General features: G+C 40.6%; 3 protein-coding genes across 8 annotated transcripts; all 3 read right to left on the minus strand.

The window, feature by feature from the left end:
• Nucleotides 1-9551: 9551 nt before the first annotated feature.
• PSMA4 (proteasome 20S subunit alpha 4) lies at nt 9552-16623 on the minus strand. Of its 2 annotated transcripts, XM_019950368.2 has the most exons (9): nt 16516-16623; nt 15067-15093; nt 14799-14841; nt 14354-14516; nt 12955-13032; nt 12542-12630; nt 11948-12078; nt 11083-11206; nt 9552-9962 (listed from the first exon to the last, which is right to left on the minus strand). In XM_019950368.2, exons 2-9 carry the CDS (start codon nt 15067-15069, stop codon nt 9808-9810), a joined length of 786 nt encoding a protein of 261 aa, XP_019805927.1. In that variant the 5' UTR covers nt 15070-15093; nt 16516-16623; the 3' UTR covers nt 9552-9807. The 2 variants fall into 2 exon arrangements, with proteins under 2 accessions (XP_019805927.1, XP_073657408.1); XM_073801307.1 differs by lacking the exon at nt 11083-11206 and having other exon boundaries at nt 9807-9962.
• HYKK (hydroxylysine kinase) lies at nt 14797-45862 on the minus strand. 4 transcript variants are annotated; one of them, XM_073801306.1, is made up of 6 exons: nt 45225-45854; nt 40559-40909; nt 39510-39649; nt 30192-30375; nt 15067-15093; nt 14797-14841 (listed from the first exon to the last, which is right to left on the minus strand). In XM_073801306.1, coding segments are annotated over exons 2-5 (672 nt in total). In that variant the 5' UTR covers nt 40905-40909; nt 45225-45854; the 3' UTR covers nt 14797-14841; nt 15067-15091. The 4 variants fall into 4 exon arrangements, with proteins under 4 accessions (XP_073657407.1, XP_004319427.1, XP_073657406.1 ...); XM_004319379.4 differs by lacking the exons at nt 14797-14841; nt 15067-15093 and adding an exon at nt 19976-22795 and having other exon boundaries at nt 45225-45840; XM_073801305.1 differs by lacking the exons at nt 14797-14841; nt 15067-15093 and adding an exon at nt 22802-25669 and having other exon boundaries at nt 45225-45859.
• A 2607-nt stretch (nt 45863-48469) lies between these two features.
• IREB2 (iron responsive element binding protein 2) lies at nt 48470-97627 on the minus strand. Of its 2 annotated transcripts, XM_019950396.3 has the most exons (22): nt 97502-97627; nt 95586-95675; nt 78171-78336; nt 76634-76771; nt 75528-75746; nt 73110-73179; nt 72432-72615; nt 71228-71367; nt 68592-68763; nt 66540-66640; nt 64356-64472; nt 63125-63284; nt 62198-62333; nt 60937-61021; nt 60417-60573; nt 59981-60105; nt 58418-58522; nt 58179-58321; nt 55369-55516; nt 55161-55283; nt 52293-52478; nt 48470-51581 (listed from the first exon to the last, which is right to left on the minus strand). In XM_019950396.3, exons 1-22 carry the CDS (start codon nt 97518-97520, stop codon nt 51471-51473), a joined length of 2895 nt encoding a protein of 964 aa, XP_019805955.1. In that variant the 5' UTR covers nt 97521-97627; the 3' UTR covers nt 48470-51470. The 2 variants fall into 2 exon arrangements, with proteins under 2 accessions (XP_019805955.1, XP_073657409.1); XM_073801308.1 differs by lacking the exons at nt 73110-73179; nt 76634-76771; nt 78171-78336; nt 95586-95675; nt 97502-97627 and having other exon boundaries at nt 75528-75665.
• Between the last annotated feature and the right edge of the window lie 46552 nt (nt 97628-144179).

Genomic DNA, 144179 nt, shown 5'->3' on the forward strand with positions numbered 1-144179 from the left:
ACAGTAAAAAAAACACAAATATGGATTTCTCTAGATAAATTCCTTCAGCAGATTTGCAATTACTATGCAAAAGCTCAACATTTGTGTATTAGATCAACACAATTTATTAGAAATATGTAAATATTGATTTCATTAAATGAAGTGTTCTTCATAGGTGACATACTATTATAAATTTTAAAAAGAAACTTATGCCCTTACTTAATGACCACAAAACACAATTGCAAATGCTTGACTCTGTGCAAAAGGTAGAATTTAAATATTCTTATCAAATATACAGCCTATATCTCACTCTCTTTCTATTCTAGAAATGAGAGGTATTTATAGACACTGCCACATATATCAAAAATAAATCCAAAGGACAAATTATACTGCAGGTATAGACCACAAATGCTCCAGAAATTTGTAGCTATGCACCAGGAGAATTGTCCTCTTAGAATTTAATTCATTGATTGCCAATTTAATTGTCCCTAGACTATTCCCACCTCAATCAAGGGATATTAAGGAATTATGATCCTCAAAAGCACTCAAAAAATTCAAAATTAAATATATTTCTCTTCCATTTGTAATTTGTAAGCTGCCATGTAAGGCATTTAGGGATGTGAGGATAAATTAAAACCAAAATGGAGCTGTTTCTCTACTACATTTGGGACTCTGCTGTAATTATCTGCTCCTCTAATTTATTTAGCAAGGTTCATTTTCTCATCTATCTAGTGATTACTAATTGATGTCAAGTTTTCTATATGCATAAGAAGACCAGATGAGCAACCTTTTAGCAATACAAAAAACTCCCTCTGAAAGTTAATGTATGGCACTGATTGTTCCAGAGAATCGATTTTCTTTAACCTAATTCTAAGCCACCTGATCCAAGTCTCTCAAAATTGGAAATCATTTGGTAATTTCCAGTTCCACAGCTGTCTCACACGAGACACAATCTCTCCTTGCTCTTCTATAACACGCTTGATTAATAATCTCATTTATTTTCTGCTTTCCTCCCCTACACACAGTAAGTTCCATGAAAGCAGAGATATTACCTATCTTGTTCACTGTATCATCCTGAGAACTTGACAAATAGCTGATTCTCAAATAATTGTTGAATGAATAGCTAGGAGGTGACAGAGCAAGGATCCACACTGGTGTTTATCTGACATCAAAGACCAAAGACTGCACTCCCCAATATGTCAAGAACTTTCTGTATTTCCCAATCTACTATCTCGCAGAGTGTCGGAGAGATCAAATGGGCATCAAAAGCACAACAAGCAATTTCAACTCTGCTTCACCAGTGACTAAGAAGATCTGATGTAACCAAGGATCAAATATATCCTTTTTCTTACAGGTGACTTCAAGTATTCTTTAGTTTTCAACAAATTGAAAACACTCTAGAAGTTAAGGGGAAAAGGGCTAGAGAGGGACAAATGGGGGAGGCTCCCATAGAAGCCCAGGCCAGGGATGACAGCAATGGCTTGCACTGCAGTGGTGGCACTGGAGCTGTGTGACTTGGCACAAGCTCATCTCTTCTGAGCTTTGGTTTTCTCAGCTACATAAATAGAAAGTTTGCCTCTAAATCACTGGGCACATTGTAGGCCCTCAGTGCTACAATTATACTAAATGTTTTACAAGGTTATGGTGAGAATTAGCACTGATAAATATACAGTAACTGACACATTTGTGTACTCAACAAATGATAGCTTCTACTCTGTTGTATTGAGAAACAGCGTGTTCTAAGGCTGCAAAATGCTTTAGAAGAGCAATGAAAAGGAAAAAACTTATTTTAAATTCTCATTTAAGACTATTTAAAAATAGCTTTTCTACCTACTGTATACCTCAGGGAACTCTACTCAATGCTCTGTGGTGACCGAACTGGGAAGGAAATCCAAAAAAGAGGGGGCATATGTATACATATAGCTGATTCACTTTGCTTTACAGTATAAACTAACACAACATTGTAAAGCAACTATACTCCAATAAAAATTAATTTAAAAATAAATAAATAAACCTCACATTAAACCTAAAATAAATAAATAAATAAAATAGCTTTTCTGTAATTTGCCATAGTCTACCAGTACACTTATTCTGCAGCTAAACTGGGCCAGTGAAATAAGCTAACAGTGGCTAACTCTGGGCAAGATAGTAAGGGCAATTATTATTTAATTTGTTGTGTATTTTCCAAATTGAGCATGCACTGCTTTTGTGATCGGGAAAAGCAAGTTGTTAGATTGTATAGGACCCAGAAGACAATTTACCCCGGATTCTCTCGTTCTGTATTCTCTCAAAGTCATTCGGACTGACGTTTTCAGAGAATGTTGTTATATAAGGCTCTTGGGTACAGAATCAAAGACGTGGCCTTTCCTAGTGTTAGGCATAAAGGAACTTAGAGAAGACATTCTTCCTGCCAGGATGAAAGGAAGCCAAAATCCTCTCCAACTGTGAGACCTACTTCAAGGACAACAAATGAATTCATATATGTACATTTACTCAAGGAGTCAATCCAGTTCCCATTTTTATTGGGCTCTTACAGGAGAAAATAGCAGAAAGAAGACTCCTTTTAAAATCTGAATTGTTAATATGAATGTATAGTATAAATATGGATTAAAAATTAACCAAGATATGACCCATCAATTCCACTACTAGGTATATAGAGAAAGAGAAATTAAAACACATGTCCACACAAAAACATATACATGAGTATTCAAAGCAGCAATACTCATAATAACCAAAAAACAGAAACAACCCTAATGTCCCCAAACTGATGAATAGATAAAATGTGGTATAATCACACAATGGAATATTATTCAGTAATAAAAGGAGATGAATTCACGCTATTATTTCTCTCACCTAGTAAACAAAGAAATACCAATACATACTACAACGTGGATGAACCTTGAAAACATTACACTCAGTGAAAGAGGCCAGTCACAGAGGACCACTTAGTATATGATTCCATTTATATGAAATTCCCAGAATAGGCAACTCTGTATAGACAGAAAGTAGATTAGTGGTTGTGTAGGGCTGAGGAGGGACCTGGGGGTGATGGCAAATTGGTACAAGATTTCTTTCCCAGATGATGAAAATGTTCTAAGATTGTGGTGATAGTTGTACGACTCTGTGACTATGCTAAAAGTCATTGACGTGTACCCTTTAAATGAGTGAATTGTATGGTCTATGAATTATATCTCGATAAAGCTGTTACCAAAAAATAAATAAGTAAATAAACCAAGAAAGGCAAATAACTATCTTATTTCATGTCATTCTGAATTCATTCATTTTCTTTTTCCCCCATTAATCAGTTCATTAGAAATATTTTAAATTCAACTATTTTGTGAAGTTATGAGTTCTGGAAAGGAAAGGTAACATCGGAAGAATTATCAGAAGCTATTTAAAGCAGCTATAAGATGGTCTCTCTCTCTTTTTTTTCTCCAGTTGAGTCATACCTTCAAACTTTTTCTTTGAAAGTTTAGGGAAGACTCATTTTTTTTTTAATACTGGAAAAAAATCAGGCTCTCTTCCTCCCCCCAAATATCTTGGACAAATCACATCTGTTTAAAATTTATTCTTGTACTTATTGGTTTTGCAAAAGAAGGCATTGTCTTACACAGTATTTGTAATTAAAAGCAAATCATTTGTTTAAAAAAAAGGGCAGTTTGCCAAAAAATGGTTTTGGTCTTTTATAATTCTCATTAAAACAATATCTGGCCAAAAAAAAAGAATGGACAATTCCCAATTAGCCTGAACAATGGAATTAAAGTTGCATGATTAACTTAAATAGTGCCTTTTAAAAATAGATGCCAATTATATATTTAAAATTGCACATGATAGGGGCTTCCCTGGTGGCACAGTGGTTAAGAATCTGCCGGCCAATGCAGGGGACACGGGTTCAAGCCCTGGTCCGGGAAGTTCCCACATGCCATGGAGCAACTATGACCAGGCACCACAGCTACTGAGCCTGCGCTCTAGAGCCTGCGAGCCACAACTACTGAGCCCACACGCCACAACTACTGAAGCCCAAGTGCCTATAGCCCATGCTCCACAACAAGAAAAGTCACCACAATGAGAAGACTGCACACCACAATGAAGAGTAGCCCCCACTCGCCACAACTAGAGAAAGCCCGCGTGCAGCAACAAAGACCCAATGTGGCCAAAAATAAAATAAAAAATTAAATTAAATTAAATAAATTAAATTCAAACAATAAATAAAATTGCGCATGATAAAAGTGATAAAACCACAAATTTACTAGAAGTATGTTATAGACTTTGGCATGGGGAATATCTTTATATGCATGATACTAACAACAAGAACTATAAATGATTGATAGTTTTGCCTGCATAAACACAAAAAGCCTTCAGTATACCTGCATTAAAAATGAATTTTTTAGAAGTTAAATGCTCTGATAGAAAACTGAGCAAAGGAGATGGACAGTACACAAAAGAATACAAATGAACAACATGTGGAAGAAAGAGAAAAAGAAAGCATTTGACATGGTTTTACTCACTGTGTAATGTGCAATATTGTTTGCAGAATCCTTCCCTCCCAGGGATATTGGTTTTAAGCCAAAACAGCAATAAGAAAAAAGACGTTAGGAAATTTTAAGAGTAGTTCATCATATTCACTTAATGTCTTTTCAAATTAGATTGAAACTACTTATCTGAGTTAGAGGCCCTAGTCATCCTCTACTCCCTCTCTCTCATCCCTCACTGTGTGGGGGCCTCCCTCCTCTCTGTTCTTAGACCCTCATCCTTCCTTGCCTATTTAGGTAGCCTCCTATCTGGTTTCCCTGCCTTATGTCTCTTCCTACTTAATGCATCTTCTGGACTCCAAGAGTTCGAGTGTTAATTGTTTCTCTCATTTACTAAGAATCTCAGCAGCCTCTGCATTGTATCGAGCACAAACTCCAAGATCTGTGAAGCTGTCTTCTCTCCTTAGCATACGTGTCCAACCTCATCTCTTGTTCCTCTTCTTCCCCTAACGAGCTATGCTCTAGCTCTGCTCAGCTATGGATTTTCCATAAAAATGTGAAGCTTTCCCACTGCCAGGCCTTTACACAGCAGTTCCTTCTGCCTTTCCTCCCTAACCTCAGTGTACAGCCACCTGGAGTCCAGCACATCCTCCACATTGTTAAGTAGTTGATGACAGCCCCGCCTTTCCTGCGAGACTGCACATTAAGAACTGAGGATGAGGGGAGGGGTAAATTGGGTATTTGAGATTAACATATACACACTACTATATATAAAATTGATAAACATCAAGGACCTAGTGTATAGCACAGGGAATTATATTCAATGCCTTGTAATAACCTATAATGGAAAAGAATCTGAAATAGAATATATGTATATATGTAACTGAATCACTTTGCTGTACACCTGAATCATTATAAATCAACTGTACTTCAATTAAAAAAAAGAACTGAGGACATGTCTTACTCATCCATGAATCCACATCACCTAAAATTACCAGGAATATGGTAAATATAAAGAAATAAAGAAATGAATCCACTTTCTGATTTTTTTCCAGAATGTAGAATATTTTTACATTGCTAAAACAAATACTTTCATGGAACTGTCCAAGTGCTGGACTGTAGAAATTCCAGAGTCTTATTTTCTGATTAAGAAAAACACCAGCAATAAAATTATATGAAGGAACATTTTTTTCCACGATTTATTTTTAAAAACGTGATTTGTAACTCACCAAAATGAAATCAGCTTAAGATTTTGATTTTAAAGTTTGACTCAAGATTTGAAACTTTTAGCTTTTTGGTTTCCTATTTGTTTCTGTTAAGGTGCTCTTGAACCCGTAGTGCCCCTGTGAGAACCCACAAGTTTTGCCCAGGTGAGAGGATGAAATGCCTGCTGTAGGTGGAGGAGTGCCCCTGTTCAGATGAGGATTGCTAAGCTTATATTTGGGATGAGTCATCAGGAACCAGAGGGGTCTGAAATCTAGGACTAAAAATACACCACAGAACAGAGGAAAAAGAAGCTGGGCGAGAATCTAGGCTAGCAGTCAGCCCGAGAGCAGGAAAAAACCCAGTTATAGAATAGCCCCTGCTGCAACCCCACCTTCTACTTTTCCCCTACAGTATGAAATTATTTCATCAAAAGGGTGAATATGTCAAAATTTGCCCATCTTTTGGGTGAAGTTCTGAAGACTTGCTTCTAATGTGGTGGTAAAATATGCTAAGCTGTCTTACCCACTACAGTCTTTGAAGTTGTCACAACTTTAAGCACGTGTTGAAGGGGTGATCAGAATATGGAAAACCCACCAGTTCTACTGACCTGGATGGAAAAGAGGTGTATTTTAGGATTTCACTCCACCATATCAAGAGCCACTATTCATTCCTTCAACAATATTTAATTCTTGCCTAATAGGTACCAGTTTCTGTTCTAGGTACTGGAACATAGCTGTTGAATAAAACAAAGTCCTTGCTCTGGAAGCTTATATTCCAGTGAGGTAGACGGACAGTAAACAGGCCAGATGGTGTTGAGTGCTATGGAGGAAACTCAGCAGGGAGAAGGAGAATGTGAGTGTGTGGGGAACAGACTGCTCTTCTGTAGGAAGTAGCCAAATAAGGTGACATTGAGAGAGAGACCTGCACGAGGTGAGTGGGCCATACTGATGTTCCCAGGGGAAGAGTATTCCCAGGTCAGAGGGAATGGCAAGTGCAAAGATCCTGGGATGGAAGAGGGCTTGTTATTCCAAGGAACAAGGGGGCTCATCTGATGAATAGAGTGAGGAAGGGAGCACAAGGTGGAAGAGAAGGTAGCAGAGGGGCCAGAGTATGGGGCACCTTGTAAACCAGTGTAAAGAATCTGGCTTTTACTGAGCAAGAAGGGAAGCTACTGGAGAGTTTTGAGCAAACCAGTAGCACAATCTTACATTTTGAAAGGCTGCTGTGTTGAGAATTGGCTGAAGGGAAAGGAAGCAGATGGAGCCTGTAGCAATAGTCCAAGTGAGAGAGAATGGTGGCATGGATCAGTGTAACTGCAGTGGTAAATGGCTGGATTCTAGATACATTCTGGAGATAAAGCCAACAGGATTTATCAATTCACTTCTCCATCTACCTCTACTTCTGTGCATAGCGAGACTGAAAGGTCATTTTACGACATACTGTCAACCCTCATTATGTACAGATTCTGCATTTGCAAGTTTGCCTTTAACCCCAAAACCAATACTCACAGTGCTCTCCTGGTCACTGTGGACACGCACAGAGCTATGGAAGTATTTGTTGCCTGATGTCCATTTTCCCAGCTGAAGTCAAACAAGGAGCCACTCTACCTTCTTGCTTCAGCTCATACTGTAAACAAGTGTTCTTTTGGTCATTTTTGTGCTATGCTTTTTGAATTTTTGTGCTTTTTGTTGGTGATTTCACTTTTTAAAATGTCCCTTCAGTATAGTGTTTGCTAGTGTTCCTAAACACAAGGCAGCTGTGATGTGCCTTACATAGAAAATATATGCATTAGATAAGCTTCATTTAGGTATGAGTTAAAGTGCTGTTGGCCATGAGTTCAATATTAATGAAGTACCAACGTACATTAAATGTCTCTAAACAGAAACACACATAAAACAAGGCTATGAATTGATCTGTTGATGAAAGTGTTGTAACCAGAGGCTCAAAGGAACCTAACCTGTTATTTTACTAGGAGCAATGGCTCAGAATTTGCTAATTCAGCCTTCATGCTGACTTTACAGAACATGGCTACCACAAACAAGAATCAACTGTATTAAGAGAAATTTAGAAGATTCAAAAAGCACTATGTCAAAGGGGCTTGGAAATAGCTTGAACACCACCACGTGCAGAAAACTCCAAGACACTGCTATTGCTTAAGAGCACTTAATTAGGGATTAGGCTGGGACCCCATATCTGATTGACAACACTGCTATGGCTCAATGCACTGGTTCTCATCCCTGCTGTCCATTAGATCATCCGGGGAGATTTCGAGCAATGGTAATGCCAGGGTCCACTGCAGAGGTTGCTTTAATTGGTATGGGGTATAGCCTGGGTACAAAGAAATTTAAAAGATTTTCAGATGATTCCAATATGCAGCAAAGCACTTCTCAAACTTCAGCATGAATCAGAAACACATGCAGAGCTTGGTTAAAACAGATTGTTGGGCTCTATGCCAAGATTTTTATTCAGGCGGCCTGGGATGGGACGCTAGAATTTGCATTTCTAGCAAACACCCAGGTGATGCTCCACAGACCACGCTTTTAAGTAGCACTGCCCTACAGCACTTCCATCAGAGGATTCTATTCTAAGTGACAGCATCCTAAGCAAAGCTCAGCGGTGGAGCTCCCTTTGGCCAAACTGAACTATTCTCATCTTTCGGTTCTTTTTCCTCTGTAGCCTTAGTTTCTCTTGCATAACCTTTCACATTGCTTGGGCTGCCGACTGGGAGAGCTGGTCCTAATGCAGGACCTTCAGTATTCTTTCCTCATATCCACACATCAAGTCTGGCTTGGCTCAGCCCACACGTTCATTCTCAAACCCATCCCTGCAGACAGACATGATAATCTGGCCAGACTGAGTGATGTGCTCACCTTTGTGAAAGGTGTGGGATTATCTGATTGACAGACCTACTAGGACCACCTGGAGTAGAGGGGCAGAAAACCAGAGTGGAAAATCCATAGCTTACAGGAATGATGAGCTCAAGGCAGTGGTCACCTCTCGGGGGTAGAGGGAAACAGAGAAGAATGAGACCTGAAAGGGACACACAGGCAGCTTCAAAAGTATTGATTAATTTGTTTCTGAAGCTCGGTAGTGGATACACAGGGCTTTCATTTTAATTCTACCTTTCGCGTTTTACTATGTTTGCAAGTATGTATGTGTACACACACACACACACACACACACACACACACACACACACACGATTTTTAAGTCCAGTATGAACACCCATCAATATCAAAGGTTGGTGAACGACTCTTATTTCACTAGATAGGCTTCGGATAGGGTAATATCAGACGAGACCTAGGAGAAGGACAGCTCTCCGTTTTGCTCAAATTGGGCTACAGGTTCTCCAAGATGGTAGGGGAACAAAGAATAGAAAATCTTCACTGCACAGTTCCCACCTTTCTTTTCTTATGATGTTTACATTTCTGTCCATTTTAACATCTTATTTAAAAGTAACTGGGACTTCCCTGGTGGCGCAGTGGTTAAGAATCCGCCTGCCAATGCAGGGGACATGGGTTCAATCCCTAGTCCAAGAAGATCCCACATGCCGTGGAGCAACTAAGTCTGTGCGCCACAACTACTGAGCCTGTGCTCTAGAGCCCACGAGCCACAACTACTGAGCCCATGTGCCACAACTACTGAAGCCTGTGGCCTCGGGCCCATGCTCTGCAACAAGAGAAGCCACCGCGATGAGAAGTCCATGCACCGCAATGAAGAGTAGCCCCTGATCGGCGCCAACGAGAGAAAGCCCATGTGTAGCAATGAAGACGCAACGCAGCCAAAAAAAAAGTAACTGCAAGAGTAGCCACAGTACACATAAAGTGTGAAAAGACCACAGCCCTATTAATCCTGGTATCTTTAACAGTTACTGCTAGAGAATGTTTTCCTTCACCATTTCCATTCTTTCCAAGTTTTATTCAAAAAAAAAAAAAGAGGGGGAGGGTGATTAAGATGTCCATAAAGAGTAACCATCATTACAATATTCACCTGGACAGCAATAACAAGGACCCAATTCAGTTGGTACCATCCTATTTTCCCACTAGACAAGTTAAAAAAAAAGTCAAAGCTTTCTCAATGTGGAAGAATAGGACAGCTTTTACACTGAAATGGTGCCCCAAATGAGTTATAAAATCCCTGATTTTGTCTTCTATTTATCCTTTTCTTTCTGTTCTTTTTCTTTCTTCTCACGCTCAGCTTTCGCTTCTTCTTCCTCATGTTTTTTGATCAACTGTTCCACTTCCTTTTGTTTGAGAACTCTGATGACTGTCTTTCCATTCTCTCTTGTTAGTGTGGCGATTTCCACTGGAAGCAAACACACACACTTGTAATACAGGCAGCCATACTTAGCCAAAACCCTTAATAAGCAACCACAGTTTAATCTCTTCATACCGTTTGAGCCATAGTACACCACTTTTCCAAGTTTTCTGCTGAATATAATTCATGGATACTTTCATGGAAACAAAATACCTTCAATACTGTAATGTTTTTATGAATATTTTTACTTTAATATCATCTTTATCTTCATCCATACTAACTTTCTGAGCTGCTGTTCTGTTACTTTTGCGGAAAAAGTACAACCAGCCAATTGCTCTAGCTGGCCTGACCAGAAAGAGCCAGTTTCCTCGTTAGAACCTCTGAGGGCTCAGCCAAAATCTTTAACCAGTACTTACACTTACTTTTCATGAACTTTTCAAATCTCTTTTCAAAACAAAGGCATGAAAAGCAGCTCCCATGACTATGGATGAGAAAAGCAGACTAATGCCAAAAGGAGGAGAAATTTTGAGAAGGGAAAATTGAGTAGTGCCTCCTTGAAATTAGGTAGAAGTAGACAAGAGGACAATCTGCAAGTAAATGGCATTTTTTAAAGCAACACCAGGAGCTAAGTTATCCTAAACTAAATCAATACGTTAATTTACCACAATTTTTGAAAAACATTACTTACAAATATTGTTTTATATGGTCATGTAACTTTAGTTAAATAAAGCATTTACAATTGCAAACATGGGCTTAACGTAAGAGATCAGTAGATTCAGAAGAACAGAGGGTACAACTCATGCAAATGTTGTATCTCTGGTAAAGGACACCAAACATATATAACCATATAATTACTTTCATATTCTTTATCATATGTACACATGAGCACAGATATCATTGTCAAGAAGTCGATAAGATAAAATAGCATGGATCAGATTTAACTATGAATATTGAGAACATTCAGGCTCAAGTCCTTAAGCCTGTTATGTAGTGTGGGACGGTGGCTCCAGAACTTGTCAGTGTTGACCTTGGTCAAGTCTTAGGAAATAGCTGTAAGGTCACCTAACTTATAAGGCTGCTGTTTCAGTGCACTATGATAACATGTTAAAGGCCTACTCTATCAATTCCCTCACTAAGCAAACAAATTAGAGGAGTGGACATAAATTACCTTTTTCAGCAGAGAGCTTACTAACATCCATGGTCTTATTTAGGACTTTGATAGCTAAAGCAAGAGCTGACTTCAAAGTCATTTCTCCTTCTTTGTAATCTTGTTTTAACATTGACACAGCTGCCTATAAAACATAAGGAAGAATCAACATAGAGAACTTCCTTTAAATTTTTGCAATTTTTAGGAACATGAATAATGCCTGAATTATTATTGGCATTATAACCAACATAAACAATTTTTTTTAACATCTTTATTGGGGTATAATTGCTTTACAATGGTGTGTTAGTTTCTGCTTTACAACAAAGTGAATCAGTTATACATATACATATGTTCCCATATCTCTTCCCTCTTGCATCTCCCTCCCTCCCACCCTCCCTATCCCACCCCTCCAGGCGGTCACAAAGCACCAAGCCGATATCCCTGTGCCATGTGGCTGCCTCCCACTAGCTATCTACCTTACGTTTGTTAGTGTGTATACAACATAAACAATTTTAATGGCAGGGAGGGTTGACATGGGATAGGGGTGCAAAGGAGGGATGTTGATGATCTATGAATGAATCCCAGGTATCCATGACAGAATTCAGGGCGTCTGTGAACTAGTATGTGGGAGACGGGGGAACTAGATCTTATTTTCACAACTTCTAACTGAAAATTAGCACTTCCTTTCATTATTACTGTAGGCAGTAAACCCTAGTAGTATTAGTAGTACCTGTGACTTCATCACCAATAGAAATCACAGATACTTTCATATCACATTAAGGCTGTTGCAGCTACCTTAAAATGCTGTTTACACTCATCACTACTTTAAAACTACGGCAGTTACTAGACCCTTTGCTACATTCTATAGCAACACAAAAATACTCACAGCGCTATTATTTCCAATGCATGTAGCTTTCCATCCTCCATAATTTCCGCTAGGGTCACTCTGATAGAGCTGAAAGCCATAGTGCTTATCCCAGCCAATGTAAAGCAATGAAACACCAAAGGGACGTTTTCCTTTAACAGAGAAAAAAAAAGCTAAACATACCAACAATCTAAATTTAGTGTCACTATGGTTACTTGAGCTCAGTGGCTAACCCCTCTTCTGTGAAGTTAAGCATTCATAAACTGTTCCGTGTTCTGGCCACCACAGATAAGCTCCATCAAAAATTCCACTTTTGTTTCTAGGATTTGGATGCAGCCAGGAGAGGGAATAAAGACAAAGAGGACCAGTGCTAAATTTCATCATTATGTAAAAAGCAATTTGTTTCCTGATTTGAAAATGTTATTTTGGCCTTTCAATAGTCTATTAATAAAATGTTCGATAGTCTACATAGTGGAAGCCAGTTAGTTCATGAAGTGAGAATGGATGAAAAGTGTCTACTTATTTCACTTTCAATTTCATTTTACCATCTCAAAAAGGTTATTACTCATAAAACGTTTTATCTTTTGGGAATAAAATTTCCAAAAGTTTCAGTACCTCCAAACTGCGTATAAGCTTGTTTGATATCACACAGTGCTGTGACCAACTGCTCACAAGGAATTGGCTCCTGATACTGCAATAAATACCTAGGATAAAGAAACTGGCGTATGAATAGTTTTCTCTAAAACACTCTATATACACACTCTAAGCAAAATGCCCTCTGAAAAGAAATCTCTGTCATGGGGTCAACATAATAGTCACTTATAAATAATCTAAAGGGGGAGAGTAGAGGGCATGGCAACATCTTAAAAATCATATAGTAACTAATATTTTGCAAGTTTGGTTAAAGAAAAAAACACTGTAATTTGCAATTAATAGGTTTTTAATGACTTTAATCTTTACAAAAATGAGTTCTTAGAAACATCGAAACTAATTTTACATATCATCAATTATAGTATTTATGACCATACCTTTGAGCAATGAGCCTCAGTTCATTAGTCAGAACATTAGCATCAGAAGTTATGCCTGCCACACTGCAGGCCATATCCCTTGAGGAAAAGAAAGACATTTATCTGTAAGCAGAGAAGATGTTTACCAGGGGTATTTTACAAGTTTTAGAAAGTACTAAGCTCTATTAGAAATTCACCATGCTTCCTCTCAGCTGCTACACCCTTCAGACAAAACCTATGTGTTTTATCTTTGTAGGAAACTTTCAACTTGATGTCATTCAACACATAAGATAAACAAATGCACACTTAAGTTCTTCACAAGAGATGTATTTACCATCACCACCCTGTGAACAGGGCAAGAGAATAAACACTAGGAAGCTAGGGTAAATCCCAAGAAGATTCAACCACAAAGAAGAAAAAGGTTTTGCCAGACAGGAAGACAGACTACCCCACGCTCTTGGGTAGTAAGCACTCTCACCTCCTAAGGCCTAACTTGATGGGGGTGAGGGTGAGGGGACCCGAAGGGCGGGATATTTTATGAGCCTGCCTAGGAAGCTCAGGGCTAGGCTTACAGGGAGGGTGCATTTCCTTTCTCTACTCCCCATTCCCTGAAAGCCGCCCCGGCTCTCCTACAGCTTCGACACCCTCTGGCACTGTGCCTAATCAAGCCTGCAAGCTGCTGAGGGGCCCAATAGTGACTGTGGAGGGATGACACTTTCTTGGGTGAGTGTATCAGAAAGGCCCTATAACCAGAATTCACCTGGCTCACCACTGAAGGGAAAGTCTCCAATGAGCAAATCCAGCTCTCTGCTAGCTGCAAAGCCCTGAACACCCAACTGTAACAGAAACTTCACTAAGTGTACAGAAAAGTCTAAACTTTTCCCAGACCTTCAGGAGGCCTATTCTTTGGTAAGATTCAGTATAATTCAAAATAATTCCTGAGTAACCATTATAAACAATACCTTGAGGGCCTCCTATATGCCAAACACTGTGCTAGTTTATCTCATTCATTTAATTTTATTTCATTAAACTGCCACAACCGCTCTAGTAGGCTCTGAAGCCCAGAGAAGTTAAACAATGGGTGTGAAGTCACAGCTTTCATATTCTTTCATATTCTTTGGTGAATATGAAAGTCCCAGTTACTTTCATATTCTTTGCATTGGTGGAGCCCAGATTTAACCCAAAGCTGTGTGACTACCAGGCCTCTTATCACTATACAACGCTGTTTCTCCACTAAGTACTTGACCCTGCACTTTAAAAGAATAACATATGGTCCTGGGCCTCAAGGAAGTTTCAAGCAAGTAAGTTAAAAGGAAAAAATTTCAGAAGTAAAAACAGAACCAACTGTTCAATTCTATCATGTCACATGGAATAGCCCTCCGAAAATATGATGAGATGTTTGCCCTAAGATTTCACTTACTCATTCAGTTTATAAATTTTTTCAGAAAAAAAGACTTCATCAAGAAGCTTGTGGATGTTACGTCTCTCTGCTGCAAGCAGAACACCATCATTTGCTAAAATTCCCAAACAGGTGCCTGCATGTCCTATAGCTTCCATGGCATATTCAACTTGGTACAAGCGACCTACAAGACAAAAGCAGTGAGAAACCAAGACTCTCTTCCTTGTTCTTGCACCACTGGTTCAAGAGAAATCAGCAACAACACTGGAGGGCTACAGACGAGAGTCCTACTTTTACTCATAGTCCTGTGATGTACATAATCAACCTGGTGATCATTACTTCAAACTACAGAAAGGATGAACAACTGAGTCTTAAAAAAAGTTTGTAGATTCCCCACCCACCCCTAAAATTCAAATACTTAAAATTTTTTTTTTATTTGAGACAGGTCAAACAATTTATATTTTACCTTCTGGAGAAAATATAGTGGTCCTGGAGTCATATCTTCGAGACTGCAAAGGAAAAACATACAAATGATTCCTCCCCACTTTTAGTAAGCCAACTCCTGTAAACCCTCAAGTCATTTTACAGAACACATCCTGGTATACAAAATTCAGAGAGTGGGAGGAAACTGGTAAGGCATCATTCCATTTCAATTTTCTCATGCAAGTCTGTAAGCTGAGTACAAGCAATACAATTTATCAGGCAACAGCTAACTGGCATGTATATTAACTCACCATGTTTTCTGAACTTTATGATAATTCCTGTAAAAAGAAAACAGGATAATTATTAAAATGAAACTTACAATTTAAAAAGCATTTCTTGACTTGAAAAAAAAATGTTTTCTTCACTCTCTTCATTCAGCCAACACTTACGGTGCACCAGGCACTATGCCAAATGCTGGAATGCCAGCATGGGTAAGAGCAATCTCTTTCCTAAAGAGCGTACAGTCTGGTGGCCAGGTGAGGGAGAAGACACAGAAGGACACTTATAAAGCAATATGGTAACAGAGGCACTAAGGGTAGAGTGGGAAGAGGGTTGGAGAAAATCAAGAAAGTATTTTTTGCGAAACACATACAGAAAATGAGCCCAAATTAGAGATGGGAGAGGCAGAAATAAGGGTGAGAACATTTAGGTCTAAGAGGAAGAACAGGGGAAGAAAGAAGGGAAAGGCATTCCAGGCAGAGGAGAAAGCTTGGGCAAAAGGCACTGAGGCAGAATAGCTTAATGGGCGAGAGAAATTGCTGAAGTTAAAAAAGATATGAAAAAACTAAAGAACTAAGCAAGTATCCAGACCATGTAGAGTTTTGAATGCCAAGCTAAGAGGCTTAGGCTTTCTCCAGAGAACGATACGGGGTCCTGAACTACGAAGGGGAGGAGCGGGATGGTAATCTTTGGCATCTTTACTATTACTGCAAAAGACAACACTGGGGCTCAGCGTGATTTGGTGGAAAAGCCAAACTTCGGCCTCCAGAGCCAATTTTCCCAAATTCTAGAATATCGGTAATTAAAAATGTAAAGATAAGCAGGGATCAGGTCCCGAAGGCCCGCGTGCCCAGGTAAAACTATGAATGCTATCTCTTATGCAATGGGGCTCCAAAGAACGATGCTGGGCCAAAGAGCCACAGGAGCTGACCGGCATTTTAGAAAGATCGCTCTGGCTGGCGAAGAGTGGGGCAGGGTAACCAGCTATGCGGCTCCTGCAACACGCAGGTGAAAGGTAAGGCTGGCCCTGAGCAGAGCGCCAGGAGATCACAGAGAGGAGACCGCCGGGGCTTCTGATTCGCGAGAGAACACAACTTTCTCATCTCCACGCCAGACGCAGGACAACGGCCCGAGGCGAGTTCACCTGCACCTCCTTTCCCGCAGGTTCACTTTCACTACGGACTCTTAACAGTGACGGAGGCAGCCCTACAACTCTGTCCTGCCCACCGGCCCCGCGCCCGCCCCGCCGCCCGAGCGTCCCCAGCCCCGTGGTGCCTGCTCAGCGCAGAGAAGCCCGACGGCGGCCGTCCGGAGCCAGTCCCGCGGCCGGTCCATCACCAAGGAGCCGGTGCAGAGTCATCGTGTCCACGGTTCCTCGGCGGCCGCTGCAGGCCGGGACCAGCTCTGCCGCAACGCTCAGGATCCCCGCCCGCGGAGAGAGCGGCCAAGCTTCCGCGAGTGCGCAGGGGGCAAAGGCTCACCGAGGGGAGACGCTGAAGAGCCTACACGGAGCTCTTTCTCTGCGAGAGAAAACGCACCACCACCGCCTGAGTATCCGCTGCTAATATGGCCCCCGCGCGTGCGCAGAGCCACCGGCGGGGGCGGGGCAGCCAAGGACGCGGAACTCCTTCTGGGGGGCGGAGCGAGCGCCGGTTGTACTCGTGGGAGCCGCGGAGTTGAGGCTCGGAGGCACTGGCAGGGACCCTCAGCACGATGAGGGGGCACTAGAACACGGGGAGCGGGGCAGGAAGGCCCTGGCCAAGGAGGAAGTGGAATTATAGCTAATGTCCCTTTTCCACTGTTTGCGCTTTATTTTCACTTTCGATTTCTGTTCAGCACTAAGTCATTGGCCCAGGAGAGCACTGGTGTGGGACCGCCTGTTAATTGCTTGCCTTTCCTGCCCTGTTCTCAAAACGGACCCAAGCACGTCAGACGTTACCCTTCACTCTGCCTTTTCTCACCATCTCCCTTCTTGAATCTGTCTTCCACTTTTATTGCTGATACATGCATTTTGGGGCATATAAAGCATACTATGAGGGGGTTTACACCTTTGGGAGAACTTTCACCCTAGTCTTCTCCTCTTGTCTTTTCACCTCGTTAGAAAGGATTCCCCTGACCAACCTAGTTAAAGCAATACCCTACCATCACCGTACACACACGTTATCTTTTATACAGAAATTGTCATGTTTATTTATGTGTTCATTATCCATCTCTCCTTTCCACTCTTTTTTTCATCTGGCTTCAGTCTCTGTGTAAACTATCTACTATTCATGTTTTAAGTTTCTCCGAGCTAGACGCTTGACTAGGTCTGAATTAATGTGTAGTCATTTGCTCATAGTCTCCTCGAAGAAGAGGTCCACAGGGTAGGGACTTTGTCCTCTTCATGATGGGCAAAAACTTATTATTGACGGATCTGGGCTTTGAAAAGGAGGTAACCTGGGAACGAGTTGTGGTTTGAGGTCTCTCCTTTCATTTCTGCTTCCCAGGCACATAGGGAGGTGAGCCAAGGCAAAATGGTAAGGGCCACAGCCAGACAGGTGGTGTTCTGAAAGCATCCTTAGGTGGCAGTGTAACTTATGTAATCTCTCTGAGGATTCCTGCCACCTTAGTTCATTCTGACGAATTAAGCATTAAGAGTTTTAAATGAGAGGTAGAATTTATTAGGTCAAAAGAAGAGGGATCAGTTGAGATAAAAGAGCAGAAGTAAAAATGAGTTTAACAAGTTTGGGTGACAGAGTAGCTCAGTCTGGTCAGAGTGAAGAGACGTCAATAAAGGGAGGAAAAGAGGAAAGGCATTTTAGGCCAAACTGTAGAATGCCTTCAATGCCAGAATTTTTTCTCTGTAGGTAGTGGGAAAAGAGGATTAAAGTGATGTTTTAGGATGATGAAGCCTCATGATCTCCCATCCCACATGTTCCTCCTACAATGTGGCATGGATGCTTCCCATTGAGAGGTTTTGTGTCCCTTTCCCCTGAATCTGGGTGGGCCTGTGACTGCAACGGAAGTAACATCATATGACTTCCAAATGCAGGTCATAAAAAATAAATTTCTGTCTTGTTCTCTTGGGAAGGTGTTTCTTGGAACCCTGGCACCATGCCATTAACAAGCAGAGACCAAATGGAGAGATATTCCACCAACAGCCCGGCTGAGGTTCCAGCATGACTGGCCAGATTTGTGAGTGAGGATTCCTCTAGATGATCTTAGTCCCCCATCATTGAATCTCCCCCAGCATTGAGGTCTTCCCCACTGAGGCCCCAGGCATTGTGGAGCAGAGACAAGCTGTCCCAGGGCCTGTCTGAATTCGTGACCTGAAGAATCCATAAGATATAAAAAATTGAGCTTTCAATCTACTAAGTTTTTGGTTAAATTGTCACACAGCAATATATTGTAATGAGAGTTTTTATCTGGCCCTAATATGAAGGCTGTAAGGTGGAGAGATTAAGGATAATAACACCAGAAAGTAAAGTTCTGTTGCAGTCTAGAGGGATAAAAGCCCAGACAGAAAAAGATACTTGCAAGAGTACAGTCTTTGCTGGAGGTATGGTATTGATTCCCAAATCTAGAACTGGTTTTCCTCCTCATTCGTGGAAAGAACCAAAGACCAGCACTTGTAGACGTGCGTTCATTCTAACAGTTCATCAGACGGTTCTCTATTAAGGCTGTGCTAGGGGCCTGGCACCAAGCTAGGTTCTGAAGATAATGAAATAAATATTATTCAATGTATGCCACCAAAGAGTTTATAAACTACATTGACCTGATTGATTGGAGATAAGCTAGGGCAAACACCAAATAGTAAAATAGCAATGCAAGGCAGCCCGTATTTAAATATCTGAAGAGTTGGTCAGCAATATTTGCATTAAGATAATTCAGTGGAAGAGAATCCATGTTAGCAGAAGGAGCAAGCAAGCAGGAAATCTGTAGAGTTTCATGGTATAAGAAAATGAACATTGGTCTGGGAGTGAAATGCAAGTTTTAGTTCATTTTTCTAGTCCCCAGTTTCCTGAATGGTCAAGGCAGATAAAAATCACAACCCCTTAAATTTGAGAAGCATAAGTGCTTTCCTGTGAATGATCTCATTTGATCCTCCTAACACAGGTGTGTATGTGAGCCCATAGAGAGGAGAGGAGGGGAGGGGAGAAAGGAGGAGAGGAGAAAGTGGTATGGGTCCCTGGCTCTCTTGGAGCAAATTGCTTCAACTTTTAAAGCATCTATTTCCTCATCTGAAAATGGGGATTAATCACAACAGTACTATTTACATTCCCACCAACAGTGCAGGAGGGATCCCTTTTCACCACACCCTTTCCAGCATTTATTGTTTCTAGATTTTTTGATGATGGTCATTCTGACTGGCGTGAGGTGATAACTCATTGTAGTTTTGATTTGCATTTCTCTAATAATTAGTGATGTTGAGCATCTTTTCATGTGCCTCTTGGGCATCTGTACGTCTTCCTTGGTGAAATGTCTATTTAGGCCTTCCGCCCATTTTTTAATTGGATTGTTTTTTTTTTTTTATATTGAGCTCCGTGAGCTGTTTGTATATTTTGGAGATTAATCCTTTGTCTGTTGTTTCACTCGCAAATATTTTCTCCCATTCTGAGGGTTGTCTTTTTGGCTTGTTTATGGTTTCCTTTGCTGTGCAAAAGCTTTTAAGTTTACTTAAGTCCCATATATGCACTACCGAATGTAAAATAGTTAGCTAGTGGGAAGCAGCAGCATAGCACAGGGAGATCAGCTCAGCGCTTTGTGATGACCTAGAGGGGTGGGATAGGGAGGCTCAAGAGGGAGGGGATATGGGGACACATGTATGCATATGGTTGATTCACTTTGGTGTACAACAGAAACTAACAGTATTGTGAAGCAATTATACTCCAATAAAGATCTATTAAAAAATCATAACAATACTTTTCTCACGGTTTTTTTTGTGGAGATTAAATGAGATAATGCATGTAAAGTCCTGTGATATAATATGAAATATATGTTTGGTCTTTGTCCCAGGTTCTGGCACAAAGCTTCTAAAACTCTTGTCATTTCCTGAGTGGTAGGGGAGAGAGGAGCTTCTTTTTTATTCATAAGAAGCCCCTTTCAGCTACACATGAATTTATGCTAATGAAGTGAGTCTTGGAGGATGGGGGCTGATTATTAGAGGAACCAACCAAGTGACTAGAGGGCTGGAACTTTCAGCTTCACCCCCCACCTTCTGGGGAGGGGAGATGATTTGATCAACCAGTGGTCAATGATCTGATCAACCGAAGCCAACATAAAAGCCCTACCAAAGAGGTTCAAGAGCTTCTGGCTTGGTGAGCAGATCTACATGCCAGGAGCATGGTGCACCCCCAACTCCACAGAGACAAAAGCTTCTGTGCTTAGGATCCTTCTGGATCTCACCTTATGTATTTCTTCCTCTGTCCATTTATTATTATACCCTTAAAATAAACTAATAAACATAAGTAAGCATTTCCCCGAGTTCTTTGGGCTGTACTAGCAAATTATAGAAGCTGAGGAGGGGGTCATGGGAACCCCCAACTTACAGCCAGTTGGTCAGAAGTACAACCTAGGACTTGAGGCTGGCATCTGAAGTGGAGGCAGTTTTGTGGGACTGAGCCCTTAACCTGGGGGTCTGCTCTAGCTCCAAACAGTTGGTGTCAGGATTGCTTAATGCGAAGGAAAACTCCACATGTTTAGCGTCAGAAGTGTTGTGAGAGTAGAGAGAGTTTTCTTTTAAATACTTAGTACTCAATAAATATTTGTTTTTATTATTTATTGTTAAACAGTAAGGCAGGAAGGACAGGGATTTGATCATCATTTACTGATCTAAAATTCTGATTCCTAAGAATCAGATCACTGATTGAATATGAGAGAGGCAAAAAGAAAACTTCTCCAATATTTTGAGTTTGGGTAACCTGGTTCATTCATTTAGTAAGTATTTATTAAGTCTTTTCTATGTGCCAAGCCCTGTGCTAAGAACTTTGCATTAATTTCTAAGAACTCTAACTCTATGAGGTACTACAGGCACTATAAGATAGGTACTACTTCACCTTTACAGATAAGGAAATTAAGGTACAGAGAAGTTAAAGGTGAATATAAGAATGATACAAGAGTGATACAAGAAAATTCAGAGAGAGACCTAGTTTGGGGAGTATAGATAGCTCTATAGGTAGGTCATTAGATGGAGAGATATAGAATCAATGTGTTCTTATGTATATGGAAAGAGATAACTACTGAGAAGGTGTTTGAATGGACAGGGTTCTAGACTTGAGTCATCTCTAGAGAATGGAGGGTTAAAATGGCAAGAAGTAAACAGCTATTTACTATATCATACTAAGGGGGACATGAAGAGAAATCAGTGAAGGAAATACAGTGGTATGATTAAAGTCAAGTAGTACATGTGAGCTATGTTCTTCAATATTACATATTCCTATGAAAAGAAACATAAATTGTAGAGAATTTTAAAATATCTGCTTAGGGTCTTTCTTAGTATCGATATGAAAACTATTTCGGTACTTCAGGAGTTAGTGGCCTTGCCTGGGTGTGTTATTTGCTTACTTGCAGTTCCAGTGAGTTCTGGCATCTATCTCTGGAGTTACAGTTTCAATTGCTCTCTCAAACAAGTTAAAGCTTTCTCTTATGAATATCATCTGTGTTTCCTCCTAAGGCACTATGTGTGCCTTATTTTCTCCAGCCTTTCTTCTAGTATACATTAATTTTGTAAATATTTTAAAGACCATGGGAAAGGCACTATACCAGGTGTAAAAAGGGATGAAAGACAAAAAAAGTTTTACATAGTTTCTGACCTCAAATAGCTCTTAGGCTAGATGACTACACAGCCATCATCCATGATACCAAGTGATGTGCCATACAGAAGACAGGGTACAATGGGATTCTGGACAACAAAGAGTTGGGAGAAGCCTTCATAGAATTGGTGATATGTTAACTAGGTCTGTGTGTTACATCCACTTATTTAAAATATGTGAATATGTCTATACATATATATTCCTTTCAAAGTTTAAAAAAATCACTGATCTCAGGGCTGCAGCAGACCTTGAGAGATTATCCGATTCAGAATATCACTCTACATGTTTGATACACAAGGCAAGTGAGACCCATAGAAAGACATGCTTGTTCATGTAGTACTTTCTTAGGTTTAAAAAATGGTCATGAAATTGCTAGAAGACCTTAGTGGTTTCATGTGCATTGCAATGTTTCATCAATTCATCTTTAATTATGCAGGGAAACCCTTTATGGAATTAGATTTGGTCCTATTGGTTTTTAATTACCCAAGTTAGTGTGCATTTTTATCTGGTCACATGGAGATCCCAGATTCATAGGACTTGGCAGTTTCAAACCAGATTTCTTCTACAGCTTTCTGGCCCATGTCAAACATTTGCTGTAAGTGCTTCCACCCAGTTTTTGCAGTAATCATGAGATACTCTTTGTTCTCTGGGTATAGCTGGCAAGAGTATGCAGCTAAGACAAGTGACTGACAAAAACGACTGCAAACAAGTAGAAACAAAGCACCCCTCTCCACAGGTGTCAGTGGGACTACACTTTCAAACCCTGCAAGGACATGACCTCCTACTTGTATAGGAGTCTTGCTTTCAATCATCATGTACATGATGGTGATTGCCACTTCAAACACATAGTAGCCATAGCTCATGTCATCAAAATCTAGAATCCCAGACACTTGATATACAGCATCTCCAAAGGCTGACTTGCTGGACTCTATTAAAATGTTATGGTCATTAAGATCTCCATGATTGATACCTGAAAGGAGAAAAATCAAGCCAAGTAAAAACAGTTGTTCAATACCCTAGTTCATTCTCTTTCCATTTCTCTTCCTCAGGTATGGACATTCAGATAATTTGATAAGCAGTCAGAGATAAAGAGCTAATCCCTCTTTTTCTTGAAATAAAATAATTTCCTCTGAAAAGGATAAAAAGCAGTTAATTTTGGTGGTTGTTTTTGCTTTTGCTTCTGATCAATACAAAGCCAGAAGATGGAGACTGTAGTCATTGTGAACACCTGATTTTGGCTATGAGCCAAGTAAAGGGAAAAGAACTGTATACACACACACACACACCCCTACGTGTGTGTGCGTATTCATATTATTATAAGAAGCAAAAAGTCCTAGAATGAACCAGATGTGCCTTTATTTTAACCTAGGATTTCTAAAAGAAATTTCTGATGACAAGATAATTCCGAATGTCCCCAGTCTTTTGATTACTGGAATAGGTGGTGTTATTTTAAGACAGTACCACTCAAAGTGGGGGGCCTGTGGCTAGTGCTGGCCCACAAACTGTTATTAGTCTGCATCAAATAAAAACAGAAATTGAGACTGTTTAGATAATTTCATAGTGGTTTTTCATCAAAGAGTATGACAGGGGCCTTATCTCATTAACAGTATAGGCCAGTTTGGGTGTTGTCAAATGTGCATGGTAAGTCATATGTGGTGTGAGCCGTGAACTAATCTTGAATAGTAGGGCCATGTATCAGGCTGCAGTGGGTTGGGAGAAAACCCCAAACTTTTACCATGGATAGTTTGAGAAGCACTGATTTAAACCACTGAGTGAGGGGACTTCCCTGGTGGTGCAGTGGTTAAGAATCCGCCTGCCAATGCAGGGGACACAGGTTCGAGCCCTGGTCCAGGAAGATCCCACATGCCATGTAGCAACTAAGTCCGTGTGCCACAACTACTGAGCCTGTGCTCTAGAGCTCGCGAGCCACAACTACTGAAGCCTGCACGCCTAGAGCTCGTGCTCCACAACAAGAGAAGCCACCGCAATGAGAAGCCCACGCACTGCAACGATGAGTAGCCCCTGCTCGCTGCAACTAGAGAAAGCCCGTGTGCAGCAACGAATACCCAACGCAGCCAAAAATAAATAAATTTATTAAATAAATAAATAAACCTCTGAGTGAGGATTAGGAGGAGATGGGGATGTCCACGCCTACTGAAGCAGTTAGTCATGTACTTTATAATAAGTACGTGATATAAAGTCCACAATATTAGCTTCTAAATATAATGTTGATTTCTTCTATATGAGTTAGTATTGTGTAATTCATGCTAAGTGATATGGCACAGTTGGTGCCCTGTAAAAGCAATGAATATTACTGTAAACTATATGCTTCTGATTTTGGGGTTCATCATACAATTGATGCCATGTCATAGTTTCACTGGCAATATTTTTTCTTCCTAGAGGTTCATAAAGTAATTGGATATCTTGTACAGTCAAATGGCATTTTAGAATCAATGAAATGTTACTTCACTAATGCAATCTGTATATGCAAGAACCTCTCTCATTTTGTTGCTTCTCTTCACATGTCCAATGGCCTATTAAGAAATGCTACAGCTACTCAATGCTTGGAATAAAATGACAAAAGTTGTTGAATTTGAGAATTAACGAAAGAAAAGAAAGAGTTCTGATCCAGTTGGCAGAGTGAATTCATTCTTTGATAACCCCAATATACATAGCAATGATAAAAGTAAAAAGAGAAAACAATAAATATACAGCCAGCCTCAAAACCAAGATAGATTTATACACTAAAAACAGAATAGAAATGCCAAGCACAAGCAGTGCAGTGAGCAGGAATAAAGCCACAGGCTTGTCTATTGTGTTCCAGATCAGCAGTGTGCTTTCCCCCTTTGGGAGAAGGAACTTAAAATGCTACCTGCTGGTTGGGAAACAGACTCACCACATGAAGCTGAAGGCAGTGATGAGGGTTTCCCAACTCTTAAAAGGATGACAAAATCTGCTACAACCCACTGTTTAGACTACTGCAGGTCCAAGGAGGCAGAAGGACAAAAATATAGCCTTAAAACCAAATGCCAAACCAGGCTGCTGTGTGACTATATTCTGTGCCTGATCATTCGAGTTACTGAAGTCTTTGGTTCAGTGTCTATAGTCAGTTTCTTGTTCTTGCTCATGATACCTTATTTCCCTGTGTGCTGATATAGAGTATGTTCTCTGGCCACAAGGCAGTTACTCTAGAAAAATAATCAAGAAGAACTTCTAACACTGAAAAATACAATGAAAAAGTTAAAAACACAATGGTTGGGTTTAAGAGATTAGACATAGCTAAAGAGAGAATCGATAAACTAGAAAATTGTTGAAAATGCAGCACGGGCAGAGAAAAAGATTAACACACACACACACACGCGTGCGTGTGCACGCGTGAGAAGGTAATATACACAGAGGATTCAGTGAGAAGGTCTAACATGAGCTTAATTGGAGTCTCAAAAGGAGAAGAAAGAGAGAAAGGTGCAGAGGCAAGAATTCTCCATAAATGGTGAAAAACCATGTACACACACAGATTTGAGAAACCTGAGTAGATCAAGAAAAAAAAATATTTTAAGAAAACATCTGAAAAGCATCCCAAAGGAGAAAAAGACAAAAGCAACAGACTGACAGCTGGCCTCTTAGCAGCAATGGAAGCTAGAAGACAGTGGAATTCTAAAATTCTAAACCCATGAAATCTAAAGTTCTATAGGCTGTGAAAATCTCCTCAGGGCTGAAGACAAAATAAAAAACATTTTCAGACAAAATCAGAGAGAGTTCACCATTAGATAACTGCATTAAAGGAAATTCAGAAGGTTGTATTTCAGGCAGGAATAAAATAACTCCAGACAGAAGGTTTGGGGTGCTGGAAGATAAAAAGGGAATATATAAGTAAATCTAAATAAACTAGACTCTAAAACAAAAATAATAATGTCTTTTGTGGTAAAAATATAGAATTAAAGTTTACTAAAACAGCAGCATATGGGTCAGGAAAGAGATAAATGGAATGAAAGTATTTTAAGGTCCTTGTATTGTCTTGAATAATATCAGACTTTGATAAGTTAAAGTCAAATGTTAGAATTCCTAAGGTAATCATTCAAAGAATAGAGAGTATATAATTTTCAAAGTGTGGGAGAGAGAGAAAAAAAAAGACAAAAATAATAAGCACAAAAACAATTCACTCAAAAGAAGGGCAAAAAGGAAAAGAAAAAATGGAAAAGAGAAAAAATCAAGAGAACAAAAATATGACGGGATAGCTATATAATGTCAGATGGAGTAGACATTAAGGCAGAAAACAATGGCAGAGATAAAGAAGGATACCTTATGTTGATAAAAGATACAATTTCCTAGTAAGACAACAATTCAAATTTTATATGCATGTTGCCTTGAAATATATAAAGCAAAATTTGACAGAAATACAAATAAAAATAGACAATCCACAATCAGACTGGGAGATTTTATATATACTTTTCTTAATAATTATTAGAACAAGCAGACAAAAAGATAACTCAATAGTATAGAAAACTTAAACAACATGATTAACAAATTTGACCTACTGGACATATGTATAACTCTGTACCCAGCACCTACTAAATACATTCTTTTTAGCACACAGGGACCATTTTTTAAACATTACCAAATGCTTCATTATAAAGTAAATCTTAACAAATTTCAGAGTACTAAAATCATATAGAGCTGCTCTGTCCCACATAGTAGCCACTTGCCACAAGTTACCATTTAAATTCATTAAGATTAAATAAAATAAAAAATCCAGGGGCTTCCCTGGTGGCAAGGTGGTTGAGAGTCCGTCTGCCGATGCAGGGGATGCGGGTTCGTGCCTCGGTCCGGGAAGATCCCACGTGCCGCGGAGCGGCTGGGCTCGTGAGCCATGGCCGCTGAGCCTGCGCGTCCGGAGCCTGTGCTCCGCAACGGGAGAGGCCACAATAGTGAGAGGCCCGCGTACCACAAAAAAAAAAAAAAAAAAATCCAATTCCTTAGTTGCACCAGTCATTCAAGTGCTCAGTAGCCACACAAAAGCTAGTGTGTTAGACATCACAAATACAGAACATTTCCATCATTGAAGAAAATTCTACTCGAAAGCACTGATACAAAATACGTTCTCTGACCATAATGCAATTACAGTAGAAGTCAACAGTAAAAGGACAATCAAAAATTTCATCATATATATCTTTTATTGATCTATATCAATGGAGAGGTAGACCAATGTTCATGGATTATCTTACTCAACCTTATAATATAAATATATATACCCATTTTCTCCAAATGTGTATACAGATTCAATTCTAGCCAAAATCTAGCCAAAATCTCAACAAAATTTGTCTTTAAACATGACACGCTGATTCCAAAATTGATATGGAAATGTAAAGGACCAAAAATACTCAAGACCCTCTTATAGAAGAACAAGAAGGTGGGAGGACATGTTCTACCAGATATGAAGACTTAAAAAGTTAAAGAAATTAAGATACTATGGTAATCTTTAGGTATGCTCAAAAATATTCCAGTTATCTTCCTTCTAGGAACATGCTGGGTTGCAATTCCCTGCTTCCCCAAAAGTTGTATGCGGCTGTGCGGCTTTTTTTGGCCACTTACATATGAACAGAAATGACATCACTTCAGGGCAGAAGCTTTAAGATCCAGCGTACAATTTACTACATTTTCTTTCCCCATAGCAACATTCCAGTTGATGAAAGTTTCATCAGTCTAAATCCCAAAGTGAGAAAACACAGAGCCCTAGTGAATCCATGATAGACCTGCAGCTTGAGTCCACAAGTCCACAAGAATTTGGGGGTTATTTGTTACTGCAGCATGACCTAGCCTAGCTGATACACAGTGTGGTATGGGTGCAGAGACTGACAAATAGACCAATAGAGTAAAATAGAGTCCAAAGACATATTTGATTTACAACAGAGGTAGTACTGGAAAACAAAAGGAAAAACATGGCTTTTCAATAAATGTTGGTGAGAAAATTTATCAGCCATAAGAAAAATTCACACCATATATAAAAATAAATTCCAGATGGATTATAGGCCTATTATGAAAGGCAAAAAACTAAAACTTTAGGAAGATAATATAGGGTAATATCTCATGACCACAGGTAGGGAAAATTTCTTTCAGAAAACACTAACCATGAGGTAAAAGATTGATATATTTTCAACCAATAAATTAAGGATTATTCATCAAAGCATATCATGAAGAGAGTGAAAAGACAAGCCACAGAATGGAACAAAATATCTGTAACACATATAACCAACCAGGGGCTTGTATCCAGAGAATATTTTGAACTTCTAAAATCAATGAGAAAAAAATCCCAATAGAAAAACAGGCAAAAGACTTGAATAGGCACTTCACAAAAGAATATATCCAAATGGCCAATAATTGGGAAATGTATATTAAAACCACAATAAGCAACCATTACACACACATCAGATTTGCAAAAATTAAAGTCTGATAGTACCAAGGTTGTAGAGGAATATAAATTTTATTCTCTGCTAGTAGTGGTACAAAGTCATACAACCACCTTGGCATTAATAATGCCACCTTGTTTGGCATTATCTCTGAAGTTGAAAATGGACATGAACTATGATTCAGCAATCCTACCCCTGAGCTCATGAAGTCATATACTCAAAGAACTCATGAACATGTATAGCAAGAGACACAAGAATATTCACAGAGCACTGTTCTTAACAGACCCAAACTGGAAAGAACTCAAATATCTTTGAAAAGTAGAATAGATAACGTGTGGTATATTTATGAATCACACACTCTACAGTAATAAAATTTAAAAATAAGCTATAGCCACATGCAACAACATGGATAATCTTACAGAAGTACTATTAAGAAAAAAAAAAGGTAAGACACAAGTGAATATATACTGCAGGGAGACGGGACAGGGAGACCAGTTAGGAGGCTACAGCAATAATCCATTTGAGAAATGATGGTATTTTGGACCAAGTGGTGGTAGTAAATGTGGGGAACAGGGTTAGAAGTAGGGTATTCTTTGAAGTTAGAACTGATAGAATTTGACTGGATGTGAAGTGTGGGAGAAAGAACAAAGTCAAGCTGATGACTTGTAGGTTTTTGGTCAGATTAACTAAGCGAATGGTGGATACTATTTTAACGGAATGAAGATGACTGGGAGGGAGAAACAGGTTTGAGGGGAAAAAAAATCAACTCCTTTTTTTTTTTTTTTACCACATTGTGTTTACACAAAGTAAGTGCCATTGGACTGAACTGTGCCCACTCACCCCCCTACCCCGAGTTCCCTGCAAATCTATGTTGAAGCCCTAACCCTCAGTGCAATGGTATTTGGAGATGAGGCCTTTGGGAAGTAATTAGGTTTAGGGGAGATCCTGAGTGTGGGGCCTTTATGATGGGATTAGTGTCTTCATGAGAAGAGATACTGGAGAGCTTGCTGGCTCTCTCTCCACCATATGAGGAGGACACAGAGAGAAGAGAGTCCTTACTAGAACCTGACCATGCTGGCACCCTGATCTCAGACATCTAGTCTCCAGAGCTATGAGAAACACATTTCTGTTGTTTAAGCCACCCAGTCATTTGTGTTTTTTTAATGGCAGCCTGAGCTGACTATTACAGAAAGCAGAGGACAAAAAGGATGTTCAAAGCCTATCCTCGGCTTTACTAGAAATGCCCCCTCAGTTCCTTGCCCTTTGACCAGTACTTCATTTTGGGTCAGAAGGTTTGTTACACCCTAAAGAAATTGTTGTGCATGTGCATAAGGAGATATGCCCTAGATTGCTCATTGCAGCATCATTTATACAGAAAAAGAAAAAGGAACCAACTAAAATTCCATTAACAAGAGGATAGACCCAAAAAAATTACATTAAAATAAATTATGGAACACACACACACATACACACACACACACTATGGAATATTATTCAGCAGTTAAAGCTAACCAACTAAATGAACTAGAACTACACATATTAAATGGATCAATCTGAAAAACAATGTTGAATAAAAAAGCAAGTTGTAGAATGATAATATACAGTGTGATGCCATTTATCTAAAGTTTGAAAGCATGCAAAATACTACTGTAGGTAATTTATGAATATATACATATGTAGTAATATTAAAACATATGCAAATTTAGTAGGGAGGGGAGAGGTAGAATCATGTAAAGTTTAGAGGGGGCTTCAAATGTAGCAATTTTAAGGGATTAGAGGGGCCTTCAAATGTAGCAATTTTAAGGGAAGTGAAAGTATTATTCTTTAAAAGCAACAGGAGCAAATCTGACAAAGTTTTAAGATTTGATAAAGCTAAGTTGTACCTCCATACTTTGCTGATGGTTTGAAATTTGACAATTTAAAAATCAAGAAAAATACTGATTTGAATGGGGGGATACTCACATTCTCGAAACTGACTTAATTTGGTCATTACTTCATCCTTGAACAGCTGAACAACCTGTTCGACAATCTCTCGATTCCGATTCTGGCCCAAGGCATACAGGTATTTCTCCAAAAGAGGAACATTTTTCAGATTCCAGATGAAGTTCTCCCGATGAAGACTACTTAACTTTGGGTGATGGAATTTCTAAATCAAAAGCAAAGAAACTCTTAGACTTTTAACAGCACAACCACTATGGAGAGGTCCGCACCCTCCAAAGGGTGGGCTGGGTGTGCCTTAGGGAAAGAGCTGGCATTCTCTCATGGTCACTGACTTGCTCCATTTACCTTCATCCACAAAGTGGTAATAACATCCTATTTCTAGAGGATCTCATAGTTTTGAGAACACATTCCCATCTTCCCCGACCCTCACAACTGGGCAAAGATAGGTGTCACCATCTGCAGCCTACCAAAGGAATGGAGGCAGCTCTAAAGAACTCTGTGCTGGGCCCCCTGCTCCCTCTCCGACTTCATCTTCAACAACTTTTTTTCACTCTCTTCTAATCACACTGACACTGGCCTCCCTGCTGTTCAAGGAACATGCCAGGCACGTTCCCACCCTTTTACGTTTGCTGTTTCTTCCTCCTGGGGACCCCAGGAATCCGTATGGCTAATGCCCTCGTTTCCACCAGGTCTTTACTCAGAAATCACCTTCTGGGGGAGGGTTCCTTGACCACTCCATCTAAAATTTCAACCCTCTCTCCAATATTTCATATCCCTCCTCTCTGCTTATTTTTTCTTTGTAAGCACTTGGTACAAAATGCTGTCTAACAGTCACCATGATTCCCTTACTTACCTTGGTATCCTTGCTAGAACGTAAGCTCCATGAGGGTCAGGAGCTTGTTTTGGGCCTGCTTTGTTCACTTCTGTATCCCCACATCTAGAACAGTGCCTGGCACATAGAAGGCACTGCTCAAGCAATATCTATTGAATAAATGAATGTTCTTAGCATAGACAATTCTAGAATTGGAAAGGCCTTTAGATGTTGACCACTCTATCTAAAGTTCTAAATGGCTTTGACCATCATTGCACAAATGAAGAAAAGTTCAGAGAAGGATGATGAGTTGCCACTATGGGGCTGAGGGGGGACCCGGGTCTGCAGACTCCAGTCCAGACCCCTTTCACACAGTGAGTGCCTGAAGGGGTCTTGGTGTCCACCCAGTGGAGTAGCTTTCAAATTTTTTTGACCATGACTTGCAGTAAGAAATACGTTTTACATTGCAACCTGGTATACAGGTAACACACACCTAGGGGAAAAAAGTTTCTGTAACAGTACTTACAACCTTACATGTGCTGTATTCTGAGATTTTTCACTTTATTCTATTTCTTTAAAAATGTTCCTCTAAATTGATTTTAACACCCACTCTCATGACCTGGAGTTTGAAAACCTCCCCTTGATGCTCCTGTTACTATTATCATGTCCTTGCTAAGTGGTCATGTAGCCTCTGTTTGAATATTTCCTGCAGGAGGTACTTTTTACCCTCATTGAGATGGCTCTGTGTTCTCTCTTTTGCAGAGCTAAAAGCTGCCTCTCCCATAGTGTCTATGCAATGGGTTCCAACTGTGACCTCTGGGGCCACGGGAACAGGATTAGTTCTCCCCCACATGACTGTCCTCTTGATATCTGAAGACAGCACTTCTGCCCCACAGTCTCTTCTGTAGAGTAAACCTTTCTAGTTCCTTCAGTTGTTCCTCACATGACATGGTTTTGAATCTCCTGACCATCTGCTGTGTTAAATGTCACTGTGGATCACAAAAATACTCTACACCGTAAGCACTGAAAAACACTGTTAGGAGTTGTGACTTCTGGGGAGTAGGACTGGAAAGGAACTAATAATGAAAATGATGGTAGAGAGAAAAAAGGTTCATTTTACACCTTTCAGTACTGCTTCAGTACTGATACTTTTACCATGTGCATATATTACTTTTATTTTTAAAGAAGGCAAAATATAACACTCTTGTTTGGTTTGCAATAGAGCAACCGTCCATTCAGGGAAGGCTCCGAGTCAGTTTCTAAAATGGTAGCACTGTTACCCCGTGCATCCCACTCTGGTATGGAGTAGTGGGAAGAATACTTGGGATCTGGACTTGGAATCAGACAGATCTGGGTTTCAACTGGTTTTATCACTTAATATCTCAGATCTTAGTTTCCTTAACAGTGAGATCAGGTATCAATACCAACCTCACAGGGAATGTAAATTGGTGTAGCCACTATGGAAAACAGCATGGAGGCTCCTCAAAAAACTAAAGAGTTGCCATATGATCCAGCAATCCCACTCCGGGTCATATACCCAGAGAAAACTCTAATTTGAAAAGGTACATGCACTCCTGTGTTCATAGCAGCACTATTTACAATAGCCAACCTAAATGCAACCTAAAGCCAACCTAGGAAGCAACCTAAATGTCCATCAACAGATGAATGGATAAAGAAGATGTGATACATGTATACAATGGAATATTACTCAGCCATAAAAAGAATGAAATAATGCCATTTGCAGCAACATGAATGGACCTAGATATTATCATACTAAGTGAAGTAAGTCAGAAAGAGAAAGACAAATAGCATACAATATTACTTACATGTGGAATCTAAAATATGACAGAAGTGAACTTATCTACAAAACATTAACAGACTCACAGATAGAGAGGGAAGACTTGTGGTTGCCAAGGTGAAGGGGAGGTGGGGGAGGTAAGGACTGAGAGTTTGGGATTAGCAGACACAAACTATTAAATATAGGACGGATAAACAGCAAGTTCCCACTGTATAGCACAGGGAACTATATTCAATATCCTGTAATAAAACATAATGGAAAAGAATATGAAAAAGAATATATATACACAAGTATAACTGAATCACTTTGTTGTACAGCAGAAATTAACACATTGTAAATCAACTATACTTCAATAAAATAAAATTTAAAAAATACCAACCTCATAGTCATCTGTTGATAAACTAAGACCTGAAATAAAGATTTCATACATAATAGGTTCTCAATAAATGTTTGTTGAATGTGAACCTTGCAGCTTATGTGCCTGACTTCTCTGGCCTTTCCATCCTTTGGCTCCTCAGCACACCAACCTGAGTTTCTGACAGTTTAATCACTACCCTTTATTAGCCTATCTAAACCTACCCCTTTTCAGCTTCCTCCCTCTACCTCTCACACCAATTCCCATTTCTCAAGCACCTTGTTTCCTCTGCTACGAAGCTCTGACCACACTCATAAGCCCACCCTATATTTTCTTCTTTCTTATACTTAAATGAATCTCCTAAGATTGACCTCCAGCCCATTTGTGAACCAAGCAGCAACCAAATTCCAGTACAGATCAGTTGGTCCCTTCACTTGTGAACGCTCAGTTATGGCAACAACCAGAACTGCGTTGTACTCTGGGCTCCTTGTACTCTGGGCCCCCCAGGCCTGCCCAGCCACTGGAAGCTTCAATGGCCCAGCCACATCCCCAGCAGGGCAGTCACAGCCTCTGCCACACCCCTGGGATTAAAATTCTGCACCGGTGTGGTATCTTGTGCAGACTCCGTGGTTCCTAGTGCTTATACAGAAATTAAAAACTTACCACCTGCAAAGCCATGGGGGGAGGTTAGGTGAGGGGATGAACAATGGGAATAAAGCATGACAAAATGCATTATAATACCTAGTGGGAAATGCTTCTCTTGGTTTCCTCTAGGACTCCCCTGTCCCCTGCGAGACAACTTAAGTTGCACAGCAGAGTGGCAGGTGGTTAACTACACAGCAGAACTCACTGTCAGCAATAATGTGGTGCTATCTCCCCCTGAGAACTGTATTTTCCATTTCAGAATTTAGCAGCAAAAGTTGAAACCTCAATGGCAACGGGCATATTAATAAAGGCCACAGGTAGTGTAGAAGGAAAGATCAGTAATAAAGAAGTCCTCTGTAACAGACACTCATCTCAACAGCTCATTTTGTAGATTTGATTCTGAGGATGGTAGAGAGACTTTCCTGAGCCTTCCAATCCATTCAAAGGTCTTTCTAAATAAAAGTAATATATGAAGAAAATTTCCTAACTGTACACTTAATTAGGAGAGGCTACTTCAATCCAAATTATATTAATGTTCACAAATTGATGTTTTTAATGGATGTCCACAAATGGATTTGCCCCAAATTAACTGAAAACTATTATGACAGAAATGCTTAAACATTTACTAACCAAACCCTCAGTAAATATCTATTGAATAAACAAATAGAGTGCAAGGTGAAATGGTAATTATTGTCAACATAGAGAAAAGTCTTTCAATTGGCAAACATTTACTGAGCACTAACTATGGGATAGTGTGGTCTCGGACTCACAGAATGTATAGTTTAGTGACTCATTTTGGGGTGATGGGATTACTATTAACTTTAATTTTTTTTGTATGTTAATCTGACTTTCTTTAATGAGTCACTGAAAGGGCTTTTAATCAAAAAAGAGTTATTTCTATTTGGGGATAAAAAGGTAAATAAATACTAAATATTTCGAGTGTAATATATATTTCAGTTTCTGGCCAAGAGGGAGTAACAGGGTTTATCCTCCTGGTTGAAATAGTTACAACACTGGACAAAATATATAAAACAATAGTTTTAAAGTTACTAGACATCAGGCAATGAAGGACAGGGATCCCTGAGAGATGGAGAACAAATGAGGTGAGTTTGTTTCGGATTTTGGCCTTGATAGAGGTGGAAGTGCAGGGAGGGGAGACCCAGGCAGAGCCCAGGGAACTCTCTGAGTTGAGGAGGCAGAGTCTCTAGGAAGACCAAAGCTGCTAGAGTTTTCAGAATAGATGACCAGAAAACAGGTTGCTACAGAGAGAGAGAGCACTCTAGAGACCTGGAGAATGTTCCCTTTGAGAATCTGGCAGATCAGTGTATGACTATGAGGAAGCTACTCAACGCTGGGGAAAGAACCACCTGAAAGGATTAGAGGGAACAGTACTTGGATACACAGGGTCAGGAATAGCACCTGTTCCCACCAATCATACTCATAGTTCATGGGACATTGGGTAGAGAACTCAGAAGGGTCTTGCATTAATAGCGGGAAATAATTGTCCCTAGACTAAACCCAGCCCTGGTCCCACCCAGCAAGTATTGAAAGCAAGACACAAAAGCACCAAACTGCTTCAACTGCATCCACTCAAGGAAGCTCAATGAACACCAAGCACAAGAAACATGACCAAAACTATACCAAGACACATCATGATCAAAGTGCTCAAAAGTAGAGATAGAGAAAATCTTAAGGACACACACACACACACACACACACACACACAGAGGACATATTACGTTTAGAGGAACCATCTGACAGCAGATTTCTTATCAGAAACAATGCAAGAGAAGAAAGTAGTGCAATGTGTTTAAAGCATGTTGGAAAAGACAGTCAACCTAGACGTTTATGTCCAATGAAAATATCTTTCAAAAATGAAGGTGAGGGCTTCCCTGGTGGTGCAGTGGTTGAGAGTCCGCCTGCCAATGCAGGGGACACGGGTTCGTGCCCCAGTCCAGGAAGATCCCACATGCCGCGGAGCGGCTGGGCCCGTGAGCCATGGCCGCTGAGCCTGCGTGTCTGGAGCCTTTGCTCAGCAACTGGAGAGGCCACAACAGTGAGAGGCCAAAGTACCGCAAAAAAAAAAAAAAAAAAAAAAAAATGAAGGTGAAACAAAGACATAAGAAAGCTGAAAAAATTCATTACCAGCAGCCCCACACTGCAAGAAATATTAAAGGAAGTCCTTTAGGTAGAAGGAAATAATATGGATCTACAAAAAGTATGAAGAGCACAGGAAAAGGTAACCATATAGTCAAATATATCATTTTTTCCTAATTAAATCTCTTTAGAAGATAATTGAAAGTTTAAACAAAAATAATAACAATGTATAAGTAAAAGGTATGACAACAATAGAATAAGGACAGGAAGGAAGAAACAGAAGTATACTATGTCAGGTGCATATACCATACATGAAATGATATAACTTGAAGATAGACTGTGATGTTAAAGATGTAGTCTATAAACCCTAAAGTAATGACTAAAATAAACAGAGTTATAGCTATAAGCCAACAAAGGAGATTAAATGAAATAAAAAAATACATGAACTAAAAGAAGGCAGAAAAAAAAGCAAATTCGAGAATAAAGAATAGATGTGACAAATAGAAAACAAATATCAAGATGATAGGCTTAAACCTAACCATATAAAAAATCATATTAAATGTAAATGGTCTAAACATCCCAACTGGAGGTCACAGATTATCATATTGGATAAAAAAGCAGGACTCACGTGCATGCTGCCTACAAGAAATACACTTCTACTATAAAATACCAAAGAATTTTTCCCTTGTTCGCAGAAGACTATAAATATCAAGTCTCTGAAGGTAGAGAGAATTAAAAAAATCTCCTAAAGCTTATTGTTAAAGTGTTCTCAGCCCTGTCTCATCTCTCACTTAACTCTCCTTAAGTTTCTACCTTACTCTTTTTTCTAAAGCACCAACCAGATAGAAAAAAAAACTGTGGACAGAATCAGGGAGTGGGAGCAGGCAGGCTGATCCCACCGGGTACTAATGGAGCACATGTGAAATGCGTAGAGGCTGATCTGCTTTCCTGTACGGCAGGAAGCCTTAGCTTCCACAGATCTCAACACTTTCTAGACCCCATCTCTGACATTTTCCCCTCCCTCTGGTCCTTTGTTCTAGGCTGTGGAGGCAACCACTTGATTGCTACCAGAGAGAACCCTGCCTACTTTAGAATGGAGCTGTGTCCCAGCAAACTCAGGTTACAGTCCATGTCCTGCTCAGTCCTTTCCTCTCTCACACACTTAACATTAAATCAGTCACCAAATTTGGTTGGCTCTTTCTCTCTTTTTTTTTTTTTTTTTGTGGTACGCGGGCCTCTCGCACTGTCGTGGCCTCTTCCGTTGCGGAGTGCAGGCTCAGCGGCCATGGCTCACAGGCCCAGCCGCTCTGAGGCATGTGGGATCCTCCCAGACCAGGGCACGAACCCGTGTCCCCTGCATCGGCAGGCGGACTCTCAAACACTGCGCCACCAGGGAAGCCCTGGTTGGCTCTGTCTCTTAAATATATCTTGAACCTTTTCTTGGTTCAAGCCCTCAATCAGCTTTTTCCTGATTACTGCATTAGCTTCCTAGATGCATTCCCTGCCTCCATTCTGGCTTTCTGCCAATCTACCTATCATATTGGCCCTCAGAGGGCTATAAATTAGAATTTTTTTTCCTGTTTAAAAACCCTCCAAGTCTCCCTACTGAGCAAGCAAATAAGACAAAGTCCAAACTCCTTAGTGTCATATATGGTAACATATTTTATAATCTGACTCCACCCTATGTTTCCAACTTTATCCCCTGTCTCTCTCAGGTTTAACCCCTATACTCCAGCCACAGTGAATTATTCAGAGGTTCTAGAACATAGTCATTGTACTGCCATGATTTTTTCATGCTCTTTCCTTTCACTGAGCACCCTTCCTCCTTTTCTCTGACTGACTGATGGATTTGAAACTTTTAAGAACTAGCTCAAAAGTTTTTTTTTTTTTAGTTAAAATTTTTTTTTATGAAGCCCTCCTTGAATACGTACTATGTGTTTGACACTGCTAGACATGAAGGATAAAAGACGAGTAATTAAGATGTAGACCAATTTCTTAAGAAGGTCATTTCTTCTTATGTAGCATATGTAACAGGAAGCACAAGCAACAAAATTACAATACCATACATGATAGACCGTTACCCTGATGGCTCCCTATGAACCATGCCTCCTGGTGTGCATGCTCTTGTGCAGCTTCTCCCGCTTGACTTTGGGATTAGACACGTCACATGCTTTGGCCAATGGAATATGAGCTAGCATGATTCAAGCAGAGGCTTGATAAGCATTTGTACACTGGGGCTTGTCCTCTTGGCACTCTCTCTTGGAAGACAGCAGCTGTGTTGTAAGAATGCTCAAGGCCATCCTGGAGGATGAGACACCAGGTGAAGAGAAGAGGACACATGGAGAGGATCTGAAGCACCGCAGCTGAACTCCCAGCTGAATATAGCTGCATGAGTGACCCCAATTAACACCAAGAAGAGCAGAGAGGCCAGTCAACCCACGGAATCATATGGGTTGACAAGATGTACAAGTTCCGATGAAGCAAAGAGAAGGAAGTGATCCTCTTCGTACAGCCTGGGAAGAGAAAGAAGGGTCCAGGGAAGATTTCACAGAGGAGGTGGTGCCTGAGCTGTGTGTTGAAGGATAAGTAGGAATTTTTCAGAGCAGGGGAAAATGTATTACTGGTTGAGAAGACGGCATATGCAAAGGCACAGATGCATGAAACAGAAAGGCACATTCAGGGAATGACGGGAAGTTCTATTCTGGTGGTAAGAGAAGCATGAAAGCGGAGACATGGACAATGAGACTAAGCAGGGGAGAGGCAGGGATGAGGCCACACAGTGCCTTGTCTGAAAGAAACGCTGAGGACCTCGGCCTTTACTTTGAAGTCAGTGAGAGGCCACCGAAAGGTTTTAACTATAGAACTGACATAGTCAGATCTGTAATTTTAAAAAGTAACTCTGAACTGGTATAAAGAATACATTGAAGGAGAAAAACACCTGAATGCAGGGCGGGATAGTCGAGGCAGGAGTGGAAAGAAGAGGATGGATTGTAGAGACATTTGAGAGGTAGACTGGCTAGGATTTAGTGAGTAATTGGAAATGTTTTACTCATACAAACTGTTGTTTACTTTTTCAAGAAAGTGTCTATCTGTCCCCCTGGAACACACTCCTCTAGGACAGGGGAATCTTTACCTTTCCCGCAGTGCCTGCCATAGAAGAGGTACTTAGTGAACATTTGTTGATTAAATGAAGATGTTTCGGTAGGTCTGGAAAAATCTTTGTCCAACAAGGTACCATTTCTATAGGACCACAACATCCTTAACACAAGTCATTTCAATCCATTTGTAACACAGCTATTGCTTCATATAGAGGTCTGGCTATGTCTTATCTGGATGAAAACTTCAGGTTTTAATTTGTGAATGCAGACTGTTTTCAGTGAGCAGCATAAAGAATACCATGGATTTCTAAAGATGTAGGTAATCTTGCTAGTAGACTAGTAAAGTACAGACCTGGGCAGAAAGAAATCTTTTACTGTCATAAAATGTATGTATCTACTACCCTATTTCCTTCGTAACACATGTTAAGAGGCGCCATATAAAAAGAGAGTCTGACCCTACGTGTATTTAAAATAAAATAAATCAAAACCAACACATAAAAAATTCTTATAAGCAAAATAAAACTCCAGATCTTACCTCCAGTGTTTTATCCAACTTGGCAGCTACTCTTCCAATTTCATATAATAGCTGGGGGCTGCTGGGAATCTCAGCTATAGGCCTTCCTGGCAGATACGTCAGCAGCCTCACCAAGTAGCTTTTGATTTCAGAGCCGCTATCTAGATGGATGGAAGTATATATCCTGTCAATTATTCTTGAAAAAAAAAAAAGAGGAGAAGCTATTCTGCCTTTCCAATTACTATTGCAAAGAATAATACAGAACAAGAGAAAAAACACGCTAACCTAGGACAAGTCAGCAGGATTCTGTGAAGCAGGGCCGAATGGATCAAGCAAGCAGGTACAACAGACAGACATTAGGACATTGGGACCAGCCATTTACATACTAACATAACTGTGGCCCCAAGTCTGCTGGCCTTAGCTCTAAACATAAATCACCTGCTCTGGTAAGTGAAGGCCTAAAAAACATTTTTTATAAATTTAAAATCGAGGAAGGAATGATAAAGAAATGAGTGTTTCAGAATCACAGGCTTCTTTAGGGACAAACTGCTGCTTGGAGAGCTCTATTAGATACATCTTAAGAAAAAAAGAAAGATACATCTTAGCATTTAGAATTGAGAGGAACCAAGTTTCACAGATGAGGTTTCCTTAAGAATTTAAGTTGTGTACCCAAGGTCACATGTACAGTAATTACAGAGCTGGGATCTAAAATTCCTGATTCTGTGTTCTTTCTACAAGATCACAGCACTGAAATATACAGCTGATCTGATGAATAAAAATATTTAATTATTTTCCTAATTAAAAATAAAAGTGCCCTTAGTTTCCACATGTCCCTTTAGTTGTTCATCCATCAGATCCTTCCCAGGCAGAAGAGTTACACCAGACCCAGGCTCTAACCACTTCTGAATCACAGCCCCAGTCTCTACTTGGGTGATGCTGTGGCTTCTCCCAACTGCTGAAAAAGTAACCCTGTCTACGCTTGGAATGACGTACCTGTTCTTGATATTTCTACTTGTAGCCAAAATGCAGTAATGCACATGGACAGGTGACGACCAGTGGTAGTCTCGTACCTACTGATATGAGAGAGGTTAAGTTGTCTCCTTTAGTACGACACATGGAGGCCGTTGGAAATCCAGCTGCTCTCAGAAATATGATGATGTGACTCTGCACTTCAATCAGGTCTGGAGTTTTGCTTGACTCGCTGTTGCTTATTTTGAGGACATACTCATTTGGGCCATCTGTAGTGTCTTTGGTTCTTAAAATGCATACATGAAAGTTTTGGTCATCATAGCTAGGAAGTGGCTTGATCTTGGAAACTTTTAATCCAAATACCGATTCCACTAATGCAGAGGCTTGTACCTCACTGAAAGTGGGTTTGGTAAGAGCCTGTGATTGCTGACCACCTCCACTTGACATTATTTCTAAGGAAAAAAAAAAAAAACCCCAAACAAATAAACTAGAAAAGGGACATATAATGAATATACTTATTTAAAATATTTTTCTTAAGACAGACCAATAATGTTTCCCAGTACTGATTCTGTATTTCTCTTGATTATGAATTTTCACTCATAAAGTTAAAAAAATTAAATGAGTGTATGAGATAAAAAAGCAGTGAATAAAAATCCTTGTACCATAAATGATTTCTAAACTCACCTCTCAAGCAAAAGGTATGTTCCCAGGGACAGAATGAAGACCAGGAAACTGCCTTGGTATCACCAATTCCTCCACCCCTCCCAGTACCATGAACTTTATTTAAAGGGGGAAGTTAGGTCCTGAGAGGTTAGTGTCTTGCTCAAAGTTATATATAAAGTTACAGTGAGAACTCAGCCCTCTAGACTCCTAATCCATAATTATGTACTTTGGACTATATTACCATCAGTTTTGGTTTAAAATATAAATTCAAATACAGTGATCTTACTTTTCTGTGTTAAATTATAAAGGTCATCATCTAGCTTATTGCACATACTTTGAAGGGTGGGCTGATGTGCAAAGCATCACGTGAAGCACTGTGGGAGACAGGAAATGCACTTAGAGGGCTCTGAAAAGTTAACTCATGGTCACAGATATCCCAAATAATAAAAAACATAAAAGCTGTTCAAAACAAGTTATAAGGCAGTAAGTGATAAACTGATAGAATGCCAAAGAAAACACTGAATTGAGTATAAACCTGAAATGACTGAATTATCACTGAAGTGACTAAGTTTACCTTAAATTGTAAAGAATAAAATTTCTACTATTAAGCAGACTAGGGGCTTAAAATAAAAATTAAGGAGGCTTCCCTGGTGGCGCAGTGGTTGAGAGTCTGCCTGCCAATGCAGGGGACACGGGTTCGAGCCCTGGTCTGGGAAGATCCCACATGCCGCGGAGCAACTAGGCCCGTGAGCCACAACTACTGAGCCTGCGTGTTTGGAGCCTGTGCTCCACAACAAGAGAGGCCGCGATAGTGAGAGGTCCGTGCACCGCGATGAAGAGTGGCCCCTGCTTGCCATAACTAGAGAAAGCCCTCGCACAGAAACGAAGACCCAACACAGCCATAAATAAATAAATAAATAAATAAATAAGGTCGCTTATAAAAAGTAAAGGTGCTTCTGAGTTTATGCCCTACGAAATTAATATCTACAAAAACTGTGGTAGAAATTCAGGGGAGACAGAAATTACTACAGCCTAGGGATATTCTTGAGAAGATGGATTTGAATTGAGTTAGTAAATATGAGTTGGATATATAGGATGCGGGAGACTGTTTTCTTCCCCTTGATAATGTCACCCTCTGCTGCACATACTTGGCATATTTCCTGAGTGTATATATATATATATATATATATACATATATATCTAGAGAGAGAGAGAGAGAGAGAGAGAGAGACAGGAGGCAATGTAAGGCTTCTGAATATCCTTTAGGACCCAAATATTTAAGATCTTTGCAATCTCGCCTCCCCCTTTTCCCAAAATAGTTTTATTCCAACCCTTCCTTCATAGTAAATTGTAAATAATTAATAACATCTTGGGGATGGGTTGCATTTTAGGGTGCAAGTTAGATTGCTGTTCAAGGGATGTAATGTTACATAAAAAGAATCTCATAAACAGCTCTTGTTGATAGAAATCAGAACAGCTGTTGCTTCTGGCAAGAAGGTGGCATGAGGGAACAACTTTCTGGGAGGAAAATGTTCTGTATCTTGACTAGGTTTTGGTTACATGGGTGTAAACATTTGTCAAAATTTAGCTTAAAACTTAGGTCAGAGTAAGATCTGTGAATCTCACTGAATATAAATTTTACCTTAAGAAAAAGGCTTTGTGAGAGACTGGCTAGGACAGATGGTGGGGTGGGATCTTAGGACTTTCTCAGAGCTCCCCAAATCAGAGCATATGCCTGTTAATGTCTAATCACTTCAGATCTATGACAGACAAAGTCCAACTTATTCCAGTGAAGGGAAAGGGATAAAATTCAGGGAGGCACACTAGGGCTCTCCTATATGACCCCCTCCCTGACTCAGCCCCAAGACTATAGCCTGATGACTCAAGTGATAAGAGTATAAACCCCAAATGCCAGTCCCCTCCCCATCCCTCCTTGCCTGATCCTCCTAACCTAAGTGATTCCTCCTGCCTCTAAACTTGCATAGCCCCTTGTGCCGCTGTAGGTTTCCACCACCTGTTATAGTTATTGCATTCTTGCCAATTGCTTCTCATGTCTGCTTTCTGACCAGTGCATTTGCTTTCAGAAGCAAATTAAGTCGTTCAGATTTTGTTTACTAAAGACACGTGACAAAACCTAAATGGGGTTTGAAACCATCTTTGCACCTGAAACTTCTGGGAACCAATATATCCCGTCACATTGTATATGGGCTTAAGACTTCACATGGGATTTTAACATTCCTTCTGGAGATTTATAAACAGGTGTAAGGCCCATATTCAGAATGTAATATGAACTAAAGCTTTAAATTCAAGATGAAATCCTGGAGCAATTTTTCAAATCCTAAAGCATTAAAGATGTCAGGATAACTCTGAATTTGATATGAATTATAAATACTTAAAGTTGGAAGGACGCTTAGAGGCAGTTAGTGAAGGCCAATCTGCCTTCCAGTCTAGAAAATGTTTCTGTAACATTCTTGAATGGGGTTTGTTAAGCCTCTACATGAAGCGTCCTTGTTTTCTAAAGCAATGTAAAGCAATGTTGGCAGCTCTAGCCATCAAAAGACAGCCTGGTGTTAACAAAAAGTTGTGCTGGTTAAGTGTATTTTACCACAATTTTTTTTTTTAATGAAGAAAAGAGGTGCTCTGCTGGGAGAAATAAAACATATTTTATACCTAGCGTCTGAAATTTTTGACTATTCACATCTCCTCTAAAAGGGAGTTGGATTAGATCATCCCTAAAAATCCCTTCTAGTGCTAACATTCTCTTTCTAAAGTTCTTTCTTTTTGAGCTTAAATTTGCCTTTTTTTCTTTGTCTACAAAGACTCCAAATTATGGAACTAATGACACAGATCAAGTCAGCTGCTGTAAGTAAGTAAATACAGAGAAATATATGTTAAGAAATGTCTGTCTTAACCAAATGTCTTTTGCATGGGTGGAGGGGGCAAAGAAGGGAACTCAAATCCTGTAGGTAGTTGATCTATATTTCCTGCCAACAGTGTTTCACTTGGCTTCTGAGAAAGCACTCAGGAAGCAAATGTTTTCCAACTCCAGGGCTTATGCCAGAATCTCAAAACCTTTGTCCTACAACCAGGGGAGCTGGACCTTAAACTCTGCACTTTGTGTAAAGTATACCAGAAAATAAACAGGAGTCATTCTTGAGTCCCCTCCCTCATTCTCAAAGTGTTACCAAGTCTAGTAAATTCTACCTTAGCATGTCTTCCAAATTGCCCTTCTTGACCTGCAATTTTTTCTGCTATGCCCTTCCGAGGTTGGAGAGCAAGGATTATACCCAGTAAATCTCTGTACCCCCAGCCCAGACTCTTATTAAATATCAGAGGAACTAACGAAAGGAGGGTTGCCTTTACTCAATAGGCTCATGGGGCCGTTTACCCTCGAAGAGAATCAGGAAACAGAAAGGCAGGGAAACTAGAATCTGTAGTTTTTCGTTGCGGAGCACAGGCTCCGGAAGCGCAGGCTCAGCGGCCATGGCTCACGGGCCCAGCCGCTCCGCGGCATGCAGGATCTTCTCGGACCGAGGCACGAACCCGCGTCCCCTGCATTGGCAGGCGGACTCTCAACCACTGCGCCACCAGGGAAGCCCTAGAATCTGTAGTTTTTCAGAAGACAACAGGTGCTGTGAGTGTCTTCCTTCTGGGTGAGAGGGAAAGAGTGGTGGGCGAGCGGGCTGCAGAAGAGTCAGGAAAATAAGGGAGAAGGAGGCCACACAAGTTCAGAACGTTATTACTTTAGTGAGGTCCAGTCGAGCCCTAGAAATTGTTCCCACCAGACACCTGGCCGTGAGTGCCAGGCGCCGTACCTCCCCTCTGTCAGGGTCTCCGCACAGGTCTGGCAGAGTTGGACCAGATGGCTTCTCGGGTCCTTCGCCCCAATTCTGGGATCTCAACCCAGCCCTTCTGGGTTACAGGTGCGATCCAGGGAGGAAGGTGACTTGTGCATCACCTACGCAGCGAGTCTGACGTGGATCAAGGATGGGAGAAGCCCGAGGCTCATGACTCCTGGCCCGACTTGCAGCAAGCCTCCCTGCTCTCTGGGCCAGCCTCCCAGAGGGTTCTGGGGTTCGACTCTGCTTTCCCCACCCAGCTCACCCGCAACGACCCGAGGTCCTGAGGTGACTCCCGCTCTCCAGCAGCCCGGGACTGTAGCCGCAGTCCTCCGCTCTAGCTCGGAGGTCTCGCCTGACTCGCAGCTCCTGGGTCCGCCCCTCGTCCGGGACCGAGAGTCCTGACTTCTGATTGGCTCCTCGAGATCCCACCGCCGCCAATCAGCGCAGACTCTTGGAAGGCGAGGCCCGTCCAGGCCGACCTGGTCTATTCCAGCCCTGTCCCCGGCCTAAGAGGCTGCAAACAGAAATTCCGAGATCGGGCTTCGGATGGTCTTTCTGCAATCCCACCCCGCCTTCTCTCGGTGGTCACCCCAGTCAGAACTCGGCCACCTCACTACAAAACTGGATTTCTTGTTTATGATTGGCTCTTCCAGATTTCGCCCCGCCCCTCCCTTTGGTGAGTAGCCATTTAGCAGGCTTTCAGCTCTTGAGTGGCACCTTGCAGTTCCTCCCAGTCCACGTAGCTGTGGAGGCTTCTTGGCCTTATCCCAGGATTCTAGTTGTCTGGGTAGAATTCGCGTCCTCGTTTTTCTCTCCTCGCCCTCCCTTCCCTCCTGCTGGAAACACGTATCCCAGAGGCTTCGCAAGCGTGGCCGAGGTGGCCTCAAACCCATCCTGTCCCCCAAAACATCAAGAGTTCAGCTCGGAGGACCTGGGAGTTTGACCGGGCAGCGTTCTGCACAGGACCTGGTTCTCCCGGGATACTGGAATGTTAGAATGTGAAATCGTCTAATTTATCAGTTATGTCCACACGTTCCTTGTATTGATGGGGAAACTGAAGTCTAGAGGGCACAGAGCCTCAACCAGACCTGGTCACCCAACTTCTAGTTCAAGCTCTTGCACAGTGCCGAGTTTTCTATTCTCAAGATGTAAAGGAAGCCTGAAGGCCGTCCTAACAGGTCATCCCGGGGGGTTAAGGTGACCACAGTTCAGGTCTGGTGTGGTAAGTGATTCATTTACACTGAGAACTGGTAATTGGATCAGAATCCTTATTTAGGTAGTTCAATCAGTGTATTCTCCCTCTGCAGGGAAGTGTAGAACCACATGATTATCAGGAGGCTGCCTTGGGAATCATAACAGCCAGGCTGGTTGGGTGACCTTAATTGTCAAGGTCATCTGGCTCTGATAGCCAGTTTGATATACGTCTGCAACCAAGCAGAACCTGATAGTACAGAGCACTCTCTCTAATGGAGGAGAGTTCTAGACATCACTCATGTCTGCAACTTGGTCTGTTTTTGTCCATGCACATCTCCCTCTCCCCCTGTGCCCCCCCCCCACCCCAGGATACAGCACACTCTGGTTAGAGTGACCTTGATTGATTGACTTGGTGGTTTCCCAAACCGCTGTCAACCACCTATTGAGAGATCACCTCTTTTCTCCCTTTAGGTATGCTTCTTATCTGCTTCACTTCTAATTTCCAAGTAGCAGGGCTTTTTTTACAGCCCCAGGGCGGCATTCTTGATGTCTCATTCCTTTAGGGTGTCAAAGACAAACTTTGATTTGGATTATCTGTAACCAGAACCTGACTCCCAATGGCCTGGTTAGGCCCCTCTGCATTCTCTTCCCTCAGGCAGGTCCTGAATTCTCTCCACCCTCTCACTATTCCACCTCTATTGATCTGGTTACTGTTTAAGATACACTGCTCAGTCATATTACTGGGTCTAAGAGAATGAACATTTCTAAGGCTCTTAATACATGCTACCAAATCATGTTTTTCCTCAGTAATGCCAATATTGGATACCGTGATAATGAAAAAAGTTCCACCAATCTGATAGACAAGAAATGTCATGTCACTGTTGTATTAACAAGTTTTTTCCTTCTCCACCTGGCCACTAGGACACTTAGGTATTGGCTCTCAAAGAGTTTAGTGATCAAAAATTGGAGTGAAACAAAATGAACAATCTGAAGAGTGAGATTATAGATATGATTTTATATTATAAAACATCCTATAAAACATAATAGCCCACTAGTTTTATGATACAACTATATATTGCAGGTTGTTTAAAAGGCTAAAAATTCAGTGCCATCATCATGTAAACACAAAATTCACAGAGACAACACAATTGTCATTACACAAGCAAATTCTGTGGGGATTACATCTGCTTCTGCAAAAAATGTTCCCTTTTTGTATACTAAACACAAGCTTTATAATCTGATGTTTTGGAAAACTTACCAGCCAAGCAACTCATATCAAATTAAAACAAGCTGAAGCTAAACTTATAATTAAAAAGTAAAAGTGGCATCAAGTGAAAACCATAAACTAAGAAAACGCAACACTGGTGTTGCACGAGGCTTCCTTGAAAACTCTGGATATTCAAATATTCAAACTATCACCATGTGTCTGTGTTGATATTGTAAAGCAAATGTCTTAGGATACTGAATTGGAATCCTTAGAAAACTAATAATGTACTAATTTTAGTTTATGAATACCAAATTTTAGTAGATTTCAATTACTCATTTAGTTTGCTATTAAGAGTGGGAGAAAGGGCAGATATTTTTAGATCAGTGGGCAGCTGACCATACTTACAAAACATTACTTTAGAGGCTCATGGCCCTGGCTCCCGGCTCCAGATGACTTGCTTCAAGAGAGCACTGATGAATAGCCAGTGGAAGGAGGAAGTGACACCACCAGCTGGTCCTAAAGCACAGAGGCTCATGAAAACATAGCCCCTCCATCCTGCATCCATCAAGAAAAGGCCCTTTCCTCCTGTAATACACAACTTTGTAGCATGAGACGAATTCAGTCCTAAATGTTCACTTTAACATAAATTACCTCCATAAAAAAAGATCTAGAGTATGGAGGTTATGTTCAGGGCAACTTCTGGAGGGTCCAACTTATTCATCAGAATGGGTTGCCTAGCAGTCTCCCATCTCTTGAATATTCAAGAAAAGGTCACTCAGTTAGATGTTATTTAGACAAGGGATCCTGCTTTGGGTGAGAGATTAGTCTTTTCAACTCTAAAAATGTTATTCCATGAATCTAAGTACGAGTTGGAACAACCCTTGAATCAAGTTCAACTTTACTTACTGTTTCCTCGAGGCTATTCCTACTGCAAACTTTATCTTGGTTTTCATTCTCATTTTGGCAGTTATATTGGGAATAACTAATGTCTGAACATTTAACTAACATGTTTGAAGAGAAATTTCTGGATGGTATCCTATTTCTTTTTAAGTTATCATATTTTATTTTTCAATTACCACAAAATATTTTATAACAAGAGTCAAATATGTGATAATACAATTTTCTTTATTAAAAATAATTTACAGCATCAGTAACATATACACAATTGTCATCAACTGAACTTTGCCTCCAATATATTTCTATACAATACTTAAAATTATTGAACTTAAAACTGTTATACTGTTTTGTTGGCTTTAAATAATAGACAATGATTTATATTTACTTAAGTGAGATATATGGTTTCATAATTACATACTATGTGTAAAACTGATAGAAACATCAGCACTATCACACTTTAGGGGAAAAGTCACTAAAGAAGACTAAGTCCACCTCCTTCCCCTCTCTTTTATAACTCCAAATCAAACTAAGATAGGGTCAACATCCAGTATCTTAGCACTTTCTCCTAAACCTAAAGGCAAAAGAAAGGTGTCTTTTAATTCAACCACAGAAAAATGTCAAATAATTTCTCCTCATCCTCTCACTCAACACTGAGAAGGCAAATGCACACAACACTGTTACCATATATGCAAACAACTAGAATTCTGATTTAGGTCTTAGCTGTACTTTTTGTCCTTTAGTACCACTGAAGTTTGATTCCCAGTGAAAAACTGAGCAATTTAGCTAAAGGGAGTCTAATACCTCTCATTCAAATGTCAGCTTGGAGATAAAACAGGAAGTAACAACTGTCATCTTGGAAACTTTTTAGGTATACTAATGGCAATTCAGTGACTGGATGACATTTTCAGTGATTAGCAACCCAAAGGCATGAAATATGGCAATGGTATGTAGCATAATGTTTCTTAAAATATAACAAAAATGCTGTTGATAATGACCTTTGAAATTGTACTTTTAAATTCACAACACTAATTTGCTTCTCTAAGGGGCCTATTATACTTCCTGCCACAATATTTGTGTATTCTTTTTAGAACACCAAATTATCCAGATATATTCAACAAAGGAGATAAGTAAAACAATAAAAACCAACAGGGGCCACATTTTTGCAAACACAGAATTTGGCTGGAGGCAGAAATATAGGTATGCTTTGGGACACACATCCATGACTCTCCTCACAAATTGATAGCCATTGCTTACCAAGCTTTTTGGTTCATTGTATATAAGCAAGAGATTAAGAGAACCTTGATTTTATTCCTGAAATACAAGATCTGCTTGTATTATTACTGGACTAGGTAGACTGGAAATTTAAATGCTTAATTCACAGCTGGCTAGCTTTATCATCTTTTCATCTCCTAGATGTGCTGTTTATGATGATGCCCAGGCCTCTGCCCGTAGGTTACATATTATATTATAGTATGGCTTAAAAATGAAACAGATGTTTTCCCCACACGTAACAATCTGGATTATCATTTCTTCAAAGCCTGTAACAGATATTTTAATGTTCAACTTGTAAATTCTCCATCCCTAATTCATGTTTTCATGTAAATTAAAAACATATGCACTGACAAATACACAGCATTATAAAATATCAAGAACACGTGATTTGAAAGTATCAAAGAAAATATTTATAAAAAATTTAAATAAAAGGGAAATCATTTTGCCAAACTCTAGTCCACCTAATTGTCTAAATACATATTTGCAGAATATTTTCAAAAGATTGTATGATTTGATTATGTGCAAAGTTCTCAGTGGTCTTTACCCACTGGTTTGGTAATTTCAGCATTTTAGCTTAAAACAATTCTTTACTCTGTGCAATGTGAGCTAATTCTGAATTGCAGTAACTTAACTAGGTCATATGATGATCTCCATGTGGGAAAAAAAATCACTACAATTAACCTTCTGCCTGCTAAGTTTAATTTCTTAATTAAAAAAAAAGGTATAGGACTTTTTGGAATTAATTATCCAACCTTTTTCTTAAAAGTTGACAAACTTCTTGTTGACATAACATTTGATGTGATAAATAGACATGCAAATAGAGAAAATACAGTATTCAGACAGCAATAACTTAAGTGTTTTATCCTGACGGTTAGCAAAAGCATACATAATTAATAGTATCATGCTTCCCAGGTAAAATGATTCAAAATGACAGGAAATCGATTTAAATAATTAAGAAGTAACCAACATTTAAAAACTGTTTAGGGTTGAGCAACCATATAATTTAGGGTGGATAATTTTAAAATCTAGAGGAAATCATGTTAGCGTTCAATGATTAAAGTTCTCTTTAGCAACCATAAATGAGTGTGGAATTTTAGTTAATAATAGCTAAAATATTAGGTTATAGGAAGTTACAGTATCACACAGAGTGAGCAAAATAATCCAATTGATATAATGCCATCTGAGGCTTGCCAGGGTCACAGCAGCAAATTACTGAAAAATTAAGGGCTGCATATGTGATACATATTTTCACTGCCAATACATGGTGCTACGCAATCAATTGTATTCTGTAACAGTCCACCTTCTGATGTGGAGGAAACCTTGGCTGGATTGGACAGAATGATTGTGTATGGGGCAGGTTCTATCCCTTGCAGTTAGACTGAGACTTAGGATAACCCTGGCTTATATTACAAACTAAGAATGACAACTATGTGCAACTCAATTCTGAAAAGGAACGAATATATCTGAAAATCCACTTATAAATCAGATTTCACCTTCCACAATTTTAAAGTTATCTGGCTTGTTATATTTCAATCTGCTTCTCTTAAACCAACAAACAGTAGTATACAGTTTTATAGGTGCAAAACTAAACGAAAGACTTCAGGAAGGTTACTCATATAAGAATCTTTAACACAAGTTCAAATTCTGCCTTTATTTACAAAATGGTCTGATAAAATATCCCCCCATACTTACAGGCCTCTTCCACAACACACTTCACACGCTGATTTTAGCAATGTTAATAGCACCATTCGTATATTATTTAAAATCAAGAAGATTTCATTTCAGTCACTACGTTGATTCATAATCATTTACATCCATGGATGAGATAAGTGAGCATACTGGGACTACCTGCAGCTCCATGGTAAGGATTCCTGGGTCCAGCACAAAAGGCTTTGTTTGCAGTTACCAGTTATGAAAGGTATCCATGGTGAGTAGATACTATGAGAATTTTCGTGCCACAAAGTTTAATAATCCTCCATGTTTGAACAATGTTATTTCCACATCATTTTCAAAGGAAGCAATCACGCTGAATACTTTTCCAGTGCTTGTCTTTAAACAAACAAAAACATCTCACATGAGTGGTAAAATCTACAAAGTTTTACTTAGTGGTTAAGACCATCTGTCTTCATATTCAATGACTATACTCATATTCTGTCTGAGAAACATTTCTCCTGCTTGAGAACACCTAAGATACCAAACCATAGGCTTCACACCTAAGTAGAAAAACATGTTATTTTAGTCCCTAATTCTAAATAACAAGTATCGCATCACCTAAAACATTAAATCAAATGATTTAGATTTTGACTTACTAATTAGGGAAGTTGTTACTCATGGTCATTTTATGTTAAATATTCATTGCATATAATATTGCTACTTTTTCCTTTCTTCTTGGTTGTAAAGTCTGTGTTACTCTAACCCTGAACACTCAATTTTGGCTTCTCCTAAAGTGGTGTACGTGCCTGGGATAAAATTAGATCAGGACAGAGAGAGCTGATAACGAGGAAAAGGAAGTTAACGTGTGTAATTGGAAGTCCATGTCTTCCTTCTGGACTAAGTATACAGTGTTTTCTACTTTTCCTCAGAGAACATCAACTATATTAACATCGGTTTAAGTACAGAGAAAACAGAGCCTTCTCAAACTACAACTTGTTCACTAACTGACATTAGGATGCAATTTACAGTAATTGTTTCTTACTCAATTTACAACCATCTATTTAAATATATAGAACACAATCATATATTTGAGAATTTTAGATATACCTTTATATTTAATGTAACTCCAGGAGACAGTTCTTCAGGAAATGTTAAAGAAAATGTTTCTCTGCCAGAGAGGCCCAAAGAATCTGCATTTTCTCCTGGAAGGAACTGAAGTGGAGCTATGCCAATTCCAATCAAATGATCTTTGTGAATTTTTTCATAACTTTCAGCCAAAACAGCTTTCACACCCTGTAACAAACATGCATTTTATTTCCTCCATTCATCTCTGAAAGTTGCTTTACTGAGTATTTTAAAAGGAAAAAAATTCTACTTTTGGCTTTTCTGTAAAAACTTTAAACCCAACACCCCATACTAAAGGTCAATGTTATATCAAAGTATTTAAAGAAATCTTTTATAGGTTATTTTTCTCTAAGTAGCTCCTTAACTCCTAACTGCCCTCGGCCACTCCAGGGTTAAGTACTGCCAGTGCCTACCATATAGTAAGCGCTCTCTATAATTGGGGGCGGCTGCTTTAAACTCAAAAAGGGCTCAGGAGGATTTCTGTTGAATTATGGTAGATCTAACATATGTGTTCATCAAAACTCCCTTTTAAATTGCCACTAAAATAAAAGAATAAAGAAGTGTAAACCCATAGCAACAAAGGGAATAGGATGTGCAAATTCTATAAATATTTAGAAAACAGAGACAGGTAACTGACTTAGCAGACAATGTTGAAACTACAAACTGATAAACTGAAACTAGGGTGATACCAGTAAGATTTGAGTCAATTTGCAACAAAGAACCTAGAAAAGGCTTGAGACTCAGAGGCATGAGGTTCTCAGAACACTGGGATAGTAGTTAGAAGTCTATAAAAAGCAGTAAGATCTCCAGCTCAGTTCCCACACAAGAGAGGACGCTATTCTCCGAACAAAATCAGCTAAAGACCCATGTTTCTCTACTATTTTTCATTATTATCCTCCTAAGGAGTTTTAGACATTTCCCGTCTAATCACATCTTCCTCCTCATTGCCCACCACCCCCCCAAATTTAATGTCACAAATACACTGTGTATCTGTTTATATATGTATATGTCTATGTATACTTCATACATAAGAAGAGTAAGATTTTGTTGCACCCCTTGGGAGTGCCATCACCCTATAGAGGATGGATGCTCTAGACTGAAGAGGAACACTAGGCTCACGGGAAGTCTGGGTGAGAATACTATCAGAAATGGGGGGAGTAAGTCTGTTTCTTCAATGGGTCTCACTGAATGGCCCAGAGAAAATATTTACAGATACTAACATATAGGGCTATCTCAATGAAAAAGGTAGCTTATCATTAGTAAGGCCCACTAACAAAACGCAGCTCACAACTACAGCTTGTAATCAGATTTTTAATGTCTAACTGAATGGACAGCCAAGGATCAACAGCTATATGAGGAAAGCCCGCAACAACAAAACAAAAAAAGCTAAAAAAACTTGAGGAAAAAATGGGAACCTATACCTATAATTAATATTCACGATATAGACATACCTTGTTTTTATTGAGCTTTGCAGCTACTGTGTTTAACAAATTGAAGTTTTTTGGCAATTCTGTGTCAAGCAAGTCTACAGGCTCCATTTTTCCAACAGCATTTGCTCACTTCATGTGTGTGTCACATTTTGGTAATTCTTGTAATATTTCAAATGTTTTCATTATTATTTTATTTGTTATGGTGATCTGTGACAAGTGATCTTTTTTTTTTTGCGGTACATGGGCCTTTCACTGCTGTGGCCTCTCCCATTGCGGAGCACAGGCTCCGGATGCGCAGGCTCAGCGGCCATGGCTCACGGGCCCAGCCGCTCCACGGCATGTGGGATCTTCCCGGACCGGGGCATGAACCCGTGTCCCCTGCATTGGCAGGCGGACTCTCAAACACTGCGCCACCAGGGAAGCCCATCTGTGACAAGTGATCTTTGATGTTACTATACGACTTGCTGAAGGCTCAGATGATGGTTAGCATTTTTTAGCAATGAAGTATTTTTTAATTAAAGTGTGTATAATTTTTTTTAAATATGCTGTTGCACACTTAATAGACTACAGTACAGTGTAAACATAACTTTTTATATGCACTGGGAAACGAAAAAACTTGTGCAGCTCGCTTTATTGTGATAATCACTTTCTTGCAGCGGTGAAGAACCGAAACTGGAGTATCTCTGAAGTATGTTGGTACTTAAAATTATTATCTTACAAAGACAAAAGAATTAGACTTATTCCCACAACTCCTTAGAGTATTTACATTTTAAGGGGGAGGGGAATTAAAGATTCAAAACAAATGACGTTTGTATGATTATGATAGCTGTGACGGCTGTATTTTGACCAGCCTCTTCAACAACTACAATTGTAAAGAGAAGCACAGTATGAGTATGAAATGGCAGAGAGCACACGTCACAGGACTATTCTCTCCAACAGATTTCCTATTTGCTCTTCAACAAGGAAACAGTTTCAACAGAAATGTCTTCCTAACAGACAGCCAGGGACCAATATCACCTATTTGGAAAAAGATAAAAGTAAAATGTGGCCCACTATCTCTGAGTCGTTAACCTTTGATGGAGCAAATCATAGAAAATTAAATGAAAAGGGGGCAAGTAAAACTACCAATGGGTATAAATAATTATTATTATAAAGCAATAATTTAAGACAGAATATCCTTTCCCTCTACCACATTTATTTTCACAAGTAAGACTGATGTAATTTTAATTAAATTCAGAGTATTAAAATGCAACTAGATTAGTACAATGTATTATATAAGGTCACTTAAAAACACCCACAGATGAGATCCAAGTAGGCATACAAAGTCTAAGTGAACAAAATGAACTTTGACAGGATGTTACTGACAAAAGGGAATATTTAAAACTCTTTGAAGTTTAAGATAAAATTTAAGAATCAATACCAGCAAGTATGGTCCTTTGGCAGCCCAATCTCTTGAATTTCCTGAACCATATTTCTTCCCTGCTAAAATAATCAGTGGGATACCTTCCTTCTGGTACAGCTCTGCAGCCTCAAATACATCTAGCTGTAGATTAAAACAAACATAAGAAATTTTAATACAAATTTTGATCTAGTTAGCAACTGCCTAAATACTCTGTATACATCCTTACCGTCTGTCCTGATGGAAAATGAACTGTTTTGGGAGCTGGTTTTCCAATGAACTTATTAAAAAGCTTGATATTTGCGAAAGTGCCTCTTGTCATCACAGCATCATTACCTCTTCGGGCTCCGTAAGAGTTGAATTCACGAGGGGTAAGGCTGCAACAAAGTTATGAAAGTTAGTTTTTATTTTAGATGGAAAATAATCACATTATTAAATTGTAAAACTTACTCATAAACACTTTTTTATTATGGAAAATTTCAAGCATGCACAAAAGTAGAGAAAACAGAACAGTGAATGCCCAGGTGCCTATCACTACTCTACAATAATCAATTCATGGAATCTTTGTTTCTTCTATAATCATCCTCCATTAGACTGTTCTGAAGAAAACTCAGATATCATATTTTAACTGTATACATTTCAGTATGTTTCTCTAAAAGATATGGACTTAAAAATACTACCTTGTTACAAACAAAACCCTCCAAACTTCTTAATACCAGCTAGCCAGTCAATATTCAAATGTCCCTGGTTTTCTTATTACTTTTTTAGTTGTTGGTTTGCTCCAATCAGGTCCAAATATGGTTTATAAATTCATCCAGTTGATCTCAAGTCTTTTTTAATCTATATGTTCCCTTTCCTATTTTGTCCCCTCTTATACTTTATCTAAAGAAATTAGGTCATTTGTAGTGTAGTTTCCTATATCTAGACCGTGCTGACTGCATCTCCACAGTATCATTTCATATGTTGTTCTCCCTCCTGTATTTCTTGTTAACCAGATGTCAAATCTAGTGACTTGACAAGGTTTGGGTTTTTAATTTTTGCAACAATGCTGCATAGGTCGTACTTCCATCAGCAGCACATGATACCCAGTTTTCTCTTTCTGGAATGCTACCAGTGATTGATCATCATTGTCTAGACTACACTAGGGACTGCAAAATGATGATACTCTATTTCTCTTATTCCTTCTTCATTTTTTAGCTGGAAAACTTCTATGAAGACAAACTTTCCTTCATCAATGATTTGGTTATAATGAAATACATCCCATACAGAAAAGACTTTATTGTTAAATAATGAGATGGTTTCCCATCATCTTCCAAAGGTAACTTGGAGTTTTTAATTTTCCTCTTTTAGTATTATTATGAACTCATGGATTTAAACATATTCATTATGTTTCAACCCATTCCAGTTATATTCTTTATTGACGCTCAACATGTCCCATCTTTGAGCAGTGACAGATTCAAGTTGGCTCCTGAGACCTTTTGACAGAAAGCCTGGAAGTTAATTGTAGTTTGGTGGGAATTAAGACACTCTTTGGTAGTCTCTATAGCTCCTTTGCTTTTGGTATAAGACATCTAGAATCATCTTGTATATTTTCCAGGGCCAAACCTGGAATCAACCATTTCCCTAAGACAAATTGGTTGCTTGTCCTAAGAATTGGTATTTAGACACCATTATCTGTGTGCTATGGGTATTCATTGCTACTGGATTGGTTACTATATAAATGACCTTTTAGGGACAAGAGAAAACTGAGCATAAGCATCTCAACAATCAACAACCAACTTCCATCAGTCTCTAATTTGGTCTTTTATGTAAAGACAACAAATATTCTTCTAATTTAAACATCTTATCTCAGGATGTACATTTAAACACTGTACTTCAGGATGGAGATGGTGAGGGGTTTGAGTGTCTTTAAAAATAAAATTTTTAACTGACGAAAACTACGGTATTAACTGTGCTAAGAAATCCATATCAGCAATTACAATAAATATAAAAATTGTGTATTTGAGAGAAGTGGTGGCTTTTTCTTTGGGAGGGGGTTGGAATCTTTGTCACAATTACGACCAAGATGGAAATCACCTTTTAAAAAATATTTGGGAGAAATAAAACTTATTTTATTTCTCCCCACTATGAACAAAAGCCGTGTGTAAAACAAACTCATTTATCTTCATCAAATTACACCAAATAGAGTTGCTATTAGCAATTTCTACCAAAAAGTGTTTTAATTCCCACCAAACTACAATTAACTAGAAAATAAATTCAAACACAGATTTCACAATAGCACTAATGAGATTATAGTAAGAGCTATGCAGTATTACATGTCAAACAAAGCTAGGTAGCACTGATTTTTGTAAGATATTTCAATGAAAAGTCTTATCATTTGCATAGCTCAAGCATCAAAAAGCTAATCAGGCAGCAATACCACAAATTCTACCTTTAGCAAAATTTTGTCTCTGGTGTTAAAACAGTTCTTTGATAACCGAGCAACTCTACGTTATTAATCACACAGAAATGAAACAAAATCTTTCTAGTTTTGGATTTATATATCCTATGTAAATGATCTCCTTCACATTCACATTTATTATTCTTGTGAAATTTTACACTCGAGAAGCAGAAATTCATTGTCTTTTGATTTGATACAGATCAAGCCTAGCCTCAGGCAAGTACATTTTATAGCCCAAAATACACACATTTAAATTGTGCAGTCCAACACTGGAAGATGGTTAGAACCATCAGGCTTTATTTGGTAGGTCAAACCAATCTGACTTTTCAACAAAGTAGCACTGAAAAAGAGAACTCCTGTTTCCAATTAGTTGTTTACTTAATGGACAAGGGCTCAATTTAAAATAGTAATTTCAATTTCTAAAGTTACAAGCAAAAGCAGGTACAACAGGTATCCCAGTTATTGCTTAGGTCAAATACATAGACAATCAGACACCCATGATAGCATGTAATTTACTGGATAAAGGAACATGACCAGTAAAAGCCTCTTAATTAATGAGAAAGATAAAACAAAAACAGCCTATAACCATGTACACATACCCTCTGTTTGTCAAATACTTAGCAGCAGGACTACTCCTAGCAATGCTTCCAGCAGGTGATATATGATCTGTCGTGACAGAGTCTCCCAGATATAATAAGACATGGGCATTTTCAATAGGCTGGAGTGCAACTGGCTCTTTGGTCTAAAAGGTAAAAAATGTTGAAGGCATTTAACTCTTCATGAGGTTTTTAAAACTTCAAACAATTTTTTAAGTATCAAATAGTAAAAAAGTACTTACAAGCTTATCAAAAAATGAAGGACATCTGATATAAGTAGACTTTAAATCCCATGGAAACAAAACTGAATCTGGTACTTCTAAAGAATTCCACCGTTTATTTCCCATCTGTGAATATGGTTTTGGTTGATAAACCAAAAGAGAGATAAAATGGAGTCAGAAAAAGAGGTTTATGAAAATGAGGAAATTAACATAGTACTTAGGTTAGAATTAAAAAAAGAAAATAGGCCTCATCCATTTGGATAGAAAGCTAAAATACTGCATTCTATAAAATTATGACATTTTTGGACTGAACTGATAAAATTTGCTTATCGAATTCCAGCACACCAGATTTTCAGGAATGCCCTAAGAGTTAAGTTTCAATACAAACTGAATGTGAACGACTTTACAGAAACCCAGAAAAGCTAAAGAATTTAGAAAGATCTAAACATGTTGCTTAACTTAAAACATTAAGCGTGTTTTGGGGTATACTTTTAATATTTAAGAATATTATCATGGAGAAAACCTTTTTTTTCCCAACATATTTGTCCTACATCACTGTATTATTAGTCCTGCCTTCAAACTATGTTCAAAATCTCACCATTACTCACCACCTCCACTGCTACCCCAAATGTTCCATGCTATTACCATTTTTTACTTTGGACTACTACATACAATAGGTCCTCCTGACTCTATCCTTATTACCCAACCCTCTTGCCCCAATATAGTTTCAATTCAAAGACAGTGTAATCTTTTTGATTATGACACTCCTGTTCCACACCTTCCAATGGCTCCCCATCTCACTTCAGAGTAAAAGATTAAATTTTAATAATGGCCTAAAATTCCCTATGTAATCTGGACATCATTTTCTACCACGATCCTTCTTACTTCCTATGTTCTAGTCACACTGCCTTCATTACGGTTCCCTCCTTAAGGCCTTTACACTGGTCCCTCTACCTGGTAAGCCCTGTTCTTTTTTTTTTTTTTTTTTTTCGGTATGCGGGCCTCTCACTGTTGTGGCTTCTCCCGTTGCAGAGCACAGGCTCTGGACGCGCAGGCTCCGCGGCATGTGGGATCTTCCCAGACCAGGGCACGAACCCGTGTCCCCTGCATCGGCAGGCGGACTCTCAACCACTGTGCCACCAGGGAAGCCGAGCCCTGTTCTTTGTTCACATATATGACTAACTTGTTCACCTCCTTCAAAACTTTGCTCAAATACCATGTTTTCAACTATCCTATATAAAACTGCAATCTACTCCCCAAATTTTACACAATTGGTTCTCTTTACCCTGTTCTGTAATTTTCTACAGCACTCATTACTTTTTAACATATTGTGTAATTTACCTAATTATTCTGTCTACAGTTTACTATCTGCCTCTCCCCTTGAGAACTTTGTGTTTTCTTCACTGATATATTCCAAACAGCTAGAAGAGTGCCTGGCACATACTAGGGTCTCAATAAATATTTGTTGGGTTTCCCAACAAATTTAGAATCAAATTTTAATTTTGATTCTATTCAGAAAGATACATGAAATAAAGAAACACTGCCACTTTATTAAACCTTTTAAGAAACAAATGAGAGTCTTACCTCTGTCTTCTCTTTTAATGCTTTAAACATGGATAATACAACATGTTCTTCCTCTATCTGATGAACTTCTTCTCGACTAGGCCAAATATCATGTAGGTAAATATTCCTGCCAGTAGGGTCAGTACCTGGTTAAAAATTTTTCATATGAAATTTAATATAAAAAGTAACTCCCTCAAAATGTTCACATCTTTTCAAAGACACATCACAGAAACCAAGTATATTATTCAACAAGAGTGCTTCAGGTGTAAGCAGCTGAAAGAACTAATTACTTGCACATTATATATTCTTCATATGAATCAAAAATTAATAATGCATCGTGATAAGATTTTCTGAAATAATTCAATAAATGAACGGTCTAGGAAACATTTCAAAAGTACAACTTTTGGGGAAAAAAGTGTGTGCAGGTATATATGTATACATATAAAGGAAAAGATACCTAAAGGCTCCATCTGGAAATCTATATTCACTGTGCCTGCTATGGCATAAGCTACCACTAAGGGTGGAGAGGCAAGGTAATTGGCACGAACACAATCACAAAGACGACCTTCAAAATTTTTATTTCCAGATAAAACTCCACAAGTAACCAAATCACCCTGAAAAAACAAAAAACACAAATGAATATATTCAATTCAAGAGATGGTACAAATTTGGATAATCACATGTAAGAAATCTCAAATATTACACTTCTGAGGGCATGATAACCAAAAGCATTATTTCCAATTATTAGGTACAGAACTATCAATACTGTAAATAAACTAAAATAATTCCTGCACTATTAAGGAATTAGTTCAAGGTTCTAAAAATGACTTCAAAGAATCATTTTATGATTGATAGGTTACTCTTCCCAAGAGATGCAAGGACTACAGAAATATAAATACATTAATATACATTTTTGATAATAGTGAAATACAGTTAGGAAAAACCATTTGGATGTCTTACTGATCCACACAGTTTACCTGTTTTACTGCATTTAAAACTGCTTCTGATAAGGGTGCTGTATTTCCCACACATGTTGAACATCCATAGCCAACTATTTCAAATCTGCATTTCAAAAAATAAATGTGATTGGACAGAAAATCACAACATTTGTAAAGAAAGGACAAGTCTTATCTTTCATTTCCATCACTGTAGTAAGATTGCTGAAGAGAATATTCACAACACAGGAACCTTCATCAACATGTTCATTTCACAGCTTTTGAGCAATCAAGTCTGACCCTCAGCCAGGCTATCTGTACTGAATGCAAACCTCTGAAGAGCCCTGATACTTAGGACACTCCCTAGTTAAATTTGGTTAACTAAATCTGACACAAAACTTATCAAACTACGCAAGAAAATTCTTCAGATACTACTCGCTAGGAATATAACATGACCGTTCAAAAAATCGATATTATACTGTCCTCCAAAGGGGTTTAAACTGTCAAATATCAAGAGGACCTGGCTGCAACAATCCGACCAAAGGCCCCCAAAGAGGCACTGTAATTGGGTACTCTGATAGGAGTAATCTTTTAATTCTCAACCAACTAAACCCAAGAAAAGCTCCTGACAAAAACTCCAAGATGATATAACTTAAAAATTACAGGTATAATCCTCAAAATTACTTTCAGCTGCTCTTCCAAACAAAGAAAAAAACCTAAAACTTGGCAGTTTTGCAAAAGAATTGATTTACGTAAGACACTATGTTCCAAAATACACAGTGAAAACACAGCTAGCATCAATTATTTTTTTGAGTACATAAACAATATAAGTTATTTTCTCCAAAGTTCAGGGACAACTTAACCTATGCTTAATGGATATAATAATCTCACAAAACCTCAATTAAGACAATTTATTCAGTTAATAATGCAACCTATATCTTACTCTGTTCTGAAAACTGATGATCTACATGACTCATGCAAATTATGCAGTACTTGGTACCATCCCTTACCTGTCTGTCACTGTTACTTGGTTTTACTTGTTTGTCTTGTGTTTCCATCTTTAAATTAGAGATCACATCTCCTACTTCTTTGTAGCCAACACAATGCCTTGCTGCTCATTGAATATGCCTCGTAAATGTCTGCTGAGTGAAACGGCCTCAAAGATTTTGTGGTAATGGCAAGGCAACAAGTAGAACTAAAGCGTTTTTTTCTATCTTCTTTTTGTATATGAAAGGTCCTAACAAGTAGTTTCAATCACTGCTGAATACCAATGTCAATATAAAGAGTGGTAACCATCACTTACCCGAGCTTACTAAGATATGGTAATACTCCACTTGAACTGAGGTAATGTGTAACCATCCCACTGCCTGGAGATAAACTTGTTCTTATATAAGGTTTAACATGCAGACCAGCTTCAACAGCTTTTTTAGCCAAAAGACCTGCAACAGTAAATAAACAATAATTTATTATGGCAATGTTTCTCTCCCTCTTTCCCTCATATTAAAGTAGGAAGTAAGAAAGGGTTTATGGTTTATTTTACAGGTCATCTCCAATACAGGTTAGGGTAAAAGTCTAAAATTCACACATTTACTGTCATTATTTTGTTCACTTTATTCTACTGATTTGTTTCATTTAAAACAAATAAAAAATTGTGGTAGATATACTAGCTTTTACATTATAAATTATTAATATACAATCTGATATCATGGCATCATGCACACAAATGTAAAAGGGTATATAATAACATCATGTACACATATAACACATATCATTAAATGAACCATTTTAAATGCTATAATCGTAATGAACTAATAGCAATTTAACATTTATTATACTTGATTTTATATGATTAATGAATTGCTCCATGTACATACAATTGATTTCATTTATATTCCTTGTCAATAATCTTTTACTTCCTTTGTGTCTCAACTGAATCTAATACACTGCTATGGTAAATGTCTAGTAGATCAAAAGATCTGCTAATTAACTATACTTCTAAATTGACAGAAAAAACAGATACAACCTAAAGCTCGTAGATACATGATATAATTTGAAAAATTCACCTTTGTAATAAAAACAAAATTAATAACATAAGTCAAACTTAGGCTCCTTAAAACCTAATTAAAAACTCAGGTTCTCAATATCAAACACAGGCATCAATACTCATGCATAATCTAAGAAACAGAATGTGAATATAACAGAAAATGTATGGCTATAAACCACAACCTACCTGCAGCGAGCATGACAGATGGATTGCAATTATTGGTACAACTGATAACGGCGGCAATGACCACAGATCCATGAGACAGCTTATATTCACTTCCTTCATAATGAATAGAGACGATATCATTTTGCTTTTCAGCTGCAATTTGGAAGCCTTTAAATCCAACCTATACAAATTTGCACATAAATATAAACTAAATATTCTGGATATGTATAGAAAAAAAGACTGGTAGAAAATATGGCAGACCCTTGACTTTTGATAAGTTCTGACTATTTGTGAGTGATGCTGAAGTTCCATGTCATTCAGTAGTTATAATTCAGCTGAAGCATGAATTTGAATAATCATGACAGGAGTCTGGTGGTGTTCCTAAGCTTTTATCTACTGAGTCCAGCCAACTACTCATGATCCAGATCTTATTTGGCTTTGCTGTTCTTTATTCATTCCTACTTAACAGTAATTCTCAAGAGATGGTACAAACATTTTCTGTTAAAAATGTCCTTGAACATTTGCTTCAAAATGATCCTGTGTGTCTATATGTATGTAGAACAGATGAAGCAAGATGGGTTATGAGTTAGTAATTGTTCAAGTGAGGGACACAGGAATTCATTACACTACTTTATTCCTGTAGAAGTTCGACATTTTCCTCAAAAAAAAAGAAAAAAGAAATTATAAAAAGAAAGGCTCTGAAAAGCCAGCTACTAGTTCTCAGAATAGAAAAAGTGACAAGATTGAAGCCATGATTCTCAAGACGGGAAGTACAAACCCTGAAAGTCAAAGAGGTCACTTGGTATTTAGTTAATTTACCAGACTTTAAGAGAGTAATCACAACAGTGTAGTGGTTTTGTTCTAGTCTGGGAAATCACAAAAGTCTAGAGCAGTGCTGCCCGACAGAATTTTCTGTGATGATGTAAATATTCAATAGTTATGCTGTCCAATACAAGAGCCACAGCCACATGTACCTATTCAACTTGAAATGAGGCTATCATGACCGAGAAACTCTATTTTTAACTTTAAATTTTTATTTATATATACCCAATCAACCTCTGGTCCTCACAGTGGATCTGGGAACAAGCTCATGAAATGTCTGACTTGCACTTTGGACAGAGGCAAAGGAGGGTGCAGCTGGTGTGTGCCAATAACATATAAAAATACAGAAGTTGATTGAGTTCATGGGTCATCCTGCTAGTTCTTCACTACTTACTTAGCACAAAGTGTATTGACAAATAAGGTAATCTACCTTTTCATTTAAGCAAGCTTGGAAATCACTTTTCATATCTGTCAAAGCAACTCTATCTTGAGGTCTTTTTGGACCACTGACAGATGGAACTATTGAATTCAGATTAATCTGGATCACCTAGGAAATGAGAGAAAAGAGGGAGAAAAGTAATTAGAATTCGTAAGTACAGATTCCAACATGAGTACTACTTTCTGATGCAGAATGAATATGCTCACATTTGTTTTAATGCAATTTGCTTTAATGGTGATATACACTCCCAAGAAATATTTTAAAACAACTCCATTTAATTTATGAAACATAATATATAAAAATTTGCTAAAAGACTAGCAGACCAGTATGCAAACTAGCACAACACCAACCATACAGTCTATATAAAATTTTTTTCCCCCAAATGGTTTTTTCCCACAAAGATAACACTGTCTTCACACATGCCTGATGATAAAGTAGATGCCTGTGCCAGCTAAGTTTATTGCTTCTGAGCTCCAAATTCATCCTTCTTTGCCTGCTCTGTGATAACAGAGGTGGGCTCAGTAAACATTTCTCCTTTCTCAGCTTGTACGATGTTAAGTCTGGTCAATAGAGGGTGCTTGGGGGACACAGCAGAAAAGGGTTTTTCTACTCCTGGTTCTAGTTTAGCTAGCCAGGCCCCTGCAGGCCATGCTTTTATTCCTTGGTTTAAAAAAAATCATATTTTATAAAAATTCCACCTCCCAGCTAGGTTTCTATTAATTTCTTCCGGTATTTCTACCATTTCCCTATGTACATTTTATTTGTGTATAATCAATTCTAACAAATTTTTTTCACTATGGCTTTCATCATTATTTAACAGCCCTGTTTATTCTGGTTGAGCACAACTGAAACACCTGCTTTTCCTACACTTTTATTTCATGGATCCAGGTGATCCTAGTCTGTGTATGTATTTGTTTCTCTTGAAATCAACATCCTGGTGAATTTTAGTTTTATTTCTTATCTATCTGGTCAGGTTTTTAATAGGCACATTTATTCCATTTCATTATACCACCAAAATGTTTCCATTTAATTGTTCTTATTCTTTCCCTTTTTAAAAAAAATGTGGACAGAGCACTAGATTTGATAAATGGTGCTGAAAGGGACCAGAAAATAATCAGAGAAGTTAGAAGATTTGCCCAGAACGTCACACAAATTCAATTCCTATGGGTTCTATATGGCACTCAATATACTATATGTATTCACTTATTCACCTAACATGTTACTGAACATCCACTATGTGCCACGCACTCTTCTAGGAGCTGGGGACAGAGTGCCAAACAAAGCAGGTGAAGTTCCTGTCCTCATGGAGCCTACTTGTATTCATTCTAGTGAGGGAAAGACAGGCAAATAATTATACAAATTGATAGGTATCAGGCAGGGATACAAGCTATGAGGAAAAATAAAGCTGGGTGAGAAAATGGATTTCCCAAGAAAAAAGAGCTTAACAGTTAACCATACCAATGATAACACCAAGTTGATTTAGATCCCTGACACACTTCTAGAAAGTGAATTTTATTACAACTTTCCTGAAAGTGAATTCTATTACAACTTTCCTGAAAGTGAATTCTACCTACTTCAATATAAATTTCCAAAAGATAAGAAATATTTACTTAGACTGTAAAAATATCTTTAACATTTAAGATCACATAACTGTATATCCCCTTCATAACGGTGGATTTTTTACAAAGTATAGACATTAACCAGGTGCAGACATCATCAAAATTGATATTTGGGGAGTAGATTATAGTATTCTTATCCTAAAATAGAAAAAAATTAGACTGATAAATCGAGTCAATTTTATATTTTAAGTACTAAAAATTGAGACTTGATAAAATGTCACAAAATTTACTGTAATATAAATCTATGTAAAATTAATGAATAAAATCAGAGTTGGGTCACAAATAACATTACCTTGTTAAATAATAACAGCTATCATTTATTGAGGACTTACTATGTGCTTGAAACTGTCATAATGAATTTGTACTTAACCTCTTAAGAATCCTATGAGGTAGATATTATCTTCATATTTCAGAGATGAGGAAACTGAGGCAAAAAGGTTAAAAAAGTGCCCAGGTTGTATAGCTGGTAAGTCTTAGAGGTGGGATTCAAACCCAGGTGGTCAGGCTCCAGAATTTACAGTCTTAACTACTATTAGGTGGGTTATTGTGTATATACCTGGGAATACTCAGGTTCTCTTGAATTATCCTGGTCATTTCGAAACAATTTCACAGCTTTAAGGTATGTTTCCATTGACTTGAGTTTGGCTTTGTCAAAACCTAAAAAGATGATTAACAACAATAAAAATCCTTTCAGAAATTTTTAAATCTTTGGGGGTAACGATGCCGAATTTCAGTGATGAGCAAGAAACAAATATTACTTATTACTAAGCACTCAGAAAAGATTTCTTTACAAATTGGTATTATTCTCAATAGTAAAAATTTTACCCTTCATGAAAACACTTTATAAAATACATACCAGAACCCCCCCTTTTAAAAGTTACTCAGTCATAGACAAGACCAGAAATACTGAGCCAGTTATATAAAACTCACAAAAATATTGTTTCCAAGAGAAAAGCCAATAACAAAATTCAACATAATAAATCACTAGCCACCATGAAAGATGAAATTCATTACTTTCCCTAAACAATAAGCAACATTAATATAATAGTCAAAATGAAAGAATAAAGTAAATGAAAGTTAAGAATAAAGTAAATGAAAGTTAAGAATAGTTTTACAGAGCAGGATAGAGATTTAACAAGATCTTCCAGAAATTAAAAGAACTTAGATGTTAACAATAAAGTTTCCAATTAAACATTCTGGTAGTTATCTGTAAGCTTGATGAGAAGGAAGTAACTGTGGCAGATTATATTTGCCAATGACTGCCACAACAATATCTATCCCAAGTTACATGTTCTCTTACAATGTGACATTGACATTCAACCATCAAGAGGTAGAATCTACGTTCATTCCCCTTAAACCTAAGCAATGTAATTTCTAGCCGGCTAGCTGGCTAACTGGCATGTACCTTCTCCCCAACCCCCTACACCCCTGCTCTCTCAGGTTACCAACCCTTGAAAAGCCACCATGTGAGAAAGCCCAGATTATATATTCAGAAACCATAAATAGGTGTTCTGGCTGACAGTCCCAGCTGAGTTCCCAGCTGACGGCCAGCATTCACTGCCAGACATTCAAGTGAACAAACCTTCAGGATTCCTGGCCCTAGCTTTTAAGTCTTGCAGTTGAGGCTCCAGACATCATGAAGCAGAGACAATCTGTACCTGTATGAATTACTGACCCACTGAAACTATGCAGCAATAAATGATTATTGCTGTTTTAAGCCACTAAGTTTTAGGACAATTTGTTACAGTGACAGATCATTATGACATTAATTAATATCAATATGTAAGGAATAAGGCATTTCTCTCTTGAACATTCTGCCACCCAAAATCTAGTTTAGAGAAAACTCTGTATTCTATGAGGACCATTCCTTCCAAGGTTCCAAAGGACCAGTCATCCATTTTGCCATTTGACTTATCATAATCTGCCCCCAAACTGAAGAATACTAGGATATATCTCCCCAATATACTTATGATGAGATTAGTAGTTCAGTAATGATCTCTTAAAAAAAGAAGTGGATCAAATAAAGAGACCCTGCTTTTTAAAGAATAGGGGCCTTATAAAACCAACACATTCTGGTTTTGCAAGTATTTTCTATATTAGTCAACAGAAGAGTGGTCAAAGTTCCTAGTTAATCAGGCTACAATAAGAATTTGGAACCTGTAACCCTATGCTGCTTTTCACAAAATTATGTGCTTCTTCTTTAGATAGAGCACTGGTTCCCAAACTCTGTCTCGTGGCTCCTCTCTTCCTGTATGTAGAAGAGAACAGCTGTAAATGTGCGCAAGCCTGACTTCCATTAAATTGCAACCTCTGATCACTAACAGGGTGGAGGTATCCATTATTAATCATTGGGAAAACGTGAGGCAAAGATCAGCAGTTTGAATAACTCCTCTAAACTGCTGTAAATGGGTTACAGTGGATTAGGGTTTGAGGACACAACACTCTTTAAACACATCTGATGCAGTTTATTTCAAAGCTGCTGTTTTAAAATAAGACAATTTCATGAACATTAAATAACATGTACAAGGTAGTAATTTATTATACAATATTTCAGATAGACACATTGGAAATGTAACACATTTATCCTAGTGATCTTATACGTTCTTACCTGTATGTTCTAAATGTTTTAATGTCACATTGTCAACAGGGAAAAAGCTGAGGATAGCACCATATTCTGGACACATGTTTGCTATTGTAGTTCGATCTACTATAGACAACTGTGAAACTCCACTTCCAAAAAACTCAACAAACTTTCCAGCCACTCCTACTTGTCTGAGGTGCTATATAAGGAGATACATAGAAACACACACAAAATTAGCATGGATTTTCTGAAAACTATAAAATCTAATCTTTAATCCATTACTACTGACAGTGAAAGAGGTCCTCTGTTATTTTTATGAAACATCAACTCATTCTGGTTTTCCAGGTATTTTAAGGTAAACAGTCAATAGAAGAGTGGTCAAATGTTACTATTAGGGTAGAAAAGGGCTTGAAAGTTCAAAATGGCTAAGATTCCCGTTTTAATGTCTCTGAAATCAGCGTATACCTTAGACTCTATGGTGTGTCTGTTAGCTGGCAGTCTTCTTTCTTTCTTAGCAGCACATAAAACAGTGGTGCTTCTAACCAATGATGGCATTAGATTTAGTGAAATACTAATATACTGATGAAACTGTGTATTTAAATTCAAAAAATTATATACTGCTATAAAAATTCTTCGAATTCCAACTACTGATCCAAATATTTACAGCATCACTAATTATAGGTAAATTTCTTTTTTTTAAAGATATTTTGTTTTTGATGGGGACCATTTTTAAAGTCTTTATTGAATTTGTTACAATACTGCTTCTGTTTTATGTTTTTGGTTTCTTTGGCCATGATGCATGTGGGATCTTAGCTCCCTGACCAGGGATCGAACCCGCACCCCCTGCACTAGAAGGCGAAGCCTTAACCACTGGACCACCAGGGAAGCCCCCCTAGGTAAATTTCATTGATAGGATTTAACATATGGCCTCAAATTTAATTCCTTCTAAAATCATTTTTCTTATTACTCATTTTTAAGTAACCAAAACAGCTACCCACCTCCTCTCAATTGTAAAATGGTGTCAGAATGGTATAGAGGGACTGCTCAGCACAGTGACGATGTATGAAACAACATTCAACCTATGAATAACATTAAGCTCTAACATTTTATAAGTGCTAAGGATCACTTAATCCAAACGTTTTATAGATGCAGAAACTCAACCCTAAAAGAAAGATGTTTCCTAATTTTCACTGTTTTATTTTTGAGGATAAGAGCCATATAGATTAGATATAGCAAGCCAAATGCTGCTTTCCCCAAATTAATGAGGTACCACAATATACATTTTGAAAAACAATATATGATTAATCCTACAAAGATCATGAATAGAACAGGACCTCAAATATGGGACAAAATAATCAAAAAGGTACATCTACATAATAAGTTTAATTTTTGCATCAATAAGCCAAAATGTCAAAAGTACACGTAGAACATTGTTAAGAAAAAATATAGCTGGAGGAATCTAAAAAGCACCGTTAATTTTCAGGATGTGTGAAGGAAAAGAATTGATTTTTCTAAAATTATAATGGGATATCCCTTTTCCTGTAGGAATAATCCTTCAATTCTCTAATTTAACTTCTTGATCTTTTGGTACCACACACTGAATCAATCATTTCTGCAAGATGTCAATTTTTTTCTAATTAGGGAAGAGGGATCAATACTAAATGGTGAGAGGGAGGTAACACCATTTACTTTCCCTGCTGAGTATTCTGAAAGCCTTCAGACCAGTAACCTAACAGAAAATGCTGAGATACTGGGATCCAAATTGGAATTATTTGTGGAACATTTCCCAGGTTCATTCATTGAACAAAATGGGACTTAATCATTACAATAAAGTTAGTGAAAACGAGAAATTTAGGATGGAGAGTTACAAATTATTGTCTTTAGGAAACCCTACAGTACATATATTAAACGCATGCAGCCAATATTTTAAAAATTCAGAGAAAAAATTTCTATATAATACTTTTATCATTTCTTTTTATTTTTAATTGAAGTATAGTGGATTTACAATGTTGTGTTAGTTTCCGGTGTACAGCAGAGTGACTTTTTTTTTAAATGTTAAAATAGCCAATAGAAAAATCTGACACTACCACATTTTTACAGCCTATATTTTTTAAAGTACTAATACAGTAATAGTTTTCAGGGGACAAATGATTCAAATTTGTCAAATTAAAGGAGATGCAATTAGACATTTCCTAAATACGACTTTTTTTTTTTTTTTTTTAATTCACGAAGGCAACAAACATTCACAGAGGCAATAAGGCATAATGGTTAAGAGCATGGACTTAAGAACCTGACTGCCGGGTGGGAAACCTTGTTCTACACTGACCATTCAGCCCTATGACCCTCTGGTTAAGTCATTAAACCTTACTGTGTCTCAGTTTTCACAGAATTAAAATAAGGATGGCAATAGTAACAATCTCATAGGCTTGTAATGAGGAATAAATGAGTTAACATGTCAAGAGAACAATGACACAACAAATTGTTTTGTACTTACTAGTATAAAGGGTTAAATTTTGCTATTATTACTATGATGATAACTATGATGACACAGCTAATAACATCACAGTGCTGAGGATGAGTTGATGAACCCAAATCCCTGCTCTTCTACTTACAAAAAAAAATCATGTCCACTAAGTTATACAGCTAGCAAAATTTTAACTTACCTTTGTAATGCCAAGAACAACATCTATGGATGTAACAAAAGGATTCGATGAGCCAGTTAATTCACATCCAACCACCTCTGGTAAAGTAAGAGAAGCTGGCAGACCAAGCATAACTGCTTCTGTTTCAATACCTCCAACCCCTAATGTAATAAAGACAGGTATATGAGTATAGCGCATTTAAAGATAATTTATCTTTGTAACATCTAAATCTCTAGGTGTTTCACGAGCTTGTCTTACACAGTACCTTGCACAGAATTACTATAATGCTATTACTGTAGATATGGAACTCAAGTCTTCTCAAAAGAATGACTCCACTCATATGGTTGGAAAAAACTGATTTTTACCTTTATCTTAAATTCAGAAAACATTTAGTATCTATTATGCTAGATACTATGCTATGCTCAAGATACAGTATGAATAGAACCCAGCCCCTGTCAACCTCAAGAAGCTCAGTCTAATGATAAAGACAAAAAGCCAACAATTATAGCACCCTATAAAAGAGTACATGCACTCTGCCAGAGGGAATAGCTGATGCAAGCCGTGAGGTGCAATAGCACAGCCCACTCAGGTAAATAAAAGATGTGTTTGGGTAAATGGCTAAAGAGGCAACAGGTTGTGATGGGCCCTATAAAAAACATGAAGAGGGGGCTTCCCTGGTGGTGCAGCGGTTGAGAGTCCGCCTGCTGATGCAGGAGACACGGGTTTGTGCCCCGGTCCGCGGCATGAGGATCCCACATGCCGCGGAGCGGCTGGGCCCGTGAGCCATGGCCGCCGAGCCTGCGCGTCCGGAGCCTGTGCTCCGCAACGGGAGAGGCCACGACAGTGAGAGGCCCGCGTACCACACACACACAAAAAAAAAACATGAAGAAATTTGGATTTACAAAGAATGCTAGGAGAAGCCACTGAAGGACTTTAAATAAGGGAATAAGCACATCACCTTCACAGACATCATCATCATCATCATCATCACTAAGCACTCCACAAATGGTAGTGCTGTGCTGGGCACAGTCCACATTTCTTTTCATAAATTCTCTCTTATACCACACTGTCCACAAACACTTGAATTAAGATTTACTTTTGTTCCTGCTGTTATACGTGAAAAAACAGCCTCAAAGAGGCTATAAAGACCCTGCTATTTATGTTCTTTATTATAAATTTCCTGACATCCTCTCCCCCAAAGAATTAAATATAGTCATTTACTTACCCCACCCCAGAATCCCCAAACCATTCACCATGGTTATATGAGAATCTGTGCCAATGACACTGTCCGGAAAGAGGAGGTCCTTTTCTTCAAAAACCACTCTCGACAAATACTCTAAGTTTACTTGATGAGCCATTCCAGTTCCAGGAGGGATTACAGCCACATTCTTAAAAACTCTTGAACTCCACTGTATTTTATTTAAATTTAAGAAATCCAACTGTTAGCATATATCTGAATTTGCCTCATAATCAACATATAAATACTGACACTAAAAATATTTTACCAATGTTCATCATGGTCAAAGTTTACAGTACATAAAAACAAATACACAGATACTAAACCTAAATATATTCATTTTGCAGATTATTAAAACAAAATTAAGTCAAAGAAAAATGTTCCAATAGTCCAGATAAACAGTAGCTTTCAACTACATTCCAAGGATTCTCAGGGATGGGAAAAGGGGTAGGCCCAAGTAGAAGACCCTCCAAGCTCACTTGAATTAGAGCCACTGTTTTTAATATTTTGTTATACACTAGCGTTTCTGATTAAGATTTTATTTGAAGGAAAAAAAGTAAAAAAGGGTTCTACTGCTAGTGTTTAAAAACTTCTAAAGATATAAAAATCAAACCTTTCAATATTTCATAAACTCCTATTAAAAAATTTCCCCCCAGTCATTTATACCTTGAAAAATTGAAGCCTCTCTCGATTTCTGCCAAATTCTACTTCTTGATTTTTTAATACTGTTTCAGGTCTAAAAAGAAGAAGAACTGGCATTAAATATATGTATTACAGAAAAGACTTGCCTTGTTTCTAAGTCTACATATTTTAAAAATTCTGGGAATAGCAGTTTACTAGACTTCTCAGAATCAGTTATTTTCTTTTCAACAAGGAAGCTCTGCTTTAAGTAACACTAGAAAGCTACTGCAAGGACTTATTATTTAAGCCATGGTCCACACCAGTGTCCCAAACTGTACTTAACATGTAACACTGTGAGATTTGGCTAAAATATTAAAAGTAGCATGGTAACCTTTGTTGGATTTTCCACTGCAAGGAAAAAGAAGGGTTGTAGCTTAGTGAAAAATAAGCATGTACATCTCCACCCACTTAACTCTAGTACCAGTTAAACTAGGAGATACTTGTTGATTATCACAATGTAGCAATGACAAACAACTCAGCATCACTTTATAGTTTAAAAAGAGCTTTTGGTAAAAATTTTAAATTCATCTCACCCAAAATGGAAGGTTCTATTTTATATAAAGTAGCATTTTACTTTAAATGGATTATAAACCTATTTTACACGAATTATGTAAACTAAGAGAGAAAAACAATTCACTGCCAAGCAGTAAACATAGTGCCATTTTTAGGAAGCTATTTTTATCTAATGGATATTTAAAAAAAATTATTTCTAACAGCTTTAAGTTGTTTATTTTCACTTGCCAGCTGGTGATTTAAGTGTTGACTAGAATATCAATATAACTTAAATTATACATGTCCTCCAGGGTCCAGATAATTATAGTTGTTTGTCAACTTTTTTAAAAAAACAAAGATTAATAATTCATTGCTGATTGATCATTTGAAGGCATAGCACATCTTAATAAGATTTTTCTTAGGACCTCAGGGAACATAGCTTTCTAGAGCCACTCCAATTATCTTACCTTTTCATAGTATATATAGCTACAAAGTACCACACAAACATTTATTAGCTCATAACCTGACTTCAAATCAGGCAGTGATTTCAAGTGCCAAATGTATGCTCTCAATTCTCTATCCCTCAATTTCTTGTTTGAGTCTATAATTAATACTTCACTGATGCATTAAAGCACATGAAAGAGTTACTATTTTCATACAACCAGGGACTATAACATATCTGATCTTAATACCTTGTAATTTAGAGTCAAAATTGAGGGGAAATGTTACACCAGATTGGATTTTTAGAAATAAAAACATACCATCTTAGCACTTCATACCAGTTATAAAAAGATACCCAAGAAAATCAATGATTTTTTGAATCAATAAATCTTCCTTTTCAGGAAATTAATTTCTAAATAAGAAGAGAAATTAATCTCAAAATTCAACATGTCCCTAACCATCAGGACAGCCAGGTAGGGAATAAGGAGTACTTACATAAATGTAAAACTGCCATGATTTGATGGCAAAGGACCCACACATTATATTGAATTCTTAGAAAGGAAGAGCACCTGAGTTCACTTATAACCTGAGGCTTTACAGCTACATTGAGCACAAAATTTAGAACTACCCAGAATTTGAAAGATCCAATTTAGGGACAAATGAACTAATATATTATTTGATACTTACGATGAAGTATGTGTTGATATTACTCTTAGCTAGCCTAAATCTTAAATGTGTTAAATTTTTTTCAATTTGAAAAAGTGTAAGTCATTTTTAACTCGTCTTTAAAAAATTTGACAGCCTAGTAAACAATGGGATAAACAACATAACTCTCTTAAAATAAGACTAAGACTTTGGAAACTTCATAGCATATAAAAATTCAAATTATAGAACTCTTTTTTTTATTTTGAAAAATTACCTATTAGGAAATTTAACCAACTCTTAAGAACGGGATTCTTTTCCAGGCAGGTTTACTACTTTCCATGGTACTATATAGGCAATTGCTTATCTAAAAGGGCTCATTAAGTTTATAACATATGATAATGATAATATTCTTAACATAGAGGTCTCAATGCAATAAGAAAGAATAAGAAATCTAATAGGAAAATAAAGCTAAAAATATAGATAGATTTCATAAAAGAAATCTGAATGAATAATGAGCATGTGAATGGTATAAATTCACTAAAATAAAAAATTTACAGTTCAAGATAATTTTCTGTCTACATTAGTTACAAAAATTAAATATATTTACAGAAAATTCTTAAGAAAAGTTTTCTTCAAAGGAACAGAAATAAATCATGGTATTTAGAGACTACCATTTTCATTAACTTTGCTTCTTTCAGTACAATAGGAAGCACAGTAAATATGAAGGCAATGTAATAGGAATCAGGAGGGGAAGGAGAATAAACATGATTTCCTTAACTGAAAAATAATCTGGTACTAATAAATATTTTTAAAAACATCTCATACTCAGGCACTGGTTGCAAATGAAAAGGACATAGAATGGGTGTATTTTCGATCTGCGAAGAAAATCTTCCTGAGTTTCGGCCTAGTTCTCCAGAATCACACGATCCTCGGCAGGTAGTCTGGCCTCTGCAGGGAAGCTTCTTAGGCTGCACTCTAAGTGGAGAAAGCTTTCCTGCTTTCTGTAAGTCACCACCTCCAGGATTTGGAGCATTCTGTATTGCACTATCGTTCCAAAAGGAAACAAAATAAAACCATTTAAAAGTTACAGAAATTTAGCTCTTCAAAAAGCACACAACAGCAATGCTATCTGGAAGTAACAACTGAATGTTATTCAAAGGTTAATATATCATTTATTTCAGGTTTCAAAAGCAAATCTCAGATTACCAAAAAAAAAAAAGTTGATTTATTTAAATTTATGGAGATTAAAAAAAAATTGTGCCACTAAAATCATTTGCATATAGTAACTTTTGGCAAGTAGCAAAATCGATTTTTTTCCCCATCTAACAACTTAAAAGAAGTTCAGAGCCATCGTTTAATCTAGAGGGCAAAGGCTCTCACAGGTTTTAATAAATTGTAGCCTTTTCCATTACTCCAGGGAATGTAAAAAGAAAGCTGGTACATGAAAATAGAATCATGTCTTCTCTAGTTTGACTGTGGTCAAAATGACCTTTTAAATATAAGAAATTTATTTCAGTGGAAGGAAAATACAGCTGTAGTAAGCTCAGTGTTTTCAATCACCAATTTAGACACATTAAAGGCTCACATCTTTAAATTCTCTCTGGAAGTTTAAAAACAAAAAGGAAATGAAGGCTTAATTAAGATATTCACTCCAAAAAGCAGGTTCTAGGCTTACACATATCTATAAAAAATGGCAGCAGAAATATACAAACATGAAAATCAGTTTAAATTTAGACTCAGTTAAAAAGAAAATTCACCAATACATAAAGTTTTCATCAGTTTTTTTTTGTATATTAGTCAATACTAACTGTAGCAAACTCTACTCTGGCACAAATTATCTCTATTCCCTTTCTTCTATACCACACACTCCCAGTGGACTGGCTGCCAGTCAACGTGCGTGGCTGTCTTTATAAATATGTGTATTAAAGTACCATTTGTTGAAGTCAATTTGTAAAGAATGATCAACCGTGAGATCTGTCGGACAGGCAGGATGGACTTTCTTAGGGTCACCTCCAAGAGTTTTCACTGCCTCCCTCATAGCAGCAAAATCCACCATTGCCGGTATTCCACTAAAAAATAAAGAATGATCAACTTCTAATTCTTCTTTTACATTTGCTCAAATGATCAATATGCATTTTTAAATTTAAAAAGTATCCCTTTTTAAGTTGCATTCATGTTTGATAATGTACGGGTTATCCAAAGTTAGATGTATCCTGGTTTAATGAGAATTAATATTAAATATTATCTGAGAATTTGAGGGCTCAAAGGTAAATGTGCCAAAAATACAACAGATGATTTTTAGAGGCATAAGAGAACTTCAAGGGAACTGCCTATGGAATTCTTTCTCTTGCCTTATATTTTAAGATACCCCTCCCTTTTCCCCAGCTCCAGCCCCTTCACTCCCAGTGCCTTCTTGTCTCCAAAGTTATCCACTAAATATATGGATATAGATATAGATGGATCTATATCTATACCTACATATATATCTCCAGCCAACTATATAAGAAGCATTTACCAAATGCCTTCAATGTGCTAGACACCAATGGTATAAGACCAAATAAGGGAGAGTAACTGTTCTCAAGGAATTTGTAGGGAAGATAAAGTAGCAATTATAGAATAGTATCATAAGTACTACAGTAGCAGCATATACAGGGTACACAGAGCAGTAGCTTACAAACCAGATTTAGGTGGGTGGGTGAAGGGGATGTTCTTATTTGTCTAGCTAACTCCTACACCTCCTTCAAAACTCAGCTAAAGGTTAATTCTTCCAATAAGTAATCCCTGGACACACAGATTAGGCAGAATCTTTCAAGCTATGGTAAAGACTTTATTTTAAGTATAATGGAAGCCAATTGGAGAATAGGGGAATGATATGACCTCGATTAACATCTTTTAACCAAGTCACTTCACCTACTGTGAAAAGACAAGACTATACATTCCAAGTATGGAAGCAGGGATACCAGTTAACAGATTATTATAGTTATAATCAGGATGACTGTGGTGGAGATGGTAAGAAGTATTTGGATTCAGGATACGTATATTTCAAAGGTAGAGTTGACAGAACCTGCTGATAGACTGGATTATGTACGAAGGACAGAAACCAGGGTTAACTCCTAGATTTTTGCTCTAAACAAACAGGAGACTATAGCGCCATTCAATATGACAGAAAAAAACTTGGAAAGAATACATGAGGGGGGCTGAGCAATGAAGTTTTGGATATGTTAAGATTGAGAAGCCTATTGGCTATGTGGAGATGACAAGTAGGCAGTTAGGTAAAAGTAGTTTTTAAATAAATGGTACAAAAAAAAGTGCCTAATTTTTAAGAAATAGCTTCAGTTTAGAAAAAGCAACTTTTTAAATTTATAAACTAATTTTCACAATTAAAAAACAAGAGAGCCATCAGGGAGTCTGAATTTTAAAAAGCGAACACTCTGAAAATTCATCATGAAAAATAAACCAATCACTCACGTAAAATCTTGAAGAAGAACACGGGCAGGGAAAAAGGGCACTTCAACATTGCTTTGTTTGGTTTTCCAGTCTAAAATGTTCATAACATCTTCCCTTTTCATTAAAAAGCCATCACAATTTCGCACAGCAGCTTCCAACAGGACCCGTATTGAGTAAGGCAGAACATCTGATTCAAGAGAAAATATTACTATTAATAAGCGAATAATCATAACTACATATTGTAAAAATTACAATAGCAAAATGATAAAGACACAGATGCTTTGTTTTCTCAATTAAAAAAATTTTAGTCAATAAGCAACAAGGATTTGCTGTATAGCACAGGGAATTATATTCAATATCTTGCAATAACCTATAATGGAATATAATCTGAAAAATATATATATAACTGAATCACTTCGTGTACATCTGAAACAAAATATTGTAAATTAACTATATTTCAATATAAAAAAAATTTTTAGTCTAGTAAACAGGGAGTGAAACACCATTCTTGTTAATACCAGGCTTTCTATAAATTTGACTTTCCTGTATGTAAGCTGAGGCCCTGAAAAAGCAGAGATAAAACCTTCACCTAAACTTTAATAGAATAAATGAAAAATTAATTAACTAATTAATTTAAAAAAACTTCACACAACAGCTGACTTGGGCATATGAGACTGACAAGTACTTAACATTCAGGGAAAACACAGAAAAACTGAAAAGCACAGATAATTAGAATTAAATACAATAATGAAAACATCCCAATTATGGCAAAAAATGTTTAAACTGTGTAAAAGTTTGTAATAAATTTAAAGGATTTCCATCAAAAATAGTTAAGGTTTAAAAATAAACCAGGGTGCTTAGGTGAATAAAATTCATTTCATGAAAATTGTCATTAACTCTTGATTTCAAGTTTAAGGAGAGAAATAGATTTCAATATTTAAAAATTTTTTGATCCTATTAAATTCTCACACTGGATTTTGCCACAAAGAAGTATTTCCTTAGGACTTAAATGCAAGACGAAATCAGTATGAAATTAGCTAAGTCATGGTAACCCACATAATAGATTACTATGCAGCTGTTTAAAGGAATGATGATCTCTGCATGCTGATAAGAAGTGACCTCCAGGGCTTCCCTGGTGGCGCAGTGGTTAAGAACCTGCCTGCCAACACAGGGGACACGGGTTCGAGCCCTGGTCCGGGAAGATCCCACATGCTGCGGAGCAACTAAGTTCATGTGCCACAACTGCTGAAGCCCGCGCATCTAGAGCCTGTGCTCCGCAACAAGAGAAGCCTGCGCACTGCAACCAAGAGTAGCCCCCGCTTGCCGCAACTAGAGAAAGCCCGCACCCAGTAACGAAGACCCAATGCAGCCAAAAAATATAATAAATAAATAAAAAAGCCATCTCCAGACTGTACCATTAAGAGAAAAAGCAATGCAAAACAATGTTTATAGTATATACCTTTACAGTAAGAAAGGGAGTAAAACAAAATATGTATTATTATATATTAAATATAAAACTAAAAACTATAATTTTAAATATACTAAATATATAATAATATATACTCCCCCCCAGAAAGAACAATGAAAGGATAAAATAAAAAACTTTATATATATATATATATATATATATATATATGCACCATATAGTATTTTGGTTGTATCTCCCTACCAGGATATATATTAAGGGCAAAAAGATCCACAAAGAAAACAAATTATGTTCAGTCATTAGTACTGATACTGTAGTTTTGAAATTGTCATATATACAATGAGAAGCAAGCAAAAAGTACTTTTGTTACTATGGTTGGGAACCAAGATTTAAGAGTACTGACGTACAAGTATAAAATCAGAGTAGCTAAGTTTTAAAAAAAACTTACACTTCAATAGGTATCATCAGTACAAACTCATGATTTTTCTCTTTCTAAAAAATATGTACGTATTTCCTATCTCTGATCAGTGAAAATGCCTAAAATGATGACAATGCAATAGTACTGAACCACTAGCAACTCAGGTTGCTGTTTCTAAATACTATTTCCCATTTTTTAAAAAAACAGAGTTCCTTGGAGAAATGGTTAGTTCCGTATTTGGGGAAGGATATGCACAAAATGAGCCTGGAACATCCTGTGTCAAAAACCAAAGAAGTTATCAAAGACTAATGGGGACACTAATGGATCAATCTGAGCAACAAAATGAATAATGACTGTAATACACTAAAATATATCAAATATATAAATAGCCCTGAGTTCATAATGACTCCTTTGCTACAGAAACTCGTCACTCTGAAAACTGACAAATAAAGGGGGGAAATCAATCATTAATCTTGTCTTTCCTGATTTCAAGTGGCAAAACAGTAAAGAGGAGAAAGTTCCTCGTAATAGCAGAATTACAGCTAATAAATGTAGAAGGGCAGTGATATAATTAGAAAAATCACCAATGTGCAGCACCTAATGAAATAATGGATCTGTACAATGATCATAAGTGGATGCTAAAATCCTGAGGTGATATATGAATGGGGAACTTATAATGGATGGATCAAGCTGAGAAAAACTATACCCAACTCAGCATCACCAAAAGTAGGACATTACAGATATTATTTGCCTCCTGATGAAGTAGGAAATATAAGCTAGGAGATATTCTTTCCAAAAATACATACATACATACACAAACCTGAATCTAATCAAACATCCAGCTCTAACTTCTAGTTAACAAGAAATATGGGGGATAGTACAACAATAAAATAAAACCATGAAGAAGCAATCAAATCCAGAATGTAGTACATTCTACAGAACAAAGAACCTGATTTCTTCAACATAAAAATGGCATGGAAAAAGGAGAGAGGATGAATATTATAGATTAAAAGAGATTTAAGAGACATAAAGACCAAATGCTACATGTGGATCCTATTTGGATACCGTGTGAACAAACCAACTGAATAAATGTATTTTTGAGACAACCAGAGAAATCTGAACTTGGACTGGGTTTTAGATCATATTAAGGAGTTACTGTTAATTTTGTTAGTTATAAGAAGTCCTTTCATACATCAGAGATGTATCCTGGAGTACATTTACAGATTTAAAAAAAGGTGGAATATTTGAAACAAAAGATTGACAAAATGTTGATAACTAGCTGACAAATACGTGGTGGGTTATTATACTATTCTCTCCCTACTTTTATGCTTGAAAATTTTAACACACACAAATTGAAGATTAATGAAGTTGTAAGTAAAGAGGATAAAGGACTACATAATCAGAAATACTAGATTCAAAGCCAGTATTTGCTATTTACAATAGGTATGACCTTTGGAAAGCAACTCAAGTTGATGCATTTTCCATTCAAAATGGGAATGCCAGCTACCTAACATATGTGAAGAATATCTTACCTCAGCATCTACCTAGTACATGTACAACCCTCAAACAAACATACTATGACAAACAGTAGGTACTTAACAAATATTAGTTTCCATTCTTACCTCAATGAGAAATGTAATGAAGCCCCCCAAACCAAGAGGAATTACAGGGGGGCCATTTTTTTTTAACAGAACATTTGGAAATGATGAGAAGTAAAATATTATCCCAGAAGCAAACACAAAATTAACTTTGGTTAATTATTCTGGAAAAACAATCTCAGGAATATTTTTTGTTTTAAATATCTTTATAAAAAGCATTTTGTCAGATTTCTAGTAAAATACGGTAAAATAAACACCAGTAATTATCTCCACTCTCTCCTGCAACCCACTAAGATAATAGTAAAGAAATAAAAAAAATTATAAACTCGCAAGAACAAAGAAAGAAACAGAGAGAAGCAAAACTAACAAAATTTTGGAAAATAGTCCTTGGTTGACTGGTAATGGACTGAGCAGAATAGAGAAAGCTGAAACTAAATGTCTACATAGGGGAAAGGCAATCAGAAACAAAGACTAGGAATCAGGACAACCTGCAATTTCTTAAGAGGAGTGTAAGAAACTAGAAGGCAATGTAACAATGCCTTCAAAATTCCAAGAGAATTTCCAACCTAGAAATCTGTGAACAGGTAAACTATCAATTAATCAGGCAACGTCTCAAAAATTTACTTCTCAGGCACCCTTTCTTAGGAAGCTACTGGGATATGTTCTATAAAACAAGGAATTAAGTGGAAAATAAAAAATCATGATATCTAGGAAATAGTCTCTGACACAGGAAAGCGCAGAGACTCTTCTAGGGCAACACCGTGTAAGCCACAGTGCAATCGAAGATGGAGTCCAGATGGTATGCTGCTAAGAGAAGGGAAAAAAATTAATTGATAGATTACCTGATTATACCAGAAGGAGTTTAGTTCTTTTGGAGAGTTTGGAGATGAAGTATTGATAAAGACATAGAAAACGAAGCAAACAAAAAAAGACAGTCATTAATTCCAGGAAAAAAATACAAAGTTGTAAGAGAAACGAGATGCAATCATCATTTACTACATGGATTGGCTGAGAATATTTACAGTCATAATATAAGCACTGAACATTGATTTAACCAAAAATTATAACTATACTAGGAAGAGGTACATGGGATATATGTAGGGGAGAAGAAAAGTGCCAAATTCTCATTTTCCGTAGTAAAAAGTAAAGTCTAAAATTGAAAAAACAAGAAACAGCTGTATAAGCAAGGCTATTTAATAATATGGAGGACATTACCAAAACAAATGGCCAAAAGAATTAAAAATAAGTATTCTCTGCAGAGTAGAAATCTGGGGCAGGGTTACTCTTTTGGTTATAATTTCAGTGGTCTTACTGTTTTTTAACTCTATCATTTGAAAATTAATATTAAGTTAAAAAGCAGTATCAGATAAGAGTGTGCTAAGAAAAAAAGAATCACAAATGTTAACTGGACATTTTGTCACTAAGGAGCACTAACTTGCAGATTTGTCTAATTTCAGAATAACTACTAGAGGCCTACAGCAAGGGAAGATGCAAATAAACACCCTCTCCCCCAAACAAAAACAATTTATTTCTTATTTCTCTCTGTGGTAGCCAGCCTCCAAGATGATACCAGTAATCTTCACCTCCTGGCATTCACATGCTCTCACATAACCTACACTGAAGATCAGTTGTTTGTATGACCAAGAGTATGGCAGAGATGACAGTGGGGGACTTTCTTCCTCTCTCTCTCTTTCTTTCATTGAAGTACAGTTGATTTACACTGTTGTGTGAGTTTCCGGTATACAGCAAAATGACTCAGATATAGATATACAGATGTATTTCTTATTACAAGATATTGAATCTAGCTCCCTGTGCTATACAGTAGGTGCTTGTTGTTTATCTATTTTATATATGGTAGTACATATCTGCTAATCCCAAACTCCTAATTTATCCCTCTCCCCTGCCCTTTCCCCAATGGTAACCATAAGTTTATTTTCTATGTCTGTGAGTCTATTTGTTTTGTAAAAAAGTTCATTTGTATCATTCCTTTAGATTCCACATATAAGTGATAACATAATGTATTTGTCTTTCTCTGTCTTACTTCACTTAGTATGATAATTTCTAGGTCCATGACAGTGTGTGACTTCTAAGGCTAGGTTATAAAAGTATTCCAGCATTAGCCTTCCTCTCTCAGACTGCTCACTCCAGGAGAAGCTGGCGGCCTGTTACAAGGACAATCAAGCAGCACTGATGAGAGGCTCATGTGGAGCAAACCTGAGGCCTCTGTGCCAACAGCAAGCACTGACTTGCCAGCCATGTGTGAATGGGCCGCATTAGAAGCAGATCCTCTAGCTCCAGTCAGGCCTTCGGATGACTGCAGCCCCAACTAACCCCTGCTGTAACCTCAGGAGAGATCTTGAGCCAGCACTATTCAACTAAGCCATTTTTGAATTCCTGACCCACAGAAACTGTGAGATAATAAATGTTTACTAATGCTTTAACCATAAAGCTTTTGGTTTAATGTATTACATAGTAAGGGAAAACTAATACAATTCTCTTCCTCAACTTTTAAAACAGTAACATCTACAGTTATTTACTTAGGATCTACTAAGGAGAAAATATCAATGTGTTTTACCTACATTATCTCATTTAATCCTTAAAGTAAATCTATAGGTAGATACTTCAGAGCCCTACAGGTAGAGACTAAGCTGGCAGGTGTGGAAAAATGGACACAGGTGCTCTAGTTTGTTTTTAGCAATATTAATTCCATATCCCTACTCTGGATCAGGCACAAAGTTCACCAAGGCCCTTAACCTCTTTCTTCTTCCCTATTCTCCCTATTCTCCCTATGGCCCCCCACCACACACTATCTCATGCTCCAATTACACCATCGTAAAAGTTCCTTCTCCAAACCTCTCTGATCCCCATTCTCACACCTTTTCTTCAACACCATGAGGACTTACTTTCTCCCTTATCCATCAGCACCTGCTTGTCTGTACCTCCCCTCACATAAGCAGTTTAGGTTCTATGTGGTCAAATCTCGTTTCCCCAAACTGTACACTTTTTCCCCTTTGTTCTTTTATCCTATCTGTCCATCAAAACACCAACCTGTTTTGTCCTTTCAGTTGGTGAACCCCACATCACTTTCCCACTTACGAAGAACTGTTCTTTCTTTTTAAAAAGAACTTCATTGAGGCATATTTTACACATAATTCACCCTTTCCAAGGATACAATTCAACGATTTTTTAAGCAAATTTACCAAGTTGTACAATCAGCACCATAAATCAGTTTTAGAATATTTCATCACTTAATTAGATTCCTCACGCCCATTTGCTGTTAATCCCTGTCCTCTCCTTGCCCACACCTGGAAACTACTGATCTACTCTGTCTCTATAGCTTTGTCTTTTCTGTATATTTCATACAAATGGAATCATCCAATAAGGTCTCTTGTGTCTGGCTTATTTCACTGAGCATACTTTTGAGGTCTGTCCATGTTGTAGCATGTATCTGTAGTTAATTTCTTTTTATTGCTTAAGAGTATTCCATTGTATGGCTATACCAAATTTTGTCTATCCATTCACCCAATGAAGGACATCTAGGTCGTTTCCAATTTTCAGCTATTATGAATAATGCTGCTGAGATGATTCATTTGCCAATCTTGGTGTAGAGAACGTTTCTATTTCTCTTGGGTAGATTCCTAAGAATGGAATTGCTGGGTCATATGTTAAATTTATGTTTAATGCTTTAAGAAACTGTCAAACTATTTTCCAAAGTGGCCACATCACTTTACATTCCCACCAGCAGTGTATGAAGTGACCTCATTTCTCCATATCCTTCCCAACATTTGTTATTGTCTGTTTTTTATATAATACCCATTCTAGTGGTTGTGAAGTAGTTCACTGTGGTTTTACTGGTGGTGATGTGTAAAGGAGGAGGAAGGAAAAAACAAATCCCTAAAACATCAACCAGAGAAACTGGTACCAATATAAATACACGATTACAACCTCATTTGGGTCCTCACCATTCACCCAGAAATTCTACTTTGTTTCTCTGATCTGCTTGTTTTCCCACACTCCACAATAATTCATTCATACCTTCAACTACTCTCCTTAAAATCAAATCTCTATTTGCCTCCTACAGGATCTAGCCCCACTTCCTACATCCTAGATAAATAAAAACTAATAGTTCCTATCTTCACTTCCTCCTACTTTACACACAAGCCTAGATACCTCTTGATTTATCCTTTTCCCAGTTAAGAAGGCAGGTGTGGACCTCCTCCTACTAAATGCCAACTTTTATAGGAGTTCCGCATCCAATTCCCAGTGATACATTTTAGGACCCATGAGTCATCAATTATCTCTCCTTTTTCTGTAATCTATCCTTCAATTGGATTCTTCCCAGCAGCATTTGAAGTCTTTAGCCCCAGTTTCACACACACACACACACACACACACGTGTACACACACACACACACACACACACACACACACACACACACACACACACACACACACACACACACACACACACACACACACACCTTCCAAGTACTATTTTCTTCAAACTCTCAACCAAGTTTTTTGAAAGAGTCGCCTATATTCCCAATGTCCACTTTTCTACACATTTCATTTTATACTTCTACACTTCCATTCACTCTTCAGCCCGGCCCAATCTGATTTCTTAAAATATCAATGAAACAGCTCTAACTAGTGTTTCAATATTCTCTCAACAATATTAAACGGAGCTAACAATTTCCTCCTTCTTGAAACACTCTTTCTACTGGCTTTCACAATACCATTCTCCATGTCTCCAATCTCACGTTTCTGCCTTACTTGCACGCAGAAGCAATGACTTGCCTTTGTTCCAGACTATCTTGAAAAAGATGTTAATATAGTGAATAGCCTTGGAAGATAAAGATAGTGTCTCTTTCTGGAGCAAAGGGCAGGCATGCTTACTGTCCATTATAAAAGATTTGGGTTCCCTAAGTCAGACTTCATTTTCTGTAACACAATCTCTGTGTGCAGGTATTACCTGGCCTTCTTCAACAAATGTTGGTACCAAGCACACTGCTTTGCTGTGGGTAATAAACTGTCCATTGTCTCTGATCCAAGAGTTTTGTGTCTTCTGCCAGCATCTATGAAACTGTCAGTTTAACTTACAAGGAGAGTGAAATTCTGGCACTTTTACAGTTCTCAACACTTTCTGGCAGTCCTGTTGCGGTTCCCTGGCTGACCTCTACTCCTTTACCTGATCTTTAAACGCAGGAGTTCCTCAGAGTTCATATCTAGGCTTACTTCTTTTCTCACTCTATATCGTCTCCTCTCAGGAGTTTTAACTGATCCTATGGCTTCAACAGACTATCTCTACACCAGTAACTCCAAAATATTTTTCTGCAGTCCAGATCTGTCTTCTGAGCTCCAGAACCATGCAGTTAATTGCCTCACAAACATCTCTACCTGAATACTGATATGTTTCCAAATTCACTAGTACCTAAACTGAACTCTGATTTCCCCTCTGCCCCTGTCCCATATTACTACCACCTCTGTGTTCCCTAGCTCAGTAAACAGCACCACCTTCCACCCAGATGCTTATGCCAAAGTATCTAGGCAACATCCGTGACACCTCTTTCATATATATTTTGAATTTGTCTACTTCTATCACCACCACCACTAACAAGTACAAGCCACCACTATGTCATCTCTCACCCAGATTCTTTAGTTCATCGTTCTATCTCCATACATGTCCCATACCAGTGGTTTTCAAAGTGTGGTCCCTGGACTCCTGGGGGGTCCCGAAACTCTTTCAGGGAATCTGCAAGGTCAACTAAGACATTATTTGCTTTTTCCACCATTTTGACATATGTGCTGATGGTTCAAAAACAATAGTGGATAAAACTGCTGATGCCTTAGCAGGACTCAAAGCAGTGGCACCAAACCGTATTTGTACTCACTGTATCGTTCATTTTCAGGCAAAATACCAGTTTCACTTAAGAATGTCCTTGATGAAGCAGAAAAAGTGTTAATTTTATTAAATCTCAACCACTGAGGTCAAGTCTCAATATTCTGTGTGACAACAATGAAGTGTATACAGCATTTCTGCTCAAAACCAAAGTACAATCTTTGCTCAAGGGAAAAACACTTGTGTGATTGAATTACAAGCTAAATTAGCCACTTTTTCCAAACAACACCATTTTCACTTGAAAGAACAAATGACCAACTATGATTATTCAAGTATGGATATCTGGCAGACATTTTCTCAAAAATGAATGAAGTAATAAGCCTGTCTGCTCATTATCTAGTCCCACCACTCTCTGCTCACTGTGTTCACCGAAGATCTTTGAGAAATAAAGGTTCACTAAGTTACGCAGATCTTCCAAATGCGGACACATTTTATTATACAATATATAAAAAATACAGACATGCACGTTTGTTAGTATCACCGCAGCCCTTTCAACATGGGAACCAGAGCTCCCATGAAGCTGTGCACTCTGAAAGACTCCTCCTGCCTGTACCAGAACCTGGACCAAGACGCTCTGCGCAGAAGACCCTTTGTCCTGCCACTGCCTGGACTTCCCCTGCAAGCTGCCTGGACGGTCACACAACGAGCTGCTGCTGTTTCTGCAAGCCCCCATGTGTCCCATGCATCGTGAAGGGCTCTTGCCCCTGCCAGGATCTGTTCTCTCAATACACGTTCACAGTACCAGTTGCTGGTTGCCTACTCCCCTGCATGTACTTAAGATGATGGCCTACTGCCTGCCCAGCAACTCCAGACCAGCTCCAGTCTGACCAAACCAGCAAACTTCTCTGCGATCTAATGAGCTGAACCACACCTTCTCCAATGGTACCTGACCCCCTTCCAATTTTTCCTTCCTTGGGTATTCTCTGTCAGCCCTATAGGTACCATAAAGAATTTCCTTACATCTTACAATTACTCTTGTATCACAGTTAATAATTATTTACATTAAAGTTCCCCTATTCTATGCCCCGATTGGACTGAGACTGCTACAACATACTAAGGCACTGTACTTACATTTTCCATTACTAAACTGTGTGCTTTCTTTAGCACAAAGATGCTATCTTAGCCATCTTTCACCCGCCAGAAACATCTGAGTACTCAATCTTAGCTGAATGAGCATTGTTGAGAGATGCATGCACCAAGTATCAATAGAAAACTGGGCTGGATTAATACCACCTCTTCTAACCAGGAATTTCCAGAATCCTATGAATCTGGAAAGCTAATCCTCTAAAGATAGGTAATCAAAAAGACATGCAGGGAACCAGAACATGCCTGTGACTTAAACTGAAAAAGTATGATAACGTGTTATCATACTTCTGAAATGAACTGCTAACAACAGATATCTTTTTGATCAATTACTCAGTGTAAGATCCAAGAGGTGGTTCAGGCTTTAAAAAAAGATGCCGAGGTCTGCTATTTTACACGGGAGGCAGCTGATGAAAGGCATATCCAGGTTTCCAGGACTGTAGATCTTACCACTCAAGGCTAAGTGGCTGCTACTATGATTAGGCAATAAAATTTCTCTCTCAGGGCAGAGGTCGCAAACTGTTGGCCTGCAGATGTGTTTCGTTTGTTCTACACAGTTTTAACATTTTAAAGTTTAATTGCCAACACTGAAAAACCAGAGATTTTTTTACATGAAAATCCAAATTTCTGGCTTAAGATAAATAGAAAGTTTTACAACACCAACCTCACATTTCTGCTGGAATTGAGTAGCACCTACTCTTTTATATAGGGCATTTGCTCTCCTGCTTGCTACAATTCCAGCCAGGGCCATTTCACTTGTTTATGGTGCCTCTATGGTCCTTATAAGCATGAGCATACAACCCCCGGTGTAGCAGTTTTACAAGCATAGACTTTGGAATCTCAAAGTTTCATCATGTTTTGATCAAGTTTCTCCTCTATCATTTATTAGGTAATGGTACTTAGTAGCGGGACCCTGGCCAAGTGGGTAATAACAGAACTTACAGAATGGATATAGTAAACAATCAATAAATACTAGCACTTTATGACTGCCCTTATTAAGCTGGGAAACAGAATGGTATTAAGGGGGGAAAAGTGTTGGTCTGAAGTCAAAAGATATGAGTCTAAGACCAGATCTTCTCACTTAGAAGATATGTGACCTTAGGCATATTACTGAGATTTTTAGCCTCATTTTCCTCATGTGCATAAAACTATCCTCCCTGCCTAACATAAAGCAATGTAGTGAAGATAGATAATGTAAAAGGGTTTTGTTATTTCTCAAAAGTGATTAATTCCAGGTTTAAACAGTAGATGGAGAAAATACCCATAGGAAATATCAATATTAACAACAGGCTTTAGATAAACTAAATATGAAAGAGAAATACACTGAAGACTGATGGAAAGGGGAAACAAACACTCAAACACTCTAGGCCTGCCTAAAGCCTCAAGGAGGCTATCTTTGGAGTCCAGGCTAAGAGAGCAAGGGGACTGGTAGAGTAGCTTTAGTGTAAACCTAAAAACCCTGTTAAGGCCAGGAACCTGGAGAAAAAATTAAGAAACTGTTCTAGAAGGCCCTGCAACCCCAGACTTTGCAACAGGATTAACTCACACCCATGTCTCACTAGTCAAGGTACTGCTTATATCTCTAACCAGTACCAGGCTGGAATGGAACTGATTTCCAATAAAGAACTCTGACCTTTTTTGTTTTGTTTTGTTTTGTTTTTTAATATCGCCATGGAGAGTCCAAGAAGGCAGAAAGAGAAAACAGATTCCTGCTTCTTTAAGATTTTTTTTTCACTCACTGACAAAGGTAGAGAAAACCAGAAAAATAATATCTATTATTGATAAACGTACAGACACACTCACTCTTCTCATTTGCTCCTGGTAAGCATGTCATCTAGCACTATCTGCTAACATAACAGGCATACTTCATGGTGCCTGTCCAAACTGCCATCCATGGAATGGACAGTGCTCAGTGTCCCATTACCTCCCTGGCTACAGTGCTGAAGCAAATGCCAACCCCTTGGCAGGTTAATGACCAACAGCCTGGTGGAAAAAATATAGATTCCTCTCTCAGGAATTTGCAATCAGGTCACAGGCTAAACCAGAAAGTTGTTAAGAGCTAAGCTAGAGACAGAGGTTGCCATTTGTGGCCATGTATAAAGTTAGTAGGCAGAGGCAGCTTGTCTGCAGTGAAGTAGAGGGAGCAGAAGAGTGGAGGAGGGCCAGGAATCTGAAGCCCTGAGAGAAAAAATAAAGAGCTCCCTCACTTCTGGCTCATTGCCCATTTTCTTGAGATACAGCCACCTTTCATTTGCTCGGGAGCTCTGTATCATTACAATAAATCTTTCTTCACTTGAGCTAGTGGGTGTCTGTTCTCTGCTACCAAAAGGACCTAATCTAGAATAGAAATTGTCTACAAAGGCACAGTTAAAACCAACAGATCGTTGGACAAAATGTGGAGGGTTGGTGAGTGCATGATTGTAGATGGACTAGAATCACATTAGGTAAAGGTAATCCTTAGAAAGTTATGTATTGTGTGTAAATATTACAAGCAAACTATTTCATTGCTTACCAAACTTACAGCCCTTTCCAGAGTCCATGGAAGAGACAAGATTAGAAAACATGGACTTGTGTTCCTACCAGCAAGATAACTGACCAGCAATAGACGCCCGACTTGCCCAGCCAAACCATAGGTTAACTATAGGTTAAAACAATAGGAGAAAAAGTCATCTAGAGATACAGTCTTAACTGGCTGGTAAGCTAATCATAACACACAAAGAATGGCTGGTAGTGGCTATATTGGGTATTACACAATACCAATAAGTAAAGTGGGCTGTGGAGACAGAAGACTGGAGAGTAGATCTTCAAAAAGAAACAGGTGACAGAAAGAACAGCCTCTGGCTTAGAAATTCTAGTTCCCATGAGGCCTGACTGTGCTTTCTTCCTTTGCCTTTGGATGTTTGGAAACTGTAACAGCATCTTCTTTCTTGAGTGCTGAGTTAAGTGAGTTTCTGTTCCTTATATTCAAGGACAAAGACTGGAAAAGACAGTACATATACAGTAAAAGTGAAAAAGAAAAGTGATGCGGGTGGAGGGAACAATACTTTCAATCCGGTAACTATATAATAAGGTTGCATCAAAATTTAACTACTACACACACAGCAGCAGCTTTATTTATAAATAGGGAAAAGTTGGTTAACAACCTCAATATTCAAAGATCTGCTAACTAAACCATGATGCATTCATATAGGTAATACCGGGCAGCCAGTACAGTAGAAGCTGTAGAAAAGTACAGGTATCCCTTCCTACTCAAACTCATAATCCCTGACTCAGAAACCGAACAGATTCAGATAGCAAGGGATACTTATATCCAATGACATGGAAAGATGTTCATGATATACTAAATAAAAAAAGGTTACAAAACAATATATACTGTATTTTTTGTTAAGGAGCACATTTACATATATTTGTATATGCACGTAAAAATGAAACTGTTTCTACACTGCCTATAATGTTTTTGTCTGTGATTACCAATCCCAACCTAATTTCTTATAATCAATAAAAACTCTCCTAAAAAATTAAATACAGATTTTCTTTCAGAGATTACAAGGTAGGATTAGGAAAACCAAGTCCTGGCTCTACTACAGGACTAAGCAGTACCATGGTTAAAAAGCAAGCAGTTAGGAAGGAAAAAAGAAAGATGAATGAGATAACGTGAGGTAAAGAAGGGGGCCTGAGGCTTTACGCCAGGCTGAAGGCCCTCTTGCCCAATAACAGCTACTCTCTAAAATATGTTTCCCTAGAGCCAGGCCAGTCTCTTCACTGTCTTCCCCCTTACTCATTTTCCATTATGCTTGCTGGTCATTCTAATTCCCCAAGTGTTGACTGGCCTCTGTGATTCCTCTGTTTAACATCAATTCAAGTCCTCCTTCCTTCAGAAAGCAGTCTAACTATTCCAGGCAACAGTGATTTCTCTCTTCCTTGGAACCAGGTATATTTTCAAATTCAGAGATCTACTTAAGAGAGTCACTCAAAATCTCTAAGGTTGTAGTCAATGCACTGGAGTGCCAGACAGGCAGCTCCAGATCATTAAAAAGGCATTTTGCCACTAGTGAAATTATTAAAGTTTAAAATGTGGTCAACGTGTACAATATGCCCACTTCCATAAAGATACTTTGAGTATAGGACTTCCCTGGTGGCGCAGTGGTTAAGAATCCACCTGCCAATGCAGGGGACACGGGTTTGAGCCCTGGTCTGGGAAGATCCCACATGTCACGGAGCAACTAAGCCCATGCGCCACAACTACTGAGCCTGCATTCTAGAGCCTGCAAGCCACAACTCCTGAGCCCGCGTGCCACAACTACTGAAGCCCGAGCGCCTAGAGCCCGTGTTCCGCAGCAAGAGAAGCCACCGCAATGAGAAGCCCGCACACCACAACAAAGAGTAGCCCCTGCGCAGCAACGAAGACCCAACGCAGCCAAAAAAAAAAAAAAAAAAACAACTAAGTGGCTCTCAAAATATGGCCCCAGGCCAGCAGCATCAGTATCACCTGGCAACTTGTTAGAAATCCAAATTTTCAGTCTCTACCCCAGACCAGAACTCCAGAGATGGGGCCCAGCAAGCCTCCAGCTGATCCTGATGCACACTGAAGTTTGAGAACTACTGACTAAGGAAACAGCTGGTATTAACTAATTAAAAAAAAAAAAGATACCTTGAGTATAAACTTGGGAAGCAAAAAGATAAAATGGCAATAAAAAAGGAGAAATCAAGTAATTTGTGTTGTACTCTATCTAAAGACAGACTTAATAAGGGAAGGTACTGTTAGTGAGGCAGATAGTCTAGGCTAGTTCACTCACTACCCACTCCCAACCACTTCAACCACTTCTCCCTTGTCTTTCTCTACTGCAAAATCCAGAAAGCTAAATACACCATCTTTCAGCCTTTAAAGCCGAGAGTGGAGATGACATTTTGGCCAAGGAGATACAGGCAAAAGCTCCTGGGGTGGGCTTTTCTTTCTGTTTTGCTCTTCCAGCTGCCTAAAACATGGACCTAATGCAGGTACATCAGCTATTTGCAACCCCAAAAATGAAAGCAAAACAGAAAAAAGTGAGAAGCCTAGGTCCTTGTTGATGTTGGTGCTATACAGTCCCAGTATGTCCACATCCAGACTTCTTGTTAGGTGAGAAAAATAAACCCCATTTGTTAGAGTCACTGTACAGTACGTTTTCGGTTCCTTGCAGCTGCAGGCATTCCTGATACAGTTAGCAGGGAGCTTAGAAGAGTGTTCTCAACTATCTTTCCTCCCCAACATATAAGAGAGCTAGAACACTTGCCCTTCATTAAGTTACTCACTACAACTGTGATTCTCAGCCTGGTAGGCATCCAAATGTGGGAAGCAGAGAGGGCAGTGGTCCAGAACCCTGGTGATTACCAAAGCAATGTCTCCTAAGCACATGTCTGGGAGGCCATTCAATCTGGTCCCTCCAAAAATGCAGCAAGGATTTTTTGTTTTTCTACTCAAGTTGCTCCTTTCTTTCAAAGTCAATTCTTCTTCCAAATTTTATTCCCTACTAATTACTAAGAAATTATTTAGGTAATTACTTAGTAAACCTCTGATAAAACCATTCTATTAAAAACAATGTTTTAACCCCACAGAAATAAAAACCAAATTTCTGTTTTAAAGGCATATGTATTTAAAGGCATTCTCTTATTATATTTATCATGGTTATAAAAACCCTGGTACTCTGGAACTCAGTTATGTACAGATGCCTGTGACAGCTTATTTTCCAGAGATAATATAGCTCTTAGTTTATTAATCACTCTTTCAGTGCATTTTACAGTTGTTTTGATAGTTTCCTACTGATTTCCTGCATTTGGGAAATACAGGCTATCTTCAAGTAGGCACATTTCCACAAATTATCCATAAAAAGAACTTATACTAAATTAAAAAACATCCTCATATATGTTCTTTTACTTTACTAAGCTATAAAATGTGGGTTAAGAAACTTCCAGGCCAGAATCACTAGATATTTGAGAGAAGGGAAATAAAAGATCTTTCTTATATATAATCAACTTAGCTGTTCCCTTCTCAAAATTAATACAAATTCATCATCAGTGAAGATATAAAATAAATGTGAATGAAAGACACATGGCACTAAGAAAAGACCAACCTCTCAATGCAAATCACAGCAACTAAACATGCAAGGTAAAGGATTTTGGTGAACTGTTTATTTTGAAATGGCAACCTAATTCTAGGATAGGGATCTTCTCCAAAATATACTCTAAAATATCCAAATATTCTCAGAATGTACAAGAAAATACTGCTAGTCTAGAACATTTAAACCCACCAAAATCTACAGAAAAATCACAAAAGCAATCTTAAGTAACACAAGAAGGAAAAAACCAAGGTTAAGGAAAAGCTCCCTCCAAAACTGCATTTAATTTTTCTTTTCACTGAAAAGTCATTAAATAATAATCTAAATCACTCTTCCAAACAGGTCTTCCCTTCACCGGCCTGGTTGAGAAAATTACTTAGTTGTCAATAAAGTAAAGACTTCCATCCAATACTCTGGGGTTCCGCCAAGTTCACTCTTCTGAAACCTCAGTGAAAGGTTTGATCCAGGTCAGGCGCCTGCAAAGGTCTGCCAAGAGTGTCAGGGCACAAGCCAGGGCAAACCATGCCCTGGTCAACAACTCAAATCAGTGGGCCCTGCTGATGATTCCTATTCAAAGGATAGGGACACTGTTCACTCGGAAAATTAAAATATACATTTAATAGCTCTAGAATATCATCTGGCAGGTTTCTGTTGTTTTTAAAATTGTATTAGTAATTTCCTGGGGGTAAAAATCATTACTAAACTAACTTAGATTTTAAAATGAGAAGCTATGGTATGGGCTTACATCCTCCTCAAACAAAAGCTAGCCCAAGAAGCTTTTAAAATGTTAGACATATGTGTAGGTGTACCTGCTACGACATGGTGGGAATAAATTTAAAATTTCTTCAACTCAGCTCGACAAATGCATTTTTATTATTAGAAACTAAACAAATCCAAGAAAATTTAAGCAACATTACCATACTTGGTGCCTCCAAGTCTAGGTACATTGAAGAACTTCTTATGTGAACTGTCATTTAATGTTTCAATAAGGTATTCAAAGGCATATCCTGAAAAAAAAAATTATACTTTCATTAAACACTGCTACAAATTACCTTATTCAAAGTGAAAATACCTAGAAACCAGCTTTGTCCAAAATAATTTTCTGTAATGGCTCAAATTTTCTATATTTGTGCTATATTACCTATATTTTCTATAGGTAGCCGTGGCCATTGAGCACTTGAAATGTGGTTACAGCGACTGAGGAACAGAGTTTTTAATTTTATTTAATTAATTTAAATTTAAATAGTCACATGTGGCTAGTGTCCATTGTATTGGACAGTAAAACTCTAAGCCATGACTCTTGTCAAATAAAAACTGAAAAAAAAAAAGCTTTCATTAAACACTGCTACAAATTACCTTATTCAAAGTGAAAATACCTAGAAACCAGCTTTGTCCAAAATAATTTTCTGTAATGGCACAAATCTTCTATATTTGCGCTATATTACCTATATTTTCTATAGGTAGCCGTGGCCATTGAGCACTTGAAATGTGGTTACAGCGACTGAGGAACAGAGTTCTTAATTTTACTTAATTTAAATAGTCACATGTGGCTGGTGTCCACTGTATTGGACAGTAAAACTCTAAGCCATGACCCTTGTCAAATAAAAACTGGTAAAATAATTAACTCCTGAAAATATGATAATAAAGAATACCTAGAAAGGGACAATATCTAGAAAGTAAAATAATTAACTCCTGAAAATGTGATAATAAAGAATACCTAGAAAGGGACAATAAGAATGATTTAAAGGATGAATAGGCATGTTTTGTGAAGACATGTCCTGAAAATTGCATAAATACAGACAGGACAACGCCACAATTATGTTAGAAGAACTGATTTTTAAAAAAATAACCAAAAGATGGACTTTTACACAGCATTCAACAACAGGAATAAAATCAAAAACAAACAACTTATCAGGTAAGACCTTCACAAGCTTTAAGACTAAAGGTAAAGGTGAACAACAAAATATCTGGGCAAATTAGCAGATTCTCCCTAAAAGACACGTCTTTCTGGTTTTGTACGAATTGAAGCTTAACTACCAAGTCGAAGACCCAGGGGACTTATTTGAATGTGCCCCAGCTCCTAAGGTTCTTGGGGGAAGTGGCGGAGAGGCAGCCTTGAGGTTAAAGAACCTTCAGATCTTTTGTGCAGATTCACTGCAGTAGGTGGGCAGGACCCCCAACATTGCCAGGACCTTGGTCCGAAATGAGAAGCGATAAGCATTGTTCACTTTTTGAGAATATATAATGTTTTTCCTTTTTTATTGAGGGTTAAGCGAGGGAGGTGGATGGGGGGAGGAGACCCAGCGCTGCAATAAATGGTCCGAGAACTGGCTGACCAGTGTTCGGCCTTGACCACCCCCCACTCTGCTTCTAGAGGCAAAGAGAGAGGGAGGGGCTCGAGGCTGGACAGCGGAATAAACAACTAGCTGCGTGAGACGCCACCAAGGAGACACTAGCCCCCACCCTCATCTCTTACAAATGGGGGGCGGGGAGAAGATGGTGGGCCTCTCCTCGACCCTAGTACTACTGAGGAGTACCGGGAAGCCGCTGGCAGCCAGCAGTGGCCAACGGGCCGAGGCCGGTACGGGTCAAGGCCAGCAGCGGAGCGGACGGCCCGGCTGGGGTCACGCTAAGGGACGAGGTCGGCGAGGCCGGGCCCTCGAGGCCTGGGCGCACAGAGTGCGGCCCAGCAGGCAGGCCCCAAGGGAGCACAACCTGAGCCCGGAGGGCCCCGGCGCCGGCCGAGCAACTCCAGGAGAGAGAAGCAAAGAACTCGGAGCCGGGGCAGCGCGCGTCTACAGCTGCCAGATCCAGTCGGTGAACTGAAACTAACCTGCACTTGGGGCGTCCATCGCCGGAGACCATATTATCCCTGCGGGGAGGGGGCCCGCGGGGGAAGGAGGGGGAGGTCGGGCGGGGAAGAGGGGGAGGAAAGCAGCCGGACCGGCAAAGGAAGCAGGAAAGGAGCAGTCTCGCGCAAACACCGCGAGAGCCGCAGAACCGGCCCCAGGTCTCAGCTCGCGGGATTTGCCGCCCAAGTCTCGCGAGATCTTCGGGCTTGGAGACAAAGAAAGAGAAGGGGCGGGGCCAGCCAGGCGGCGATTCCTTGCGTAATCGCTTCTGTTCTCGCGAGCTGGGGCGAAACGCCGGGGAGGCTGCGGCGTTGGCGTCACTAGTTTGGCCCTCTTAGAGATCCGTTAGTTGTGGCTTCAAGTGTCCAATTGAGATTGTGAGATCCAGGGGTGTTGGGGCTCCTTTGGGGTATCCGGTGATGGGGGGTGGGGGGAGGGGCAGAGGGGCAGAACTGGAGCTCCTATGAAAAACAGCTTGAGAACCTCTTTCCCCTGAAGATAAAGCCTTTGGTTAAACCTGTCATATGTGTAGCCTACACGCGTGTTCTCTGGAGAGGATGGGAGAACTGATCTGGCACGTAGGAAGCGCTCAACTAATTGTTGAATGAATTTCCTTACATTCCTGTAGCTTCAGTCTCTCCCTTTCTACTGGCTCCTTCCCAGTGGCAGTTAATCATGCTTAAGCCTCTGTCCCTCCGCCACCTCCGCTCCTCAAGTCCCTACGTTCTTCTCTACCGTCTTATCTCCCGTTGGCAGCCAACTTTGCAGAAAGAGCTGCTTGTGTTCGTCCTTCCCCTCCCACTCCTTATCTCTCTCCAATCTGCCTTCCACCCCCTAGAAATGCCTCTGGTCAAGGTCAGCCATAACTCCACTTGTTAATCTCACGTTTCTCAACCCTACTCTACTTGATCTCTCCCCTTGTTGAGAAATATTCTATCAGCTTTCGTGATCTCAGACGCTACTTCTTGTTTTTTCTTCCTATCCTTAAGGGTGCTCCGTCTCAGTTTCCTCTGCAGGCCCCTCTTCCTCTGCCCAGCCATTAAATGTCCTGGGTATTACATATACCTCAGGGCTCTGGCCTTACACCACCTCTCACCAGTTGTCCTGGCACGTCCCACCTTCTCCTTTGGTTTCAGTTATTAGTTATATGCTGTTGCTTCCCTGTCTACCTGCAACCCAAACACATCTCCTAAGCTCAGAGGTGTATATTCTAGTACCTGTTGGATGCCTCCACATCCCACAGGCACCCCAGACTCAAAATCTGCAAAACGGAACCCTGTAATTTCCCCCTTAAAATCCATTACTCCTTCTGTATTGCCTGTAACAGTGAATGACACATCAACCACTCAGTTACCCATGCCAGAAACCGACACATCATCCTTGATCCTGTACCCTCTCCCTTTAAACACTGACTCAACAAGCCTTGTCGAAGCAAACCCCAGTATGTTTCCTCTACTTATGCACCTTTATAACCACCCAGGTCTAGATTTGAACATTTCCTGTCTGGATGATTGTGACAATCTTCTCAAAAAGACCCTAGGACATGAGAACTACCATAACTGTCATTTTCATGATGATGAAACTGAAACTCAGAGAGGCTAAGTAACTTAGAGTTACCAAGTGACTGAGTCAGGATTTGATCTGGTATCTCATACCTACTTGTTTATACCTTTTTCAGGAAACCTACTTTCTGGCAGAATCATTGCTCTGTCACTCTGTAGTATTTCACTTGCTGTTCTCTCTATATGGAACACTCTCCTGTGCCCTGTCCTGCTAACCCCCTACTCATTCTTCAGGCCTTAGACCAGGTATTTCCTACAGGTAATACTCACTGACAATCCCCCAACCCCCAGTTTGGGTTGGGAATGTGAAGAAATGCTTCCCTATCTTCCTCTATTTCAATTAGAGCACTTTATTATACTTGATTGTAATTGCCCATTTACTGTATTCTCCATATATTGGTTAGATACTTTTAGCTGCATGCAAGAGAATACCCGACTAACAGTGGGTTAAACAATGCAGACCTATAATTATCCACAGTCAGCAGTTCTAGGATTAGTGCAACAGATCAGTGACACCATCAAATACCCAGGCTCGTTCCATATTTTGGCACCGCACTTCTCAGCATTTTAATTTTTGTTTCTCAGACTTGTTGCCTCCTGCTTGCAAGATGACTGCATCATACAGAAGCATTATGTTGTCCTAGAACTTCCAAAACAGGGAGGGAAAGTGGTGCAGAGCCCCTCTCTTTCTTTTATCAGAGAAGAAAATATTTTCCTGAAGATCCTCCACAGACCTCTCATTGACCAGAAATTAGACTAGTAGTTCTCCACTCTATCAAACTCAACACCCTCTTTTCAAGACACATATTTTGTAATGTCTCCTTTACTCATCCTGGCATGAAACTCATAGATAATATAACTTACATATATTATAAATATGTGTAATGTAATGTGTAATATTACACATATTACAAATAATCTATATAATGACCTAACTGTAATATAAAAGTAATTTTTTAGAAATTTATGAGAAAGTATTAAAAGTATTTTAATAGTATTTTTAAAGTATTAAAAGTAATTTATTAGAAAAAACATGTATTATAATATGGAGGTACACAGGCACATCTACATTACACAACATGATGTAATCAGATGCTTGCATCTACTTATAATGATTTTACAGAACATAAGATAATATTTAACCAAATATAGTCAACACTTTATATTTGACATTTCAAACTAAGGACTAAATACATATATCATTCAAAAATATATATCATGGGACTACCCTAGTGGTTCAGTGGTTATGACTCTGCACTTCCACTGCAGGGGGCACAGGTTTGATCCCTGGTCAGGGAACTAAGATCCTGCATGCCATGTGGCAAAAAAAATAAAAATTAAAAATAAAATAAATATATATACATAATAAATGCATTTATATAATAAATCACATATGTGTATATATATAATGAATGACCAGCTTAAATGGAGGCTAATGAAATGTATTGGTGACTCAAATATTATTGGAAGCATTGTCACTGTTGATTTTCTGGAATGAGGAATAATTCTTGGCAAAGTTCCAAGCAAAACAAAATAACAACTTTTCCTCTTTTTACACGACATTAGCATTCCTGGAAAATTCAGAGTGTATTAAAATAATACACAAATTACTTTTACATTTATTTGTAAATGGGATTAAATTCTAGGTTCAGATAAGTATAAACATATATGTTGTTACTGTTCTTCTGTTTGTGTGTGTGTTATCTACCTGAATATCTGGCAGCATGTTCCATGGGGGAGGTTGATTCTTTGTTGTAAAATTCTGTCCTGTGGAATATGGGAATCCCACATCCATTAAATTCTAAAAGTGCTTCCCTCCCATGGTGACAATCAAAAACACCCTCCCGTTTTCTGTTGTGTGTGTGTGTTTTTTAACAGCTTTCCTGAGCTTTAAGTCACCCATTTAAAACACTTTTTATTTTGTGATAATTTTAGATTTACACGCAGTTATAAGAAGTAATGGAGGGCTTCCCTGGTGGCGCAGTGTTTAAGAATCCGCCTGCCAATGCAGGGGACACGGGTTCGAGCCCTGGTCCAGGAAGATCCCACATGCCATGGAACAACTAAGCCTGTGAGCCACAACTACTGAGCCCATGTGCCACAACTACTGAGCCTGCACTCTAGAGCCTGTGCTCTGCAACAAGAGAAGCCACCACAATGAGAAGCCTGCACACAGCAACCAAGAGTAGCCCCCGCTTGGCACAACTATAGAAAGCCCATGCACAGCGCAGCCAAAAATAAATAAAATAAAAATAAAGTTAAAAAAAAGAAGGAGTAACGGAGATTCCATACAACACTTCACCCAGTCTTCCCCAGTTCTTAAACAGATTTCAGCAGTTTTACAAGCACTATTTTGTTGGGAACATGTGTGTATTTAATTCTATGTGATTTTATCACATGTGTAGATTTCTGTGACCACCACCACAGTGAAGATACAGAACATTTCCAAAGATCCCACATGTTGCCCTTTTATAACCACATCCACATTTCTTCTACGCTATACTCCATCGTCCCCTAACCCGTGATAACCACCAATCTGTTCTCCATTTCTATAATTTGTCATTTCAAGAATGTTATACAAATGGAATCACACTGTATATAATGTTTTGGGATTGGGTTTTTTTCACACAGTATCATTCCCTGGGGATCTATCCAGGTTGTTGTATCACTAGGTGGTTCATTTTTATTGCTGGATGTATTCCATGATATGGTTGTACCACAGTTTGTTCAACCATCACTGAAAAACATTTGGGTTGACTTAAGTTTGGGGCTATTATGAATCAAGCTGCTTTGAACATTCATGTACAAGTTTTTGGGTAAACATAAATGTTTACTTCTCTGTAATAAATGCCCAAGAGTGCAGTTGTTGAGTTGTATGGTAGTTACATATTTAGTGCTTAAATAAACTACCGAATTGTTCCAAAGTGACTGCACCATTTTACATTCCCACTAGCAAGATATGAGTGGTCCATTGATCCAGTTTTTCCACATCCTTACCAGCATTTGGTGATGTCACTATTTTTTATGTTAGCCATTCTGATAAGGATGAAGTGATATCTCATTGTGGTTTTAATTCCCAGTTTGCTAATGACTAATGCGATTGAACACCTTTTTGTGTGGTTATTTTCCATCAGTATATCCACTTTGGTAAAATGTGTGTTATGTTTTTGCCCATTTTCTAATTGGAGTGATTTCTTTCTTTCTTTCTCCCTTCCTTTCTTCCTTCCTTCCTTCCTTCCTTTCTTTCTTTCTCTCCTTCTTTCCTTCTCTTTCTTTCTTTCTCTCTCTCTCTTTCTCTTTCTTTCTTTCTTCCTTTCGTTACGTTTGAGAGTTCCTTATACATTCTAGATACTAGTCCTTCGTCAGATATGTGGTTTGCAAGTATTTTCTCCCAATCTGTAGCACACATGGCTTTCCCCCTCACACATTGCTTTCTGCAAAATTGGAGTTTTATCAGCAAGGAAGAAAAGGAAATTCCTATAATGTTGGCAACACCTAGTAACTGTCACATATCACTGTTCTGTAAACTCCATGAGGGCAGGTGCCATATCTATGTTATTCCTTGCCAAGTCTCCAACATCTAAACAGTACCTGGCACAGAGTGGGTACTAAATAAACGTTTGTTGAATGGATGAAGTGACTTGTTCAAAGTTGTACGGCTGGCAGAACCAGATTAAAAAGAGAGGCTGGTAAGTTGGTTCTCTTTTAAACATTAAAAAAAATGTAATTCATTTTTATTTAGAAGAGAGACTGAGAACTTCACAGGGGAATGGTAGAGAAGGAGGACCTTCCCTAAAAAGACTTCGCTTTGCCCTTAGGAACTTCATCTCTCAACCACAAGTGAGTTGTATAAGCATTTTTTCCCAATCACATTCGTATTCTCCAAAGAGAAGTTTTCACAATACATTTTTTTCAAGTTACATTTCTAGTTAGATTTTTAACACTCCAGTAATACTTTTGCACCTTTTTAGTTCAGTGTCTTGGACGATATCCAGTCTGGTTCATCTCTTCTTTTTTAATTAAACATTTTATTTTGGAAAAATTCAAGGATAGAGAAAAACTGTGAGAAAATTATAATAAATTTCCTAATACACTTCACCTAGATTTATTTAATGTTAACCCTTTGCCACATTTGCTTTCTCTCTCTCTCTCTCTCTTTACATATTACATAAATAAGATCCTCATTATTTGCGGGGGGTTATTTATTTATTTTTCAGCTTAATTGATGTACAATTCACATACAACACTGTGTAAGTTTAAGGTGCACAACGTGATGATTTGATAATACATATATGATGTAAAATGACTACTACGATAAAGTTAGTTAACACATCCATCACCTCACATAGTTACCTTTTTTTCTGGTAGTGAGAACTTTTAAGATTTACTCTCTTAGTGACTTTCAAATACCAATACAGTATTTTTATGTATAATTACCAATCCTCATTACTATTATTTTTTTGCGGTATACGGGCCTCTCACTGTTGTGGCCTCTCCCGTTGTGGAGCACAGGCTCCAGACGCGCAGGCTCAGTGGCCATGGCTCATGGGCCCAGCCGCTCTGCGGCATGTGGGATCTTCCCGGACCGGGGCACGAACCCGTGTCCCCTGCATCGGCAGACGGACTCTCAAACACTGTGCCACCAGGGAAGCCCACAATCCTCATTATTTTTTATTCTAGTTTTCTTCCTGAACCACTTAAGAGTAAATTACAGAAATTACAACCCTTCAACCCTAAATACATCATGTATCTCCCCAAAACAAGGAACATCTCTTACATAACCACAGTATGATGATCAAATTCAGGAAACTTAACATTGCTACAATACTATTATCTAATTTATAATCCATATTCAAATTTTGCCAATTTCCCCAATATTGCTCTTTCAAGAAACTTTTCCCCCCAATCCAAAATCTAATTCGGGATCAAGTATTCCATTAGATGTCATGTCTCTTTAGTCTCCTATAATCTGGAACAGTTCCTCTACCTTTCATTTTCTTCTCTTTTTTTAATATTTATTTATTTATTTGGCTGCACTGGGTCTTAGTTGTGGTATTCGGGATCTAGTTCCCTGAACAGGGATCAAACCCGGGCCCCCTGCGTTGGGAGTGTGGAGTCTTACCCGCTGGACCACCAGGGAAGTCCCTGCCTTTCATTTTCTTTTATGACATTGACATTTTTGAAGAATACCTATTGTTTTGCAGCATGTCCTTTAATTTGGGCTTGCCCAGTTGTTTCTCTATGATTAAATTTAGATTATGCGCTTTTGGCGGGGGCACTATATAAGCAATGCTGTGTCCTTTTCAGTGCATCATATCAGGAGGCACCTGATTTTACTTAGTTCCCTTTTTGGTAACTAAGCCAACTCTTAATGTAAAATCAGGGCAGAGTTTCAAGCCCAAGTCTGTGGGACTCTAGAGCCCATGTTTTTACCCATCCACAGCTTTGTGGTTAAACATGGTCTCAGTTACTGTGAGTGGTGGGGTGGAGACTCCCACACTTTTCTAAATCTTCTCAGTAAGCCATCTCAATAGCTAAACCCTGAGTGTCCTTCTAACCTACATTTTCATTCTACCCAGAGAAAGCCTATTTAATTATTGATAGTTCCAAAATAAAGGCCATGTCTTAAAAAACCATCATGATGAATAGGAACACCTGCCATTCCTCAGCTCCCCTTGGAAGCCACTGCTGAGCCTGATCACAGGTAAAGTAAGAGCGATTGGCTGCCTGCCCTTGGCATATGAAATCAAAGGGAACCATTGTACACCCAAAGCAGGTAACCACATGTTCTGCCCATCTAGTCAGATGGAATGCAGTTAAGAGTTTTTTCTTTCCACCAATACGAGAAGACCACACAGTAAAATTTTTAGAAACTCACTGAAATCCCTGTCTCATGCCACCAGGTATGTCAATGCAGACTTGCAGGGTAGAAGACTATCCTTGGCATTGTGATAAGATATAAAGGAAAGAGAAAAGACTCTTATTCCTCAGATCTGTATTTCCTTTTCCAAGGGAAAAGACAGAATTACCACCAGTAACATGACATAGGACTTTCAGAAGTAGTGTTATGAGTTGAATTGTGCCCCCCTCCAAATCCATATGTTGAAGTCCTAACCCCCAGTATCTCAGAATGTGACCTTATTTGGAAATAGGGTCATTGAAGATGTAATTAGTTAAGATGATGTCATACTGGAGTGGGGTGGGTCTTATGACTGAGTCCTTATGACTGTGTCTCCTGTGGGGACACTAAGGACTTGTGTCCTTATAAGAGAAAACAGGGACATGGATATACAAAGTGGAGGCAGCCATATGAAGAGATGGGCACACACACACACACACACACACACACACACACACACAGGGAGAATGCCATGTGAACATGAAGGCAGAGATCAGGGTGATGTGCCTACAAACTAAGGAGAAAGGCCTGGAACAGAATCTCCCCCACAGCCCTCTGAAGGAACCAACCCTATCAACACCTTGTTTTCAGGTTTCCAGCCTCCAAAACTGTGAGACAATAAATTTCTGTTGTTTAAGCCACCCAGTTAGTTGTATTTTGTTATGGTAGCCCCAGGAAACTAACACAAATATCTTCCTGGCATATCCAAGGTGCAGTGAAGCTAGAATAGTAGAATAGTCAGGAGACCTGGGTTTCAGTCCCAACTCAGCCCCAAACACACAGTGTTGTTGTATCCAAATGAATGAATTTATCAGGCCTCAGCTGTAAAACTAATTGAAGTAAGTGTTCTTCTAGGTTCAAGAATTATTTTATATAGCCTGTGATTGTATATTTCCAGTTTAGGACAAATGCCCTTTCCTTTGTCCCTCTCACCAAAGAAATCATGGTATCCTATCAAATTAGACTTCCTAAATGTCTCTTGGTTTCACCTCCTCTGCCTCTGCCTTCATTGGGGCTCTGATCATTTCTTACCTGGACCACTGTATTAGGTTGAACCGTATGGAATTGATGACATTTGACCATTTTCTAAAAAAAAAAAAAAATCATGATTTTACATGTTTCCACCTAACAGTCATTTCCTCACTGGTCTCTCCCTAACTGCTTGAGGCGTGCCTCCTCCACCCTCTTGCCACAGCTCCAATCACCCTTTTTATCACCACCAAGGTAGTCTTTCTGAAACACGAATCTGATCATGTTTGCTTAAAATCCCTCAAAGTTCTCCCCATTGTCTTCAAGATAAAATCTGAACTTCCCCGCACAGCATTTGAGGCCCTTTGGACCTCATCCTCACCTATTCTCCGTCTCACCTCTTGACACAAGTGCCATTCTTACATAAGCTGTACCCAATCAAAACCAATGCTGTCAATACTTGGATTTCCCTGAAAATAAGCTTTATGTTACCTCAAGCCTTTGCACATTCACCAGCTAACTTCTGGTTGTCCTTCAGAAACAGTAGAGGCTCCTCTTGATGAAGCGTTCACTGCTTTCACCCGCTTCCCACCACCTCTGCCCTGGGCTTCCTCTTTCTTACCCTCCTAGCCACCTTGCTGTAATTCTTGGTTTATTGTCTGTTCATTCACTAGGCTGTGAACTCCCTGAACACAGGGGCCAAGTTTTAACTCTATCTCCCTATGTCCTAGCACAGGGCTTGGCATATGACAGTTGCTCCAAAAAGTTGCTGAGTAAATGAATGGATGAGTGAACTACTGAATGAGTAGAAGAAACCTGATCATGCATATAAGAATTTCCCAATTTGTACAATAGGCGAATTAAACATAAATGATTTGAATTATGAAATGACTTATCTTTGAAAAATAACTTTCTACAGGAAAATTCTGTAAATAGCAAGTTAGCTTAGTGAATTTGAAAATATAACTCGCATTTAAAAATTCGATTGATGGAAACTTAACCCTTGTAAAGTGGTGCCCTGGATACTTCAATTTGTTTCAACCATTACTTAAATATTATTTACTACATTCCAGAATGGGCAGTATTCAACCTGCCTTTGAGGAACTCATTAATAATGTCATTATAAGTGGTAATAAAAATAATAATAGCGGGCTTCCCTGGTGGCGCAGTGGTTGAGAGTCCACCTGCTGATGCAGGGGACACAGGTTCGTGCCCCGGTCCGGGAAGATCCCACATGCCGCGGAGCGTCTGGGCCCGTAAGCCATGGCTGCTGAGCCTGCGCGTCCGGAGCCTGTGCTCCGCAAGGGGAGAGGCCACAACAGTGAGAGGCCCGTGTACCAAGAAAAAAAAAGTAATAATAATAGCTAACACCTGTTAAACGTGTTTAAGTACTTTACATGCATTATCTCATTTAAATCCTCACAACACCCACCCCATAAGGCATTTGTATCTGTTAGGATGTATTTAGCTGCAAGTAAAAGAAACATCCAACTCAAACTGGCTTAAATCCAAGCCACTGCTTATATCCATTGGAGTACTTACATTTTCTCAGAAACATTTAGCTTGCTTGGGTACCATCACAGCTTCACACAGAATCAGAGAAAGGTAGCACTTCCTGAATGGCTCACTTCCCTGGAGAGAGCAGCCCCAGTGACCAACAAACATTTCTCTGATGATCCATCTCAGCTAGGCCATGGGCTAGGGGCTGGGAACACAGAGGAGATTAGGATGGCTCCAGCCTTGTCCCTTAGTCTCACTGAAAGATAAACAGACAATGACCATGTGTCCAAAGAGTCAGAAAATGACTTTACTGGGAAGCAGTAGTGTTTGAACTCAGAAACTTTGTGGTGGACCTTTCCTAGCCAGCACTGTGGACATTTGATATCAGTTGCCTGTTTCTCCTGCCCAAAGGACTCTGATCTCCTTTCAGGTAATTCAACCCTTCCCCACCCCTCATTCACAGGTCCACCATGGGGATCAGTATTTAGCCCAGGAATTGGGGTTTAACATAATTAGAAGCAACAAATCACTACAAGAGTTTTGCTGGGCCGTCTGAAAAAGGGAAGATTTCTTTTTTCCTCTAGAAGTTGTGGGGAGTGAGGTTGTGACATCTGGAATTGCTGTAGCCATTTTTGCCACCACAGCAGTGAGCCTGGAGCCATGGGGTCCACTGTGTGGAACCTGAGAATGAAGCCAAGATTCTGGAAAACAGACACAAGAGATAGAGAAATACTGGATTTTTGGTGTCATCCTTTTAGCTTGTGGATCAAGCCTTGCCTGGTCTCCACAAGTACCTCCTCTGGAATTTTTTTTCAGTTATATGAGCCAATACCCACCCCCCGACAGGTTGAGCCAATACCGCCCCCCCATAGGTTGAGCCAATTTGTGTTTTGTTTGTTTGTTTTTTGTAACTTGCATTGAAAGATCTGATAGCTATTTATTAGCTGTGCAGTTTTCGACAAATTACTTCTCTGAGCTGCAGGTTTTTCAATTGTAAAGTGGGAACAATAACAATGATGACTTGGATAATTGTACAAATTAGATGTATGTGAGGGGTTGTATTAGTTCCTAACAGTGGCTGTAACAAATAACCACAAATTTAGTGGCTTAAAACAACACAGTTTTATTATCTTATAGTTCTGGAGACCAGAAGTCTGAAATGGGTCTCACTGGGTTAAAATCAAGGAGTCAGCAGTGCTGTATTCCTGCTGGAAGTTCTAGGGGAGAATCCCTCTTCTTACCTTTTCTGTTTTCTAGAGGCTGCTCTCATTCCTTGGCTCTGGGCTCCCTTTCATCTTCAATGCCAGCAATGGTCTCACTCAGACCTCTGCTTTTGTCATCACATCTCTTCCTCTGACTCTCCTGCCTCCCTCTTTCACTTTTTAAGGAGATTTGTGGTTATATTGGCCCAACTGGATAATCCAGGATAATCTCTCCATCTTAAGGTCAGCTGATTAACAAACCTAATTCCATCTGCAGCCTTAATTCCCTCTTGCCATGTAACGTAACATACCCACAGGTTCCAGGGATTAGGAAGTGGACATCTTGGGAGTGGGGGATACAGGGTATTATTCTGCTGACCGTAGGTGTCTAGCCTGCTGTGGACATATATCCAGTACTCAATGAATTATTTCCATAGTCTTTGAAGCACAGGTGACAAACATTTAACCCCACTTGGTGGAATCAAAGATTTCTTAGAGAAGACGATGTCTAAGCTGAGTCCATTCTAGACTAATGTCTGCCATTTATCGAATACCTCAGACACTCTGCCAGACAGTTTGCATAAAGAATTTGTAATCCTCATAATAACCCTGAAGATAAATATTATTATTAGCTGTGTTGTACAGATTTAAAAACCGAGGTTCCAGAGATGTGGAAAAATATGATCCCTCATTAGCACTCATTAGTTAGTTGATGGAACTAGGAGTGGTCAGTTTTGATGAGCAAAAGAAGAAAAAAACTCCAAAAATCTTGGGGCACAGGCAGGAAAGGCAGGCCCAGAAGGAGCCTCGCAGTGTGGTTTCCCAGGTTTCCTTGGGTGCCAGGAGGGATGTTTGGGGAGAGAGAGATGAAGGGTGCAAGAATCTCAAAGGAATTGGGGATGATATGGAGACCATACTCCATTTAATGGACAGATTCCATAAGCACTTTTAAAATGTCAGAGCAGGAAGGGAAAATGAGAAACTCCAGTTTAAGGGCTTGCTATTTGAGCACGGGTCTTGCTTGAGTTCCACGGTGAGTTATCCAGTGAGATGAGAGCCAAGCAGGAATGGGAAACCAGATTCTGGGCCCCCAGTCCCGCATCTCTTATGGGAATGCAGGCCAGATGCCCTGGGGTTGGGCATCTTAGAGTCACCTCTCTGGTCTCAGTTCTCTGAGGGCTCTGCCATGCTGCTCTGCACGTGGAGCCCATGGTTTGTGCTCAGAAAACACGGTGAAGTTTGGGAGGTACAGCCTGGGCTGCAATTAGGCTAGTAGCCTCTGGGGGGCAGCAGCATGAGGCATTGTCCTTTCGAATGACAGCGACATTAAGAACTGAATGTCCTTGGCACCAGTGGTGAATGAAACGCCTAGGGAGCAATCAGGGAATGAAGTTCCCAATTGTGTCCTCTAACGTGGCCATGAAAACTGATTTTCTTTTTTACACTTAGGACGCCCAAAAGGCCCTTTCAAAGCAGCCATCCTGCTAGGCTTGATATCCATTCTAAAAGAGTTTGTCCCTGAGCTTCCCTGGTGGCACAGTGGTTAGGAATCCGCCTGCCAATGCAGGGTACACGGGTTCGAGTCCTGGTCCGGGAAAATCCCACAAGCCACAGAGCAACTAAACCCATGCGCCACAACTGAGCCTGTGCTCTACAGCCTGCAAGCCACAACTACTAAGCCCATGTGCCACAATTACTGAAGCCCGTGTGCCTAGAGTCCATGCACTGCAACGAAGACCCAATGCAGCAAAAAATAAATTAATTAATTAAAAAAAAGAAAAAGTTTGTCCCCACTCAAAACACTGCAGCAACTCTTCTCTCAGAATAGCCTTCAGAGCCCAGGGCTGGACTAGAAGGGTCAGGCTTGAGGGCAAACACTTGTTTGGGGGCTGTTCATCTAAAGCTCATAATGTTAAAATCTGACCTTTCCTCCCCAAATTTCAGGTGCCCTGGGCCTTACTCCTAGAGATGTCTGCTCTTCCCCCACTGATAAGATCACCCTGATCTGAACTACCACCAGATTATCATAGTGGCCTCCTGACTGACCTCAAAACAACAGCCAGAGGGAGTCTGTCCAGATGGGAGCCAGCTCTTATCATCCTCTGCTCAGAAGTTCACACCGGCTCTCATCTCACTTGGAGAAAAAGCCAAAGTCCTTACCATGACCTCCAAGGCCCTCGCCATCTGCCCCCTCCTTCTTGACCTCACCTCCTACCCCTCTCCCCCCTTACGCTACATTAGCCTCACTGGCCTCTTTGCTGTTCCTTGAGCACCCAGCACAATCCATTCTCCAGGCCTCTGCACTTGCAGGTCTCTCTGCCTGGAACACTCCTCCCAGACACCCATATGACTTGCCCTTCACTTTCTCTGGGTCCCCGCTCCAATTCGACCTGCTCATCGAGGCCCATCCTGACCACCCAACACAAATGGCAAATCCCAGCATTCCTTATGCTTAGTATTCTGCTTTATTGCTCTCTGTAGCACTTATCATGATCTCACATGCTGTACATTTCACTCACTCTTTGTTGTCTATCCCCTACTAGAATATGGACTCCATGAGGACAGGGACTTGACTGTTTCATTCACCCTTGTATCCCCAGTGCCTAGAATTGGCACATCGTAGGTGTTCAATTCATATTTGTTGAGTGGATACATGAGTCAATTCACCCCATACGCAAGCTCAGAGAGTACTTAATTCGTTTTTCTGAACGCAGAGTGGAGAACATCAGAGGCAGGGACCTCTACTGATCTCTGGTCAGATCCGTCTCTGTGACCTTAGTTAACGGAGCACTTAAAGTTTCAAATTGGAAAGGTTTTTCCCAGTTGAGAGTATGCCTACGGTGTCAGCAGTAATGATGGTGGGAAATTGTTTAAAAGCAGAAGCCAGACAAGCTGAGACTCCTCAAATCCATGCAGCAGAGAGCCCCATAGCTCTAGGGGAGACTTCTCAGTCCTGGGCCAGAGGTCACAAAAGCTCACACTCTTTTAGTTTTAGGACCCAGAATACTTTTGTGTGTTTCTAAAGCAAGAAGCTTTGTCTCTGGAAATGGGGTGACTTGGTCCTGACATTCAGAAAGAACTGTAGGGGATCAACATAGTGTTACATGGAAGGAATTGAAGTTTGGCTCCCAGGTACCTGAGCTCAGAGCATGCTGCATCCTTCTCCTACCTTCCCCCTTTCCATGCTCTCACCACTACCTCATATGGGACCTGGATTATCTCTAGCCTGGGTTCCTGTCTGACCTCCTAACTGGCATCCACCTGCACCCCACTGACCAGCTGGGCTTCCAGGAGAATCAACTTTGATTACAGTAATTTTCCTGCTCAAAACCCCTGGTCTCTACACAAAGGCCAAAGTCCAAAGTCTCTAGCCTGATATTTGAGCCCTCTGGTACCTGGCTCAGGACACCTGTTTCCATTCCTGTTAATGTCTCACCTTCCTGGCTCATCTGGCCATCTAACAGGTCCTGAGTTCCCCACCTCAGCATTTCTGCTTTTGCTATTTTTGCCCCGCCTCCCACTTGTCTCCCATGCCAGAATGCTACCCCCATCCTCCCCGGCTATGCAGACCCACCCAGCACCCTTGTTCTCCCCGAAGTCTTCCCAATCTTCCACATCTCAGTAGGATCACTTCTCTCTCAACGTAGATAACATAATTATCTGAGCCTTTTCTGAAGATCTCTTTGCAGACCTAGGAGAAGGGCCCTTTAAGACCAAGCAGCACTGAGCAGAAAGGTGGTTGGGTTGGAGGGCGCTCGGCAGGGCTGCTGAGGATCCCTTCATCATCACTGCGTCACTTTGGCCTGATCTCTGGAGCCCCTCCCCCAACCTGCTGGCCTTTGACCTTTTGGAGCTCCACCCTACACATTCCCCTTGCTCCTGGTGTCAAGGACCATTCCTGTCCTTCCTCTGGACTTCGCTTTGCCTGCCCAGCCCCTGCATCTCTCCCCTCAGTGGAACTCAACCTTTCATAACATGAGCATCTATCTCCCAGCACTGGATGTGTCTATAGCACTGAACATTTTCTATTTTCATACAACACAGTCCCCAGACACAAGCCCACTATTATATTTGGTGTTCAAATATCCCAAACTAGAGGAAAAACTGGCTGTACTGATCTTATTGAAAGATGATATTGTCATGCAATGCAGATACAATCTTGGGGATTTTCAAGGGTAATTTTGACTAAAGAGGATGTTTACTTTAACTCCTGACTTTAGGACCTAGCCCTGTATGAGCTGTGAGTCCAATATGTATAGTTCGTGAGATCATTAGGAATTAAGACTCTGTTTGAACAAATAGCTGCTCTGCATAGGTAGAGACCTTTGTCTTTGTATACTATCTCCTGAGTCCCAGGATGCTTCCCCTCTAGTGGGTGAGCCCACCATTAAGCCTTGGAATCACAGATCTGAGCACTGGGAGGGAGGTGGGGGCTGGCACGAGGATATAACAGTCTTCTAGCCCTCTTTTTTTTTTTTTTTGGGGGGGGGTGGCGAGTGGCATGCGGGACCTTAGTTCCTGACCAGGGATTGAACCCGTGGCCCCTGCAGTGGAAATGCAGACTCTTATCCACCGGACCACCAGGGAAGTCCCTCTAGCCCTAGCCCTTTTTGTTAGATGAAGCAACTGAGGCCCAGAGAGAGAGAAAAGGGAAGGTGAGATCCAGCTTTCCAGTGATTCCTGGGGCACAACTCTTTCCTCTGAGCCTCACCAGTGGTCCCTGGAAAGAATAAGAAAGAAGTCAGGGTTGGGAGAGCCTGTGTTTACCGTGGGAAGCATCAAACTGCACTAAGTTGAAGGCTTCCTTTGGTTCAGCCCCAAGTCATACCTCTTAGGAACAGTTCTCAGTCAGTGTGTGCTCCTGCAACAGGACCTAATGGGCCTCCCTTCTGCTTCATAATGAATAAACACCAAATTTATGGAAGGCACTAAACTTTCCCAGTAACTCTCATCTTAGATATAGCTTACACTGGGGCATTTGCCTGAAAAATTGCCAACATAAGAATGGGCCTGGAGATGTTTGCAGGCTTATGCAGTAATTGAAGGGTTAAGTTTCCATGGCAAATTCTGAGAATTCTAAATTCTGTTGCTCTTTTAGGAAATATCTTCATGTTGCATAAAAATATAACTACACGTTGACTGAATACCAAAGAGTTGGGAATCACAGGACTAATATTTATTGAGCACTTACTGTATGTCAGGTGCTTTTGACATTTCACGCTTTGCAAAAACCCGTTAAAACAGACATTACAATTGCCCACTTTGCTCAAGAGGAAACTGAAGCTCGGAGAGGGTAAGTGACTTGTCTAAGACCACACCGACGACATGAAGCGGTCAGGATTTGAAACCAGTTTAGCCTAACTCAGAGGAAAGAAGTTTTCCAAATCCCATAGTGTTTCCTTTTGGGAAAATAATATGGATCCCTGGACACTGGGTATATATGGTCTAGACTCCCAACAAATGCAGGAATTCCTTCCGGAACCCATCAGAGTCTCAGAGAGAGAAAGTGGAGCAAGTAGACAGGGCCAGATGTTCGTACTCATGGATTTTGTCTCTAACCAGCTGTAATTTTGACTCTAACTTGGACAACCCAAGTTCATCTGTCTCTGGAGGCTGAATTATCCTCCTCTCTAAGATCTCTCCCAGCCCTAAAAGTCAGTGATTCTGTGGTACACACTGTGGACTGGCTCACGTGATTCCTTTCTGAACTGTAGAGGCTAAACCACTAATGACTACATTTCCAAGGCTCCTCTGCAGGTCGGGATCTGGTTGTGATTCATATTCTGCTGGTCAAATGCATCCGTGTGAGACTCTGTTTCAGAACCGAATTATGTGGAGAAGGAGGTGGAGCATGGACATCTCTTTTGCTGGCACAGGACGGGGTAGACTTGGCATGATTCTGGGGTGAGCAGGTGAGGACAGTCCTGAATGTCACATAGTAACAGCTCCCTTGGTAGCTCAGATCTGCAGTGTAGTTTTGTGAATTGTTCCCGTAAACTCGCCCTAGACAGAGTCCCAGGGATTTGTTAGGCTCTATGTATCTCTTTGTATCGGCTAGGGCTCTATAACAGAGGACAGAGTCCATTCTAGTTCAGTTAAGCAGAAAATGGTTCACTACAGGGTATGAAAGGGCTTAGAGTTGATGGCAGAGCTGTAGACATGACTCTAGGCTGAAGGCGCGTGAATGACTCTCAGAGGGGCCAAGAGAGCTGCTACCTCGTCTGTGATCAGGATGCCACTGGTTCCAGCACCACACGGATGCTGCCACAGTCCAGAAGCCTCTATGGTTATCAAACTGTCACAGTCAGGACGTCACCATGATCAGAAACCACAACCACTGCTGCAGCTCCACCACAGTCACACTGTGCCTGTTAGTCAACACCAGTGAATGCCTTGTGCTCTGCTTCCCAGTACTCGTAAAGCTAGTGATTGGACACTGGAATTTCTGCAAGGGCCACTGAAAAAATCAGTAGGCCCGGTAGAATTGTAGCTTCCTCCTCACCTCTACCTTCTGTGCCAGCCCATCTGCCAGCCTGGGAAACACAGACTAGCTTTCCGGCCTTGCCATTAGAGGAAGGCACACGTGAAGGCGGAAGGGAGTTGAGGTGAAGCACAGTCCACCTGTATAAACTCTTTTCTGTTAAAACTCACTGGAGCACATCTGGATGTCTACAAACCAAGAACCCTTGTCAAACAGGCTCTGTCTCTGGGGACAGGGCACTGACTACGAGATGCCCATTGAATATGCAAGTGTGGCTATGAAAACGTTTTCTATGTTGGGCTGAAACCTGTGCTTCTCTGTCTCACCTGTGCCAGTTTTGCTTTCTGGCACCAAACAGAATGAATCAGTTCCTGTGTCCATGTCCAGAGATCTAAGGATGGTGACGATGATGCTCCCCAAACTGCACAGCGGCACTGAAAAGCCTGGCTTTCAAATGGAAAACTGTCGAGGAGAGCAAAGCACCAAAGCAAAGGCAGAGAGATGGCCCGGCGTGAAAAAGGTGGCAGGGCTAACCACCAAGAGAATATATTCATGGTGGCTCAGCAAAGGCATAGTTACTGTCATTTGGCAACTCCCAGTCTACCGAGAGGCTGTAGAAACTAATTAATTCAGAATGTATTATATACAGTATGCTAAATTGGTCACCAGAGGGAGTCTAGATATAATAGGACTTTTGGCTAAAACCATCATTATAACAGTTAGTATCCGGAGAGCTTTTTCCTCCTTCTTTCATCCAAAGTGCTCCAAGCACCTTGCTATCACTGGTCTCATTAATAAACTAGTGCCTCCCTTGAGCTAGGCAGGTGGCCACTCTCATTATCCCACTTTTTAAAGAAGGGCGCCTAGAGGTCAAGTGACTGTTTTTAACATCACGCTAATTAAAACCTTCTGTAGCTGTTATTTACAAGTTCATGGGCTCCTTAAAAGCTTTGTTAATGATTTTAAAAGCCCAATTCACTCACTCACTGCTTTGGCACTCTCACTGAGTCAAAAATGAAAAGAGGCAGTTTTCCCCTCATTTTGGTTATGTATGAAGGCCAAAGAATTTGGTAAAATAAATTAATGAATTTGGTAAAATAAATTAACTGCCTCTGGTGCCAAATGTATTAATTAATTTATTTATTTATTTAATTTATTTTTTTGCGGTACGCGGGCCTCTCAGTGTTGTGGCCTCTCCCGTTGTGGAGCACAGGCTCGGACGCGCAGGCTCAGTAGCCATGGCTCACGGGCCCAGCCGCTCCTCGGCATGTGGGATCTTCCCGGACCGGGGCACGAACCTGCGCCCCCTGCATCGGCAGGCGCACTCTCAACCACTGCGCCACCAGGGAAGCCCCCAAATGTATTTATTCGTAATACTTCTTGGTTGCCTATGTTGATAAATATTATAGGTTATATAGAGACCGAGAACTTGACCCCGAAGAAACACAGTCCAGCTGGGAAGGGCTGTATGTGTGAGCCACTTCTGCCTGGGGTGATGTGGAAACGCTTCACAAAGAGATGGTAAAGGACAGGAAAAACAGCACAAAACAAAGCAGTGGACATTTACTCCTTGCCCTGGGAGCATTCTGAGGGAGTGACCAAGGAGTTCTGGATGCCATGGTCCTTCTCCTGGCTCCTGCTCTGCCTCCTGGTCTTCCCACGGATTCTGGTGCAGTTCAACAGCTTTCCAGTAAATTCTATTTTGACTTAAGCTCACCTGAGTCTCTGGCTGATAAAGAATACTTTCTGGGCAAAAGCAGTGAGTGAACAATGTCCTGGAGAAAGGAAAGATCAGGCCTTTCAGGGAGGGATGGAACAGAAGATTTGCAATGACAAGGTTTGAACCACTAAATCTTCTTTCTATACTAGATCCTTGCCCAGATGGTACAAGTACCAAACACATATTTTATTTATTTATTTAATTAAATTAATTAATTAATCTATTTTTGGCTGCATTGGGTGTTCGTTGTTGTGCCGGGGCTTTCTCTAGTTGTGGCGAGCAGGGGCTACTATTCGTTGTGGTGCGTGGGCTTCTCTGCGGTGGCTTCTCTTGTGGAGCATGGGCTCTAGGCATGCAGGTTTCAGTAGTTGTGGCTCACAGGCTTAGATGCTCCGCAGCACGTGGGATCTTCCCAGACCAGGGCTCGAACCCGTGTCCCCTGCATTGGCAGGTGGAATCTCAACCACTGTGCCACCAGGGAAGCCCAAACACATATTTTAGAAGTGTAATGCTGACATGTAAAATGTCACCATAGGAGGAAGCTGGGTGGAGGGTACATAGGACCTCTATTATTTTTGCAACTTTCTGCAAGATTATAATTATTTTAAAATAAAACGGCTGTTTGTCTGTTTCTAAAGCACATTGCTTTTGATATGACTAGTGGAGACAGGGTCTGAATTTCCACCTCCTCTGCTAAGGTGTGTGGTTGGGGAGGTTCCACAGTCAGACAAAGGAAGAAGCCGGCACCAGAGTTGTAAGCCAAACCGAAACCACACGGGGGAGCTGGCTGGGGGCCCTGTCAGGAAGTGGAGGAAATCCAGGCGCCTAAGGCAAGGATCAAGCCAACTCAGTGTACCAGGCATTCAGGACCAGGGGGAGGGAGGGAGGGAGGGCAGAACAGGTTGGAGCTTCGGGCTAAGACGTGAGCCATTGCTTCTTGGGTCCATCACTCTCTGAAACATGCTCTTCCAAGCTGCTGGGGTGTGATGCAGGGGAGTGTTGGCCACAACTACAAAAAAGGCAACAGAGAGGTGAAGAGAAAAAGATAGGAAGAGGGATACACGGATAAATTGGAGAAGAGAAAAACCTTCACTGCTTGCTGGCCAGACACTAGACACTGAGCCAGGTCCTCCTGTGGATTTCATTTAATCCTCACGTCAAACTCTTCATGGAAGGTGGTACCATCTTCAGTGAGTAGATGGAGAAAAGCAACTCAAAGTGACTTGTGTTAGACCACACAGCTAGTAGGTAGCAGAGCAGGGACGAATGGACAGGTCTGCCAGATTCCAAGCCCTCCCAGAGTGGTCCCCTCATGACCAGGGGCTGCTCCCCGGCCCCAGCCCCAGCCCCCTCTGCAACTCAAGTGGCACAAAACTGTTTCCCCTCAAGGTAGTAACAACGCCCATCACCTCACCCACACCCCAACAAGTTCTAAGTGAAGCTGCCTCTGCCCACTCCACGCTCGAGTGCGGGTGGTGTGTTTTATACCAAAGGAGCCGAGGTCGTTACCGCACTGGCGGAGGGGCCGCCTGCAACCAGCTACCGCTAGTGCAATTGCTGTACCCAACAGCGTGGACATTACTGATTTTGATGACTCTTGCCAAGTTGCCTTCCTCGGACTTTGCACTGGATGCCCCCACTTCCCCACACCCTTTGATACCCGTCTGTTACCAGGAATTTTGATCTTTACCAATTTCAGGGTAGTTATTTTTTAATTAGCTTTATTGAGGTATGATTTACGTATGATACTCAGGGTACTTTTGATTCACACTTCTCCCTTTAACAAGTGGGACTCCTGTCTCTTCATATGCTTAAGTGATGGGGAGTGTTTTAAGGTCCCTCAAGTAAAAAGAGTCCTGTCCTGCTAGGTATCTTACCTTAACCCAAATTCCCCATTTTTGTGGGGCAATAACACTTCCTCTCTATCCCCATTAAAGTGCCAGCAGTTGTCACTTGGGTCTTTTCTAATTTTAAGCCCAAGACAGCATGAGTGCCCTGTACATTATCCCGTCTGATGCTCACAGTTCTGTGAGGTGGTTATTATTTGCATTTCAGGGACGGGCAAGCAGAGGAGACACAGTGAGCCAGTGGCAATGCTGGGTTTAAATTCAGGTCAGTTTGAATCCATAGCCCAGCCTCTTCTGACTCTCTCACTCTGATAACTGGACTTGGAGTCAGACCACCAGGACTGACATCCCAGTTCAGCCTTAAGTTGCTGTGAGACACTGAGAAAATCTCGTCCCCTCTCTAGGCCTCTATGCAAAGAGTGGTTGCAGTTGCCAACTTCCATGACCTGAGTGGGAGATCGGGGCAGGAAATAATCCAAGACTGTCTAGACCCCAATCTTTTCATTGCTCATCAGAGTGAGTGAGTCACAAAGCCGAGGAAAAGCAAAACTTCTGCTCCTGCAAAGCCAACAGCAGAACTTCTTGATGCATTCAGCTCTGAACCCTGGGGATGGGTGGGTGAGGGGGGAGAAAATCCATATTTCAAGCATTTATCCAACACACGCAAGGCAGCCCAGCCTTGTCAAGAGGCTTTTCTTGTCCCAGGAACCAATTACAAAGGCAGGTGGAAGTAGTTATCCTTGTTGAGAGAAACAGGGCACAGGAACTTGCTCAGAGGCCCCGAAAGATGATGAGAATGAAAACCAGATTCCACAGGGTTATGGGAGAGAGTAAAAGAGAGCTGCCATTTAATTTCAGAAACTGGGGTAGCGGGGGGAAGGCACACATTTTAAAGGAGGGGAGAATGAGGCACAGACGGTCAAGCGTCTTGCTCAAGGTCACACAAGCTTTAAGAACACGGGTCTCTCGCTCCCCGGAGCAATGCTTACCATCTCCCCACACCCACTGCAAACAGCCAATCTTCTCTTCCACCAGCACACAGGGAGACTTGGGAAGGCCTGTACTGCTGGAGAGGAGACACAGTTTGGAATTAAGTCTTGGTGATGCTAATAGGATACATCTGCTAGGCTTCACAATTGGACTTTTATTATTTGCACATTGGTAATGCCGTTGTATAATTACCTTTGGATGTTTGGTTACAATGACTCTGTGTTTTGCTCCACAATTTGCTGGAATCTGTAGAGATAGAAGTTTACTATAAGGGAGAAAATAAATGAAAAATTCTAAAGATGTGGTTCAGCCTAGGACCACATGATTTTTATCCAAAGCTTGTAAAACATCTCCATCCTTTTAAGCCCCTCTCAGCTGTGCAGCACATGAACTTTTCTTCCTTAGGGAAGCCTGGAGACTAGCAGTCTCTGAAATGTGGTGCTCCATGTTGATCAAAGTTCTGGTTGTATTCTACCATTGGACTGGGCAGGGGAACTATGCTGGGGAAGGTCTGGTGGTGCTAAGAAACGGGGGTAGGGAAGGAGAAATAGCAGCGTGAAGACCAGCCCACAGGTTGCTGAGCATTGGGTCAGCCACCTTCTGTTTTTACTATCCATGCGTTAGGCTGCTAACACCTGGAAAATAAGACATAGTCTCTGACTGTAGTTCTGAACCAGGATTCAAAGTTTGAGCCCCAAGGCTTTGGAGTCCTAGCTCTGCTTATCAGCTGTTGACCTTGGACAAGTTATTTCACTTCTGAGTCTCAGTTTATTCACTAGCAAAATATGAACAATAATAGTACATACAGTATAGAGCTGTTAAGAGGATTAAATGAGGTAATATATACAGTCTGATTAGCACATTATAAGGACTCAGTAAATGACAGTATGATTATTACACATTTCATCAAGTCTATGATGTCATAAATTGTAAGAGGCACCATTATTTTATGCACCACTAGAAAAAGAACATTACCTAGTAAACAATGGCACAAGGTTTTCTCATGTAGAATTTTTAAACATGTTCTTATTAAAAAATCTCATTTATTTAGACATGGGTGTTCGATAATATATCACTTTTGTACATACATAAGAAGAAATATGTAAGCAATGATAATATATCACTTTTGTACATACATAAGAAATACGTAAACAAAATGAATTCCCTTCAGAAGAGTGCAAATCTTGGGTCACTTTTTGATTCAACATCACTAATGACCATATTTTCACATAATATTGTCCTCTGAGCCATCAATAGTGAGTGATGCACCATTTCTTTCTTTTTTTAAAAGGTTTATTTATTTATTTTGGGCTGCGTTGGGTCTTCGTTACTATGTGCGGGCTTTCTCTAGTTGCGGCGAGTGGGGGCTGCTCTTCGTTGCGGTGTGCCAGCTTCTCATTGCGGTGGCTTATTTGTTGCTGAGCACGGGCTCTAGGCGTGAGGGGTTCAGTAGTTGTGGCTCGCGGGCTCTAGAGAGCAGGCTCAGTAGTTGTGGCACACAACCACTAGTTGTCCTGCAGCATGTGGGATCTTCCCGTACCAGGGCTCGAACCCGAGTCCCCTGCACTGGCAGGCAGATTCCTAACCACTGCTCCACCAGGGAAGCCCGATGCACCATTTCTTAAAAGGGGGTCTTCTCTGCTGTCTCCAGAATTTCCTTCCAAGTTTTATGCACGTGTGCAGACAGTGACAGCTCTGTGTGATGGCCACCTGCCAACCATGATTGTATGATACACCCTGAGTACAGAGAGGTCAAAGTGTGGGGAAAGTGTGCATTTAAGAATTCATAACTTGTGAAGTGTATTGTGAAATATTTGTAACTATTGAAGCTTGAAGTTTGTGAGTGGCTTCCTTAAAAAATATTACCATGTTCAATGTTACTATTCTCCATGGCAGAGTTACTACTGCTATTATTATTATTACATTCTCGAAGTGACATTCACTGACATAAATTATTCATGTATTTAAGGGACTTCCCTGGTGGGGCAGTGGTTAAGAATCCACCTGCCAATGCAGGGGACACGAGTTCGAGCCCTGGTCTGGGGAGATCCTGCATGCCACGGAGCAACTAAGCCCATGCACCACAACTACTGAGCCTGCGCCCTAGAGCCCGCAAGCCACAACTAGTGAAGCCTGCGTGCCTAGAAGCCTGTGCTCTACAACAAGAGAAGCCACCACAATGAGAAGCCCGCACACCGCAACGAAGAGTAGCCCCTGCTTGCCACAACTAGAGAAAGCCCGCATGCAGCAACGAAGACCCAACACAGCCAAAAATTAAATAAATAAATTTATTTTTTAAATTATTAATGTATTTAATTATTAATACATTTAATTCTCACAACAACCATATGAAGTAGATACAATTATTATGCTCTTTTTACAGATGAGGAAACTGAAGCACAGAGAGGTGAAGTAACTCGTCTGAGGTCACACAGCTAGTCTTTCTAGAGACTTTGTTCTTAACCGCTACACCAGGGTTTCTCAACTCCAACACCATGGGCATTGGACCAGATGAATCTTTACTGTAGGGGGGCTATCCTGTGCCTTGTAGGCTGTTTAGCAGCATCCCTGGCCTCTTCCCTCTGGATACCAGTAGTACCCCCACACACACCCAGGTCTAACGACCAAAAATGTCTCTAGACATTGCCAAATATCCCCTGCGGGGGGAAATCACCCCAGCTGAGAGCCACTGCATTATGCCTGGCCCCTTTGGGCGGCCACTGAGGAAGCCAGACCCCAGGCCCTGCTGCAGATCCTAGGTTCTGTTTCATTCAAGCCCGGAAATGATGGGAGAACCCAAGATTCTGGGCATGCGGCCAGCCAGCCTCAGGTGGAACCAGGTGGGCCTGCGGAGTGTCAGTTGCTGTGGAGTGCCAGAGGCAGAGCAAGTGGTCAAGGGTTCAGGAGACAGGGGAAGTCAAGAGAATCTGAGATTCATCAGATGCAACTGACATGATAGCTTTACAGAGAAAGTGAAGTTCCCTTCGTCCCTCAGAACATCCCACTCCTTTCCCCCTTTTCAGGGAAAACCACTATCATGTATGTGGTATGTTCCTATCAGTCTGTTTTTTTCTCTTTTACATTTATAAACTTGTATACACCTATGATAAATATGTAGTACTGATTTTTCTATTTGAGAATTTATATAAATAGAATTTAAATTTTGTATCAAACAGTAATTTTCTGTTTTCACTTAACAATATATTTTTGGGATCTATCCCAAATGATACATATAGATTTAATTCATTTCTTTTAACTGCTGTGAAATATTCCATTATGTGACTATACCGTATTTTGCTTAGTCTCTCTCCTATGGATGGACATTTGAGTTGTTTTCAGTTTTCCATGAATACCAACATCCTGTAGTGACTACCCTTGGAGGTGTTTCCTGTGTACATGCTGAACTCCTCTCTGGAACATCCTTAAAGATGGAATTGCAGGCTTATAGGGAATACAGTCGAAATTACATGTTTTGTTTCATCGGGTGCAGCCAAGTTGTTCTCTGTTGGGTCTATATCAATTTATACTCTCACTAGCAATGTATAAAAGTTAACCTTTCCCACCAACACTTGGGGCGGCCATTCTTTACCATTTTTGCTGATCCGAGGGAGTCTATTCCCATTGGGGGCGGGTCAAGCATGTGGATAAACATCATCCATCATGTGCATCTCAAAGGGGAAAAGGTTGTGAGTCACTCAGTCTGTGAAAATAATCATGTTTGACCACAAACATCATACTGAGGTTTAAAAGTTGAAGGATTGCTTAACAACTCCTCAGAGTAATTCACCTTAGGCAGTGAAACACAAACTACTCTTAAAACAAAGCAGACATCAAATTAACTGCCGTGCTGAAGGAACTTCCTGGTGGACTTCATATATGTGGTCTGATCTGCCCAGTGAGTCCCTATGGCTATTCTTTGGCGATGGAATAACATTGAACCTGGAGGTCTGCCCTCCATTCCACAGGGCTCTGCACATGGGCAGGTGTGAAATGAGGGGCAGTACCTCTGGTATCTCCTCCATCATCCCACCCCCACCGTTTGACCAAGGTTGGTGAGGCAGACGGATGATGGCCTGCAGCTCAGCCCACCACAGGAGAGGACAGGATTGGCCCAGAAATACTGCTTTAGGAAGTGAGGTCAGCCTGGTTTGGAGCCTGTCTGTACTGAGACCACCTCCTGCCCCAGGCCTTTCAGACCTTCCTTGCTCACCTGCTCCCTCCCAGTCCTGTATCTCATTCCCTCCAGAGTCACAGTTTTTAGGGTATTAAGAAAATACAGCAGGAAGCCAAGGAATCGGATCTGAGTTCCACTTCTGCCCATCATCCTGTGTCCAGGGGTCTGTGTCTGTACAATGGAGAGGATCCCTTTCCTTGAGACCTCTCAGGGTTAGCGTGAGGAGAGCCACAGGTTAAGTGTGGGGGAGAAGTTGGTTTAGCAGAGGAGGCTCCAGCTGGGCTGTTCAGTGACCTGGGCTCCACCACTTAACCAGCTAACTTCAGGAAGCCTCTTCTGCTCTCTGGGCCTCAGTTTCCCCATCTATGAAATTAGAGCATTGGGCTAGGTCAGCACTTCCAAAACTGTATTCCACAGAACGCTCTACATGCTCCATGGAAAAGGGGTTCCTGTCTACTAAGTCTGGGAAATACTGAATGCCATAACTACCCTAGAAATCACATTGGAAGGCAGCGTTTAAAGGTTCAGAGATATCTGGCAGGAAATAAACTTGATGGTTCCCAAACATCTTTGGCTTTGGAACACTTTTCCTGTTGAATGAATAAAAATATTTTAACATCTCTGAAATTACGGACGTCTCACAATTGATGTATCTTAAGAGACTTTGAAATACAGTTTAATAAAGAATAGCTACTGGGTATCAGCTAAATGCTGGCACTCGCTAAGTTTTTCACATGTAGTATTTTATTTAATATTCCCAGTAATCCTGTAAATTAGGGACTATTATTATTCCCACTTTGCAAATGAGAAAACCAAGTCACAGGGAGATAGATAAAGAAACTCACTCAGGATCGTACACCTAATAAATAGCGGAGCTGGGACTTAAGCTCTGATGATCCTGAACTCTTTATTTTTTTTTAAGATTTTTTTTTTGAAGTGGACCATTTTTAAAGTCTTTATTGAATTTGTTACAATATTGCTTCTGTCTTATGTTTTGATTTTTTTGGCCACGAGGCATGTGGGATCTTAGCTCCCTGACCAGGGATCGAACCTGCACCCCCTGCATTAGAAGGTGAAGTCTTAACCACTGGACCGCCAGGGAAGTCCCCTGATCCTGAACTCTTAAACACAGATAACACTGACCTTTGGAATCAGATCTGTGATGCAGTGACCATGAAGGACATAAGGCACGGTCATCAAAGGCCTTGAAAGGACCACATTCCATGAGAAAGAGCAGAATCATAAACAAGCAGACGCTGTTTTTGTGCCAGTATCAGGGGAGAGGAAGCTGGTCCAGGAATGCCCTCGAGTTACTGCGAGGAGCAGAGGGGAGCGGGGGTAGCACTGAGAGGGATCCAGATCTGGCCTTTCAGCAAATAATTTTATAATGCGGCTTTGCAGGGCAGAGCGATCAGGCACCTGGTCAACCTAATAATAAGGATTGTGCCCTAGACTTGTGTTCTACTCTGAACCCTGAGAACCGTTTCCCACACTGGCAGGTCTTAAATCACACCTGCGAGGGAGGTGGGCAGGATTATGATCTGCACCAGATAAGGTTGCTGAGGCCCAAGGAAAGTGAAACTCAGAAATGCTTTCTTGCTTCTCTTTCTCACTGGTGTCTGCAGGGGCCATCAATTCTCCAGACTGCAACATGCAGAAAACAAAAGCAGGCACAACTTCACCCCGGGAAGGTGGATTTCTAGGACAATGTGTTTCTAAAGAAGGCGTGCACTCCTCTCCCTCTGTCTCTTCCTCCCTCCCTCCCTCCCTCCCTCCCTCCCTCCCTCTCTCTCTCTCTCTCTCTCCCTCCCCCTCCCTTGTGTCCCTCTAGAACCCGGTGCTCCCTCTGGGTTCCTAACATCCTGCTCCCCAAAGACAATCTGAAACATCCCTGTTGAAGTGTCTCTGACTTATACCAGCTGTGTCCCTCACGCGAGTGGGATTTGCATCATTACAAGGGAGGGAGGCATTTATAACCAGGCATGTTTCTCAAACCGTAACGTGCATATCAATCCTGGGGGATCTTGTTAAAATGCAGAGTCTGAGTTTGTAAGTCTGGGTCCTGCATAACAAGCTTCCAAATGGATGCTGAAGCTGCTGGCCGTAGGACCACACTCTGAGTACCAGAGACAGTGGTTTGGTGGAGAAGCTGGAGTCAGGATGTCTGGCCACCTTTCCATCCAGCTGACTTTTGGAAAGCTACTTAACTTCTCCTAGTCTCAATTTCCCCATCAGTAGAGTAGTAAATCCTAGTAGTATTTAGTAAATGCCTAATTATTAGTGAAAACCCAAAATAGTGCTATCTACTTAATGGAATTGTTAAAAGGATTAAGTGCAAAAAGTAGGCACATAGTACTTAACCCAGAGCCTGGCACAGAGTAAACTCTCACTAAATAATAATTAGCAGCTATTATTAATGGGTATGGAAAGGCTAGTCTGATAGAATCAGGCACCAGGAAGCCAGCAGGGAGATGGGAGAGAAAGGGATTATTTCTGGTGTCGTGAGGATAAAGCCATTCATATTCTGGCTTAGAGCCATCAGAGGCAAGGTCCTCTCCTATAATTCATCACCACTGCTGCCCTGCTGGTTTCCCTGGAAAGAATGAGAACCCGGGTCACCGTGGGCAGACAGGATGACAGGTCATGGGTCCAGCCTCCTGTCTCAGCAGCTTTGTCTTCCCAGGAGTGTCCCTGCGGGTCTTTCACTTGCTTGCAGCCACCCTCAGCTGCTTCTCCTTAAATCATCTCCACATCACAGAGGACTGGGAGCCTGCCTGCATCTCGGGGGCCCCAGCTGTCTCCTGTGGAACATCAATATTCCCATCAGGCTGTTTGTAATGTCGGCTTTGCAATCTGCTTTCTGCACAATGTCTAGGTGGGGCATGTTTGCAGGCTTAGTGAAGCCATTATTCTTCTCGGCGACATTTTCTGGGAGTAGCATGGATTCATGAAGAGATGAGGGCAGTCCTTGCTTATGACAGGATCTATGTGGCCCACTTGTCATCTGCATCTATTTGTCCTAGAGACCCATCCATACTCAGACCAAAGAATCCCAGGGCTGGAGCTCAGGTGTCAAACTGTATGGTACATGTGAACCCCCTAGGGATCTTGTTAAACTGTGGAGTCTGATTCAGTAGTTCTGGGGCCAGGCCTGAGATTCGGCATTTCTAACAAGCTTACGGGTGACCTGATGATGTTGGTCCGTGGACCACACTTTGTGTAGCCAAGTGGTTCTCAAGCTTTAACATGCATCCGAATCACCTGTAGGTTGGTGTAAAACACATGTTGCTGGGCCCCACTCCCAGATTTTCTGATCCTGTAGACCTAGGGTGGGACCCGATAATTTGCCTTCCTAAGAAGTTCTCAGGTGACCCTAATGCTACAGATTCAGGACTGCACTTGGAGAACCATTGTTCTAGTTTCCCAGGTTTTTCATTACCTTTATTAGTATTCTTTGAGTTCTGTGACTTTTCCTAGAAGTCTGCAGTCCTAATTGCTTGCGAAAATTCAGTGCTGCTGAGGGCCTTTCGTCTGTCATATGCATAGCTGGCAATGCCCCAAACTTGGCCAATGACACCCTTGCATTCGTATGACTGTCTTGAACTGCTTGTCTTGACTTGCCTTACACTCTGCAAGCTTGCTGGCCTCATTTTCCCACTGACAACTTCTCCTGGCCCTTTTTTTTTAAGTTAAGCATTTTCTCTCTTTTTTAAAAATTTATTTATTTTATTTTTGGCTGCGTTGGGTCTTCGTTGTTGCACGTGGGCTTTTCTCTGGTTGGGATGAGCGGGGGCTACTATTCTTTGCGGTGCACGGGCTTCTCATTGCCGTGGCTTCTCGTTGCGGAGCACGGGGTCTAGACGTGGAGGCTTTAGTAGTTGTGGCCCGTGGGCTCCGTAGTTGTGGCTTGCGGGCTCTAGAGCGCAGGCTCAGTAGTTGTGACGCACGGGCTTAGTTGTTCCGTGGCATGGGGGATCTTCCCAGACCAGGGCTCGAACCCGTGTCCCCTGCGTTGGCAGGTGGATTCTTAACCACTGCGCCACCAGAGAAGCCCTCTCCTGGTCCTTTTGACCTGAGCCCTACCAACAGCACCTCCAGCCTTGGTCTTTGTGTCACTGCTCTGCCACCCCCAGACTTCCTGCCCTGGCTGCCCTGGGCAAGCAATCCACTCCTATCTGCACCCCGCCCACTGCCCTGGGGTATCCCCCTCTTTTCCTGGCTCCTCTAAGGATGCCAGGCAGCTGCCAGGGGCCTGACATGCGAGGCTCTGCCCAAGGCAAGCAGAAATCATGGAGCTAATTAAACCAACATGGACACGCTGCACTGGAACTCAGGAGCCTGCCCTCTCCCACCCGCTCTGACCAGAGCCTCACAGAGCTGGAATGAGTTAGTTGACCTTCTCAATTGATGTAGTTAATTATGTGGTTGTGCAATGCTTTGCTTAACAGGACTGGTTTCTGGGCCTGGCCCAAGGCTAGGCTGGACTCTGGTGGGCTTCCACGTCCCCAGCCCTGCCTGCTCCCTTGAGCCTCAGCCTGGCCAGTGCCCTCTAGATACTCAGGCTGGTATTACCTTGTTGCCAGCATCCCTGAGCTCCTCTGCCTCCGCAGAGGAACCTGAGGACGATTCCTGTGACCTTTCCCTGAAGCCCCATCTCTGTGACACTTTCAGTTTTACGAGCTGGCCTTTCTTGGCTGGAGAATCTGTGTTTCTGTGTTTGTAGTCAGAGCAGAGAAAAGCTGCCCAGAGAGGTTATGTGACCACCTGGGGTCTTGGTAACCTCTTAATACCTCTGCGATTAAGAATCTCTGGCCTCACTCATGGCACAGGGGTATCGGCTCGGTGCTTTGTGACCACCTGGAGGGGTGGGATAGGGAGGGTGGGAGGGAGGGAGACGCAAGAGGGAAGAGATATATATATGTATATGTATAACTGATTCACTTTGTTATAAAGCAGAAACTAACACACCATGTAAAGCAATTATACCCCAATAAAGATGTTAAAAAAAAAAAAAAGAATCTCTGGCCTCAAAGATGCCATTTTCTCTCTCTTCCTAGCTATAGTTCCCAAAGTTCTTCCTAACCTTGTATGACAGCTTGTGCCTCAACTGTACCAGGTGATCTTCCCTGAGGCTAGCACACTGGAAGGGCAAATGCTTGGGGTCAGATTGGCCTGGGTTCGAATCACATCTTCACTACTTTCCACCTGTATGACCTTGGGCAAGTGAGTTAACCTCTTTGAGCCATAGTTGCCTCATCTGTAAAATAAAGAACACGAGTCCCACCACCTCCTAGGAGTCTAGGGAGGAAGTGAGAGGATGTGGTAAAGTACCTGGCACAGTGACCAGCATACAGGGTTGTCACTGGTCCCCCCCGCAACCCAACGCTAGCACCCATCAAGGGGCTGAGCTTCCAGTAGCTCAGCTCCTCAGACAAGGAATGAGTGGGTAGGATCCCAGCCTGGCTTGGTTGCCTCTTGGCTCTAAACTGGGTGAGGATGGCCAGGTGGGCTAACAGCACCAGGACAGGGGCCTGAGACCGAGGCGTGGCTGAGCCCCTCCCAGCCTGTATGATGCCAGGCAACCCACCTTCCTTCTTTCTGTCTTGATGGTCTCATCTGTAAATGAGGCAGTTTTGACTGCGAAACCCAAGTTCTCTCCAGCTCCCTGATTTTAAGACAGGTACTCAATAAACGCATCTGGGCCATAGATGGGACTTGCACGAGATGTGGAGTTGCTAGGGCGCATTCTGGGCCCTCCTCAAGCCTCGCCTCTTGGAGAACGCTGAAAACCAAGACCCAGTCCCTCTTCCCCTGGGCTCACCCTACCGTGTCCCCGCCTCCAGCACAGAATTCTCAAGCCCTGCCCTGCTGAACCGTGCTGTTACGGAGTCTGTGATTTGCATCTTTCTCATCTAAGTGCAGCTTCCTGGTGAGCCCAACATCCATCGAGCCACATGTGGGAGAGCGATGAAAGGTTCCAGGACCTGTAGGTGGTCCCTCCCCAGTGGGCTTGTAATCACTTCCCAGATTCCAGAGGCTCGTTATGTGAAATCCAAGCTGGAAGCCCCAGCCGGGGTTTGCCTCTCCTATCTCAGCTGTCAGCGGGTGCTTGAATTGTTTAGATTTGTGCTGGGGGGAGACAGGAGGACCAAGGCCCAGGAAGGTCTGTTTGCAACCCCCCTCATCCTTTCCCTGTTGATGTTGGCCCCGTCGGAGTCTGCCTGAGAGCCGTGGTCCCGCCCTTTGGGTGCACGTGCTGCGGACCTGCCAGCCCTGCTGGGCTTGGGGGCAGAGCATTTGACTTGGGCCTGACCCTCCCATCGGGGGTGTGTGGGGTGTGGGGCAAAGCATCGGGAAAGAGCTGACAGCACAGTCACAGTACCAGAATTGAACTTGAAATGGGTCTGGACCTCCTTCTACCATTCCTTCCATTTTTCCTTTCATAAGGAGGGCTAAACGCCTCTTACAAACCCAGAGGCAGGTACTGTGGGGGGCTTCGAAGAATTACCACACACAAATCCTGCCCATAAGGAAAGAACAATCTAGAAAGGGGTCAGAGAGAGTCATCCCTCCGTTCATTCTTTCATGTTCTGGGTCAGTAATCTGTCACCAGGTCCCTCTCCTTCTCTCGAGCTCTCAGGTAGAAATGGATGTTTGGGGGCGGATGTGGAAGGACTGAAGCTGAAGAGAGTCTGTTTTCATACTTGTATTCCCTTCCTGGGGGCTGGTGCAGACGGGAGATACTGAGATGGGAAGTACAGCCCCTTCCTGGGGTTGCACAAGGCCTAGTCATTACACAAACAACTATAACACAAGGCTGACTCCGGGAAGTGCCTTCATGAGGCAGAGAAAGAGAACCTGGAGTTCCCAGGAGGGAAGGGTCACTCCCAACGAGGGCACCCAGGAAGGCTTTGAGGTGTGCCTGGAAGGATGAGGGGTTTCTACAGCTAGAGATGGAAAGGAGTGAATGACAGGTACTCGCAATGTGTGAGAAACCCACAGGAAGGCTGGAAAAAGCAGGATGTGCAAGTTCACTAGAAATTAACTAGGAGAGATTCCCCTTCTCTTTTTAATGGCTGTGTGGTCTTGGACAAGTCACCTAACCTCTCTGGGCTTTATTGCTTTGTGTACACAATACAGAGAAGGCAGAGAGCTCCTGTGAGGCCCTTTCATCTCATCTTTCTTTCATAAAGCCATGAATAAGACCGACAAAGTCCCTGCCCTCATTGGGTGGAGAGAAAGAATAAACAGTAAATAGGAGAGATGGTGCTAAATGCCTTGAAGAACAATAAATTAGGGAAGGGCGTGGAGAATGGGGAGGGGTGGGATAACAGTTTGAAATAGGATGCTTAGAGAAAGCTGCACTGATAAGATGACAATTGATCAAAGATCTTAAGGTGAAGGAGACAACCATGTGGATATCTGGGGAAAGAGCTATCAGAACAGAAGGAACAGCTAGTGCAAAGGCCCTGGGGTGGTCACAAGCTTGGTGTGTTCAAGGCCCCGTAAGGAGGACAGTAAAGCTAGAAAGGAAAAGAAGAGCTGTAGGTTTCCATAGAAACTGGCTCTAGAAGGATGTGTATAGCTGGTCCTCTCTGCCAGGGGTAAGTACCATTGTGTAATCAGAATCAGCTTGATAGGGCTGGTTAGCAAGAAACACTCTGCAATGCTGGCATCAGCAGCTGGCAGAGTGCCCAGTGCACCTGGGAACAATCATTGGCTGGACCAAGTGGCTGTGCTGAGAACATGCTTCCTGACACACTGACTGTAGGGATGCTCAAGTGCTCCCACCTTTGACTTAAAGGGCTCTGCAGCTCTGTTTGGAGTGTACAGAGGTACAGCGTGGTCCCGTAGCAGCAGGCCTCCAGCACTAACACCACTATTCCTACAACCAGGCACTAGCCCTGAGCAGAAGCCTCAGTAGGGTGACAACACATGTGGGGAGAAAACATTTGACATCTTTGTTGGGCCCTGTTTCCCCAACCCCCAACCTTTCCTTCCACCCCTTGGCCCTTCCCCTTTCGACCAGTCAAAGGATTCCTCCCCTGCTCCTTGTTGGAAGCGATGACATAGCAGAACCCCCAAAACAGTCTTTTTGACTATGAGTCACAAACTCAAGCCAAATATTGCTGAGGTCCTGGCGATATTTATGGCACTAAGACATGAGGATGAGTGAGGAGAAACAAGTTTACGGTTGGGAGGTGGGAGGGGAGGCAGAGGAATATGAAGACTGTGGAGACTGGAGGCTGGGTGGTGGCATTGAATGGGGTCTGTGCTCTGCCCTCTCCTAGATCAAGTGCCCAGTGTGGAACGGGGGCAGAAGAGGGGGCTGTGGGGTGTGTCCAGGCCAGCTGGAGTAGGAGAGAGTCTTCCCCAAGCTCTCTGGGTCCAGCTTGTTGCTGGTACCACATTTAGTCCTGTGTGATTAAAAATGGCCTGGGTGGGGTCCTGGGAATGCAGAGAGGCCAGGCCACTGGGCATGGGGGAAGATAACAATGTCAAACCCCCATATAAAGAGGAGTAAATGTTCATTATATATAGCATTTATTCTAAAGCACGTCCCATGCATTAACTCATTTAGTCCTCACAACAATCCAGTAAGGTAGGCACTATTATTATCTCCATTTCACAGATGAGGAAACTGGGAGGATAAATAACTTGGCTAAGGTCCCAGGGCCAGTAAAAGAGACGACTAGGTTTTACACCCGGGCAGTCTGGCTCTGGCATCTGTTCCTTTAACCGCGCCACTACATTGCTAAGATCAGGCTGCCTTGGTGAATGAGGCCCACGTGGATCTTTGACCACACGGAGGATCAGGTCCCGTACCGAACCACCCCCTCCCCTCCCCCCACCCCTGGTTCCCCATCAACCTCCCCAAAGCTTAGGCCCAATCCAAATAAAACAGGGAAAGAAACTTCCAAATTGACTGAGATTGAATTTCTACCACCTGCTAGAAGGGGGGCTCACCAGTCAAATTTAGTTCCGTTATAGATTAATAAAGTGTTTGTGGACTAACATTCACTCCCATTCCAATAACCACCTAGTACCGGAGCGCTACTCCCTGCTGTTGCTGCTTCTCCTGCCACTGTCACCACCATTAGGCCGCCTGCTATGGAGCAGGAAAGGGTGCCACCACACCTAGGGTAAGAACAAAGATATACCTATTACTGGGAATACGGCTTCCTCTTCCCCGGTCAAGGGTTTCTCATTCTTAGGTTAAGCCATTCCAAGTGGGTTGGGTTGAGGCACTTCTCTTGTCTCCAGCAGAAAGCTCCCTCCGATTGGCTGGAGGCATCAATCACCCCACTCACTCATCCAGTTATGCCTGCAGTCATGAGGGCATGCCTCCCCTCATCTGGAAAGAATGAAGGCAGCAAAGCACTATGGTCGCCTAATGCAAACCATTTGTGTAGTCAGAAGGAAAATGGGATGTGATTCCCATGGACTTTCCATCTTCTTTTTCAAGAAGCCAGTATGGAGAGGGCAGGGCATTTTGCAGAGAAGGGACGTTTCTGGTCAGGCTGGATTCATTCTCCGTAACCATCCCTGGACTTCTCTGGGAAGCTGGGTCTGATTCATTCTCGGTTCCTTGCAGATGAGCTAGGTGTGTGTGTAAGAGGTCAGGGGTTTTAGAAATTCCAAGTGGGCAAGTTTGACATCATCTTAATTTCTTACAGGCCATGGGCCAAGATGCAATAATGTCTTTGATACACCAAAGAACACTGAAAGGAAACTTTTAACAGTTATCATCCTGTTTTAATACATTGTAAGCTCCTTGAGGGCAGGCATGTTTATAATCGGCTTGACCTCCAAGACCTAGCATAGGGCCCTAGGAGGTAGATGCAGAGTTTTATCTCAACACCCTTTCCAGTCTCTCTTCCCTCCATGTGTCCTCTCACTCACTGATCCTTGGACAGCCAAGTACTCTCCTACCACAGGACCTTTGTACATATCTTCCCTAAGCCTAGAGTGTCCTTCCCCCCCCCCTCACTTGCCTAGTTAACCTGTATAACTTTTGAGCTCTCAGTTCAGTCATCACATCCTCAGAGAAGTCAGCCTCCCTGACTAGGTCAGTTTCCCCAAGACAGATTCTCATTGCAGGTTGTTGCTCTCCTTGTTGCATCTGCCACAGTTGTCATTTTATGCTTTTCCATGTGCCTCTTTGATGAGTGTCTGTCTCCCTCTCCACACAATCAAGTCTATGAGGACAGGGGCTGTGTCACCATCATCTCCCTCACTGTCTTGCCCAGCACCTGGCACTTAGTAAGTATGGAATGGGTAGGTCAACCTTCACTGAGCACTTGGTCCTGGGTACCAAATGCTGAATAACCCCGAAAAATAGGTATTATCCTTCCTTTACAGAGAAGTAAACTGAGACCCAGAGAGGAAAGGAGAATTGCTCAAAATCCCACGTTTTGTAAGGGCCAGAGGCGGGCTTTGAATCCAGTTCTTCTGACTCAGGCACCAGCATTCTTTCTGCTATGTCTCTACTGGTTGGTTGAAGGATTAACCTGACTATTTGGGATGGATGGCATCAGCCTTACTTGTGAATCTATAGACATAAGGCTGCAGTTCCAATGCAAATTAGCAGAGTCCTTGCCCAAGGAAGGAGGCTGCTTGGGTTCAGCTCCAGGCCAGTCTTTCACTGCTTAGCTAGGGACAACAGTTCCCCAGGCAGACAGCAAGGCTGCCCCAGTCTCTGGTCCTTTCCAGCCCTGCTGGGCCGTGAACTCTGAGGGTGGTGAGGCAGGCATTTCTGGGGCCCCGAGTTATGCGCCTCTCGGGGTGATTGCTACAGCTGGCCACATGTTCACCAAATGCACTTTGGGCAATTGCCCCAGGTCTTGGTTCACAGAATTGCTGGGAAAATGACAGCTCTGGGTCCACATGAAAGGCATTCTTGGAAAATCTCTCCGCCCTCCCTCATTCCCCTGCTGGAGAATTTTGTGCTGTGAATTACTGCAGCAATTGGCGGCCCAGATTGGTTTGAGTGGAGGGGGTTGGGTCTCATTACTTTATTGTTCCAATGTGTGTGGAATCAACTCAGTTCTCTGACATTCTCTTCTCCCCTCCTCTTCGTGGAATGAAGATGCTCAGAGAAGTGGAAGCAGTAGACAAAGGGCCTCAGTTTCTTTGCAGTTTGTGCTATAAACTCCCCTCCACGTTCCAGACCCTCTAGCAAATAAAGAGGGGAAGGGAGGTGGGGTGGGTGGGTGGGGGCAGGTTATAAGCCTTCCCTCTGCACTGAATCACTGCTCCACGTCTCCCAGAAGTGACGGCCACGGTCTTGACTGACAAGATGCACCTACAGTGGTGGGCCTGGCCGTGAGGAAGAGGAAAAATGCAGTGTAAGACCGAGGACTTCATCTGGACAGAATGATACCTGTGCTTATGCATTTGATCTCAAGTAGATTTTGGTCTGCCCTTGGCCACTCTGGGGGTGTCAGGGAATGTCACATATCACACTTTGGGGGTTATATTTCCAACTCCTTCAGCTCTGGAGAGCACTGCTGTCCAATTGGGCTTCCTGCAATGATGGAAATGTTCAACATCTGTGTTGTCCAGGATGGTAGCACCTGGCCACATGTGGCCGTTGAGCCCTTGAAATACGGCTAGTGTGACCGAGGAACTAAATTTTGAATTGCATTTAATTTTAATTAGTTTTAATTTAAATAGCCACACATGACTAGTGGCTATCATATAGGAGAGGGCTTTTCCAGGGTTTTGCTGCTCGACGTGCGTTCCAGTGACCATCAACATCTGCAGCACCTGAGAGCTTATTAGACCTAAGCCCCACCCAGACCTATTGAATCAGACTTGAATTGTAACAAGATCCCAGGTGATGCATATTTACAATTGAGAAGATTTCTCTGGAGCACAGTCAAGAACAAAGGAGGTTTTAGAAAAGAAAGAACGGAAAAAGGCTAGTGGACGGAAAGAACAGCTATCACGAAGTCTTTGTGTCTTTCACGTAGAATTCTCAGCTCTCATTTGGGGGGTCTGGATGCTTACTTAGGAGTCCATTCTAACATCGTTGGCTGCGGGATTTTATTTTTTCCAGCCTGCAGTAGATTGGAAGCAGCAGTAGATAGAAGCAGCTAGAGGCACCATGGGAGCATCTTTGCCGCCTCTAATGCCACATGTTAAGTCAGCACAAAGTGCCCTGCGAATGTAAGAATCACGATGACCAGTGCCGTTTGGGAAGGTGAAGTCTGGGGCATCTCTCTAAGACCACACTGGAGTCTCTTTGCTAGAATTCTGCAAGCCGGGGCTGCATTTCAGAATTTCATTTTTAAGTACATGTTAATGTCTGCTGTAACGAAACACATGCTGTAGACCGATGAAATTTAATGTTGAAGCTAAATAAAATCTTTTATTTATGGGCAAATTTTGCATCTCCCTGTGGGGAGATAAGTTAGTGTAGAAGTCTTTCCCACTTCTGGGTCTGATGTGAAGCCAGCTTGTTTCCCCTTGACATCACAGGGGAAATATGGGGAGAGAGGGAGAGGAAGGGTGGGGGGAGAGGAGGCTTTACACTTACAAGCCTGTAGTACGATGCAGCAAGATGCAGATTCTACTGGGTTTGTGGGTGTGAGGACAGTGGAGGAAGGAGTTAAATAGGACTACCTTTCTGACCTCTGCCAAGTCTCTGGTGGGGCTGATGGGGAGGGTTGCGCTGGAGAATTTTTTTTAACTCTAAAGAGACCACAGATGATCTGACAGTGCTCGGAAGGGCTCCCAGCCCCTACAGACCCTACCCTTCACTGATAAGCTTGCTCTTTCATTTTAGGAGTCAATCAGCAAACATGGATTGAGCTCCTTCCATGTGCCAGGCACTGTGGTTGAGGGATTAAAAAGTATGAAACAAATCACAGACCCCGTCCTCAAGGAGTTTGCATTCCAGTGGGGCATAGACATGTACACAAGTAATTTCAGGAACTGAGAAGGGTTGTAAAGAAGAAAAAAACAAGTAGAGAGGTGTGACAGTGGTCAGAGAGGGCTTCCTGGAGGAAGTGACATTTGAGTTGTGTCCTTAGAAGTAGTGAGAAAAGGCAGCCCCTGAAGGTCTGAGAGAAAGGCATTCCATGGAGAATGACAGGGGACAGGTGTGGAGGGTTGGTGGAGGGGGGAGAGTAGGGTGGATCATGCTAGGCCACAGTAAAGTGGTGGGATTTTATTCTAAGCAAAGCAGGAAACCATTAGAAGGCTTGTGTCTCAAGCAGAGGAGTGATATTTTCCAACTCACTCTGGCTGCCATGTGGAGGAAGGACTGTAGCTTTGGGGGAAGAGCAGAAGCAGGGAGAACAGGGAAGAGGCTCTTGTGTTCCAGATGACAGAAGATGGGAACTTGGGTTGGGGGGGTCGTAATGGAGGTGTAAGAAGAGGCTGGATTCAAGATATATCCTGAAAAGGGGACAGACAGGTCTTCCGGTGAATTGGATGCTTGTGGGAAGGTCCAAGCTCAGTTGTCTGAGCAAATGGGTGAATGACGCCATCACTTCCTGAAAGGAAAGTATTTGGAGCAGGAAATCAGCATTTCTCTAAGTCGGAGATGCCATTCGGATATACAAGGGGATTAATATTTAGGAGTCTGGAGCTCCGGATCTTGGGCTGGAGATTTTTTAAATATGGTTGTTGTCAGCATATAGAAAAGACATGGAGCTACAGGGTCACCTGAGAACAGAGAATGCCTAGGGAGGGATAAGATTGAAGACTGAGACTCGGGGCACACCACAACTTAGAGAATGAAAAGAGTCGGAGGAGTTAGTGAAGGAGACTGGGAAAAAATGGCCAGAGAGAGGAGGAAAATACAGTAGAAATGGTGGACCATGTCAAATGCTGCGGAGAACTTGAGTAAGACGGAGACAGAGAACGGTCTCTGGCCTGAGAGAGGGCACTGGTGTGGGTGGAGATAAAAGGAGATTCAGAATGGATTGAGGTATTTACTTCTACATGGAATGAGAAACAAGGACTATCAGTTGCCTCTGGGGAGGGAAACTGTGTTGCTGGCAGGAGGGGAAGGGGATAACCTTCCTTTTCACTATATCTCATTTTGTGGGGTTTTTTTATACGCTGTTACAAGCACCTATTCAAAATGCCCCAATGGGTTGAGGAAAGAATGGGCAGTGGGCTTCCCTGGTGGCGCAGTGGTTGAGAGTCCGCCTGCCGATGCAGGGGACGCGGGTTCGTGCGCTGGTCCGGGAAGATCCCACACGCCGCGGAGCGGCTAAGCCCATGAGCCATGGCCGCTGAGCCTGCGCATCTGGAGCCTGTGCTCCGCAACGGGAGAGGCCACAACAGTGAGAGGCCCACGTACCGCAAAACAAACAAACAAACAAACAAAACAAAAGAAAGAATGTGCAGTAAAACAAGAGGGGGATATCAAATAGAGACAACACTCGGGAGATGTTTTCCTGTGAAAAGGATGAGAGAAATGGGTTGCTGTGGCATCAGGAAATGTTTCTTTAAAGGATGTTTATACATTGATGAGAGTGGCTGGGCAGAGAGGGGGAAATGGGTAATACAGGAAGGGGAGGGGATGGCTGCAGGAGCAAGATCCTGAAAGAGGCCACAGAGATGGGATGGGATCCAGAGCGAGGGGTGAGTGGGGGGTAGGGGCTGCCATTAGACTGACAGTTCATCTCATGTAATGGAAAGGAAGGTGGGGTATAGGCTTAAGTACAGTGGGATGGTGAATAGATGGTGGGATGATGAGACCATCAGTTAAGTGTGACTGGGTGTGGGAGAAGATATTGGAGATTCAAGAAGAGTGTCTGAAATGGTTATTCTAGGGAGTGGAAAAGTAAATTCCCTAGGGCAGCTGTGATAGGTTTGTTTAGCAGTACTGAGTGCCCACTTGAAGGCTGGGGTCATAAAATCGAAGTGCAGTAGTCGAGGGGAGGGTGCCTCTGAGAGCAAGGGGTGGAGTTACTTCCTTTTCATTTGGGTCCCTCTGCATTTGGAGGTCTGCCTTGATTCTTCTTTGGCAGAGAAGTCTTTCGTCTGTGCTCTTTTGGCTCCTTGGATACTTATTGGTGGTGAGGGACTGTCAGAAAGTGGGGTGGCATGGAAACACATGAGCGGGACAGAGGTGGCATTACCAGGCATTTAGAAGAGCACCTGGCAGCAAAGGACTGCCTAGTTCTTGGAAGAGCTGTTGGTGATGGGGCAGTGGGATGTATTGGTAATGGGATGGATGTGTGGATTTGGGGTGCTGGCTGTGAATATTGGCACTGGGTTGGTAATGATGGCATATGGGCAAAGGGATATTGGCATTGGGCTGTTGGCACTGAGGTGTTAAAGGGCCAAGGATTGGTATGAATGCCCTGAGCGACACCAAGAAGGGCTGCCATTGTGAGGTACAACCCAAATTGTGCAATTGAAGAGATCAGAATGAAGCTGAATCTATAGAGACAGAATCACTTAGCAGTTGCCTGAGGCTAGAGGTGGGAATAGAGACTAACTGTAAGTGGGCACAGGGATCTTATACATGTTCTAAAACTGGATTAAAGTGGTACTTATACAACTCATTAAATCTACTAAATATCATTGAATTGTATACTTGAAATGGATGAGTGTTACAATATGTAAATTATACCTAAATAAAGTTGAAAAAAAAAAAAAGAATGACCTAGCATCATGCCGGGCACATAGCAGGTCCTCAATAAATAATGACTCCTAGAGAAATGGAAGTAAAAACAAAAATAAACAAATGGGACCTAATGAAACTTAAAAGCTTTTGCACAGCAAAGGAAACCATAAACAAAACAAAAAGACAACCCTCAGAATGGGGAAAATATGTGCAAATGAAGCAACTGACAAAGGATTCATCTCCAAAATTTACAAGCAGCTCATGCAGCTCAATATCAAAAAAACAAACAACCCAATCCAAAAATGGGCAGAAGACCTAAATAGACATTTCTCCAAAGAAGATATACAGATTGCCAACAAACACATGAAGGATGCTCAACATCACTAATCATGAGAGAAATGCAAATCAAAACTACAACGAGGTATCACCTCACACCAGTCAGAATGGCCATCATCAAAAAATCTACAGACAATAAATGCTGGAGAGGGTGTGGAGAAAAGGGAACCCTCTTGCACTGTTGGTGGGAATGTAAATTGATACAGCCACTATGGAGAACAGTATGGTAATTCCTTAAAAAACTAAAAATAGAACTACCATACAACCCAGCAATCGCACTACTGGGCATATACTCAGAGAAAACCATAATTCAAAAAGAGACATATACTACAATGTTCATTGCAGCTCTATTTACAATAGCCAGGACATGGAAGCAACCTAAGTGTCCATCAACAGATGAATAGATAAAGAAGATGTGGCACATATTTATACAATGGAATATTACTCAGCCATAAAGAGAAACGAAATTGAGTCATTTGTTGAGACGTGGATGGATCTAAAGACTGTCATACAGAGAGAAGTAAGTTAGAAAGAGAAAAACAAATATCGTATATTAACGCATGTATGTGGAACCTAGAAAAATGGTACAGATGAACCCGGTTTGCAGGGCAGAAGTTGAGACACAGATGTAGAGAATGAACATATGGACACCAAGGGGGGAAAACCACGGTGGGGTGGGGATGGTGGTGTGCTGAATTGGGCGATTGGGATGGACATGTATACACTGATGTGTATAAAATTGATGACTAATAAGAACCTGCAGTATAAACAAACAAACAAACAGACAAAAAAACAACTAATACTAAACTTTCTTTGGGTTATTTGTATGGAAATATGTTAATATAAATGTTTCAGACATTACATGAAATTTCTGAAAATCTTATATGTTCTAGTATAATGTTATAAGTCATAATTCTAGTTATTACTTTAAAATGTATATCTCAGAAATAATTAAATTTCCTTGTCAGCTGCATTATTATGAACCTTCATCAAATCTTTAACCATGGTCATTTTTAAGTGTTTTGTCATTTACAGACAGTTCTGGGTGTACTCTGATACTTTTGCAAAAATGTTCCTATGAAAGGGTTTCATCTTCAAGGAATTCATAGAAAAGACTGACAAGTACAGGTTTCTGATAACTGACTATACTGCTGAACTGAATGAATAAGCATTTTCAGAACTCTAATGGAAAACTGATGAACTCATAAAAGTACTAACAAAAGATCAAGATAAAAAAAATTAATTATGTGGGACTGAGTGAACTGATGAGGATGATTATAATTTTTGTGACTTTCTGTTTGAATTAAAAAAAAATCCCACAAGGACTCAGAGGCAAAAAATATACAAATCAATTTTCGCTGCAAAGTAAAGGAGCTGTTACAGTGGAGGATTACTGGACTGAATGTCAATATTATGACATAGAAAAATATATACATATATGTGTCATCTTGGGCATGTTACTTAACTTCTTGTCTCATATGTAAAATGGGATAGTAGTAGTATTGTTGGGAAATTATGTGAGATAGTATATGTAATGTAGAGCACTTAGAATGGTCTATGGTTCAACCCAAGACTATATATGTGTTTGCTTTCTTCATGGTATTTTATTGTATATATGCAATATAATTAATTTAGCTAGTTTCCCATTGATCAATGTATAGCATTTTCAATTCCTCTGCTATTCCAATGTTGTTGTCAACATCCTTACATATCCATTACCACTGGCAAAAAAAGAAAGATACTATTTACCATTTAGTGTTACAATCTTCAATTCACTTTCCTCACTGCCATGCCCTTGATATTGGTTTGTAGAAATGCAATGACACAGGATAGCTCTTTTTGTAGCAGAATATCTTGCAGCTGTTGCTTACTGTAAAAAAATGTCTCTCAAACTTACTTCTGCTGACATTTACAGACCAGGTGCATCTTCTGACATACACCCAGAATTTGATGACGTACCTTCAAAATACGAAGAAAATAGTACTTCACATTTTATGTTTTGTGGTGGTATGACTGAACACATGTCTAACAATGAGTAATAAAATCAAAGATGAAAAAATTATTTTTATGACAAAGTAAATACACATGGTTAAGCTAAGTTTTAAAATATTATAATTTATTTTTTAATACAAGTAGTAACTTTATCCTGACATATTTCTTTGGTAAAAATGTGATCAAATGTATTCTATTGGAAAGAAGTAAAAATAGACCATATTTACTGTCTAAATAATATAATAATTTAATGATATTTAGCATCTAAAAAAAAAGAGAAACTAAATTGAGTTATTTGTAGTGAGGTGGATGGACGTAGAGTCTGTTATACAGAATGAAGTAAGTCAGAAAGAGAAAAATACCATATGCTAACACATATATATGGAATCTAAAAAAGAAAAAAAAAGTTCTGAAGAACCTAGAGACAGGACAGGAATAAAGACACAGACGTAGAGAATGGACTTGAGGACACAGGGAGGGCGAAGGGTAAGCTGGGACGAAGTGAGAGAGTGGCATGGACATATATACGCTACCAAATGTAAAATAGCTAGCTAGTGGGAAGCAGCCGCACAGCACAGGGAGATCAGCTCGGTGCTTTGTGACCATCTAGACGGGTGGGATAGCGAGGGTGAGAGGGAGATGCAAGAGGGAGGAGATATGGAGATGTATGTATATGTATAGCTGATTCACTTTGTTATACAGCAGAAACTAACACACAATGGTAAAGCAATTATACTCCAATAAAGATGTTAAAAAAAACCAACCATATATTTTTAAATAAATAAATAAACAATGACTGAATGAATAAGCAAGCTCTTCACAAACAAGGAGGGATGCCAAAACACTGGCCTCACTTTTTTAATAATGAGAATGTATTACTCTTACAGTCAGAAGAAAATGGAGTGTTTTTAAAGTGGTGGTGGCCCTTCCTGTGCTGAGACCTTCACGCCTGGGTTTCTACTAGCACCTGTCTGCTGTCGGCGCACACAGTACCCAGATGGGCCTCTGCTCCTGAGATCCTATGTTCCCAGGCACCACGTTTCAAACATACCCACCATCTTCAACCCTCCCACCCCCCACCTGCTCCTTTTCTTCTTCCCCACCTCAGTGACTAGCCTCTCCCTCCACCCTGTGGTCGAGCCAGCATCCTGGTGGCTTCCTGAACTCCCCCCAGCACGTCCAACCCACCGCCATGCCCTGACCTCCACCTCACGCCCCACTCCCCTCTCCACTGCCACCCTTGGTCTGGGGCCCCCACTGTCTCATCCTTTCTCCCTGCATCTGCCTCAGCTGCCTCTGCCGCTATTCTTGCCTCGGCCAAGCCCTCCTCCACACTTCAACCGGAGTGAACATCCCAAAGTGTAAATATGGTCACCTGACACTCAAACTTCTCTGATCCTCAAAGTCCGCAGGATAAAGTCCAAATTCCACTGCAGGGCCATTTCAGGGTTCTCCGTCTACCTCCCCGCTCTATTTACCACGCTCCAGACGCTCCCCTGCACGGAACGCCTCCAGGCCTTTGTGTCTGTGTTACCTCTGCCTGGAACCCCCTTCCCCCTCCCACTGGAAAACCACCCATTCTGCAGGGGTTCAGCTCTGGGAACCTTCTGCAGCCCATTCGAATGGAGGCGTGATTCTCTCCTCTGGGTTCCCTATCACTGTGCACCCTTGTATATGTACCCCCGAACCCCCTCCAACTGTGAGGCATCTCGAGGACAGGAGCCCTGCCTCATACCTGTGTAGCCTCAGCACCTGGTACTGGGCCTGGCACAGAGTTGAATCCCAATTTCCTGGGAACGTGCATTAGCTGCCCACAGCCAGGCTGCCCAGTGGCTGTGAAAAGGAGAGCACGGTAGCACCTTGGAGGGGGCCTGGGCTGGACCCTGTGGGTAAAGACCATATCCTCCTTGTTCTTGGCCATGTCCCCACAGGGCCTGGCCATAGTGGTGGCTCAATAACAAGTCGTTGAAGGGACAGAGGTTTGCAGGCATGAATAAAACAAACCCCCATGGCTGGAAAAACCCAGCGATTGTCTGGCCCAACCTGTACCACCCACATGTGTCCCAACATTTCACGAAGGAAGAAGCTGAGGTCCCCCATGGGGCAGGGACTTGCTCAAGGATGAACAGTGGCCTCTTCCCCCACAAAAAGCCTAAAACCCAGGCGTCCTTCGAGTCTAAGATGGTTTCCTTTCCAAAATTTATAAAAGTGAAGAAGGCTTCCAGGAGCAGGTAGGGCTTGTTGCTAGCGCTCTCCACCATGCCTGAGCTCGTACTGTGTGCCAGCTTGGTGCTGGCTGTCTTCATACATTAACTCACTTAATCCCACATGAGACCTGCAGGGGAGGCACTATTGTTACCCCCACTTTACAGTTGAGGAGTTGAAGACTCAGGCA

Source organism: Tursiops truncatus, chromosome 2 (assembly GCF_011762595.2).
Source record: "Tursiops truncatus isolate mTurTru1 chromosome 2, mTurTru1.mat.Y, whole genome shotgun sequence".
NCBI lineage: Eukaryota > Metazoa > Chordata > Mammalia > Artiodactyla > Delphinidae > Tursiops > Tursiops truncatus.

Bases quoted from the DNA above. Each gene is read 5' to 3' on its own strand.
- PSMA4 (XM_019950368.2), bottom strand. The intron at 11,207-11,947 runs GTGAGTATTTTT...TATGTTTTATAG, and splicing joins GCATTGGAAATAATAGCGCT to GCAGCTGTGTCAATGTTAAA. The intron at 9,963-11,082 runs GTAATTTATGTC...GTTTGCTTCCAG, and splicing joins TAAGCTCTCTGCTGAAAAAG to TGGAAATCGCCACACTAACA.
- IREB2 (XM_019950396.3), bottom strand. The intron at 62,334-63,124 runs GTAGGTTGTGGT...TTACTGTTGCAG, and splicing joins ATCTGTCATGCTCGCTGCAG to GTCTTTTGGCTAAAAAAGCT. The intron at 60,574-60,936 runs GTAAACTGTGTG...TTGTTTTTTCAG, and splicing joins TTTTAAATGCAGTAAAACAG to GGTGATTTGGTTACTTGTGG.
- HYKK (XM_004319379.4), bottom strand. From the start codon at position 40,904: ATGTCAAGTGGAGGTGGTCAGCAATCACAGGCTCTTACCAAACCCACT. The intron at 39,650-40,558 runs GTACGAGACTAC...CCATCCATCTAG, and splicing joins AACCTCTCTCATATCAGTAG to ATAGCGGCTCTGAAATCAAA. The intron at 30,376-39,509 runs GTAAGATCTGGA...CTTTTGATTTAG, and splicing joins AGTTGGATAAAACACTGGAG to AAATTCCATCACCCAAAGTT.